The 144,179-nt window shown below is 29.1% G+C and overlaps 3 protein-coding genes across 8 annotated transcripts; 1 reads left to right on the top strand and 2 right to left on the bottom strand.

Moving 5' to 3' along the window:
* Window positions 1-37,857: 37,857 nt before the first annotated feature.
* On the bottom strand, window positions 37,858-56,459 carry mRpS18C (mitochondrial ribosomal protein S18C). Its single transcript, XM_016058309.5, has 5 exons — window positions 56,305-56,459; window positions 54,456-54,595; window positions 44,081-44,164; window positions 38,111-38,237; window positions 37,858-38,029 (listed from the first exon to the last, which is right to left on the bottom strand). Exons 1-5 carry the CDS (start codon window positions 56,357-56,359, stop codon window positions 37,938-37,940), a joined length of 498 nt encoding a protein of 165 aa, XP_015913795.2. The 5' UTR covers window positions 56,360-56,459; the 3' UTR covers window positions 37,858-37,937.
* A 68-nt stretch (window positions 56,460-56,527) lies between these two features.
* On the top strand, window positions 56,528-59,250 carry LOC107444216 (uncharacterized). The gene is made up of 2 exons (XM_087153990.1): window positions 56,528-58,471; window positions 58,973-59,250. Exon 1 carries the CDS (start codon window positions 56,664-56,666, stop codon window positions 57,558-57,560), a length of 897 nt encoding a protein of 298 aa, XP_087010116.1. The 5' UTR covers window positions 56,528-56,663; the 3' UTR covers window positions 57,561-58,471; window positions 58,973-59,250.
* Window positions 59,251-63,765: 4,515 nt separating this feature from the next.
* On the bottom strand, window positions 63,766-134,937 carry RASSF8 (ras association domain-containing protein 8). 6 transcript variants are annotated; one of them, XM_016058302.5, is made up of 7 exons: window positions 134,696-134,937; window positions 83,792-83,834; window positions 75,527-76,845; window positions 73,876-74,053; window positions 72,183-72,414; window positions 69,039-69,198; window positions 63,766-65,049 (listed from the first exon to the last, which is right to left on the bottom strand). In XM_016058302.5, the coding sequence occupies exons 3-7, from the start codon at window positions 76,722-76,724 to the stop codon at window positions 64,943-64,945; spliced, it is 1,875 nt and encodes a 624-aa protein (XP_015913788.2). In that variant the 5' UTR covers window positions 76,725-76,845; window positions 83,792-83,834; window positions 134,696-134,937; the 3' UTR covers window positions 63,766-64,942. The 6 variants fall into 6 exon arrangements, with proteins under 6 accessions (XP_015913788.2, XP_015913791.2, XP_042906466.2 ...); XM_016058305.5 differs by having other exon boundaries at window positions 69,039-69,195; window positions 134,696-134,936; XM_043050532.3 differs by lacking the exon at window positions 83,792-83,834 and having other exon boundaries at window positions 134,696-134,898.
* Between the last annotated feature and the right edge of the window lie 9,242 nt (window positions 134,938-144,179).

Below are 144,179 nucleotides of genomic sequence, written 5' to 3'. Positions count from 1 at the left end.
TGGACCAACATAATCTTGATGGTAACCAACAATAATTCCATCATGCACCATTATATTTTTGATGGTAACCAACATTAGTAACCATCACCCCAATGTAGGAATTCGGACTGTTGTTTGAAGGACCAATATTAAAAAAATTGTTTTGATCGTATATTCCTTTTGAACCAACAATAATTATCATTAGACCATCATGAAAATGCATTGCTGTACCATTATGAACCTTCACGAATTTCCATCATAGTATCTTAGAAATAAAATGTTCGAACGATCAGGAACAACCATCATCTTAATGTAGGAATTCGGACTGATTTATGATTTTCCAACATTATTGTTTTCGTGATATATTCCTGAGATCCAACAAGAATTCCCATTAAAACATCAAATGCATAGTCGGAACCATCATGGATTGTTGGACCATGAGAATCAAACTTCTCTTGATGATTAATCATCGTAGTATTAAAGTAGTATTTTCCATCATGGAATGATAGAAGTTTGTTGGTATATCAAAAACCATAATGGAAAAAATTGGATGATGGTGGACATCAAATGATATTGGACCATCATGAATTGCACTCAAACCAGCATAAACCATAAAAATGTTTTGATGGGACCATCAGGAATTTTGACTTAGGAATACACATAACAATATAATATTTAATAAAATCATAAAATATAATTTAAATAAAATAAATCAATTCACAATTTGTATAAAATGAATCAAAAACTAACAAATTCTATGGTTTTGCATTAAAACGTAAGAATTAAATATTGGGGTAACTTATTAAAATCGAGTAGATATAGTCTCAGTTAATTTTCAAGATATTATATTCACTTTTTACAATTGGATACCTGCGAGTGACGTCATCGTAGGTAAATCGGGGCTTTTGTCGATTCAGAAGCCAATCAGGTTCGACACACACGCACGACATCGCTTACAGGTATCCAATTAAAACTGAGTTAAATCACATGGTTAGGCATAATCACTTCACTTCTTCTCGAGTTGTAAGTACCCTATTCTTGCAAGGCTTAAGTCTCCTTTAACATTTATCCTTTATCAAGAAAAAATTCAAACGGCAGTTAAAAACAGTTTTTTCATACATTCCCCAATATTTTGGCATCCTCGAACCCCAAACCTAAATAATTGGATACCGCAAGTTACGTCATCGTAGGTAAATCATGGCATCTGTCGACTCAGAAGCACACACGTGACGTCGCTTACTGGTATCCAATTAAAACTGAGTTAAATCACATGGTTAGGCATAATCACTTCACTTCTTCTCGAGGTGCTAGTACCCTATTCTTGCAAGGCTTAAGTCTCCTTTAACATTTATCCTTTATCAAGAAAAAATTCAAACGGCAGTTAGAAATTCAAACAGCAGTTAGTTCTCATGTGTTGCAAGTATTTCTTATAAAAACTTTAAAGAAAGCAGATGAGACGTTGGTAGTTTATTTCATGTTATTTAATTGCTATTCGAAAAAGCGACTTTTCATGTTCGTTTTTTTTTTTTTTAATTAGGAATGGAGGCTAAAATTACTTCGTGTAGTATCTGAGCAAATTTTGGGACTCTGGCAAAAATAGTTCTGGAGTTATATATTGAACATAGCGTTTCGACTCAGTGAACAAACAAATATACAAAGTAACCACGAGGCGTAGATAAAATGAAAAACTTTTTGAGAACACAAAATCTCAATTAAAAAAAAACTATCTGCACGCATTGATTAACTCTTGTAACTAGTTTCAATCCATTCGTTGCATTTTAGCGAAATTCGTTAGAAAATCACGTTTTTGTTTTTAAATATTTAGTTTTCTGATTTGATCATATTCATGATTTTTTTTAATCATATGATTTTTGATTTGAGAAATAAACATTGTTTTTAAGGTTGATTAATAATATTTTAAGCAATTCAAATCCCTCGTATGTTAGATTAAATCTAAAAAATAAAGCCTTTACAAAGGAAACAAATTTCAATAACTATTTATAAAAAAAATATTAGATTATTAAGTTTATACTTACTTTTGTTAATAAAAATTCACAAAAGTTACCAAATAACAACAATTATTTAATCTTAATGAATCGAATATTGTAAGAAGATTAGAAGATTATTTTACGCTTGTAAACATTAAAGAGACATAAGTAATGTCTTATGAATAAAAATTTTATAATATAAGATAAATTCTCTAATAGGATTTATTTTCCGATCTTTTCAAGAATAGATTGTGGATTTTTTAAAAATAATTCATCTTAAACTAAGCGTATTGTGCTTTCAAGACTATTTATAAAAATTAATTTTATGAAAAATTATTTCCATTTATTAATTTAGAACTTTATTTCCCAATCTGTAATTCGCTTACCTTCTGAGGAGCTCGAAGCGTTATCTTTATGTGAATACTACACAGAGAAAAAAGTATGGTCATAACTACTAGAAAACGATAAAATGTACCATGTTTATGGCTCTATGGAAACACCAAAAAGTTTGATAATTTTTACCGAAGCACATTCGCAATGATTTTTGAAAAATTAGCAATAAAATATAGTTTCATAATATATGATAAAATTTGGTAAATGATCATACTTTAGAGCTTGGCATAAAAACCATTTAATCGGTTGAATTTCTTTTCAGTTTTGTAAACTTTACTATATGTGGTAATAAAAGAATTTAGAAAAACCAGAATTTCAGGTTAACTATTACCACATGAACTGAAAAATTGCTAGATGAATGGTTTAAATACCATATAATTTGATTTTATTAATCAGAATTATGGTTTTTTAACAGAAATGTCATTACTATACGACACGGTAATTTTACCAAAATTTGTTTCTCCGTGTATAATATTATGCGGATCCTATAAAATTTTGTATTACGTAAATCCTATACATGTAATATTAAGAGAAAATATTATTGTAATGGCGGAATTTTATATGGTTAAAATGAAATCATAGTGTAATAATATACATACAGAGTGTTCTGTAAAGACTGCTCTTGATGCAAATCTTTACTATATTAATTTTTATTATGTACTTATTGGGATCGCAAATTAATATTTAACCTACGAAAAAACAAAAATGCTATAGAAATTCGACCATTTAGAGTAGAGGACGGTTGATATTATAAACATTTTTTTTTCCAATGCCCACCTGGAAAATGATCTAAGTCATACAGTCACCTGAAAGGCAGATTTGTTGGCCACTCTTTCAAGGGCACCATATTAGGTGGGCCAACGTTGCTCCCACAGTAAGGACAGATAGTACAGAGAAGGAAAGAACATCCATGCCTTTCCCGGGATTCAAACCCAGAACCTTTCTGATGCAAGGGCAGTTCCCTAACCCCTACACAGGCCAGTCGGCATATTATAAACATCAAAACGGGATATTGAAACTTGAAGGAGCTTCCAATAGTTGTCATTCAAACCTTCTGTGCTTCCTCTCACAATCAAATCTGTCTTTTTGGTAATTCTTGCGCTTTGAGTTGATTAAGTGCCTTGAGTTTAGTTTTCGAAAACGCTTTTGTTTTTATCCTCGATTAAATATTAATTTGCAACAACCAATGTATGTATTTTTTTCGTTTTCATTCTTGATGAGGGTTCTAAAAATACATATTAAGGGTGTTCTTTATGGAACACTCTGTATTTTTATAGTACTATTAATAATTTCAAATTAGTTAAAAGGATTTTTTGATTGACAGGTAATTTTATAGAAAAATTTACTTTCTTTTGTTTTCCAGTATTTCTATAGTTTTCTAAAACCGGCAAACTTAGTCTGACATATTTTGTAAAATAAACGAATAAAACTTTCATTCCTGTTTTTTTATTGTATAACCGTCGTTGAAAAATCGACACGATTTTGGGTATACCACTACTAATGTTCAACTCCGTATCCTTGTAATTTTAAACCCAATCCGGAAGATAAGGGAACTCTTGGATCAAGTATTGGGAGAAATTTGCCTTCGTGAAGGACTTTTTGGAGGAACTAACTGCGTTACGTGGAGAGGAAAACCCCGAAAACCTCCTGCTTTTAGCTTGACAGAAAGGGGACTTTAACCCATTATCCGTCTACCACTGATAATATTTTACTTCAGCACTGTATTCGGCGCAAGCCTGGTACGGAATTTGTATCAACTTAAAATATCGTCTACTCTAATTAATTATAATATTTGAGGTCCCCTCTTGAAACATTGCGATTGAGTCCAATTTTGCGCACTGTACATACTCTTATTCTAAATGGAAAATTATTAACGTACTTAATTAAATTAAAAATGAATAAAACAAATGGAACCAACTCAAAATGTTTTTAATCAAAATTCGTAATGTTTTTTTTTTCAAATAAAAATATGATTTAGGTAATTACCTTTAATTTGTAGAATGCTTTTTTACTTCAATAATTTATAAAATGAAGTTTTTAGAATACATTAAGCCAGTTATAAAAAACGGAAATAAAAATTGCATTATGTTAGCAAGTATAAATACATTGAATTAAACTTGGAAAATTCCATATTTTGAACAATAATTCGATTATCGTTTGCTTGCAAAATTGTTTATTCGAGAGCTCTTAAATCACATTAAAAATTCTTTGATGCTAAATAATATTGAATAAATTTATGAACGAAACTACAATCTAATTCTTACTTGAAAATTATAATTTAATTCTGTAATTCAAATAAACCTCCTAGTTTGAAGTATCATTAATATGTATGATGTTTCTAAAGCAGTAATACAGCTTCCAGTAATTCTCGATAGAGATAAATTACGAAAACTTTTGTAAAATCATTTGTTATGAATATTCTTAATTAAAATATATGAAAAGAGAGGAAAAAAGAATTAAGCTTTAAAATGATGAACGGTTATTACCCTTATTCAATTGAAGAATGAGCACTAATGCGAACAGAAAAGTTTACAAAAAATAAATGACGTTAGTTAATTTTAAAAGAAATGGAGCTAATGGTTTTAAAATTTACATAATGTTTAATAATGCTGAAGAAAAAAATTCTTTTGAATTAACTATATATAAATATCATATTTTTTATTTTAATCGCAATTAAATATGGAAATATAAATTTTTTTAGTATTTTTGATTTGTTCAAAAATAATTATTGTAATTTAAATCAGTAGGCAATTTACATACATGCATTTTTTAGAATATTTGTGATACAGATTTCAAAATTTCCTGTTTTTCTTGAGATTATTTGTTTGCATAATAATGCTGATTCTTAAGTTTAAAATCTAGGAAAACTTACCTTACGGTTTTTATTTAAAAAAATATGTGCTGAAATAAACATATAAATTTTGCACAATTTTTAAATTACTGCCATAGAGAACAATATGTAACACCAAAACATGCATTTTTACTTCTTATTTTAATCAACTATAACTGTTTAAATAAAAGGAAATAAAAACCAATTCTAAAAACTTGTATTATACATGTAATTGTTTGATAAAAAAACGTAAAAATCAATCATATATAGGGTAAACCAACCAGTGAAGGAACACTACCCAGTGAAGGAACATTTCATATATATTGATTAAAAATAAGAATTTGAAAGTTTTTCCTTAAATTGATTGCTAACAATAGCTTACTGCCAAACAATAGTAAGTCATCTAGCAATTTTTTGGATTACCTGGTCAAATAGACGTCTCTGGAAAAAATTTTGAATTTGTTATTATCTCTGCAGCACGTTGTTTCCTTGGAAAAATTATAAGGTGAGTGTTTGTATTTATATGTTTAAAGTGGAATTAATTGCATGTAATAGTTTAAATTTTTCTCACTGTGAAAAAGAGAATTCAAAATATAGTTCTTGAAGTTACGTTTTATTTTTTTTAAGCATCATAGCACAATAAAGTACTGAGATAAGGGGGTGTTTATTCACTGGATCACCAAACGATGAAAAACCAGTGAAGGAACAAGTGTTCCTTTACTGGTTTTTTTTTTTTTCTAAGTTAATGAAAATAAAAGATAAACTTTAATTTTCTTGTACCTTTAGTGATTTTCCACATCAAAAGTATGTTAAAAATACGAAAAACAACTTCTAACCAGTGAGAGAACAGGCATGTTCCTTTACTGGGCATAGATTTCCCAGTGAATGAACAGTATGTGTTAATATGTTGACACTTTAATTTTTAATTCATGATTACAAAAAAAAGTAAACATTTTCCAAGTATTTATATGTTATAATTTCAAGAATAAGCTTGTTCTTAAATATTTGTATGGCTTATAAATTCATAAAGAGCATTAAAAAATAATCAAAATTAAGTGTTCCTTTATTGGGTGTTCATTCACTGGTAAGAGCTGTTCCTTCACTTGGTCTTCTTACTACTTGTTATTTGAACCTCCAAAACTTTAAAACAATATTATGTAAGTGCTCTACAATTTTTTTACATAATTTGCAGTTAGTAACAAATATGTTGACACTGTCATTTAACTAAAATTACGAATTTTGAAATCAATATGATTTTTTAAAAGGCAAGCGAAGCTTAAGTGTTCCTTCACTGGTTAGTTTACCCTACTAGGGGGCAAAGCCCCCTGTTCGCTACCGCTCACCAACCCAGATGATTGCTTCGCAATAATTGTTTTTTCTTGGCAGAAAACAGTTTTTTCTAGAGTTAAAATTATTCACTTAACATATATGTACTAAAAGGAATTCTGTTTGCTTACGCTTGCGCCTCTACTTCCCACGCCCAAATATTACTATCAATTAGTATTATAAACATTTAGATCTCTTAGTGAACAGAAGTGATTTTTCGAAGTAATAATTTTTTAAAATAGCATTTATATTCTTGCAACATTATATTGTTCAAACAAATTTGATGAGTTCACTACCATGATTTAAAATTTTCGCTAATAATAGCAGGAGTAGACTATATTTGAGGGTGCCCCTTGATTCTCGGCAAGTTTTGATCGCTGTTGATCGCCAAGCTGGGCGATGTTGAAACCCAATCGCGATTCTGAGTGGTTTAGATTTTAGCGCTATTTTTAAATGTTCAACGGTATATGTAATTTCCGAGATCAGTTAGTTCTAAGTTGGATACCCACTGGTGAGGTTACTTTTGCTTCTGGTCCTAAAAATGACTACAGTAAATAAGATAAATCTTAAGTTTCTGTACGATTTGAATAACAATGGAGAAAAAGCAGTGATTGACTAGTGTATGAATGAAGGTTTAATTAAGATATTCAAACAAACAATAAAAACAGGAAGCCAGGTTTAATTAGTTATAGATATAAATGTCCTGATTGTGGGCGTTGTTTTTTTTTCCTTTTCTTTCTGTGTTTATTCCATTAATTTTTGGTTCAATTCAAAATGCATCCTAGGTTCATTAATTTTTCTTATAGTGGATTCATTGCAATTTCATAAAGTTTAGGCCGATGTTTCGTTGAAATTTTTAAATGTCTTATTGAAATATCACTATGTTTTGGCCTCAATTCCTGTTACCACGGTGTTCCATGCAAACAGGAATGGCGGTTTATGTTTGGCGCCATTCCTGCTTGCGTGGAACACCGTGGTAACAGGAATGATATAGCAATACTGGAAAATAACTTTAAATTAGTGATACAAAAATATTTAAAGAAAAACAATACCTTTACGACTTTTGCTGATTTTATGCTGATGACAACCAAAACAATTAGAAATGAATGAGGAAAAACTGGATCATACCTTGCGATTTTTCCTACCTGGATCCTACCTTGTGTTTTGTGATTTGCACGGACAACAATGGAAAACTCTGACATCATTATTAGACATACTCAAAATAAAATAAAAATCCTTTTGACATACATGCGTTCTCAATTTTAATTGGCTGTTTTGTGCGTTACTAACCGCGAGTATTCTATGATTGGCTATGTGTTATCATTTCACTCTCTTCTTATATTATGTAAAGATATATATATATATATATATATATATATATATATATATATATATATATATATATTTGTCAACTCTCTTCAGTCATCATACCCATGATTATTGCACAATCCTTTTTTCTTCCTTGGCGATAAAAAACTAATTTTTTTCATCAAAATTAAAAAGTATTCTATCAAAAAAAAAAAAAAAAAAAAAAAAATTTTATTGTATTAACACAAATGTATATAATTTTCTCTTGCGATAAAATTTAAAATTAGCCTTTTGCTTGGTTCACCTTAAAACTTAATCTTTACCCTTTTTTTTAATTTTTAAAAAAAAAAACAATTTAAAACACGTTAAATGCTTTGCCCCGAAGACATTATTTAGTATTAGTGCGAAAAGTTAATTCCCCATAATGTTTTGCAAGTTTTAATTCACAATTTTAATGGCCTATGTTGACTGAACATAGTTTTATGTAAAGCACATTATAAAAGTAAATATAACCTATTTTCTGTTTAATAATGCGACGCAGTTAATTTAAAAAATGGTTTTAGATATATTTGAGGTAAAATACCGTTTTAAATATGTTTATCTTAAAATGATGTCTAAAGTCAACATTAATCATGAATAGTTTAGCGAAATATTATTATTTGTGCATACATATTTTTATTTTGTTTTATTGTACTCGGGTCCTACTAGTTTTACCTAATGTAGTTGGTCTAGTTTTACCTAATGTCAAGGAACTGTTAGAAACCAACAGGAAAAAAAAAAATTTAACAAACGCAATTAATACTTCTCAATAATAACGAAAATTTGATTTTTGAATGATTTGATCTTTGCTCAGTTACCCTTGAATGAAGAATATTTCAAAAGAGAAATAAAATTATGAAGAATATGCTTTTAAATAAAATATTTATTGTATTGTTACATAAATATTATTTACTAATCTATGGTATACATCTAACTATTTACTTTTACGCTTCAAACTTAACTTTCAAACAGAAAGTTTAACTCATTAGTTATTATTATTATTTTAATATTATATCTGACACATATGGAGCGTGTATTATTTAATTCGTTCTCCATTTATTTCAAAAAACTTATTCCTTTCGGATTTATTTAACTTTTGCTCAGTGACACTCGGTAAATATCTGCTATTAAATTTTGAATGGGAATCTCCATGCATTGTATATGGTAATCAGCTTAAAAGAACAAAAGTTTGACATTCGAATAAATGTTTTCTCGAACCCAGTTTATCAAAATATGCGTGGTTTGAACAATTCGGTATGCTGTGGAATTCTTTGTTAACTTAGAATACCATGATATCAAATAAACTATTCTGTTGTACTCTCTCAACTTACCGCTTTGTTCACTTTTGAAATGTCAAGCTTTAATTAAATACTTGTTTCGTGAACTAGTATTGAAACTTAGCATTGATATAAACGAGGAGAAATTTGATTTTAGTGAAATATGTCGTAATCTGGATTAAATCTTGAAAGGAAACTAACGCTGCAAGTCATAACATACTGAGACTTAGCGTACTAGATATTGAGCAACGTTTGGTGCAATTTTATAACTTAAAATATATTTTATGATTTTCTTTCAGTTTGTACACTTATAAAGAATAACTGTAAATTCGACGGGAAAAAAACTATAAAAGGAAAATGCAGATTTTTTTTTTCTATTTTTAAACGTTATTCGCGCACCGTAAAAAATATTCCCGTTTTTTTTACAGACTTTCTCCGTATATTCACGGTTTAATGTTGTTTTGCTCGTAAAACGGTTTTTTTTCTCTGTTTTTCACCCAATCCTAAACGGAATAAAACTGGCAGTTCAAAATATAGTTTCTACCGTTTAGTTTTGCTTATCGTAAGATAACTTAACCCTTTTTTTAAAAAAAAAAAAACCATTTTATGATTATTTTTCAATACTAACTCTTACTTTTCAGCAATTATTTTATGGTTTTGAACATCGTATAAATAAAATTGCAATTTAACTTTATTGTCAAATCGATACTCTACCAGATTATTATCTGGTCTGTCTACTATCTGGATCTATCTATCTATTACTATCTAGATTATTATCTTTTTTCTTCAAGTTAAGTTGCCAGACATTTTTACAAGGGTAGGCCACTTAGTTTTAAACTTTATTACACTTAAATATGATTTCAATAAAGTAAGATTTGTAAGATAAAGCCAATTAAAACTTTTCTTCAAAACCAAACACTAGAGTTGCCCTACTATAGCTCAGGGGACAAAGCGCTGCCCTTCCACTGAGGTGATCCAGGTTCGTGTCATAGCGCTGACGGATCGTACGAATTCCGCTATGGGATCGCACCGATTATGAACCTAGCATATTTACTTTAGAGTAATTTCTTTGTTAAAAAAACAGAGTTTTTTTCGTTAAATGGAAGTCAAATGGAAGCCAAGCTCCCAGCGTGAACGTATATCCACATCGCCAACTCTTGAAACAACGTTGCACGGCCTTCTTTTTGCTTGCTTTCTTAAATCATGTGAATTGAGAAAAACAAAACTTATTGAATAAAAACTATTGTTCCTCGTCTCCCGTAGATTTGCACCATGTTTAAATATTACCTTTTGTTAGTATTAAAAAAAACTGGTGTTAAAATAATAAATACTGTTTCTTGCTGACGATTTTCTTCAACAGCGAAACTAAAGTAAAAAAAATTTATCTCGCATTTGATTTGTTAAAGGCATCTCAGCATAAGACGCATCATTTTTCAGTGGTCCAATCAAATCCAATGCTTTTGCAACGTCCTACAGTTGTTTCTTTTTCAAGAATGTGTGTTCTTATTTTCCGAAATGAGACGCTAAGTCTAGAATTCCAGTAAGACTACGAAACTATAATCTTTTTTAATAATTTTATGACATGTATCGTAAAAGATAGCACGAATTAAATTTCTGACTGACGTGTTTAACTTTTAAAAGCTTTTATCTTTTTTTTATTGCCTTTCACCCTTGAGTACAGTCTAGACTGCATCGCATGTAAATTACATGCATAATTTCCTTAAATTGTCATATAAAATAGAAATATCTGCTACTTTTTCTCTGAAATTCTTGTATTTCTAAATTTCTAATAGAGTTAACAAGCGTACACGACATTGTCCACTAGTGGAATAAGAATGGGTAATTTGATTTTGACTAGAAGAAAATTTATAAATAAAGTACAGGTAGGACTTTATACTGTGCGCAACTAAGTAATGAATAACTTGATTAAATCTAACTATTTTTAGGTCTAACAGTTTAGCTCCAACTGGCCTTCAAATCCTAACCTCACTTTCCTCTATGTTAAAAAATAAACTTTCTTTTAGTACTTTTTTGTATATTTCTTAAAGTTTATAGGAAATCTAACACGCGTATGATTATTTTATTTTACCACGTTTATATAAACTTGCCTTCGTGTATGTCTGTCCGGGTGGAGTTTTGTAATCGATTTTAAACTAACTTCCCGACTAGCTACAAACTTCAAATTTGGCACACAGTTCAGAATTGGATGACAATGCATGAAAATGAAGAGAAAAAAGACATACAAAGTAAAATAAAATTAAAATTTAAAAAAATAATTATTTTCGAGATTGTTTTTTGTTGTCGATTCCATTATTTCAAATTATTACGTGTCAGGTGAAAATATTTTTGTTGTCGAAGTATTCTTATTGGCTGAAAAATCACGTGGTAGGATCCAGTTTTTCCTCATTCATTTCCAGATTGTTTTGGTTGTCATCAGCATAAAACTAATGAAAGTCGTAAAGGTATTCGCGATCGCAACGAACTATAGGGGGCGTTGTTGTATGAGACGCATACCTGCGATTTCTACATGAACCGTCATTCAGTTACTCTAGAGACGTCGTTAATGTAGCATGTAGCATTGCAACGTTCCTTCTTTATTGTGACTAATTAAATTTAAAAAAGAAAAATGCTTGATATTCTTTCTTATGCAAACGAAAACAAAATGGTATCTCTTTTTATTAGAGAAGGAATATCCAAAACACATCGGAAAAATATTTGTACATTAACAGAAAAAAATATGCATATTCTTATAAGAGTTAAAACCTAATGCCCGAGAAATAGTTTTACTAAATTTAATGATATAACATGAAAGGCCCATTTAAACTTTACATTCTATAGTTTTAAGAATCATATTACTTCAAAAATTAAAATGAACAAAAAGTATACATAAGCCTCATAATTTTATGAAATTTAATTTTGTAAACAAAGTTTTTTGACAACAATTTTTATCAAAAAATTTCAACTTTCAATAAAAATCATTATTTAGAAACTAAGAAACGTAAAATAAAGAATGCTGACGAAAAAAAAACAAAAAAACAATTCTTTTTTGTCGCCATTTTTAGTGCTGCGAAAATTCGTCTTTGGGATTTGCCAAAAACAAAACAAGATGCAATTTTATTTTTTCAGGAGTCAAATATTTTACCGAAAAAACGAAAATGTACAAATTCCCACAACATAAAACTTTATCTTGGTAAACGTTCGTTTTGGAAATGTTATTTCATTTGGAATCTTATTTATCAGAGTTCATATGGCGATATGATTGTTTTGAATCTTTGCTAAACTCTATATCGGCTCATTTTCCACCGAAATCCGATTGACTATTTTGATTTTAAATAAAGTGTTTTATTTTATGAATTGTCGCAAAAATTTTAAGTGTAGATTAGCGGCACTTAAAAACCGCCAAATCTGTAGCGGCGGTGGCGTTAATAAGTAAGTACCGAATTTTTATTCCATACTTTTCTGAATCATATTACTTCAAACATTGGAATATACAAGAAGTATACATAAACACATAATGTTATACCATTTAATTTTTCAAAAAAAGTATTTTGAGAACAATTTTTATCAAAAAATTATAAACTAAAAAACGGAAAATAAAGAATTCTTAGGATAAAAAAACGATTTCAAGAATTCTTTACATTGAAATAAAAACTTTCATATTGTTTCTTTTTTTATTATTCTTATAGTTCTTAATCAGACGTAAAAAACCATTCTGTAGAGAACCATCATCAAATGAAAAAAAAATATTTACAGTCAAATTTTTTATTGTAAAAATCATTGCACTTACCTGATTTATAATTCCCGGAGAATTCCAAAATGATAAGTTCCTTGTTTGAAAACTTTATTCTCAAATAATAGATGCATAGTTTATCCCTTCATTACTTTTAGATAACATACTATACAGCAAAATTTTATAATAGATATGAAATTGAATATGTAGCTAAAAACAGAATAGCTGAATTCTAGTTGAACTTATTCTTTCAACACTAAAAAATACTTACCAAGAAAGCGATTAAAATTAATTAAGAATCAGCACAAATGGCACTATTTCAAGAAACTTGGATAATTTTTTATTGTTGTTTTCCGAATTATATGGATACAGAAATATATACTATTCTATAACGAAGAAGAATATGTTATAACTATTACAATTCTGTATGTTCTGAATTCATATTTATTCACTGGAATGACGAAAGCATGTTGACTTCACTTTAATTCGTAATGAATTGAAGACAGAAGAAATGCATTTTACCTTAATACACACATCTGTAACAGTATCCGAAATCGGAAGTCATCAGTTGCAAGTTTGTTGATAATAGAAATAAAAAATTATTGCGGAATTTTTCTTCAAATGTTTGGCGTGTTCTGTTCCTGAAAGATTTACTAATATTCTGGAGATTTTTTTCAAGTTCTTCGGCCTTTTCCTTAGGGAAATTTTGTTTCTTATTTGCTGCTAAAAAATGGCGTCTGATTCAGTCAATGATTTCGATGGAACTAAATGAAAACGTGATAAATTAATGTCCGATATTTACAGGCTCCCGCTAGACGGCGTACTCGAGCGTTGCGATCGCGAATTGTTTTTCTATAAAGATTTTTGTATCCCTAATTTAAAATAAAAGTTCTATTACTTTAGTAGTGGTCTTGTAGTAGTTTTGACTACTCTTGACTCAGAAAAATAATCTAAATAAAAATATATATTTTTAAAAACCACGTTTTTTGTTGTGAGGAATAATAATTAAAAAATGATAATTTTTTAAAAATATAAAATAAAAATTAAAAATTAAAAAAATCTCAGTTTAAAATAAAAAAATTCAAAATAAAAATTAAAAATTAAAAAAATCTCAGTTTAAAATAAAAAAATTCAAAATAAAAAGTAATATTTTTAAAAACCACGTTTTAGTAGTGGAGAATAATAATTAAGAAAAAAATTGAAAAACGAAAAACGTGGGGAGCATGAAATACATAACAGTACATATACACATACATAGACACATTTTTTTCTCATACACATGCACAGCCACATATACATCCACATACATATGCATATACGAAAGCATATTCCAGATCCACATTCAGATACAATTACAATTACTGATATACATACACATATTCTCAAGAGCACACATACACACACTAATATAACATTACTGTTATGTATTTCATGCGCCCCACGTTTTTCGTTTTTCAATTTTTTTCTTAATTATTATTCTCCACTACTAAAACGTGGTTTTTAAAAATATTACTTTTTATTTTGAATTTTTTTTTATTATAATTTATTTAAGGGACGATTCTAAGCGCTTCTTTTTTTTTCTGAACATAACTTACGAACTCATTTTTTAAAATAGGCTTCGTTTTAAAAACTCTTGTGGTACTTCAAACAACTAACAAAAAAGATTATTTTCGAATGAAACTTAGAAATGATAACTATTTAAAAACTGGAGGAAGTGATTGAATTGAATATTTTAAATTTAAATTCTCGCCTGAAAAAAATAGTTCCATAATTTTTGACATCTTTGTCAATTTTAGTCCTAATTAATCAACACTTAAAATTGATAATACACTGAAAAAAAGGATGGTCGAAACTACTAGAACATGGCAAAACTTATCGTGTATCTAGCTCTATGAGAGCAACAAAAAACCCAGTATTTTTTTCCGAAGCTCTTTATTAATGAGTTTTAAAAAAATTAACAAGATTTATTACCCTGCTGGTAGGTAGTGAGTGTGGTAAAATTTGGTAACTTTATCAAGATACCTCAGCGCATAAAATAAAGACCATTTATTCAGTTAAATTTAATTTTCAGTTTTGTATTTTTTACTAAATGTATGGTAATAAGAACTATTATTTTGAAAACCAGAATTTCCAGTAAAATTTTACTATTCGAATCGAAAAATTATCAAATGAATGGTTTAAACACTGTATATTTCGGTTTTATTACCAGAATTATGGATTTTACCAGAAATGTTATTATCATACAAGTAGAGCAATTTTACCAATTTTTTTTTCTCTGTATAGAACTCAGATAGAATTGAATTGAATAAAGTTTGAAAAAAAGCAATATTTATGAAACTTAAAATCGATAGTTTAAAGTCATAAAGAGTACAAGCCTGAATGAACGATAAAAAAAAAGTTTATATGTTTAACTCTATCAATTACATTAAAGAAAACAAACCAGTTTTAATGATTTATTATGACAAGAATTTTACAATATAATTAGAAGTCTATTAGGTTAAATTTCATATGATTGAACTCAAAGAATTCGCTTTTTACCAATAAAATAAATTTAATGCGTTTTATTTTGACTTATTTTTACATTTAATTAGTCTGAACAAATTCATTAAGCTTCGTAATGATTGCACGAAGAAATAGGTATATGTCATTAAAAGCTTATTAAGTCAAAGTTTAACAAAAGTCATTAAGACGAGTATGTCGTTCAAGTCAAACCTTAATTTTAGGTTGAAAAATAAACTCTCATTAATTTCACTGATAAAATAATTATTCTCATAAGATTAATTAAGGCAACCGAAATGAAAGGGAGCAAGTATTGATAAATACTAGAAATTTTGGGAAGGATTAAATACTTTACTATAGTTAAATATTCTACAAGTTAGAATCGTTAAATAAAATTGAAAAAAAAAAGATATTATATGCTAGTCTTATGAAAAACATCATATATCTTAATTAAATATTCGTTAATTGTTCCTTTTAAAAAATAAAGTTTATTATTCTAAAGAGTTTAAAACTGACTAGGGTAAACTAACCAGTGAAGGAACACTTAAGCTTCGCTTGCCTTTTAAAAAATCATATTAATTTCAAAATTCGTAATTTCAGTTAAATGACAGTGTCAACATATTTGTTACTAATTGCAAACTATGCAAAAAAAATTGTAGAGAACTTACATAATATTGTTTTAAAGTTTTGGAGGTTCAAATAACAAGTAGTAAGAAGACCCAGTGAAGGAACAGCTCTTACCAGTGAAGGAACACAAAATTGCCCAGTAAAGGAACACTTAATTTTGGTTATTTTTTAATGATCTTTATGAATTTTTTAGCCATACAAATATATAAAAACAAGACTATTTGTGAAATTATAACATACAAGTACTTGTAAAATGCTAACTTTTTTCTGTAATCATGAATTAGAAATTAAAGTGATGCTAAATGCAAAATAAATTTTAAAAAATCATTCTTTCTTATAATTTGACAGTTAAATCTAAATCATTGTGTCATCCGATGCTGTTTATTATCATTATTATTTTATCACCTTTTTGTTTACTCTTTTTCCTCTTATTTCTTGAAGCTTTTTTCTTTTTTAAGTATTTTTTCTTTCTTTTTCTTTTCCATGTTCTCTTGTTTTAACTTTTTTCAGATCTTTCAGCCTCTTGAAATTTTTGCCATTTCTCTGAAGTTAGTGCAAAAGTTAATTTATTCGTTTTTCTTCTTATTTGACCTTTCTTTTTATCATAAATATTTGGCCAATGTAAATGGTTCTTCCAAACTTCTTCTGATTTTTCAGCAACATTTCTAGAATGCCCTTCTCGAAAATAGACGGGGGAAAGGTGTCTTGAAGTTTGAGGCAAATCCATCTCTTGTTGACTTATATCTAGAGGATATTTAGAAGTACTTATTTTACATATTTACTATACTTTCAGCTAAGAGAGGATCAGCATGAGGACTCATTTCAAATTCGATATCTAAGATGCATTCATTATCAATACTAGCTTCAGTCCCTAAGTTTGACTTAACCAAGTGGTCTTCTTTTAATACGTACTTCTTCCATATTGAAAAAAGTACAGGCTCTTGGATATTTTCGATATTAGACTCTTCAGTCAATGCTGCGTAAAAAATTTGCAACATACCTTGAGGGATTTTCCTCTCAAGCTTCTGAAGAAATTGAGTATCGTTTCTGCTTAACTCTGTTTTTGGTTGAGGAGCTTGCTTCTAAATTCTAACATCGTAAAGTAGTTTTTATAAATTATATAATCACGTTGCTATCCTATAATGATGGCTTATTAGGAGTTCTTGGTGCAAAAGCCAGCGAAAAAATGTTCTATTCAAATTTTTATGATTATATTTAATTAGTTTTCGATTTGTATACATAGTTTATTAAGTTGCCTAACATTTGATGTAACTACACACCCCATTAATAACTATAAATTATAATTTTTTCATAAATTAAGCTATTAAATTAACATTTTGAACTGAAATTATTTCAGGAATTATTCATACAATTTTTAACAAAATTTCGGTTGTCCTCTATATAGCAGAATTACTTATCTTAGAGTCATGTAAAATCATATTTCACACATTACTGTTCATTCACTAGAAGTATTCCCAGTGAAGGAACATGCCTGTTTCTTCACTGGTTAGAAGTTGTTTTTTGTCTTTTAAACAGAATTTTGATGTATAATATGACTAAAAGTACAAGAAAATTAAAAAAATTCTTTTATTTTCATTAACTGGGAGAAAAACCCAGTAAAGGAACACTTGTTCCTTCACTGGTTTTTCATCGTTTGGTGATCCAGTGAATAAACACCCCCTTATCTCAGTACTTAATTATGCTATGGTGCTTTAAAAAAAATAAAACGTGACTTCAATAACTATATTTTGAATTCTCTTTTTCACAATGAGAAAAATAAGACTACTACATGCAATTAATTCCACTTCAAACATATAAATACAAACACTCACCTTATAATTTTTTCAACGAAACAAGGTGTTGCAGAGATAATAACAGATTCAAAAATTTTTCCAAAGAAGTCTATTTGACCAGGTAATCCAAAATATTGCTAGATGACTTCCTATTGTTTGGCAGTAAGCTATTGTTACCAATCAATGTAAAAAAAAACTTTCAAATTCTTATTTTTAATCAATATATATGAAATGTTCCTTCACTGGGTAGTGTTCCTTCACTGGTTGGTTTACCCTACTATAATTTTGTGGTAATGAATTTAAATTGCTATCTTCACTTTTATGAAACACATTTGACGTCATTAACTTCTTTTCGTTTTGTTTTCGTAAGAAACTTCCAATAAATGTTAAAAATAAAAAACATGTTCCAAGAGCTAGAAAACCTCCAGAAAAGTACGTCCAAGTTAACGGTTTCGGTTACTCCATAGTTTGCTACATATTTTAATTTATATAATATATTTTAATTTAGTTATTATCGCCACTAAATGCTCTCTATTTTAGAAAAAGAGAATATTTACGATTTTTAGTGGTGAATTTATATGAATTTGTTATCATTGATCGCATTCTTGCTTAATAAATCAAAGTAAATAAGTAATAAAAACACGAATAACAATCCAATCTTAATTTTTAATGGAATGGAACATAAAAACTCAACAATATATTACAAAGCAATATATTACAAAGCATAATTATTCATTCATTCTACAAATGTAATCGCACAGAAATAAATAGAAATAGGGCAAAGACACTATATTATAAACCGTAGTATCAATTATTCAAATCTAACCGTTTCCCTTAAATGTTTCGAGAAGGCGCAAGGGTTGAGAGAAACTTTTAGAGAAGCATCGCGATGACGTCAAGGTGGATTGTCTTTAAGTATATCGTTCATAGTCAGATCACATGTTTTTAAACCCCACTAACATTTCTGATTCAAAATTAGCATATGATTTGAGCCACCAGCACCATATTTTCTCTTATTGGCAAGTTTTCGAACTAGAATATTTTGCATTTAATTTTTTCCCCGTTATTGTTCCGAATTCGGGGCCCTTTCGATCGTTAGAACGCGCGGCAGGTGCCTCTGAGTAGGCTGAGTTTAATTATAAACAGCATTATTCATTCACATATTCACTTTAAGTTAAACTAATTAGCATTTCGTTCATTTTAATTAATTTGAGGAACACAGATTATAACTGATTTGTGGTAAGTATTGCTCACTTACGAGAAAAACATTGCTCACTACTTGTCTCAGATCAAATGAAAATCAGACTTTATGAATTATTACAAATTAAGTATCATGAATTATTTTACAAACCATCACTTTTCAGCATTTGCAGAACGTCTATATAGGTTGTCCATAAAGTTCGCATTTGTGAGGAGCCCGTATCAAAACCTATGTTTCCCGCAATGGACTGATCGTAAAGACACGTAAAGGCGCAGTAGACTGATGATAAAGATCACATTATATCTTTTATAAAGAACAAATTCAAACAGCAATTGGTAATATACAGTTTTTTTCATATATTTCTCAACAACTTGGCATGCTCGAACCCCAAACCTAAATAATTGGATACCGGCAAATGACGTCATCGTAGGTAAATCATCTATTTAGAAGTCAATCAGGTTTAACACACACGCGTGACGTCGCTTACAGGTATCGAATTAAATCTCATTTTAATAACTTGCCTAGGCATAATCACTTCACTTCTTCTCGAGTTGAGGTACCTAATGGAATATCTGCAAGTGACATAGTGCTGGTATCTCGATCTTGATTGGTTGTTGAAACGCGTCATTTGCTTTCTTTCCATTCTATTTCGAGTACGCCAAGCCCACCAAGTATCAATTCTCTTAAGTTACGTATTCTATATTCTTTCACAAAGATTTCAATTTTTTCACTATATATTTCGTACACAAAGACAGGAACGAAGCCATATAAAACATAAACAAACTAAGTATGCCCTGAAGTTGCCAGGTACGCAAAACAAAAATATATCACGGTTATAATGAAATACATGAACAAATAATAAATCTAAGTTAAGTAAAAGACGTAGACGAGAAAGTTATATATTTCTACAAATTTGAAGCACAGTGCGGGGCTGTATTTAATTAACTTCACGTTAGTTAACATTCTAACTAGTGTGGAGAAAGTTAACTCAACTTTAACACGCCATTTTGCTTGTAAGCGATCAGCTGGAGGGCTGGGATAGCCTTGTTGGTAGGGCACTGGGCCTATGTCCAAGAGGTCGTGGATTCGATCTTCGCAGGCCGAAGACTCCCCATGAAGTAAATGGTGACTGGTGCAAGTTAAATCTGTCGAGTCTCAAAGTCCTCCATGTTCCCATAATAAATCATACCTTTGGGGGTACTGATCCAGGAGTTTCCTTGTCTGCTGGATTGGTTCAAAATTACGAGGCTACGAAGTTGAACATTAGTAGTCGTAAACCCAAGAATGGATCGGTTGTTCAACGACGGTTATAATATAAAATGTAAAAACGATCAGCCGGCGCTTATGCCATAGGTCACATGAGTGGATATCCGTGATCTTCTTCTTGAATTTCAAGTACTCAAGTGTGACTCTTAGTTATGTAGATAGATAACTCAAAGATTTGGTCTATCAAAATCTCATTCATTAAGTAAAAAAAAACATAACCAAACCTATCCCAACTTAAGAATAACATAGCAAGCCATGTTTTTAAAACTTTTTATTTCCTTACTAGATTAAATTCCTGCCATTTAATTATACCACTACCCAATTTTCATGGCCTATTACTGAAGGGTTATTGATACAGACTTCTCATAAAAACTAACTTCTTAGATATCCTGAACTAAAATTATGGGGAAAGTGCAAGGTTTACTTAAATCAAGCAAAAAAACTATTAAATGGTTTTATTGATTTTGTGTTCAAATTTCCAAAGCAAAATACACAACACTTTCCAAGTTCGAATATTCTACTATTTTTTTTCCAGTGTCACCTCTCTCTTTCTCCTTATTAATTTATTTTTTCCTGTAATATTTCGCTTTTTTTTTCAAAAACTTCCTATATGATGTTTTGCTACCTACCCTCCCCTTTTGGCACAGAAAATTTAAATTCGTCATCGCAACATCGAATGCGCCATCGAGAAGATCGCTTCCATGTTTAGAGCCTCCTTCCTTCCCTCTCCCCCTCAGCTCAGATATATGGGAATGTATTACATTTTCTCACCACTCTCAGCAGTTTTATCCAGTAATTTTCACCAGTCTTTTCCACCAGTTTCTCACCAGATGTGGTCAGATGTAGCGCACGTCAAGTTGCGAAACTACTTACTTTTTTTCGTAGTTAGTAGTGCAGTGAGCTACTTTTTTGAAAAAGTAGTGTAGAGAGTAGTGTAAGTCCAAAAAAAAACAAAAAAAAACAGTAGTTTGTACCGATTTCTGCCAACTACTTTTAACGTTAGTTTAGTAAATATACAAGGTTCTAAAACAACTAATTTTTTCGAATTTGATGGGTACAAATTTTCGTGGGTGCGTCAATGGATGACCCTGCGTTAACAGGAATTACGTATTCAGGATCTCGTATAACCAATATTTAAACTAGCCATTACAAAAAAAAGATAATTAATCACTTTGGCCACGCTTTCACATAAATGAGGTCACTGACGACTTGGCAAAGCAGGGCTCGGTTGAGCCATTGTATTCATTTGCCTCATTGACTTTCGACGAGCTTTACTCCTTCAGGAGAAACAATGACTTAAAGTCTTGGAGGGTCCCTCCATCCCATGATTGGTATTGGCGGAGATGTCCAGGGGTTCCATTGGTCTTTCCTGTGATAGAGCCGACCAGACGGCGCTGTCGAGATTTGCCAGCGGCCACCTAAGGAGTGGCTTCTTTTGAAATGGCAACAGGGTTCTCCCGGTTTGCATCCCTGGAGCACATTCTGGCTTGTCTTCGCATTTCTTTCGCGGCGGACCAACACCTCCTAGATAAGAGCAGGCCTCAGCACGGGTTACCATAAATATCCGTTAGTAGTCCAAACGTAATGACATATTTCGTATTTTCAACCACTGCGCAGCTTAGTACCCTGAACGTAATGACATCTTTCTTATTTTTCATCTACTGCGCCGTTAACTTCGTCACATCGGACTACTAAATTGATCCGTGCTGAGGCCTTCCTTCTTCTATGAGGTGTTGGACTGACCCCTTGCTTTCCCTGGACTTTTTGAGAGTGTATGGACTCATGGATAATGTCTAGCTGCCGCTAGACAGTGAGGGGATTGGTCACACACACACACACTCGCGTATGTACACTCGTGAAACAGTGATATTATTTCAAAGGAAGGGAACGTACTTTGGATGTACTTAATTTCTTAGACGAAATAGATAAGCATTAAACAGTTAAAAAATTGCTAGTATTTGATAATTTCGCATTTCTTAAATTAAATATTCGCTGTCGAGAAAGTTAAAGGTTAAATGAATTATTTCGAGAAAAAAAAATTTCAGAATAACAAACTGGCTCATGCAAACGTGAATAAATATTTCTTAATTATTCCCTTATATCTCTTAATTATTCCCTTATATTTCTTAATTATTCCCTTATATTTAACGTAAGTTCGTCTCATTAAAGTAATGAAGTAGTTACTACAATTCCAAAGGAGTTTGTAGTCATTACATTTGTAACAAAGGTTGTAGTTGTAGTAAATTACAAAAATAATGTAATATTTCGACCACTGCTCACCAGCATCTTTACTTCCGCCAGCTTGGCGAGTAAAGTTTTTGAGGCAAAGGCAACCCTGTGATAAACACCCTTCGTCAGGTGAAGAACTCGCACTTACTGTTTGTCTAAAGTAAATGTACCATCACTTTAAAGTAAAAACTCCCCTAGACTATGGTAACGAGGTACAACTATTCCATGTAAGGGTGTGAAGTCACTGTTTAGGGCGGGTTTTATCTCGTTTCGGTGAGAGAAATGAAACTTTTTTCTTCGATCTATTGTATTAGGCGTAGTGTGAAGAGAAGCTATCCTGCCTGCAATGCGCGATTCTTGTTTCAATAGCAACAGACGGCCTCAGACTTTGTGGCGGTGAGGGGGGAGTTCTTACCATAGACAAACCTAGTATACCTTTCGCTAGCTAGCTTGGTCACATAACTACAGCATAATGTTTAAGTTTGTTAATAATATTTATTAGTTTGTCAAAGTTATACTAATATTTTGAATAAATTGTTCTAAGAGAATTTAGCCTTTTATATTCTCTTTACATTGTTTCCGACTACCATAATATTTTTCGCGTTTAGATTATCAAGAATATGGTTTAATATTTCCATTATGCTTAAATTAAACACTATGTTTCATGCAACTTTGAGTTCCATATAATTTCCAACCAAGCTTAAAATATTTTAATCGGTTTGAAAATCAAAGATAGAAACTAATGTGCTTCACACTCCTATGACTATCCACACGCTGATAGTGAAAGCATTCCTAGTATTGCCAGAGATAAAGAATTCTGCTATGCTGCCTCCTGTAACCCATTTCGATCACCAAGGGCTGGGCTTAGGGCATAATATATATTCCGAAGAACTGTATCGAGAAATGTCAATAAATTGTCAATGACGTCATCTTGAGTTTCAAACATTTTTAAACATTTTTAACATTTTAAAATATTGCGTGTATACTACGCGTATGACACATTTAACAATTTGTTTAGCATTTTTTTTCATGATTTTTATTATTAAACATAACTTAAACTTCATTTGAATATTTTTCAACTTAGCATTTTTTTAATTCATTTTTTTAAAGGAAGAAATATTTTTCTTTGGCTTTAATGGAACATAAAAGTTAGAATTTTTTTTTTTTTTTTTTTTTTTTGATAAATTAATACTTTCAGCAAAACCTAAATTAATATCCAAAAAAATAAAAAATAACAAATGGACTCTCTTTGAAATTACCTTTTAGAGAAACACAAACGTATCATTAAAAGCTTTATAACCTCTTTGCTATCATAATACTCAACTATGTGATGTCGAAAAAATATTTTAGTTCTGTCATAAAAAATAGATTTATTGGAATCAGGATATAAGAAAAAAAAGTTTTTTTCCCTCTTAAAACAATATTTTGGATAGATTTTTTTTCCGGAAAATTGCTTAGATTGCTGCCAAAGAGAGAAAAAAAAGAGATTCATAAAATACCATTTTCAAAATTGTTTCCATTAGACAAAGAAGGATTAGGACGCCATAGGGGCAGGAAAAAAAAACTAAAAGTCTGCAAAATTCACGCTTCAAGTGCTAAAAGGAACACATAAAAAATGAAGATATCTTTATAAGAACTAACTAAAAAGGAAATGGAAGATCTATTTGTTACAATTAAACTTTTTTTCTCTTTTTTTACTTATATCTGATAGGTTTAAGTGAAATCTATATCAGAAAAAAAAAGTGTTACATTGTTTTTATTTTGCTGTTTTTAAACAATTTAACCATATTTACGGATCAGTCGCTTCAATAATTTGTTCAAATATTTACATTGATTTTGATCCAATAAAATGGTTAGTTGTTTAAGTAGATTATAGACATAGACACAAAAAGGCTAAGAGAAATTTCTTTCACTAAAATGTTGATTTTATATGCAGCGCCACAGTCATTCCACCAGACCGAAATATTATTAGCTTAAACAATAAAAATTTTAATTTAACTTTATCCATTTCTAAGAAAAAATTTTAAAAAATAAAGCCGTTTACTTTGTTTAAATATCTTCCTCATTCTCTCTAACGTTCCTATAGATCGAAAGAGAATGACGTTTTCAAATTTGTCCCGATTAAGGTTGCCGGAAGGAAATGATTGCAGAATGAATTACCAAACTTGGTGAAGTTTCTATAAATCCCCGCCTTCTTATTCGTAGTCAAAATCAAGATTTTAAAAATTAAATTTTTAAATGGTGGCACCTAAATTGTTTCTACAATACTAATGTTTTAACTTAATATTTCAATAACATCCAATGGCCGGTCGATACAAATTCCGCACCCGGCTCGCACCGACCACAGTGCTGACGTAAAATATCCTTACAGGTACTCGAATCGTGGGTTAGAATCGCCCTGTCGTCAGGCTAAGGGAAGGAGGTTTTCCTCTCTATGTATCACCCTGTACCTCTCCATGTTTGTTCAATCAAGTAGTCTCCACGAAAGCAACCTAATGAAGGAGTTCTATTGTCTTCTGGATTGAATTCAAAATTACAAGGCTCGGTGGTCGTAAACTCAAAATTTGATTGCCTGTTCAACGACGCTTATAAAATATAAAATAAAATAACGTCCAATGAATTGCTACAAATAGTATGGATAGAGCCGCGATGGCTCAGGGGATAGAGCGTTCGCCTTCCAATGAGGCGAACCGGGTTCAAATCCCAGTCGATACGAATTCCGCATCCGGCTTGCACCGACCACAGTGCTGACGTCAAATATCCTCAGTGGTAGACGGTTCATGGGTTAGAGATCCCTTGCCGTCATGCTAACCGTGGGAGGTTCTCGTGATCTTCCTCTCCGTGTAACGCAAATGCGGGTCAGCACCATCAAAAAGTCCTCCACGAAGGCAAATTTCTGCCAATACTTGATCCAGGACTTCCCTTGTCTTCTAGATTGGGTTCAAAATTACAAGGCTACGGAGTTGAACACTAGTAGCCGTAAACCCATAAAATTGGGTCGGCTGTTCAACGACGGTTATAAAATAAAATAGTATGGATAATATGCGGTAGTAAAGCTTCCAGATATGGTTACGGTTTTTAAGCAAGGTTCATTTTTTTACTTGGTTTTTTTTAAATCTTTTTCGCGAAAGAAAATTTTTAAAATGTCGCAGTTTAAATCCCTTGTACTTAAGGCTACACGGTACCCTTTTTTAAAAAAAATTTTTAAGGCCTGTAATATTAAAAGTAATAATAGATTTTCATTTGTATTATATTATTAAACTGATTTTCAAAAAGAAAAGGGAAATCGACAAACCACAATTTAAAAAATTTAAATTTTTTTTAAAAATTCAAGATTTTTTTAAATTTTTATAACTTTTTTAATTTTCAAAATTTTTTAGTTATTTTAAATAATATAAATATCTTAGATTATTAGGAACAAAAGTTAGTATGGATTTGATGCTCTGATACTTAGTTGAATCTTAATTATTTTTATCGTTACTAAAAACGTGGAAAACCCGAAAATTCTAAAAACTCCAACTTCAAATTTTTATTTAAAAAAATGTATACATCTCACACTGAAATCCATACTAAATTTTGGTCTGTATATACATAAAAGTTTCTACAAAAAATTTCAAGGCTTTATCTTTAAAGGGAAAAAAGCCTTAGGGAATCGAAAACAGTGGCATCAACAAAATAGAAAGTCTGAGAAAATGACATTTAAAGTAAAGAGAACCATAAAACCAAAACTAAAAATGCTTGTACAGTCCTACTTCCTTAATATATTATAAACAAACTTATTGCTGGTCCAAAAACACTAATTTACTTGAATATTAATAGTATTATATTTTTTCACATTTAAAATTTATATGTAACCTGTATCGGCTAAAATACACGTAACATTGGTTTAGACAAACAAAGCAATAGGATTAAAGAAATAGCTAGCATAATTATATAAATATTCAGTCAATCAAGTATAACAAATATTCTGTTACGAATGTATTTATAAATTAAAAAATATTAGTCTTAAAAAAGACTTTTTATAAATAAAAATTTAGTAAAAACACAACTTTAGAACGCATCCATCAAACACCGAACATAAATAAACAACAATGCTTCTAGAAGTGAAAGTGAAATTTGATAACTTTTGGAGAAAGTGAAAATTAATAATCATCGAAATAAAATAAGTCTTTTTTTGAAAAAAAAAGTTTTAAAATTAGATTTAAAAGAAAACGAAACTAACCACGCCCCCTCGCTTGTCAAATTGTGAGTCTGACACAACTCGAAAAAATCCTAATATCTCTAAAACTAATTAGATCTCAGATGCAAAATTTTTCAACTTGCTTCCCAACCACATTAGCCACCCAAAAATGCAAAAATATTTTTTTGCATATTTTTGCGAATTTTAGGGTACTGTGTAGCCTTAAAGCAAAATTATTGCTTTCAGCTCTATTAGCCATCTTGCGGTGAAGAAATATCTGGGTTTTAGAGCGAGAAAATAACTTAAATAAATTTAAAAGTTATTGAACTTTTTAAAAATCGCTAATTTGTTAGCATTTTCCACCTAGATGAAAATTTCCAAAATCGAGGCCTTATTTTCATTTTTAGCAAATTGTTATAAGCCAACATTGGAGTAAGTTTTTAAATAGTAAAAAATTAGACTACAAACGCTTTTCATTTTTCAAAATTGGGCTTTTCTCCTTATTGATGATTTGTCACATTTTCAGAATAAACATAGAAGGCTCTGGCTAAAGATAGGCTAAACTTGTCATGGGCAAATGTAGTAAATTCACAGCAGTTATAAAAATAACCCATTTTTCGTATAAAAGCCTCATTTCATGCGACGACAAAGCCTTCGAGAAACATCTTTTTTAAAGGTGAACAACTTCCTGTTGAAAAAATGATTTTATTTCAACTTACTTCTTTCGAATTTAATTTTATTTAAATAATGTAAAGTAATTTTATTACGTTAATTTAAACAAAAACGTATTTCTGATAATATCTAGAAATTTTCTAAAGTACTTTTTCGACTTCTTTGTTTAGAAGTTTTAAGTTAAGACTTCAAAGCTCTTTTTACAGACAAGTACTTCGATGAAAAAGGAAAAGTTCGAAAACATAGGACTAAATTTATGGCTCTGAGTTTTCGCAAACATTATGTGCGCAAAATAAAACATGGAACGCCTTAAAAACTTTTGATCTAATGATCGGATTTTTTCTTACTAATCTTAATGATCGAGAGTTTCACCTTAAATATGCTAACTAATTTAGGGCAGACGACATTAAAAGTTAGGAAATCAGACACAAAAGTCTTCAATTTTTTAATTTTATAATCTTTCGTCATATCTCTAGAACTAAGTAAGGATATCAAAAACTTTTTATATAACTCGATTATTGAAATTTCATGCAAAAAATAACTTTTTATAATCATTTATTATCTCACTTATTTTTTTAACTGGCGATCGAAATGGGCTACAAGTGACAAACAGGCTACAGAACTCTCTACCTATGGCAACACTTCGCATGCTTTCACCATTAGCGTGTGGAGAGTCGTAGGAGAAGGAAGTACATTAGTTTCTGTTTTGATTTTCAAATAGATTAAAAACTTTTAAGTCGGAAAACTATATGGAACTGAAAACTACATTAAACATAGTTCTAAAAGAAAGCGTCGTGTAAATTTAAAAAAAATATTTGCGACAGTTACATATGAAAAATGTTAAGAAAGGGGAAAATATTGTAGTACATTTTTATACAACTGAGAAGAAGAAAAGGTCAAGACATGGAACCGGTCTAGTCCGCAGATGGCGTATATTCGAGTCAAAGAATATGCATAGGGCAAGAAGGCTAGCTTCCGTAGACATAATGTAAACCAGTCCTCCAAGGTTGGGTGCGTTCCCTGTACATAAAGGGAAAAAACAATATTTAAGATGAGGCAAAAGTTCTTGAAACGGGTTTCCATCCTCCTCCCCTCCCAACCATTACTGGAGTTGGGGAAAAGAAGAAAAGTTTTCTCTTTTTATTTATAATTGGTTTGTTCTACTTTTTTTCACTATTGATAAACAGTGCTGTACTATTCATAAAGATATTCCTTTGAGAATGCATTTATATCATCCGTGTTGATTAAATCTGCTAACACTTTTCGACAAATTAAGAAAGAATAAAATGGCGGTGTCAATTATCTACTGTGTGTATCTACATTTATCTCTACATGCAACTCCACATGTATGATAGACGCAGAGTACCCAACCATACATATGGAGTTACCTAACAACCGGTTCACAAATTCTGCATTTTTACCTTATTGATAAACAGTGCTGTACTTCTAATAAAGATATTCCTTTGAGAATACATCCCCCGTGTTGATTACACCTGCTAATATACACTCATGGACAAAAAAATTAGCGCACCAAGAAATAATTGCACCCACCCATCGACGCCTCCGTTTGGATTTTTGCCGCGCACGAGGATTGCAGCGGAATGGTACCAGGTCGTCTTTAGCGACGAATCCAGATTCAATCTCAGCAGTGATGACAATCGTGTTCATGTGTGGAGACCCCGTGATGAACGCCTCAATCCTGCCTTTGCTGTACAGTGACACACACAGCTGGTGTGATGGTATGAGGTGCCATTGCCTACAATACACGGTCACCCCTAGTATTGTTCCGTGGCACCATGACAGCCCAGCGGTATGTCCATGAAATCCTACAACCACATGTGTTTCCACTCATGCAACGGCTCTCAGGAGCCATTTTTCAACGAGACAACGCTCGGCCTCATACGGCAAGGGTGTCACAAGACTGTCTCCGTACTGTTACCACCCTTCCTTGACCTACCCGATCCCCAGATTTGTCTCCAATCGAGAATATCTGGGATCATTTGGGACGGCGAGTTGGGCATTCCACGAGTTTGAACTAACTGGAGGCAAGGTTACAGCAAATATGGAACGAAATGTCTCAAGACATCATACAGAACTTGTATGCCTCAATGCCCGATCGTATCGCATCGTGCATTCGCTCTAGAGGGGGTCCAACGGTGTATTAACTCCTCCGTTCTTTTGCCTTTTTCTCTGAAATAAATTATCCTTTTTCTTTGATTTTCTAATTATTTACTTATATCAGAGTAGTCATTACGAATGTAAAATTTCGTTTCATTTTGACGACTCCTTCTTGGTGCGCTAATTTTTTTGTCCATGAATGTATTTCGACAAATTAAGAAAGAATAAAATGGCGGTGTGAGTTATCTACTATGTGTATCTACATGTATGGTAGAGTACCCAACCATACAAGTAGAGTTACCTAGCAACCGGTTCACAGGTGGTTTACCTCCTGACTTCTTTTGAGCTGGATCTTAATACATATGATGCTCCGTTTATTCTAAGTATGTCGTTGCTCACCGTGTAAGTTGTTTTTCTTGTATAGCATACCGAACCGAACAGTTCCCCGAGTTATTTACGTAATCTAAGACCTGGACTTCTCTTTTCTATATTCTTTGTTCGATCGCGAATAATCTTTATCTTTCAGGTAATTTGGAGATTCTCGGAGAAAAACTTTTCAATGTTAATATTTAACTAATAGAATTTTTAATATTTTCTGAAAAGCATACATACCAACCAGTCTCTATGAACTTCTGTTCCTTCTTCAAAAACATATTAAGTCCGGCATTGTTCTGATTAAACACAATGTTCTTTTGTTTTCCATTTCCCAACCTCATTATTGTTTGATTACTATTTTAAATTCGTCTAATCGAAAGCAATGGCTTTCTGAATTTCGTCTTTTAGAATCAGGGTTGGCAAGTTCTTGCTATGGTAGAAAGAATCAATGAAAAAAACAGCGATTTGTTCTTTCCGGCAAAAATAGTTTTCTGCTTAAGGGGGGAAAAAACAAAATATTAACAACTTACGGAAGCAGTTTTTACTTTTTTTTTCAGGGAAAGTTAACAAAAATCTTTAAAAAATTTTTGATAAAGAATTTTTAATTTTTATTTTTTCTAGTCTAAAACAAATGAAATGTTTAATTTGCTTTAAGAAATAAATAATTCGAAAATTTTCCTTTTTATATTTTTTAATAAGATGTATTATTAAAAGCATAAATAATTGTTAATTTATAATGCAAACGTGATTGTCTTGATTATTAATAGCAGTTTTTAAAAACCGTTCCATATTTGTAGAAATTATACAGATTATATCAATGCTAAACTATAAAATAAGATAAATTGAGATAAATGAAAAGCAAAACAAATATTTCCTTACTGTATAACACTATCTTCTTAAAGATCATTGTAGTCTAGCAGTTTATAGTTTTTTTTCTTTTTTTTTTTCGGTTATGGAACTCTAATGATTGAGCTCCTTATAGCGGAACACCGACTTTATAATAAAAAAAACGTTTTTAGCAGATGAATATATAAACCGAAAAAAAAGACAATTAGTTATTTTAAAAATATACAAAGGTAAGAATGAAACAAATGAATTTGAGCTTTGTCTAAATTCTTCAAATAAATTTTTAAAAAAAACTTAATTATGTTTTTCCTTTCCAACACAGTAAAACAAAAATGAAATAATAGTTTTTCTTTCTTTATTTTTTTTCAAGTGTATTTTAGTGTTTACTTCAATTTTTGACATGTTCTCAAATATTTTTTTATAAACTTTTTATTTTGGTAGTAATATTTGAAAGAATATAAAAATTTTATGGATTCTGAAGAATTTGACTGGTAGAATAACAACTTTTCAAGTCATTCTTATTCATGTTTCCTCAAAGATATAAATGACAATCGCAATTTTTTCTGCTTTAAAAGATCCTCTAGCTTAATTTCTATTTACAACTCCTTTTACAAACTTAAATTACGAATATTTAAAGTATATGTTAAAAAATTAATGAATATTTCAGACACTCTAGAAAATTAAACAGGGACTCTAAATATTTTCTGCTTAACATTTTTCACTCCTCTATTAATTTTTCTGGAGTGAAGTTAGAAATGGAAGAGCTAATTTCAAACGTGTTTGTAAATTATTTACCATTTATAACATTACCTTAATTATATTAAAACTAACAGCTAAATTATGCAACAAAAAAAAACTCAAAAATTTTTGCTTGAATATTTAACCATTGTCACACATTATTTCAACTATATTATTTATTTACAGATTACTGAGACTAAAGTTTTTAAAAGAAATTTATTCATAAAATAAATGGAAAAGTTATAAATACGCTTTTTGCCACCATTCGAAATTTATAAGAACTGACGCCGTCAAAAGTGGACACAAACAGAAGGTCCTTCAGAAGTCAATCTGGAAAGTTCATCTAAATAATTTTTTAGATATTATTCCAATTATGTTGCAAAACCCGTTTCACAAAAAGCTGTAGTAATTGCCACGGTAGAAACTAATTTCCTAAATTCAGAACACAAGAAAGGTTTTATTGTCACCTGCCTACTCACTAACTGTTTTTTGAATAATCTTCTGTCATACAACATGAAACAAATCTGTAACAAAAATTTTACTAGGAATATTTTCACTATCAGTAAAATTTCAAAAAGTAAAACTTAATTTGGAAGAATGAAAACCACATCTAGATGCATTTTGGCAACAGGTTTTTTTTTTTTTTTTTTTTTTTTTTTTTTTTTTTTTTTTTAAATAATTTGCTCTCTGTCTAATATGCGCTTTAATATAGTTCATGTATCTATAAGGCATAACTGTTTTAAATTTTATTTAATTTTTAAAACATAAATGACTGAAATTTATTTAATTCTAGTATGTTAATGTATCAATTCCAGCATACAATTCATGTTAATAATTCTTGTATTATTCTTAACATTTTATGTGTTTATTTATAAAATTATAAATAATCCAAAAACAATTAAAATAGACCTTGTCTTAATTAACTAAACATTTTAAAATCATTTATGATTAATTTCAATTAAAATCATTTTTGATTTTTTTTAATTACTTTTCTTTAATTTAAATTTGATAAAACCTCTAAAAACAGCATTTTACACTTTTGAAGAACTTAAATGAGAGAGAACGCAATATAAATATGTTTTCTTCATTTACTTAGAAAAATCTTCAACTTTAAAGTTAGAAAAAAAATGCAATTAAGTGTAAAAAAAAAGTTCAAGTTATATCAATGAATAAAAAATTAAACCACTGTTCATTTTGTGTAGAGAAAAAACATTTAGGTGTTTAAAAGTTAATAGGCCATTGCTTAAAACAAGGAGGTTCTAAATAAAGTTTAATTTTAATAAATTATATTATTTTAACAATAGCTTTAATTAATAATTAAAACAAAATGAACTTGAATTAATAGTACATACCTGATAGCATAATTAAAAAATTAACAATTAATACAACATCTTATTAAACAAAGAAAAACACTATATGTACTATCAAGAGTTCTAATATATCTTTCCATTTGCATATTGTATCTTCCATTTGTATATTCTGTATATTGTATAGATTGTAATATATCTATCCATTTGTCTCCAATGAGTCAAATTGGAAACTTTTATAAGATCAAAATACCAATAGTAAATATCAATAGAATAATTAGAAAGTTTTAAGTAAGACAGCTTAAAAAAAAAACAGTTATAGTATCGGGTTTCCTATATTAAGTAAAATGCAGTGATAAAAATTGGTATTTATTAGTACAACAATAAATCATAATTTACTAAGTAGAAATAGATAAAAATTAACCAACATTGCCTTCTAGCGTTTCTTTTTTTAAACAGTTACATGATAGCGAGGTGAATCTCAATCAAAAATATTAGGGAAAACTTGAAAGTGTTCTTTTCTCACAATGAATTTTCAAAGTTTGCCATCAACCTTGAAAGTGGGCATGGTATAATGATGCTAAATGTTGCAAGTTCTACAAGTAGTTTAAGCTTGATCAGTTAAATATTCAATTTGAAAAGCAATTTTTGACAAGAAATGGGAAGCTAGGAAAGCAAAGGGTGACAAATATTCATTCGAACCAATCAGTTGAAAAAGTTACAAATGTATTTAAAAGAAATGGATGAGGTTTTATTCAAATTAAATGTAAATGCCATTGATTAAAGATAGGCAAGTGAAAGTGAATTAAATTAATAAATTACGCTTAAAAAATTTTCCAATCTGAAAGCAGTCTATCAATTTTTAAAAACAACTTAGTTTTAATTTATATTTCCTTAATTTATTTTTTTTTATTTCATTCAACAGTGTACTTATAAAAATTATTATAAAAATAAAAGTATAACAAATGTCTTAAAACCGAATGAATTCAAACATATTTCTGGTATATTCTTCCTATGATACTAGAATGTTTACATAGTATCAATAGTTCTATGGTTTACATTATATACAATTGCTTACAAGGTCAGAATATTAATAGTCAAATCTATACATAATAATAAACGTGGCTGTGTGTGTCTGTTTGTGTGTCTGTAATCACAATATATCGCCCCAAAAGCCTCGCCCAGGCATGAAACTCGGCACATAATTGTGTTTTGACATAATGAAGAAGTTTTTTTTTTTCTTTTTCAAAAATTTGGATTAGTTCTTTAGTTATCAGTCATTCTGTAAGAAAATCTATGCTTTTTCGTCTTCAAAGAGCCATATTCAAAAAACTATTGAAAAATGCTTATACTTTTCTCCACTCTTATAAATGTATGCTAATGCGAACCTTAGAATTGAAATATTAATTTTTGACAACTTAAACCAATAATATAAGAAGGAATTAATAATTGAATTGTAAGGTTCGCATTAGTTTACATTTATCAAAGTGGAGAAAAGTTTAACTTTTGTATTAAAAATGTGGCAACATATTCGATACGTAAATAGAATGTATATTTGTCGTTGTTCATAATTGTTATAATAAGTTTTTTTTCTTAAGCGAAGACGATAATTTTTGTAGCGATATAGAAATAGAAATTGATACCATAAAAAATTATATAGAAATAGAAATTGATACCATAAAAAATTATATAGAAATAGAAATTGATACCATAAAAAATCTATTCGTTTTCGTGTTCTTTTCATGTATTTAGCATCTTAGTTTTTTTTTCTTAAGCGTTGTAGCTATATAGTTTCAAACATCCTCAAGAGCTATAACACATCTGCAGCAAAACTGGATATGAAGACAAAATTGCAGGACAGGAACACTTTAATTGTCCACTAATCTTCAGATTTCCTGCTATGTTTTAAAAAACTTTATTTGTGAAAACCTTTAGCGTGGCGGACAGCTGGCCGCCTTAGGCGGCTAGTGGAAAATAAACACAACACATAAAAACTGTGAAATTGGGTTAAAGAAGAGGTTTAGGCATAAAAATAAAATTTGTAACTTATTAATGATCTTACTGATTGCTTTTATTTTTTTTAATAATGATATTTACAAACAGATATCGAAATTGGAACTGAAGTGCTAGCTTTATATTGTGAGGTTTCATTAGTGAAATAAGGCTATAAGATATTACAAATCTTAAGATATTTTTCACTTTTGTTAATTTAATCAGGTCACAAATCCGAAATTAAATTCTTATTAATAAATTAATGGAACAAATTTGTAACTATCTTTTGAAAGTTATGGACCATATTCTAAGTAATACCTTTATTGGCATCATACATCATTAAATTTATTCCTTACTCCATATTGTTCTTAATAATAAAAGAAATTAAAGAATCAATAATCAAATAGGAAATAAACACAAACAATGTGAATAAGGGTGACTTGATGTATCATTTCTAGGTCTAGGTATAAAATTGCAAACTAAAATAATTACTGTTCTTTTCTTTCCTTTTTTTCTTCTTCCACTAATGCTGTTTGTTATGATTTTGAACTATTTTCCATTCATAAATTATTAAAATTGGCAAATTTGTTATTTATTTGCATATAAAAGTGTTATATCTCTTTTGTAAGGAAAATGTTATTTTAAAACTTTTGAAGGAGAGCAACCAAATTTTTCAGAAAATAAACAAAAGAAATACGAAAGAATAAGTGCGTCAAAAGAACTAAATTCACTGTAACCAAACATAATCACCAAATACAATAGCTTTCATTAAAAATTTATCAAATACCCATTTAGAAAATAACAATGCAAAATTATTTATGACATTAGCACAAGGGTAATTGTGAGTCCAACTAAAAAATCCTGAAAATTTCTTGAGTAAAATCATTAATGACACATTTTAAAAAAATTAATGTCTTTATAAATTTAAATCATTAATATTTTCAAACCATGAAATTCAAAATAAATTATATAGAGCATAATTTAAATCAATAATTATATAAGTTTACTTTTATTGTTAATCACATTTATTAATTGACCAGAAAAAATATTTACAAATGAAAGAGATGCAAAGCAAGTATAAATTTAAGTTCTAATATTTTTAAATAATATATACAAGAATTTTTATTTATAAATGTTATCGATGATTTCTTTAAACTTCTGGACCTTGTATTTCTGGACACTTGCGGATTGCGGTTAGCTGAAAATCCGGAAATCCGAATTTTTTTCCAGAGCACAATCATCTCTGCATTAGAACAAAAAATAACCAAAATTATTAGCGCTTTAACTTACTAAGCAATAAAAAAACTCATTTTGAGGAATATTGTACACATTTGGTTTGTTATATTGTTCTATTCCCAAAAAAATTCTAAAATCCTGCCATTAGTACTACATTGAAGAGTTTTAATCCTTTGCATAGTTCAGTTAAACATCGTTGTGCATTGTTCAGTTTTCTACAAGTTCTTTCAATTTTGTTGTGCCAGTTCCGATCACCCTTGAAGCAATTCTCATATTAAGCACTTACTTTTTTTCCTTACTTTCTATTTAGCCCTGTGTTTTGCACTTTGAGCGTGACAAAAATTAAAATTATTTTCTTCTTTTTAGACTGCATGAAAAATAGTTTTTAAAATGAATATAATTTATGGTATTAATTTCTCCTTTTAGTTTTGTGACTGTTTTCTTTAGGTTGGAAAGTAGCCAAAATTGTGGTAAGTGGTATTGCCAAGCAACTTTTGAGAGAAAAAAAATGAGGAGATAAACTTTACTTGTTACAATTTGGAAACAAATGTAACTTGCACTATCATGATACATAGAGTCTTTGAGCACTCTATCAAGTCGGAAAATGGCTGGAATTTTCATTGACGCTAAGTTGTATTTAGAGATTAATTCCAGTTATAGCAGTAAGGAAAACAATGAAATTTTATTGTTGTACAGCACAGAGCACCAATTAAAATTTTAAAGAGCTGTTGCTAATTGAAGGTGGACATTGACAATTTTTTATAACCATTGTTGAACAGCCAACCCAATTTTGGGTTTATGACTACTAATTTTTAACTCCGTAGCTTTGCAATTTTGAACCCAATCCAGAAGACAAGGGAACTCCTTGATCAAATATTGGGAAAAATTTGCCTTTGTGGAGGACTTTTTGAACTCACATTTGAGGAAAACCACGAAAACCTCCCATTGTTAATGTGACAGAAAGGGGACTCTAACCCATGATTCATCTACTATTGAGGATATTGCGCTGTGGTCAGTGCGAGCCGAGTGCTGAATTCCTATCAAACAGCCATCGCTGAGACTCGAATCCGGTTTACCTCATTGGATGGCGAATACTCTATTTCCTGAGTCACCATAGCTCAGACTTGACGATCAAGTTTAGTATAATGATAAAATAAGAATAAATTCCGCTTTCAAAATCTAAAAATGATTGAAACTAACAAAAAATGTCTCTAACTAGTCAGAAAGCAGTTGAAATTTCGATTGCAAGCTTAAATCATCACCGACACATAAGCAAGTTAAAAATAAATAAATAATAGAAAATAAAATAATTGGGGTAGAGAGAAAATTAACCAATTTATGTATTTGAGAAAAAAAGGAAACAAATAACTTTCCATCAATTAATATTCATGCGACGTAGTATCATTAATTTCATTCCAAATCTTTTCTTCATCGTCAAATGACAAGCAGCCAATAAAAGAGTTACTGAAAAGAAATTGTAGTCTGCCAACACTCTCAATTTTTAAAAATGTACAATATGTTTTAAAAAAGAACAGAGCTTCCTTGGCTGTCGGTTAAGATAGAGAAAACAGAAAGAGTTAATGACGTAAAAACAATAAATCAATTATGAAGATAGTTTAAAAAAGAAAAAGTCAGAAATAATAGGAAACAGTAGGAAAAAAGAGAACAAAGAAAATAACAGGAATAATCAGAAAAAAATAGGAGTTTGCCATCTCTAACTAATGTATTGCAACGCTAACAAATTTCAATTCAGTTTCTTAAAAAGATATATATGATACCTTATTTAAATAGTGGTATATCTTTATTATATATAATGCTCAATTTGAATTATAGTTGTTTCTTTAATGACAAATTACTAATGTCATTTTTAGTGTTACAAAGAACAAAACAAAAAACAATAAAAGATACTTTAAACAAAGGCATTTATTCTTTAATTTAAAACTACTATATATATACAATATCAAAACACATTTCAATGAGCCACACTGCTAATGAGGATTATGTCTTGAAGGCTTAAATGGATCAAAAAGTTTTGGATCCCTGAGATATTGTGGTGCCTTTATCAAAATTGGCATGTATCCTAAATACAAAATTTAGAAATTAAGACAATTTCAAAATAAAAAAAATTACTAATCAATAAAAATTTTTAAACTTTACTCACCTAATGTCTGAGATAACTTGATAGCACTTACTAAGCGCTTTTGCTGTGCAGTACAAAGACCTGTTATATGTTTATCATATATAAACCCAGTATAAGAAGACATAAATTGACTCAGTAGTCTTGGATTCTGAAATTTAAATAGAAACTTATTTAAATTTTTCATTAATGAAGTAAAATATTTCAGAACAAAATATAAATAGGTGATACTGTTAAAATATATAATAAAAATTAAATTACTGACTAATAAAAATTAAATACAGTCGGTCTTCCATTTAACGAACTTCCATTTTGCGAATTTTTTCGAGGAACCAAGAGCAATTTGAAAATTCCTCGCAAAATAACTTCAAAATAGAGAAGTGAATTTTCTATTTAACGAAGATCCATTTCCCTATTTTCCAAAATATTTCAGAACATTTCAAACTTGTTAACGCATTTTATGGGGGAAATGACCTTGAATTAATTTTCGAAGCCACTGCTTTACGTAATGTTTTACTGCTTTCTCTAAAAAAAATTTGAGAGAAAACAGTAAAATCCCTTTCCCTTTTTGCTTGCATTTCAAATGAAAAACTCAGTTCAAATTAACGGATTTTATCAGTAGCAATCAAACTTAAGAACGCATGCGGTAATGCATGTTTAAAATTACTTTTATAATAAATGCAGCTATAATTTTATACATAAATTTAGCTGTTTTTGCTGTTGAAAATGTATGTAGCATAATAATGTAACACTAGATAATGTTTTACTCTATTCTTGCTTTCCATGCAAATTTCTTTCATGGTTATAATTTATAAAATAAATAGTAGATACCAGTTTGCAAGATAAAGGTGCATCAATTGCAATCTTAATTATGTCTAGTGTTTATGAATTTAAAACCTGTTTTGTGTCGTTCAAGTATTTTAAAAGGTGATTTTCTATTTAATGAATTTTCCATGTAACGAACTTATCATCAGGATTTAGCGACTTCGTTAAATAGAGGTCCGACTGTATAACAGGGTTCACACATAATATCTGGAGAAAAAAATTTCTTGAGATTTCCCTGATTATTTTGAGAATTTCTAAAAAATTCATCATGAAAAAAATGTGAAAATAATACTGATACCAAAAAGAACAATAAAATCTTAAAAGCATGATAAAAGTCATCTGCATCAATATCAATACAACATCATTTCTATGTCACATCTGGTGGCAAAGTACAGGCTTCGTAGAGTGCCAAAACAAAATCAGGACAGCATTTTTCAAAGATATCGGGAAATTTTTTGGAACAGTATGCATACACTTGACTATTTTTTAAAATAGACAAACTGAAAAATGTATAATGTGCTTATCTTAAGATAGTAAAAACAAATTTTATCACAAAAGAATTTTTATTTTAAACAATGTTAATTGATTTAGTTGAAGTTAAATAGATTAAAATTAATTCAAAAATTAAAGCACAACAATGGCCTAAACTTAAGGTCTACAACAGTGATTATCAAACTTATTTCTTTTACCGCCCCCTTTGAAAATCAATTATATTTCAGCGCCCCCATTTTTTATACACCCCTAAAACTTAAAAACCACAATTTCATTACTTTAATTAATTTAGTTATATGTATTAGTTGGTTCTGATGTTTAAACTTACATTCTAAACTGGAAATTTTTACCTGTGAGAGCAAATAAAACCCAACTTTATAATATTAACAATATATTTTAATCAAATTAAAAGAAACAATATAAATATATAACCAGTTTTTACACTAACAGGGGTCTGTTTAGAAGAAATTTGGGTCCGTTAACGGACCCTTCACAAAATATCTTTTCATAAAAACGGACCCTTCACAAAATATTTTATCTTAAAAACGGACCCTTCACAAAATATTTTAACTTAAAAACGGACCCTTCACAAAATGATTTTTCTTTTAATCGGATCCTTCACAAATTTGTTTATCTTCATTATTATTTTGTTAATCGAATAAACCCTTCCCAGGGCAAAAAAACAAGAAAGATGGATGTAAACGAATTAAGTTTTGTCTTCGGCAGACGATTCTTCCATTATTCGTCCGAAATTAATATTCTGCATTCAGCAGTATAGGCTAAATACCAAATATTTGTATGTTGCATCTCTAATTTAAAAGCAGCAATTGTTGTTTATTTTTTAAAATTTAAGTTTTTTAATTATAATTTTACAGTGTTGCGCATAATCTTGTATGTCTTTACAATTTAAAAACTCCTTGAAAAAGTTTTTTTTTTTGCAATAACGGACCCTATTTGCACAAATTCATAAAAGCGGACCCTGGTTGAAAGAATGTGAGTAATTTTTTCACAATTTCACGAAAAACAGACCTTTCACAAAATGTCTGGACAGACCCCTGACTAATCTAATGAGATGGATGAATTTGATGATATTTAATAAGTTGTCGATATCAGGTTCGATTTTACTCAAAAACAGTCGTAAATCGCAGCGTTTGGTAACTTGCAAATGATTTCTCTTTTTAGTCAGCAGCGTTGTCACAGCGCTAAATCCACGTTCACACAAATATGACGATGGGAATGCTATCAAAAATCGTTCAACGATAGACCACAATCCAGGTCACAACTGCGGAATTGACTTTTGTAGCCAAAATTGTTGGTAGCCATTTTTGTATTTGATTTTTATTTCCTCATTCGTTGTCAGTTCTATAAGTTCTTCTTCCAACTGGGGTGATATTACTATGTTGACATTTGAAAAAGGATCTAACACCCAGTCTGGTATTTCCAATTTCAAAATGTCCTGGAATCTTTCAATGAAATCACTGTGAAGATTTTCCAAATGTTGGCAGTGGACGAGCAAGTCGTTGTTGTTGCAGGATACTGATAAATTAGGAAAATTATGGAACTCACGTCTGCCGATATTCTTTTTGTGTAAGAGCAGCTTGACTACAAAAGCAGCGACGACATTTTTTGTTTTTATTGTCAAGTCATCGCCTTGAAGTTGGAGATTCATATCATTAAGCAATGTATAAGGGTTTGTCAGGTATGCGATATCATTCTTTGATGTGATGAGGTTTTCACGCAATTCTGCGTCCTTGTTTTCCAAGAACTCTATGACAGAGTCAAACAGATTGTAAAAACGAGTCGGACAATTTCTTTTTGATAGCCAATGCACTTCTCTGTGAAAGATCAATCTGTTGAAATCTTCATCATTATCAACACAAAGCTAATTAAATAATCTGTCATTTAAAGAGTTGTTTCGGATTTTATTGACTGCTCTGATGACATGTTGCAATGATTGAAATAGTCGTTCACTTAAATTTCTAGCAACTAAATGCTGTCAATGTCTAACGCAATGTACAGCAAGCACATCAGGAATTTTCTTTTTTAAGTACGATATGAAGCCTTTTTGACACCCCGTCATAGCTGAAGCACCATCTGTAGCAGCTGATATAATATTCTTCAACGGAATTCCTTTTTATTACAAAACTTTTCCAGTGTTTTAAATACAGTTTCTCCTTTCGCGTCTGTCTCTAAATTTCTAGCAAATCAAAGTTCTTGACATATTTTTTCATCTTTAATAAATCTCACGTAAGACAACAACCATGCTTCATTAGTTAGTAAAGTGGACTCATCCAACTGAATTGAAAACTTACTAGTCTTCATATGATTGCACAATGACTTTTCAATGTTTTCAGCCATTTCATCAATTCGTCTTTGGACAGAACTATTGCTCAAAGGCATTTTTCGAATTATATCTGCCGTCGGTTTATGGAGCACAGTAGTTATAACTTCTTTTATTGCCGGCAAAATTAACGTTTCTCCGATGGTGTGTGGTTTACCTGTTTGAGCAATTAACAGAGAGATATTGAATGAAGCTCAAAGTCCGTCATCGTCATACTTAGCAGCCAACGAAAAAGTTTCGATACACTTGGCTGAGTATTATGCTTCTTTTCCAGATCTTGAAAATAGGCTACATTTTTGTCCTTCTTATCCGGATGCAATTTATTCAAATGATCCTGAAGTCTTAAAGGCTTCATCGCTTCGTTCTGGTGCAATGTAATTAAGGTAAAATTGCTTTAATTTTTTAACTATCATCGATCATGTTCCTTTATCTATCCGCAGAAACTTGTTACAACTTGATTGCATACGGTGCGCGGGCTATCCTACGAAATCTATGTTAAGTATTTTAAGTTTTTATAACATCATACAGGGTAGAAATATAAACTAATTATTCGTTATTGTGTAGTAGGTGGGTTTTAATTTTAGTAAAATTTAAAATACTATATAAAGTAAATGAAATTACAAATTATACATCGCCCCCCCCCTAACCCACATCATCGCCCCATTTTTTCTAGGCCATTTAACGCCCCCCTATAGGTTTCAAACGCCCCCAAGGGGGCGTTATCGCCCACTTTGAGAATGACTGGTCTACAACCTTTTACACCACAGCAATAAATTTTGAAAATCTTGAAAGATGTGTGCTAATATAGGTAAAGAAATTCTATAGCAGAAACGGACAACAATTAGTACTAAGACAATTTGCTGAGTTTTTCTGAATTTTGTACAAAATTTAAATTAATGTCATTCTTTGACTAGATGACATCTACTTTTGCATCAACATCCATAACTGGTTCAGACTCATGTTAGTATTTCTACATGGTTTTCCTTAATGTGCAAAGCAGACTTTGATAAAATGAAAAACTTTCTGCAAACACAAAATCTTAATTAAAAATCTTTTGGCACGCAATGATTACCTTTCGGAACTAGTTTCAACCCTTTCTTTGTCACCTCATTTTGGCAGAATTTGTTTGAAAAAACAGATTTTTTTTTAAATGTTTAATTTTTAAAGAATTTTATATTAATCCATATCACTAGAATGATTTTGGTAAAAAACCAAAAAAATAAAAAGCCGAAAATAGAAATCTAAAAATGTTACATGCAAAAATACATTTTAAATAATTGAAAATACATGATTTTAAGCAAGAAAAAGTGTGTGTCGGAAACATTTATCACAATGGAATTTTATCAATGTTTAAATAAAAAATAATCGATGCGAGATTTCATTTATTTATTTAAATTGTGTGAATATGAATCACAACGCCTGATTTTTAAATCAAGCGAAAGTGAATCTCAAGATCTAAATTTAAAATTGCGTTAATATGAATTTTGATGTCTGATTTTAAAATCGCGCTAATATGAATCTGGATGCTTTATTTTTAAATCGCGTTAACACGAATCTTGATGTTTCATTTTAAAATCTTGTTCATACGAATTCCGATGTATAATTCATAAGACACTTGAACACAAATCATAATAGTGGCTTTTAAATCGTGCGAACACGAAACGCGCTATTTGACATAAAATGGCAAAAGTACAAAAAACAATATGAGATCTTAAAACGCATAAATAGGAATCACGAGGTGTAATTTTAAATCATGTGAATGTAATTATAAATCGTGTTTGCATTTATGGGGAAAAAGCATAAAATTTAATCTTTTTTTTTTTGCTGGGAATTCGATAAAGACAAGCTTTCTTTGAAGAGGGGATTTTTATCTTTTTTAGAAATGGTAAAAAATTTTCTGCAATAGTAATAAATTTCCTGCAGTAGCGTTTGTGTATTTATATGGGTCTGGTGCAGAGACATAAGTACTCGTTTTACTTACATTCATTTGCTTCAAAACAGCATACATAAAAGCATATTTTTGTAAAGTAAGCTGTGTAAGTGGAGGTTAAACTTAATTGCTTACTATCCTTTTCATTAAAATAATTCATCAAAAAGATCTTAAAAAATCCTTACAAATATCGGCCACAGCATTTGTACTTTCAGTTATCGCCTGAAATAATAGCCTTTTTTTACATTATTTTTAATTTATTTAAAAACTATTGTTTGTTACAGAGTAAGATATTTTTGCAGGCAGGTTGAAGACCTCTTCTTTAAATAAAAGTATAATTTATTTAAATTTTTCCCAGCATAACTAATTCTTTTTTTTTATTTTTTTAGAAGAGAAATAAATATACCTTATAATCAAATGGAATTTTATACTTGCATGCAATGCAAACTTTCTTTGGAAGTTCATATGGATCCTTTATGTCAGAAATAAACTGAAATAAAATAAATTAAGAAATTAGCTATGAAAAGAGAAGGGGAAAAATTAAAATATAGTATTAACACTTAATCCAACTAAAATAATTGAATGACCACTACATAAAAAAAATTTTATTTCTTAATCTTTAATACTAACTAAAATGAAAAAGGTAGATAAGATTTTCATCAAGAATAATGTCTTTATGAACTCATTTATTTTAATTGCAAATGTCTTAGAAAAAATTTAAAAAATCAAAAAAGATGAAAACAAATTCCAATCAGGAAATAAAAGATAAAAAATATTTTTTATAATGAGAAAACTTTAAATTCAATTATTAAAAAGATCAATATAAAAAAAAAAATTTATATTGATCTGCAGAAGAGCAATGCAGGCATAAATCAGGAGCATGCAACTGAAAATGAAATTTTTTTTAAACTTTACTTAATCTTTATTATAAAATACTGATGTGGATCAAGCAATACTCAATAGCATTAACTTATGATATGGTTTGAAGAAAATAATTAGTTCTATCTCATGTAAATGTAAACCTTTAATATTACAAATTATGCCAAAATTAAATAAAAAGATTTAAAACATATTTAAAAATAAATTTGAAAAAAAAAAATTTAACTAAGAAAGTGTCATTTAAAAAAAAAAATTGCCGTATTTCTACACTTAGTGGGTCACTATTCAAATAATTATCAAAAACCAGTTTTTAAAGGGATTTAAAAGAAATGCTAAGAAAAAAGCCATTTTGAATGCTTATTAATTTAAAAGATATATTAAGAAAGATTAAAAGAAATGTTAAGACAAAAGTCATTTTAAATGCTTATTAATTTAAAAGATATGTTAAGAAAGATTAAAAGAAATGTTAAGAATAAAGTCATTTCAATTGCTTATTAATTTAAAAGAAATGTTAAGCAAGATTAAGATTAAAAGAAATGTTAAGAAAAAAGTCATTTTAAATGCTTATCAATTAAGGAAATTAAAAGTGATAGAAGAACTTGAAAAAGAGCAGATTTACTTATATTTATGACAAAAATTAAAAGTTAATACTATGCATATTTCATAGAAATTTTCCTGCTACACACATCTTTCCAATTGAATAATAATGAAAAATCAGTTTTTTGATACAGGAAAGCCTGTTTTGAGAAAACTAGAACTAACACTCAGAGAGTTAACTCTTGGGCATTAAAAGTTAACTAGAGTAAATTTGAACTCTCTCAAGAAATCCATGTAAAGTCTAACAAAGAAATATGGAAAGATGTGAACTCAGTATTATGTGAAAAGATCAAATGCAAGTATCATAGACACGATAATAGACTGGAGCTTTTAGTATCATTGAGAAAATAGTATGGGAATTGTGTGTTCCTAAAACTCATCATAGAGACCAATGTTTAACTACAGCATCTTGTGCTGAAATTCTTGTGACATCAAATGGTAAAGTAACCAAAGTAGTGTAATCAAATTTATCAAAGAAACAGTCACGAATTGGAAAACAAAAGGAAAATCCAACAGTGGATTGATAATGGTTGAAAATGATAAAAGTGATGATACATTCATACAATTTTTTTCAAGTTTACCATATTTCTTTTATTTTTATTATTTAAAAGTTTAAATAGATATACAATAACAATAAAATTTAAATTAAATGAAATATTAGTTTGAAAGTAAGATGGAATTTAATATGGTAAATTTTAGGACACTTAGTATTTATAACTTTTACTCGATAGTAGGTTAAACATTTAATGCTCAAAAAGAAAAAAATCAATATTTAGAGAAAAATTATTTTTCATCTTTTAACTGACAAGAATCTTCGGAAAATTTATACATAAAATTCTTTTTTAAAGGGTAATTCCACAAAATAGCAACAAAAAAAAAAGTCGTACTAAGAATTAAAACTATGTTTTTCACATGAATCGAACTTAAGGAAAATTACTCAAAGGTCTAAATTGAAACAAAACATAAATACAAATACCCTTAAATTTTAAGAAAAGAAAATAAACATTCTAAGAAGTTCAGTAATATATAGTGAAATGATTAAAGCAACTGTTAAATATTTTATAAGTAAATTTGTTCAATTAAACATATTGAAATCTTATAAATGAGATTTCTATAATATGTCAAACTTTTGTTGATCAACACTAGTAACACACATTACAATTATACCCAAAGCAACATAAAACTACTCACAATATACACTTAAATTTGTATAATTGTATATTCAGAATATATGGAGTTCTCCCTAGGAATAAAAAGAGGCACAATACTTCCTCACAGAAAAAGACACTTTGAGTTTTGAAAGGGTAACACTGTAAAAATTTATCAAAATGTGTAATATGCAATAACTGAATTTGATCCTCAACAATATTTAAGTTATTGTCTTATACTATCTTGTATATTTCAAAAAGTAATTTTCACTCATTATCTAAATGAGAAAAATTTGCAGTTTATAAATAATGATTAAAGGCCTGCTAAGAGACAATCTCTGTATATATATATATATATATATATATATATATATATATATATATATATATATATATATATATATATATATGAAAGGGTAGCAGTCATAGTGAGTGATGTTAGGCCACGCAGATAGCAGTTGGAAGGCAAAAAATATTTTATTAACTTCACATAGTATATTTAAGACATTTTCTAGCAAAGGCGGAGCTCCAAATCGCACTCAAAAACTGTGTGCTTAAGTTTTTATCCTAGGGAAAGTAGCAAAGGAATTTCCCTCTATTTTGTTATATTTGAGGGGAAAAGGGAAGTGATAAGGATTACTATTGGTTTATGAAAGAAAACTAGCTTTTCCCACACAGAGCATAGGGAGATATGTCCTGCTCTTAATTAAATGCATAGTTGAGCCAAAAATAGATTTAAGAACAGGATGTGGCTTTTAAAAGTGTGAGAAAGTATTTCGTTAAGAATAATTAATTAGGATGAAGTTTTATAGCAAAGAAACTAACGTAAAAAGATTAGTAGAAGCTTTTTATGTTACATCCCCCCTCGCCGAAAAATTTTAACTAACATCAAAAAATTTTTAAAATTATCCCTTTGCAAAACTTTCCTTATGATGACACAATTAAAATAATAATAATAATATTTGTAAAATCAACAAGATATAAAGTAACATGAATTATAAAAAAAAAACACACTTGCACACTATGTAAAAAAAATTTTCATACAGTGTTAGAGGAAGAAAAAAAAATTTGAAGTAGCGCTACTATCCAAATGAAGTGTTAGATCTCCATTTTCAAAATTTTTTTGTGATTAAGTTTTTTCAGTCCTTTTTTATAATCACAGTAAATAAAGTTATTCCTCATACTAACACAATTAAAATAAACTTTTCACTTAAGACAAGAAAATCTATAAAAATTTCCTAAAAGATGTAAATATTCATATTCAATAACAAGAAAGATACAAAAATATGAAAATGCAAGTGATATGAGATATAAAAATACAAATTGACACTTTTTATCAAAAAAAATTTTCAATATAAAATGTAAAAAAAATTTGACACAATGGTCTTTAATCTGAAGTTTAAGACTTCAGTGTTATTAGGGGAAATTGTTTTGTTGGATTAGGGGCTGTATTCCCCAAAAGGAGGAAAACAGTCCCTATTCTCAACAATAATGTGCTGGAAGATCCTAGATTCAACAAGGTGCATAAATATTTATTTTTTTGGTTTTCACCAGAGACAAAACTACCATCGCCCCATAACCTACTAGATTGGGTAACGCTGAACTTGAAGAAAAATTTTGAAAGGTCGGATCTTCCAGAAAAAAGGGGACCGCATGTTCCATTGAACTATGCGTATTGTCGTCATATTCGGTGTTCTTTAATTTTATTTCAACAATGAAAAATCATTAAATTCAATATAAAATATAATTAATTCTATTATTTAAACTATTACTGGTTTTTTATTCGTGACATAATTTCAGTTTGTCAGGTGGGTGGTACCTTCGCAATTTTGATATATGAACTATTTCTGTATTTTCTTTATTATGAATATTCTTTTTATTTATTTTGTAATTAACATCAGAAAATTTTTCAAGAATTATATATGGACCGGAAAAAGTTGGGGTAAGTTTCCTAGTATTGGGGTATTTAAAATCTTCATACATTACAGTATCATTAGGGGAAAATTCAATATGAGTAAATCTTGCATCATAATAAATTTTATTTTTCTCATGATATTGTTTAGTTCTTTCAACTGCAATTTTTCTTGCTTCTTCTACTGGTGGATAAATTTCTTCGGATAAAGGATGATTAAATGGGACTGTGCCAAACATTAAAAAAGCTGGTGGGAATTTAGTTACTGAATGTGGAGTTAAATTGTATTCTTCGGTTACTTCTTTTAATAATTTAGGCCAAGGAACTTATTTAGAAGAATCATTAATTTTGCATTTTAATCGTGTTACAATGGTTTGTCCTAAACGTTCAACTTTTCCATTAGTTTCGGGTCTATGGGCTGTAGTTAACAATTGTTTGATTTTGCTATGTTTAAGAAATTTTTTAAAGTGGGAAGAAGTAAATGCGGCATTTCTATCACTCAAAATACTTTTAGGGGTTTGAATTTGAAAAATTTGGTGCAAAAAATTTACATAGGTTTCCGTAGTTATTGATTTCGAAGCAAAAGACCACATATATCGAGTGTGATGATCAATTACTAAAGTTAAATATTTTTTGGTAGAATTATAATAATTAAAACCACCTACACTATCGATTGCAATTATTTCAAAAGGTTTGTCAACTGGGGGCATTTCCTGAAGTAACCCAAATCTTTTCTGTCTAGGTTTTTTATTAATTTGACAAGTATGACAATGTTTGTTAAAATTTGTAATGTCCAAAGTAATATTTTCCCAATAGTAAACAGGAGTAAGCAAATTAATAGTTTTTTGAATTCCCGGATGGCCAAATTTTTTATGAGTAATTTCAAGTAATTTATGCCTTAAAGAAAATGGAACAACAATTTTGGTAAAACCCTTTTTACGTATGCACAAAACATTATCTATTTTAATAAAATTTCCAGTTAAATTATCATTTTGTTGGGCTTCGCGAATTTCGTCTAATTGCAAAAGATGTGAAAAATGGCTTACATTATTTAAATCAACATTACTATTGTGTTCACTATTGTCAGGAATATCTCGGGATAACATGTCAGCTTCAAAGTTTAAGGTGCCTTTTGTGTATTTTATATCATAATCATACATACTCAATAGTAAAGACCAGCGGAACAATCTACCTTTCAGATTTTTAACATTTTTTAACCAAACTAAAGCCGCATGATCTGTATGTATGGTAAATTTATTTCCAAATAAATAGTGATAAAATTTGTTTAATGCATCAACAATAGCAAGACATTCCAGTTCTGTGATAGCATAATTTTTCTCATAGTCTCTAAGAGAACGAGAATGGAATGCTATTGGATGTAAGACACCTGAAACATCTGGCTGTTTCAAAATTGCTCCAACACCACTTTGACTTGCATCAACAAAAATATGACATGGTAATTTAGGATTAAATATTTTCAAAATTGGTTTACAAACTAAAGCATTCTTTAAAATTTCGAATGCCTCTTGACATTTGGGAGTCCAACACCAGGTTGTATTTTTCTTTAAGAGATTATTTAAAGGTACTCTAATTTTAGCATAATTATTTATAAATTTATTATACACATTTATTGAACCTAAAAATCGTTGAAGAGATTTAACATTAGTTGGAGGTTTCAAGTTTTTAATTGCTTCAATGTTGTTGTTATCAGGAGTTACTACACCATGACATATTTCATAACCCAAAAATTGAATTTTAGTTTGCAAAAAAGAACATTTAGAAGGTTTTAATTTTAAATTTTCAAATCTACATATTTCAAAAATTTCCTTTAGATGATTTAAATGTTCTTCAAAACTATTAGAATAAATTATGATATCATCAAAATAATTAGCTGCAAATGAAACTTTATGTTTAGTGAGTATTCTACGTATTGTTCTTTGAAAAATACTAGGGGCGTTCTTCCACCCAAATGGCAATCTTAACCATTCATATAACCCACTATTGGTGACAAAAGCAAGTTTTTCAGTGTCTTCAGGGTTGATTGGAATTTGCCAATAACCACTTACCATATCAAGTCTACTAAAATAAACATTGTTCCCTAATTTATCTATAAGAGTTTCTATAAGAGGTAATGGTTCTGCATCCGATTTAGTGATTTGATTTAATTTTCTAAAGTCTATACACAATCTACTTTTTTTATTTTCATCTTTTTTATAAACTAAAGTTACTGGAGCAGAATAGGGAGAAGAGCTTTCTTTAATAATATTATGCTTTAACAATTCCTCAATTTGTTTATCTATTTCCTCTTGTTGTTTTGGGGAAGTTTTGTATGCTCGTAAGGATACTGGTAAGTCTGATGTTAATCTTACCCTTTGAGGTTCAATTCTTATTGTCCCTACATCATATTTATCTTTAGCAAAAATATCTGAAAAATCTTCTAAAATTTCCTGAAGTTGGGAATTTTTTTCATCATCATGAATTTGCATAATTCCGTCAACATGATTTTGACAATGTTGCGCACCATTATCACATTTAGTCTCAAGAACATTTGAAAACTCAAGATTATTTTCAGTTTTGCTATTTAAATCTTTATTTTTAAGTCTATTTTTTATTTTATTCTTCTTTAAATTCTCTTTGTTTAAATTTTTATTTTTGTTTACTTTCATGTCCAAAATTTTATTTTCCATAATCATTTCATTTTGTTTATTTTTAATTGATTTAACATTCATTCTTTTGTTTTTACATTCCTTATTTTTATACTTAGCTTTATTTTCTTTATTGGTATTTTTGTTGCAATCATTAACCTGGATTTCAGGAGAAATATGTAAAGACAAGTTGCTTTTATAATCCGAAAAAATTATCAGCTTTCTCTGATTTTGCATTACAACTCGTTCAACACAATCTATCACTAATTTAAACCCATTACATTCCTTTAAACCCAGTATGGCATAAGGTAGATCAGTATTTAATATATAAAATTCCACTGACCTAGCTATATCTCCAATTTTTAAATTTAAAGTACAAGTGTGGTTAAGTTGCAAAATACCTTTTGTTTGTTTTACATTAACAAAGTCTTTTCTTTCTTTTAGGACATTAAGTTTTTCAAAAAGCTTAGCCGGAATTATATTTAATGTACTTCCTGTATCAATGTTTAACAGGATAGTTTTATTTGTCAAAATTGGGTTTTTGTCACTTATATTGTTTTTGTTTTTATATTGTACATATCCAGTTACTATTAATTGACAATTTTGTTGTTGGTCACTTTCTTGTTTAGGCTGAGTTTGTTTCTCAGCCGTAAAAATATTAGGTTTGTTTATACAATTTTGGCCCCAATGATAAGCATTGGTTATACCAAGCTTATCACAGTATTTACATGGCTTAGGAGGCAACTCCTGGGAAGCTTGGGCGAAATGACTTGTTTGTTGTTCATTTATATGAAACTTTTCATTTTGAATTCTAGGTCTAAATTGGGATTGTTGGTTATAACTTTGACTAGGCCGGGAAAAGTTTTGATTTTGTTGAGGATTATAATTTGGATTACCCGAGTTGTTAAAGAATGGCCGCCTTGGTACCCAGCCTTGATATTGTGGTCCATACCCATTAAATTTGGATTCTGGTAATTTTTGTTTAGTTTCAGTTTGGGGTAAGACCGTAGGTACATCATGAATTATTTTCGAAACAATTGTGAGCCATTCAATCGGGGTTTTGGGTTCTTTTAAAACCAAAAGTGTCCTAATTTGGGGAGGCAAATCTATAGATAGACCCTCAATAATATGTTCATTACTTAAACCTATCTTTCTACCTAACTCTACCTTTTCAGTAAAATATGAGTTAAGGTCTTTAGCTTGGCCAGAAAATTTTAAATTTTGAAAATCGTTTAAGCCAAAGAGAGGTGAAAAATAATGTTCTTGAAAAATTTCAACTATTTCCTGATATGAATTACAATTAAGGCAGTTATTAATATACAATTTCAAAGCTGAACCTTTAATGAATTTTTGAAAATTTCTAACTTTCCATTCGTCATTACATTTAGCATCTAGAGTTTGTTTTTCGAAGTGTTTGAGCCAGGATGTGAATTGAACACCAATGTCAGGCTCAAAGACTAGTATGTCTGGTTTATCCTCTACATTTTGATGCATATTAAATTTGTAATTTTTGCCACTCAGTAAGGACATTAAAATAACCAAAATAAATTTCAATAATTAAATATAACATTTAAAAGAAAAAAAAGTTAAATTTATGATTAGCACATATTTTGCTTTTTTAAACACCATAATAAAATAAAAATTTAAATTTTACTTCTACAATCAATATAATATACACTGTGATATATAATGCAATATAAAAAGTGATTCCTTAAATAATAATTAAAACTATAATCATACTGAATCATAAGTGGAAAAAAAAATATGTGATAGCACTAAATTTTAATATCATTATTTAATTTAAACAAATAATATTATAAACCATTGAATAATAGCATCAATAAATGGAACTATTATCAAAATATAAATATTAATAGATAAATATAATATTACCGGAATAAATATTTGGAACAATAAACATAAAATTATATGTTCCTATTTCAATATATGAGCGTAAATGATTCAAAAGTATTCACGTTTAAAAACTTAAACTTTTGAGAGTAAATACCAATCACATCTGTAATTAATCACCAATAAATCACTTCTAATATTTGATGAATCACGCGCACACGCGAGCGGAATCATAGCTACCACTTGAGATCACATTTTTGGTCATCTTCCGTTCAAGGAAACACAGAACACTCGAGAAAATCGCCAGAAAACGAAATCAATTCGATCATATGCTGAACCTTTATCAATCCTCAATGAGACCGACAAGCAGCAAACAAGTAGGGCAACACAGAAAGCACTTGCTGTAAATCCGCAAGAAGCTAATTGTTGATGGTAACACACGGTAGGCGAAAACGAAACCAAAACAGCGAAGGCATCAATTCTTTAACGGCGATTCCGGTACAACGGTGTAGAGGCAACGTCTGGACCCATTATGAAGGAAAGTCCCGAAATTCTCATTCTTTTAGTCAGGATATCTGTTTCACGAGCAACGCCGGCATCTCCTAAAACTTCATTCCATTATTTTCTTCTTTCCTTTTATATTTATATATTTTTTACTTATTTGAAAAGAGCATTTTTTTTTTTTTTAATGGAGCCAGTGAAAAAAAAAAGTGCCAAACCAACTGCAAAATTTATCCTGCTAGGCTTGAAAGGGTAGCAGTCATAGTGAGTGATGTTAGGCCACGCAGATAGCAGTTGGAAGGCAAAAAATATTTTATTAACTTCACATAGTATATTTAAGACATTTTCTAGCAAAGGCGGAGCTCCAAATCGCACTCAAAAACTGTGTGCTTAAGTTTTTATCCTAGGGAAAGTAGCAAAGGAATTTCCCTCTATTTTGTTATATTTGAGGGGAAAAGGGAAGTGATAAGGATTACTATTGGTTTATGAAAGAAAACTAGCTTTTCCCACACAGAGCATAGGGAGATATGTCCTGCTCTTAATTAAATGCATAGTTGAGCCAAAAATAGATTTAAGAACAGGATGTGGCTTTTAAAAGTGTGAGAAAGTATTTCGTTAAGAATAATTAATTAGGATGAAGTTTTATAGCAAAGAAACTAACGTAAAAAGATTAGTAGAAGCTTTTTATGTTACATATATATATATATATATATATATATATATATATATATATATATATTAAATAAAAGAAGAAAAAAGGTAAACTAAAAAAATTTATTTTTGATAAACTTAAAAGATTTCTATAATTTATACTGAAAATTATTAATAAATAAGCATTTATAAGTGCATTAAAAAAGTAATTAATTTTAAAAAAATAATTTTAAAATTTAAAATTACTTAAAAAATTTACTAAAAGAGAGAAGCTTATAAAAATTTAATCAGTTGAAAATAATCCTAAGAAAATAAAGATTTGTAACAGTAATCAGAAATAAACCTAGAAACACAAATAACTTTTGTCTAATTATTACTTAAACAATTTTTTTTCCTAAAAATTGAATATGAATAAAAAAGCAGTGGTTTTAAGGGATGGCGGCTTTTTTTACAAAATAGGGCAATGAATAACAAAAACATTCTTATTAATAAGCATAATGAAATCAAAATAAATTAAATATGGAAATATTTAAGTAAATTTGTATTAAACCATTTTTTTATGAGAAACAGACACTATAAAAAAAAAAAGTATCTCACCATATCTGGATCATGGTGTTCAGTCACAGCATTTGAATCAGTATGTTTAGTAACTATATCTTGAACATTTTGATCAGTAATGCCAGAGCTTGTTGATCTTATATTTGAAACAAGAAATGGGGGAATTTTAGTTGATAAATCTAAAACGCAAAATGTAAAATATGGATGAATAATTAAATGGTAACAAAAATTTAAAAATTAACAAGTGATAAAATGTGGAGGCTTGTGGGTCAAATAGGAAAACTTATATACAAAGACACATTTAATTCAGATAAGAAATTAATATATATAGTAAAAACTATAAGTCAAAACTAGGATATTTTTGTCAACAGTCAGTTGTAGCATTTCAACCAATGGCCATTTTTTTAAACATGCAAGTAATTTTTCAAAGATAGAAAATTTTAAACAATTAAAAAAAATTGATGTTAATATTTTAAGGCCTTTCTTTTGAAACATTTCTCAAAATATGGTATTGCTTTATGCATAATACTGCTGTTGCATTTAAAAAATAACTAATAAGGAAAAATATTTTTCACCTAGGAAATCTGGACAATTAACCTCGTATAATAAGAGACTACACAAGATGAAAATTATTTTGCAGTAGGATTGTAGAGTATTGCATTATGCAAAGAAGACTTATATAGGAAGAGAAATATAGGTATTATTATTTTTATAGGTACTGCAGTTCTCGTTATGTAAAGAAAGTGTTACAGAACATCTCATTTGATCAAACTATTTTCATTCATGAAAACATATTCTGTATGAGTTTTTCTAAAGAAGAGCTCAGACTTTAAGTCCAAGCCAGCCAAAGTCCTCATGGGGAGATTTCTACAACAGTGTGTGGCAGAATAATCGCCAAGTCTTGGCGACTTCCAGGCAGAGGACCAAAAGAAACTATAAAAAAAAAATTTCACAGAAAATGACCAACTCGAAAGGTATAACTCATAGTCACCCCTAGGCAAACATCTACATGTTTTGTTTTGTTTTTAATTTGCAGGTTTAAAATCTATTTGGCACCTTGGTGAAAATAGTAGGTGTGAGAGATCACGATACAGGAATATCCCCGTCCTCATTGTTAAATTTTTATTACATCAAAGAATATCCCAGTTTATATATTATATAAGTGTATTTTTTCTAAAAATAATAAAAAAATATTATATATGCGATGGGGATGTTTCTGTATCGTGATCTGTCGCGCCAACTACAGTTGTCAAGGTGCCAAATAGATCTTAAATTTGCAATTTTTTTATAAAAAAAAACATGTAGATGTTTGCCTGGAGGTGGCTACGAGTTATGCCTTTCGAGTTGGTCCCTTTCAGTGATGTTTTTTTTTTTTTCCTCGCGGGCAACTGTCCGGAAGTTTTCAAGACTTGGCGATTATTCTACCACATATCACGAAACGGAAATCTCCCCTATGTGAGCTCTGGATGTTACATGAAAAAAATATATAATATAACTAATTTCAGATTATCCATCAAAATAAATAACTATAAGGAAATATATTATAAGCACACAATAATATGAAACCATAATACATAAAGTAACTACATCAAATAAATTGTTTATTCAGGATTCATCTCTTATTATTCAATTTGTGAAATAAAAATTTTCTTTCAGATATATAACGTTTTGTATTGGAGTTAAGACATAATATAATGAATATAATAGAAACAAATTAAAAGATTCATCGGTGAATAAGCATAAAAAATTAGATGAGAATTGGTAACTAAAGCAATGCATTAAATGTGAAAAAGGATGTATCTTTGCTACAAAGCTGTATCGAAAATAAAAATAAAACAAGTTTCATCTATTAGATTAAACTAGAATAAATTTTTAATAAGTCAATTACATTTTGATTTTTTCAAAATCAATTGGGGAAGCATTATTTTAGGAAGAAAATTCATTTCCAATTCCAATATTAATTTAATTTCATAAATTTGTTTACAAAACAAGATTAAATAATCACGGTTACAGTTTGAATTTAATCTTTTCTGCACAATATGCAACGAGTTTCCAAGCAAAGCTATTTATTTCTATGTAACTTGTCGCTTAATGAGCAGAAACAGGCAGTCGAAAGCGTCCTGATTAAAAATTAAAGTAAACAAACACGTATAAACAGCTGTAAGATCATTAGACTGATAGAGATCAGTGGATCATTATGAGAATTAGCAGGTGGAATTTGTGAAATAGTTCCAACATTTTACGATCATGTCATTTATAACTAGTTTTGTAACTATTTTCATATTATTGATTATTTCAACGAAGGGAGAGATCAACGAATCTCAAGATGAATCTACCCAGTTCGACGAACTCTTAAAACAAGATCACACACTTGTCGCTTTATTTACTCAAGCATGTTGTGCTTGTACTGACTGTGTAGAAGCCGAAGTTCTGCTCGGTGGCATGAGTCAAGAATTAGAAGACAACCTTGGTTTACTTGTCGTTAGATTAAAATCTGAAGAAATGAAAAAACGTTTTGGCATTAAGCGCTTGCCGACGTTACTATACACAAGAAACAACAAAACAGCTATTTATTCCGGTAAATTTGATCATGAAATATTATATGCATGGTTACAAGACAATATTGAGCCTGCTACAGTGGATTTAGATGATTCATCATTTGAACATCTAACGCAAGCCGCAACCGGTGCAACTACAGGTGATTGGCTAGTGATATTCCACGATGATTCTTGCTGTAAGAATCGAGAGCTTATGCATTTAGAAACAGCTGGTGTAAAACTTAAAAACAAGGTCAACGTAGCAAGTGTGAATGTTCTGAAAGCTCCTGAAACTAAAGAACGTTTCAAAATAAATACATGTCCACATATCATACTTTTTCGTCATCAAAAACTATACAGATTTAGTCTTCCTGATGTCAATTCTAAAACGTTAAAGAGGTTTGCTGAGGGTTTTTATAAAAATTCCAAATCAGAAATTGTACCACCTCCATTATCAATGTTTGATAAAATTTTGGACATAACATTTGAATATTCTAAGCAAAATCCATATTTTGTAATAGCATTTTTCGTTTTATTTATTTTGTCTACAACACTTTTCCTAATATGGACCATAATGACACCATCTTCACACAAAAAATCTGATTAAAATTATGATTAATATGTATTTTTGGTGAAAAGCTTTTATTATTTTAAAAATTTATGTAAAAATTAATCTTAATTAAATTTTTTACTCTACTGATGGTCAAAAAATACTTTTATGTGACATAAGATATATCTATTCAATTTAAGTTGAGAACAAATTTAAAATAAACTATTCAATAACTTTTTATATGCAAAATATGATTGCTTAATAGCAAAAATTGTAACATCCTTTAAATAGTCAATGTATGTGGCTTTTTAACTTCTTTCTAGAAAATAATGTAAACTACATAAATTGCATGAAAAACATCTTATAGTAATTCTTCAAATCAATCATAATATTTTTCTTTATAAAAAATTTTAATTAATGAATTTTAATATAATGAGAATATGTGTGTTATTTAAGGAAACTATTGTTAATTGTCAACAATTGTTAAAGTTATTGCTAATTTGTTATTTTAAGTTATTGTTAACTGTCATAAAAATTCCTTCCAAAGTTAAATATGTTTTCCTAGGTCTCTACTCAAACAAAAAATAGTACAATCCTAACATAGAACAGAATCAATCTTCAGTGTTTAAATCATTATTTAATTTCAAAATTGGAATTCCTGCACTCTGTAAAGTATTGCACAATTTTTGATAATCACTTATGATTGACAGACTGGTGCTACGTTAATATTTCTCACCATGACAACTCAAAAATTTATATCAGTTACTTTTAAGTAAGCAGTAAATTTCTTTTTAAATGTTTAATGTAAATTATGTAATTCTTTTTAAATGTTTGAAGTAAAATGTTTTCTGCTTTTTACAATAGGTAACTGGTTAAAAAGTTTTGGGATGTGCTGGTCACACTGCTTTTTTGAAAAATTTAAGTTTTCAGATTCAATAACTTTGTTTAACTTTTATCCATTAGCAGGGGTGATTGCGAGCCCAAGTCAAAATTCCGGAAAATTTCTTGAGTTCAAAAAAACAAACAAAATAAACAGTTTACATTGAAAAATTAGAAAAAAATTTAAAAAAGGTTTGTTTTTTTTTCCTTTTTCTCAATATTTCTTAGTTTACTTAAAATATATTTAAAATTTTACACTATGATGACCTGGAAATGATTTGTAAATGATTAAAATGTACAAATACGTCTTTCTTTTTTGAGTTTATGATTATAACAACTATTTACTGATAAAAAATTAATATTAATCATGAATATAAGCTTATTAAGTATCTCTCTGGCTCTCCCTTACAAACAAATAAAATAAACTGTGTTTTTAAGTTCCACCTTTGAAAATTTGATTTCCGGAAACTTTTGTGATCAATGATTTTTTTAAACTTCTGGACCTTCGATCTCCGGAAACTTCCAGATCACTGTTAGCAAAAAATCCGGAAATCCAGATTTTTTCCGGAGCACAATCAGCCCTGCATTAGATACAGTTTAATGAAATGAACAAGCCAAGGATGAAATTTTTACTTAGCATAAAATTTACAAGGAATTGATGTTTCAATGTTCCATATTAATGTTTTTACAATTCAGAACATTCCAGAATTTTTGTGCATGTTGTATGTGTTTTCATGGTGTCTGTATTTTTTTTTCACTGTACAGTACTTCTGCAGCTAATATACAAAAAAAAAAAATTTACAAAATATTGAACTATCCTTCTATGTGTTTCATTTCTAAGAAAATAAAAGCAATATTTTTGTTATTTTATTTGTTTATTATTTTTGAAATAAATAATTATGCTTTCTTCTCCTCCCACCACCTTCATCAATTACAAATTTAAAATAACTTTTCTATTTTTAAGACAAAAACATAATTTTAATAGGAATATCAATAGAGAATTTCCTGTTAAAATTGCAGTAAAACTGTATTATAAAACTGCTATAATTTTCTGGAGAAAAAATTTAAATAAAATTTCTAATTCAGAACTTATTCTAAATATTTGATTTTTTTTTATATATATATATATATATATATATACATATGTGTGCATATTTTCCTGTATCGTGTCAACTTTTCCTCATATCTAAGTTATATTTAATTCTAAGTTAATTGTAACCAAATAAATCATTTAGAAATTTACAACCAGTCTAACGTTAAAATTTTTTCTTTTTTTTTTCATTTCTATTGCATTTGGGTTTTTTTTTTTTTTTTAAATAAGAAGAGATGTGTAAAAAATTTTTCTCAGATTTGCAATGCAAAAAATAAATTTTTAGAGCACTAATATTTTTACTATATTTATTTCCATCATTGAAATAAAATTCATCTCCTTACTAAAACTCATCTCCAAATTGTACCATACGCTTCACATTTGAGTTGCAACTTTTTTCAGTAATAGTAGTTAAATGTCAAGTTTATAGATGGAAATGAGGCTAAATTTTGGAAGTTACAATGGTGACACCTAAAAAATTTGCTTCACAATTTACACTATGAAATCACTATTTTTAGAATAGAAATATTATATACTTTAAAATGGTATCATAAAATTTACATTTCATTTGCACCTTTTAAAAAGGTATGATTTTTAGCTGAAAATATTTATTTTAAATATTTATTGGGTAAATTGAAGTTAAGACTTTGAAACTTTAAGAATTAATTTCTGAACTTTGCACTGTATAACTGTTTTAGGAATCCTTCTAGTAACCAGAGGTATTTAGTTGCAATCAGAAAATAGCATCGTATCATCTTATGTTTTTACTAACAATGTAACAAATTCTAATGTTGCAAGAGACACTTAGAAATTAATTTAACAGAAGTTTACTGCAGAACCTATTTTGCTTAGACATCATTATGTTGTACATACTTAGAAGTTGAGCACGAACTTTATCTAAAAATGGCAATTAATCTCATATTTTTTGGTTATTTAATGTTACTGAATTTTAATGCTGCAAGAAAAAAATTTAAAAAAATTATTCTACAAATTTACTTTAGGAAACCTATATTGTTTGGAAATCAATAGTTTCTACAAAAGTTATTCTTTTAAAATAATCCCGTATAATCTGTCAACAAAAAAAGAAAAATACACATGCTTTCCCATTTTTTCCACCCAGACAGTTGGGGCCCCACTAAGTTTGTTAATTTTCTTTTTCGAAAAACCAATGTTTTGGGTAATTGTAGCGTGTCTATCACTACAATTATTCCAATTCAACAGTATATAAAACATGTTAACTCGATTCTACATTGCGTACCTTTTCATAGTTGAAAATTGACGTTTTACAACATTCGCCACACATGATTGATCTGAACACATCTAACTTGACAGACACACCCACTTCGATAGATAGTCTACATTGAACAGTTGACTTGTGACTGAGACATTGTTCTTCTCACTCACGCTGTTGCTACTGACTCAGTCTAAATCACACACAATGGCAACACAGAAGCAACCACGGCCAAGAACTTAATACAGCTCTCACAATAAGCATTCAAAGTCCGGTGAACTTAATGCAGCTGACCCGGCTTCTCACAAAACAGCAATGAATCAATTAATGGTATCCGTTCATCGAATTCTATTATTAGATAAAATTCTAGTGGGGCAGTATGTATTGTATCTACCACTACAACTATTCAATTCTAATTCACTAGTATATAAGATATGTTAACTTAATTCTATGTTTGGGTACCTTTTGATAGATGATGGTTGACAAGGTCGATTACACTCGTCCCACAGTAACTTCTTCAGGATAAAAAGAAATAAACAGTATAAAATAAATTTTTTTAAAAGTGATGAAACAAATTTTTTTCTAAAACTAAAGAACAATCTTAGATTTAAAAAATGCATATTGTTGCGACCATTCATTTTCACATCTTATGTTGTTTTACAGGTTCATTTTCTCTCTATTGTGTTCGTGGAATCCCAGCAAAGATAAATTCCAATGCCTTAGTTTTACTTAGTAAGGCAGTTTAGATGTGGGGCATTTGGAGACAAAAGACATTGAACAACCATTTCAGTAGCTAAAATAAAGATTATAAAAATGTTTGGTTAGTGTCTAGCAGATTCTGAAAACAAATTTTTCACTTCAATAGTTATTGTAGTGAAAGCAATTGTACAACACTGTAAACTGAGCAAAATTTATAAGTATGTGTCATTTTTAAAACTTTTAAACCTATTGATCAGGTTTTCACATGTTACTTAGAATCAATCTTAATAGTTTGAAAAACAAACTTTAAAAATGGCCATTAGTAATGGTCCAAATTAATCAAAAAAGCAGTAAATAATTTTCAATATTTTTTTTGATATTTCACCATTTTTCTGGAACTGTTTAATCAAATTAAAAAATTCTGCATGCAGTAATAAAATTTGTATATTTAAAAATTATTTTCTTGGAAAAAATTTCTTTAATTTATTATTATATTTTTTATTTTATTATTTATTCATTCATATTTTTATTATTTTATAATTATTATTTTTAAAAGATTAATGAAACAATTAGCAAGAAATAGAAATTTTAAATAAACTACATAATAAACTATTTTATTTTCGTTCAGGAACCATCTTAACAATTCCATTCAAATTTTGACATTTCTCACCTAAAATAGCATAGTTAGAGAAGAATTTATATACCATACAATAAAAAAATTGATCATTAACCATGTAAAAAATAATTTTTAGAAGTCATTCTTTTTGCACGAAATTATCTGTGAATAAATAAGTTTAACAATAGTGTGCAAAATTTTTTGATTAGTTACGATGATATGGGAAATATAAAGTAAATTTATGTGGTCCAATGAGTGTTTATTATATGTTTGCTAGATTGTTTTCTGAATTTAAAAAAAAAAAAATTTATCAGAAATAACCAAATAAGAATATAAAATTTTAGTACTTACAAAACAATAAGTAAAATATTATTTTATAAATCTCTTTATATAGCAATTTTTTTTAAACTATCATAAAAGTAATTGGAAAAAAATTGGGGTGGACAAAAAATCAATGCCTACCCTAACGATCAGTTTTTTTAAGGGTACCAATTTTTGACTCCATTAATCTAATATTAAAAGTCCTCTAGGAGAAATCAGACAATTATAAATGATAAATAAAAAGCCTCCTGTCTGAGTCTTGACAATTTTTCGCCATTAATTGAGAGAATCAACCACAGATGCAAGCCAAGTAGCAATTTTCTCATCCAATCTGTGACACCATCTTCATAAATCAAAGTTTCTCTGCAACCCAAACAAATTCAATATTTACAAATAAATGGAGACATTTTAACAATTATCCTTACTCAAACTTATAGAAAAATTGCAATTATCCAATAGCAGATAAAAATCAAATAAAAGAAATGCATGCTTAAATTGATATTTTTCTCCAATTTTTAAATATGTTTTCATCCCTTAAGAATGTATATTAAATGAAATTGTACCATTGTCCATAATAAAAACTTTTTCTACTGACGTAAATTCTTGCAACCTCATTATCACTCGCCTGATAAATTGTTTTGGGTGCCAGATTTCATAAGGGTGAGAGATGGTTCCTTATCGTTCATCTCTGACGATAGAAAAGATAAGTTTATACTTTTCTCTTTATCTTAATTTTATTTACTTAAATAAGTAAATAAAATAAAGAATGGACACAGCAGTTCTGCATTTAATTGTTAATTTATTATATAACTTATTATTGTAATCTGAGATAAAAAAGAATCTACAAATCATGTGATAATCTGCAATGCCCACTGCTGTGCTGGAAGATTTCTGCTATTAGGGGGGTGAAAAGTTAAATTACCAACAATTTTTCATTCCTGATCGCAACTGATGTGAGGTTAACTGTGACAGAACAGTTTCAGTTGCAATTCTTGTAAGGTACAACTTTAGACATGCCTAAGAAACAAATTATCACAATTGAAAAGTTTACCAAGTGATAGAGGGTAAAATATGGAAGTGGGCAGATGTTTTTCTTGTTATAATTCAATAAAATTGCAAAAACGAATGATTTGGGGAAAGATATAGCACAATGAAACGAATGCATCCAGCACTGTTCAGTAATATGCAAGATTCAATAAATAACAAAACAATTTCATATTCCTTGCTACAAGATTAAATGAGTTTCCATGCATTTTTAAGTAATTTCTCATGTGGAAAGAAGGATGATCACTACCCATAAACTTCACTCTCAAAACACATTTCTTATTATTCTACTGTCTTTTAACCTATTTCGAATTTGAATAATTCATAAATGTAAAAGTATTGTGTAATAAACATCCAATTTTGAAAATAAAAATAAAACAAGTAATTTATGATAAAATTTATTCAACACATAAGTATTTAAATATTTCAGAGTCATTCATGAGCATTTTTAGAATTAAAACAGCTTCATACACATGTTTAAGAAATAACATTACATTATATCTCTTATTCATCAATCACTGAATAAAAATGAGTATTTTGAGGGTTCAAGTTTTTTTTCTTCTTTTTATCCATTAAATCAATGTTCATCATAACACATGTGGAAACTTATTTTGGTCAGATAATACTAGGAAAATATTTAAGAATTAATCTGCCCATAAAACTATAACTGCAAATGCATAACAGTATGGTAAACATCATACTGGCAGTGTTAAATTCAAAAACATTTCTAAAATACAAGCACAAAACAATTAACATTAAAACAATCTGTAATTACACCACATGTTATTTAATTGTATAATTAAGTATTTAACACAGTACATATTCTAGTTTAAAAAAAAAAGCAAAAATAAAATGCATAATACATGCTATACGCATTTCAGCAATGGCACGTTACTACATAAAAATATTTCAAACATAGAAATTTATTTATATTTACATAAATTGAATAAAGCAACAAATTTGTAAATTATGAGAATCATACATAATGTTTTATGATTATAGACATAATTCCTCCATAATAGTCAGCAAAAATTAATTTGCACAAAAAATTTTTATAGTGAATGCATCACAAGTACTCTAGAAACTTATGCTTATTTTTTATTTAAAATGAGTATAATATTAGGTAAATTATATAAATTTTAAGCTGCCTGTTTTAAAAATATCTAGTAAATCAGTATAAATTTTTATAATAAAAAATTTTATAATAATTTGGTATATTGATAAACTAAAAAATTACTCATATTTCATACAATTTTTTAAAAAGAACTATTAAAAAGATAAATAGCTGCAAGTAACAGACTGTAAACATGTGATATCTACAAACAATCTTTTAACATTTTAGAAGCTAAAATTTAAATCAACTGGAAATGTATCACATTTTTCAACCAAGTAATTTAAAATAAATTAATAACAATTGCTAGACTGCTAAATTATAAGCTTCATAACTAAACTGCTTTCTAAAAAATTCTTCAACGTCCATACTTTTAAAAAACAACCTACAATTGAATAAAATTAAAAGCAAAGAATTTGTTTCTCTAATAAAACCATTAAAATTAACATCAAACCCAAACTCCGTGAGGGTTTTTATTAGTAGGTACTGCATTCTCTAGTTGTCTAGGAGAACCTATTATTTTTCGTGTACTTCCAGGTCGATTATAAAAGTTCCCTAAAAAGTAAAAATTGATATTAATATTCATTCAATAAAAACTTAGAAAATCTTGAGCACAAAAAACAATGTTAACATAAGACTTAAAGCAAAATTGAACTTTCTTTTTATGCACTACTTTGCTATGGAACAACATTGGGGAAACCAGTTTTTAAAAGAAAGCAACCAGTTTAAAATTTGAAAAATGTCCAATTTAATAAACGTTATTTAAAATTATCTAGATAAAAGTAGCAATAGTAAGCAAGGGATGAAGTCTGCTATTTCTTAAATAAACTAATGATCACAATTGTTATCAAAAAAAATTCGTGGATTGATATAATAATAAATCTACATTTCAACTAACTAAAAATAAATATACACCTCTAAGCAAACATATCATAATAATTAGTCAAACTAATCATCAATAGGAAGGGAAAAAAAATTTTAATCATATTTAAAAGAAAACTTTACCTAAAACAAGAATAATTATTGCATTAAGCATACAAAATTAACGCATGGGACTCTCAATGCAAATAAGACAAACTTAGAAGCTAAAACACCTTTAATTTCACAATTAATATAAAATTAAAAATATTATTGGATTTTAAACTAATTCAAGATTTTACTTTAAATATTTATTGATTATAATAAATTATTCGGATTCAATTTACAAAACATAATATACTTAAGATAACAAAATCAAATGATGGTACTAAATCAATTGATTATAATGAATCAAATGATAAATTTAGACTGACACATTCATGATTTTAATTAATTTCCAGTTCCTTGAAAATTGCAACATTTAAATTTTGCCCAGTTTAGAAACAGAATTAAGCGATTTGTCTATTAACTACATAATTTCTTGGTCTAAATGAAAATGTCTAAAAAATTAAAAACATCTTGTAGATATTAATGAAAATTGGAGAAAAAGAATTATTTCTTTCAAGGTTAAAAAATTTTTTATAATCAAATAAAAAATAAAAAAATTCTTCAAGTTAAAACCTAAATCTTAAAAATAAAAACTATTTTGGTCTCTGATTAATCAATTATAACAGAATACTTGATTTTATTACATTAGTCCCAACTAGATTTTTGCACTATAACTTACCCAACTATAATTTTCTAAAATACAACCATTAAATCATACAATTATTCTTTCACTAATCCACAATATTTCAGTTTAGAAATAAATAATAAAAAAAATAAAAATAAAAAAAACATGAACTGTGCTTTAAAAAATGACCAACAGAAAATTTCAAATTAAATCACACAATAACTGTTTATTATAAATTTAACTGTTTAAGTTTTATTTCAAAAATTTTTGGATATGATAAAGAATGATTATACGCTCCGTAAAACTCAAAGAGCACAAACATGAATTGAAAATTTATTAGTGATTACATCAGGGTTTAAGCTGAGTCTAAAAATTCATTAGCAAAAAAGCTAAAATCTGAAAAAAAGTTTTAGCAAAATGCTAAAATGCCATTAGGCTTATAAAATTACTTTATATCAAACAAGTACTGCAAGTTATCTGACTAAGAATAGCTTAATGTACAAGAATATCAAAAAGAATACCTATAACAAAAAAAAAAAAAAAAAACGCATTTATTATTTATCAAAACATTTTGGTTTATAATTAACAATCTTCCTTTCTTTCATGTTTGCCCATTTTACAAATGCTTCTTGAAAGTTAAATGCACTTTCAGGGCCCTCAATATTAATCATTAACAAATTGTTTACATGGTTGATTAACAACCTGTTTCGAATATTAGTTTTAATCAAATTAAGGCAGCTAAAGCCTCTTTCACAGTCAACAGTGTGCATTGGTATTGTTGCACAATACTCTATAACGCGTTTCACGATCACGTTTGATCACGTTTTTTTCGTGAACGCTAGCGTCATGGTTCTTCTTGCGAAAGATATTCAGATTTTTTTCTCCTTCTTGTTTGATCAAGTTTTTTTCATGGATGTTAGCGTCATGGTTTTTCGCGGAAGCTTTTTTTTAATGGAATTTAGTAAAATCCTTTAGCAAAAATGCGAAAATGCTTCGTTGAATTTTAGCATTTTTGAGGGGTCTTTTCGCATTTTGCGAAAAAAGCTACCGTAGCGGAAACCCTGGATTACATGCTAAGTAATATGAAAACTAATAAAAATATAATTCTATAGCATAGTTTAAAAGAAATGAATCAATTTTCTTATTTTCTTTAATATAATTATTTTTAATGCACAGCCATAAATATTTTTGTTAAATTTAAACTTTTGTTTAAACCTTTATTGCTTGGTTTTTGAGACTATTATTAAAATATAAACTTGAAAACAATAATATACAAAGATCTTGGAAAATCCTTTAATTTAAAATTACAAATTTTTTATACAGAACTCAAAATATAACAATTGAAGCAACTTTTTTTTAACTTAAGTTTCACAATCTTAAATAAACTGGCATAAAAATATTGGAAAAAAATTTAATTTAGTTAGATAAAAATAAATTTAGATCTTTTACAATATTATGTTTCGTAAGATATATTATGTACCAATATTATATTAAGAAAATGTAAAGACACTATTAATATTTCTTTTCCTTAAAAAAACACCTGAATATCACTTAAATATGATAATATTTGTTGTATATAAATTGCTTAGTAAACAATAGAGATGCATAAGAAAAATTTTGAATTTAACTCTGGTTCATCACATGTTTCCTTCAATAAATGCTAATTTTAAAAGAAAGCGCAATCAAATTACTGAATTATTTATACTTAGCAAGAAATTCCTTGAAATTAATTTAGTACAATTGGCAAAAACCAGAAAATAGTAAATGAAATATATTTTTGCATCAAACTTTAAATTTTACTTTAGATACACAAGTCTGAATAAATTAATTTCCTATTGAACGCTATAATTTATACACAAAAATATTACAATGTGCTTATCTTTAATTAATAATTTTACATACCTAAAATATATGAATGTACGTTAATTCAAAACTATTAAAAAAAAGTCATGAATTAACAAATATATACAGGGTATATGCTACATTTTAGATTTTCAAATCTATGAGTTTCCATGACTAATTCCAAGAATTTTTCATAACTTAAGAAGTTACTATTTTCTGCGACAAAAGCACAACAATAAATTTAAAAAAGCATTAATTAACATTAATTGAAATGATAAGTATAACCAGAACTGTTATACTCTGCATTTTGATATTTAAAGACTTTAAATTTAAAAAACAGAGTAAAGAAAGTGTTGAAGCAATAAAATAGCTGAAAAAATACAAAAGCAAATAATTTATTTTCTTTTTTTCTGCAGAATTATATCCTACGGATACTTTTCTTGTTCACCCAAAAGGAAAGAAATACTCCTGATTTTTCTGTTCTCATTTTGGAATTTTAAAAAAATTTGCCAATGACTGGCTTGCTTCAGCTAGAATTTTAAATTGATAAAATCAAAAAAAAATACAAATTCTGAAATCACAGAAGTTTAAAAGATAATTTGCTCTAGAAATGATGTTTTTTCTTTCAGTTTCTGAAAAAACATAATTTTTAAAAAAACGTGATAAAAATATTTTATATTTTAATAAAATATGAATGTGACTAGGAATTTTGTTAAAAAATTCAGATATTCGGAACACGATAAAATTGGAGGGGGGATTCCATTTTAAAAATTAGACTAATTCGGCGACCTAAACCCACAACTTTCCATGATTTTTCTTTAAAAAAAGTTAAAATCATATTTCATGACTAATTTTGTTCAATACCGAAATTCATGACTTTCCATAATTTTTCATGACTTTCCAAGTGCGCGGATACCCTGTATGTATGTATATATATACTAAATTTCCTAAATAAAGCTGCTTTCAAACAAATCAAAGATTTATTCTTTTATATAAAACTATAATACAAATATTTGTTTTTTAACCCCATTTGCTTATTTAGAAAACTGTTCATAAACTTTAACAGGTAGAGTAGATCTGATTATTCTATTTCAGAAAATATATTAAGTACCTTCAGCTATGAATTTTCCTTCTTCTGCAGGTATCAATGATAGTGACCTGAGGTTGGCATCTCGAATTTCTTCCATTAATTTTTCCATTTCTCTTTGTTTATCAGTTAATTTGGCCTCAAGCATTTGCAACTCTTCTTTAACTTGCTCTGTAGTATTCTTCTAAAGGAAAGAAATTATTAAAGAACATGAATTTGAAAAAATATTTAATAATTAAAATAATAAGAAAATTTTTTACTTTCCATGTAGGAAGCAATAATTTTAAAAAGTAGCACCTTAGTTGTACCAGTTTATTAATAAATGGCTTTACTTTTAATCAATTTAAAAATAAATAAAAAATCATATTGAAACGAAAAGCTGAAGACTTCAGAAAAAAATATTTTAGGTTATACTTTTCTAGTATCACTACTTTGTTTTATGAAGAGGTAAAAACTCTTCGTTGAAATTTTACTATATTTTAGAACACTTAACACGACTTTTTAAAAATTATTTTATTACATTGTTTCAATACATATTTTTTAGATGGTTTTGAAAATAGTACCAAGTAAACTGAAAAATAAAATGAAACCTAAAATTCTTTTAAAAGATAAAAAACAAAAAAAATAAAATAGAGTGAAATATCAAACTTAAAATGGATGTTATTTTTAAAACAGCCATACTTGACTTTGCTTTATTAAGATATGTACATTTTTTTATTAAAAATATTTGTTATAGATACTTTTTTTTAAAAAATAACATTTTTGTTTGATTAAATAATAGTTTTAAATTGCTTTTAAAATTGAGGTAAATTAAAACGTTTTAAACCTATTTTGTACATTTCTAAGTATAAAGTATTTAGGTCAAATATAACTCTTTTTGACCATTTTACCTGCGATTCTTATTGTACAATACACAGAATTTAAAAACGAAATTAAAGTAAAAAAATTAAATCCTTTAAATACCAATAAAAGTTAAAAACTGAATTACAACAAAATTTAAATGGAAGAAAGTTTTATCAAGGAAACACTGAATAAGTAAAAGTATACCATAAAAATTTTTAATTTTAAAGTATTTCGTAAAAATCACTTTTAGCTCAACTTGCGGTCCAGAGCTTTTAGAATTAACTTTCACATTTTAAACATAAAAAATAATTTATATTGATACATTTTACTGCATTAAATAACTTGTTTAAAAGTTAGAATACAAAAGCTTGGTGTTATGCAGCAAATGTACCCAGAACATCTAATGTAAGTAAATTTTCTTCAAATATAATATATTTTTCAATTAAAGACTGAAATTGAAAAATTGCTTTGTTTCCATTTATTTAAATATTTCTTACATTTCAAGTTTTTGATAACTTGAATTTTCGAAAGTTTGAGGTGGGCTTGGTCTTAATTATTCAAATCAAAACACTTTCTCATACTTTTAAAAAGCCATATCCTGTTCTTAAATCTATTTTTGGCACAAGTATGCAAAATTAAACGTAAAGACTTTTTCCCCTTTTCTCTTTGTGGGAATCGAGCGACCTTTTTCTTAAACCAATAGTTATTTCTAAGATTTCCCTTTTTCCCTAAAATATAACAAAATAGAAGGAAATTCATTTGCTACTTTCCCTAGGATAAAAACTTAAGCACACAGTTTTGGAGTGCGAATTTGAGCTCCGCCTTTGATAGAAAATGTCTTGAATATACTATGTGAAGCTAATAAAACATTTTTTGCCTTCCAACTGCTATCTGCGTGGCCTAACAACACTCACCATGACTGCTACCCTTTCACAGTCCTTAACTTCCTAATCTCTACTTTTCATACAAGATGTGTTTGAAAGGGTTTTTTTACTGAATAAATACTTCAAAATAACATAATTTAAAAACAAACCATGTGTACAAAATTCAAAAACTGCAGTTAGCTAATATTTATATAAATCATTCTGTTGCAGCCAAACGAGCAGCATGTTTGCGAAATAAGACGTCAAATTTAAATGGAGACAACATAGATAAATAAAGAGTGCTGTAAAAAATAGAACCGTAGAAGCATGTGCAATGTTGGCCCGGATATATGAAATTGATTTATGACAAGAGAAGCAAATGCATTTATTAAACTGGTTCAATATTTTTTTGGAATGAAAGAATTCATCCAAATCCAAAACTTCATGAATGCGACAACTGACAATCAACAATAATAATAAATGGGTCAAAATGATGCTTCTACGTGATCCCTAATGGATTCCTGAGAATATGAGAACTAATAATAACAGATTATTCATAGATTTGTGTAAATGCAAGAACATTTCCCATTTTGTAATACATTCACTAACAATGTGTGACGACAGTAGCTAAATCTCTCAACAAAAAATAAGCACCTTTTAAGTACTTTTTAAGCACACAAAATATTTTTAAGCACTATATACATTAACAGAATGCAAAATAATTTTCAAAGACTTTACATGAACATGATAAAATAACTAGTTTCTAACAAAGAACTCTTTTCTTAATTATATTAGCCATTATAAAATGATCAAGAGATTTTTCGATTCGATATCAGAGGGTGGAAACTGAAGGCTGAAATTTAGAATATCTTACAAAATGCAGCAGAGTTGCACACGAGAGTGCAATATTCTCACTGAACCCAGCTCAGTACACACACGCAGATTCGCAAGCATTTCATTAAACATGCAAAATGATCTGCGCTTTCCTACGCCGAAATAGATTGTGGTTGAATGAATTGTGAAAACGTTGAATAGAACAAGGTGAAAAGCACGCTTTTGCATAAAGCGTGGTAAGAATCAATATGGTAAAAAAAATAATTTATTTTTGAAAAGGGAAAATTAAACAATTTTTAAAAATACACAATGAAAAAGCACCTTTAAGTGCTTTTAAAAATCGAAAATAAGCACCTTTAAGCACTTTTTAAAAACGCTACGCACCATGGACAACTCTACTTCAATCGATCACAAAGACTTAAAAACTCAGTCCAGCTTTACTAACATTGAAAGTGTATTGTAAGCAACTAATCACCAAACTTTTCAAGCACACCTTGTACAACAAAATACATTAATGTAACAAAACGTATAATACAATGTATAAAAGCAATAATGTATTTTAAAAAATTTGCTGTAAATAAACCAGTATTAGTAATACATTTTATTACTTAAGTGCATGAAGTTATACCTGAGCATCAGATTCTTCAACTTTATCATTAAGCTGCTTTTGAACGCATTCTATTTGAGTTTGCAGGTGTCTTTCTTGTTCCTCGTGCTCTTTTTTGTCTTGTTCCTCTCTAATAGATTTAACACGTCTTTCTTCTGCAATTTCTTCTAACAGAAGCCGAATTCTCTGTCTACACTGCAGAAGTTCAGTCTCACAGTTGGCCAGCTGAGAGCGGGCTAAAGTGAGCTCAGACCTAAAATGAACACATTACTCAACTTTTATATATAATAAAGAGGATAATATTCCTCAAAATGTTAATGCAAAATTTAATGAAAAGCAATTCATGCAGCTGAAGAAAAGCGAGAAAAGCAAAAAGTATGCACACCATTGTTAAGTACATGTGTATCTGGGACAAAAAGGAATTCCACATTAAATTCATGGTTTTAATTCAGAGGTGTTGTGACAGTTAAAGATTTTTATAATACTCTTATAGACAAATGTTTCTTTTAAACTTATGGTATTTTTCTTAATGTATACCAAATTGGAATATTTTTTCTATACTGTTCATTAAGCAATATTTGAGCATCCTGAAACAATATTAATAAAACAGAAGAGTGTTTAACTCTGATTTATAACTGTAGAGCAGTGGTTCCCAAATGGTGTTTCTCGGAACCCCAGAGCTCCGCGGAAGATTTAAAAGGGTTCTGGGAGTTTAACCATTTTTGAAATCTGTTATTTTACCTATATCTAATCAAAAAGTCATAATTTTTTTTTTTTTTTAATATTTCGGTTACCTTTTAGTATATAACTTACTATATAACGATTATAAAAATTTTAGTTGAAAAAATTTATAAACTCCTGCAAAAATACTTACGATACAAAAGAATAAATAAATCTATTTTTATTTAAAATATTTGGAAATCTTGGTTCTCTTTCTTCTTAACGCAAACAGTAAATTTTTGACATTTGTTACAGATTGCTGATCATTTTCAGAAAGGTATTGTGAATACGAAAAATTCCTCATTGTGGTGTTAAGGCTTTAAGACTTTCCACAAATGCTTGCTCTAATGGGTTGCATTAAGTTTGGTCTTCATTGGAATCAGTTGGTATTTCTTCAGTGTTTGCAAATATTTCTTGAACCGATAACACCACAAGTTTCAATATTTTTACCAATTGATACTTAGACATCAAACCAAACTGTAACAAATCACCATTTTCTTCATTATTAGCATCAAAGGTGATAGTTTTTCTTCTCAAAACAAATTAACTTGACTATCTTTTCATGTGTCGGTACAATTTCTGAATAGAAACAAGAATTTGCTAGTTTAAAAAAGATCTAAACAGGTTTTATAAAATTATAAGAATACCATTTTCGACAGGACCATTAAAACAAGACTATGTATATGGGAAAAGGGAAGATTTGGGAACAATGGATCAAGGTTTGACTGTATACATACACACATACATATACATAGATGCATAAACACATATATACATACATATACATGTACACACATACATATATACGTACACACATACATACATATAATAACTCACTTGAAAATGTTCAACAAAGCATATTTTAAACAGTTAATTACTTGGCTCACAATTTGCACTTAATACATAAATTTAATTAACACATTGATGACAAAATATAACTTTGAAATTATCAATATGAATATTGAATTCCTTGAGAATAATCATTTATTTATACCTCAATGTGCGTTCTTCTTGACGCCCTAAATCAACTTCTTCACTGAAAGATCTACGATCCAACTGAATAAGTTCTCCCTCTTGTTCATGATGGGTTCTTTCCAAATGGCACACCTCCTCCTGTAAGAGGCTCAATTTCTCTTCCTGTTCTTGTAATTTACCTTCCCAGTAAATAACTTCTGAAAATAAAACAATTTTTAAAAAAATGAATATTTTGGAAAAATTTATTAAGTTGAGGCATTCTTATTTTTTTTTTTTTTTTTTTTTTTAAATTTAGCAAAGAATTTTTTCAAAATGATGCTTAAAATAGAATTAATATATGTTTGTAAATACACATTTATGAGTAGTTTTTTACCCATTTTTACAATAAAACACCCACATATATATTGTAAGACATATTATAAACACATATTATTATACAATACACAAAATTTATTTTCAAAACTTTTCTTTTTGTTTGTTTTCTACCTTGAACAATACAATGCAATTTAGTCATAGCTTTTCAATTCTAGTTTTAACACCAGTAATTTTATTTTCACAAAAGTGTTGTTTGCTTTTAAAATATTTGTAAGCCATTGACAGTGCTTTAAATCACATTTAAATCATTTGAAAAAAAAATTTATACATATTATTCACTTATCATTAAAGTCAAATCAAAAGATTAAGGTAATATTTAATGTTTTTAAATAGATAAGTATTAAACAAAATTAGGATCATTCTAAAATTGTAAAATAAGTTTCATAACTTAGCCAATTTGTATAAAATGTTTTTTTCTCCTTGACACTACATAGAATGTGAAAATAATGTCAAACTTTAAATGTCAACAATTAGTAATGTTATGTATGTAAAAAGATATTTTCTGGTTTTGTGTTACTAGTTAGTACTAGTTACTCTATGTACAGTTAATAAAATCTTTAACTGAATTAATATTGAAAGAACATTAAAAACAGTGAATCAATTTAGTAACTTCTGCTGCAACTGAGAATCATACAATTCATGCTTTTTCCTCTTTTCATGCATTAATTCATACATTATAGTTCAAATGCATTATATTCATTTAAACTTGAGTATAAATTATGTTTTCAAAGTTAATTTAATAAAGAATTTACAATTTAAAAACATTAAATACTTAACATCCATTTCCTATACTTTGAAAAATAATCACAACTAAATGCTACTAATTTTATCAAAAATCTAATTTCAAAAAAAAAAATACTATTATTTAAGAAAAACCATAAGATTTTTAACACTTTGACACAGACATTCACTGCAATACTACAATATAAACTGAAAACAGAAAATGCTTTTAAAAAATAAACTTCTGATCATAATCAAAAAGTAGGGACAAAGTTACAATGTAGTATAATGAATGTATTTGGCTTCCAAAAAATATTATCTTTTTTTATAATCTTCAAATTTTACAATTTCTGTACTATCCATAAATTTTCACTTAATTGCAAAAAGTGCATTATCAAAACAAATCTGCCCTTCAGATGCCTGTATGACATAGGTCATTCCCCAGGTGGACATTGGAATTATCAAAACAAGTAATTAAAAATATTTGAGTGTATGAGTGAACATATATAGAAAAAAAAAACAATTAATAACTATCACAAAAGTAGAAACACTTCCAAAATCATAATTATATTTACCTGCATCAAATTGCGTTATTTCAGATTGTTGATTATCAAGTTTTTCTCTCTGAAGTGACACAAGACGAAGTAAATCTTGATATTGAGGATCACGATTAGTATCATCTGATTGAGAAGAAGTTTTTCTAGGAGTATTTTTGTTTTCTAAGGATATTCGTTTTTCATTCTCCACTTTAGAAGGAGTGACTTTCTTAGACTTTAATGAGTCATCAATATGATTAGTTTGTATAATTTTGTCAGGCGATTTACTAGGAGATTTGGCTCTACTTGGCGACAAACTCAATCGTTCATTCGCAGCAGATGTGCGGTCAGGACTCTTTGCAATAAAGTCGAGACTTTGTTCAACTTTTAGAGGACTTCTGTAATTGTTCATTTGCCTAGGGATCTGCGATTGACTTGTAGGAGATCCCCTATCTATTGGCGTGAATTGGTCAGTTCTGTTGGCAAGATGTGGTCTCTTACTAGAAGGAGACTCATCATCTTGTGAAGTTGATGGAGCAGCAAAAGTTAAATGACTAGATGGAAAACGAACACTGGAACGGGAAACAGCCTCATCATAGGATGGAGGATATTTTGGCCTTTCGATTTTCGAATCAATTGAATTCGGACTCTCACTATCTCTAGGTTTTTGGGGTATCCCTCTCACGACTCCCTTGGGAAGGTCTTGCTTTGAACGACTTTCCCTGTTTTTGGCATTCCGATTAGTTGAGGTCTCACAGTTCGATTGAGCACATTCAGTGATGATGGGTGGTGTGGAATTTTCACTGCTGACACTACCACTACTCCCATGGCCACAACTGAAAGTCAGAGATTTTTTAATTTCTTTATTGTTTAAGGGAATTTTTTGTTTATTGTTACCATTACCACTGCTAGGTGAGAAGCTACGAAGGAAATCATGCTGCCTTTTATTGTTTTGAGTCTGATTATTACTAGAGGATAATTGCTTTCCTTCATTAGAAGATTTTCGCATCACAAAATGCACATCATTCGCATATTCACCCCATTTTGTTAGGACTTTCAAAGGTTGTTCATGGGGTGCAAGCAGACGTTCACTATTCCTCCACTTTTCCACCAAAGTAAAGCGACCTGTTTGGCCTGTGGCATGAGCCAAGGCATAAACAACATCTTGGCACGTAGAAGAATCTGTGACTCCGCAAACAACCCTCTGTATTCCATCAACCCATACTTTAAGCTCCATCCTGATGAATACAAAAATGACACTTTCTTGACATGATCTTTTCTATGAATACACTAATATGGACTGAGATAAAAACATGTGGTAATTTATGTTACCCTGATGTTGGAGATGAGAGGAAGCACTGTAAATAAAATAAAAACACCATTAGTATTTTATATATTTAAACCATCACATAAATAAAAAAATAAATGAATGGATAAAAAAAATATATTAGTTGCAGAGAAAAATTTTATGCACTAGTATTTTGTTTCAAAATTTTTCTTTTCGATGTACTACATACATGGATCAGGTCATAGATTTGTGTTGATAAATTAGGAAAATGCTTTTAAAAAAAACCTAGTAAATAGAAATATTAGAAAAGAAAGATAATGCAATAAAAGAATTTTAGCAAAATGCAAAATCAAACGAAGCAAAGATATCGCTTGAAGTAACTTTTACAATATATGTTATACATTTGCTTCATGCATGTTAGATATTTTTTGATATTTATTATTTTTAAGTTAAAATAATAAATTGTTAATGAAAAAAATTTTTAACATTACCTTGAAATATGTAAATTTTATAATTGTATACAAAAAAAATTTCGCTGAAAAAAAACTTTCAGAGTTAAGAGAAATACGCACAAAATGAAATTGACATTAAGGGGTCCAGGGGTGATTGTGAGTCCAACTCAAAAATCCTGAAAATTTGTTGAGCAAAATCACTAATGGCGCATTTTAAAAAATTAATGTCTTTATAAATTTAAATCTGATATTTTCAGAACATTAAATTCTAAATAAATTATATACAGCATAATTTAAATGAATAATTATGTATTAGTTTACTTTTATCTTCAATCACATTTAGTATTCTATCAGAAAAAATATTTACAATTGAAAGATGCAAAGTATAAATTCTAGTTCTAATGTTTTTAAATAAAATATACAAGAATTTTTATACATAAATGTGATCTATGATTTCTTGAAACTTCTGAACATAGGATTTCCGGAAACTTCAGGAGCGCAATCACCTCTGGGGTTCTAAACTTTCGATAGCTCATCTGACTGAACTATAGGAAATATATTTTCAAGAATGCGCCTACCCCCATATTTTAATGGACAGAAATCAAAATACATCGAGAGAAAAAAGTTTTGTTCGTTCAGAGAAAGTACGTTATTGTGCTTATTCCGCAACCTTTTTAATATCAATTTGATCAGCATATTTAAGGTCTATCCTTTGAATCATTAAAATTAAAACTCAGTTCATGAAAAACTTAACATTAGAACATAGGCTAGTTCCCTGTGGCAGAATTGTCGCAAAACGTTACTGAGTTCTTGCAGAAAGATTTTTCCCTTTGGGAATTCAAAAATTTTGGTTTTCTTTTCTACAGAAATTTTCGAAAGATTTTATCTTTTCTTCAGAATTATATTCAAAAGATACCATTCTCGCGCATCGTTTTGGCAGTTATTGCTATTGATTTTCACACAGTTATTAAAATTCGATATTTTTATTCTGATATTATTTATTACAACAGCTGCATCTTGAAATGAAAACAAGCATTTGTAACCCCCTCTTTAAAGAGTTCGATTCGCGTAATTTCGCCGTAGAACATTTTCTAGTAGTTACTGTTATAGATTTCACAATTTTTAATTTGTATTTAATTTTGATGTTGACTCACAAAAAAAGAAAAAGGAAATAATTTGTGCACTTTTCCCCTGTAAAATGCGAGAAATCGCTTATAATATTGAAATAAAAAAATATAACAAATTCAATTTAAAAAATTACATTATTTTTTCCGAAAAGGTTTTTTTTTTCTCTTGATGTTGACGCTTCTGTTGCTTTAAATTAATAACATATATATTTATTATTATTAAAAGTATCTTCCAGGAAAGATATTAGTAAGTTTGTCGTAGAAAGCTGGAAGAAAAAATTCTGCGACAGGGAGTTAGTTAAGATAATTTTTCCCCTCACTGTACGAATAGTAGCACTATTTATTCGATGGTTTGTTGCAAGTTAAAGTCTGTGCAATTTAACTATGATTTAAATTGTGACACCATTAAACAACTTCTTAGCAACGTGAAAAGTTTGCACAGTTTTTACCAACAGCTCACATTTTATTACTAATTTTCTGATGTTCCTAAATTTTATCTAATATTTACTTAGAATAATAAAACTTTTCTAGTTTTCAACTTTACATTTCTAATTTTTTTTTTTTTAATATTTTGTTCGTAGTAAAATGCATTAATTATTCAAAGAAGAAATGTTCAATTTTAAAAAACAAAATTCACGTTAACACAATCCTCAAATTCGAAATTACAATGTGTTGAAATAATTTTGTGTTAAATTCTTATGTTCAATGTGTTAAATTCTTATTGTGCATGTGTGCCATGTTCAAAACGGCTTTATTTTAGTGTTCTATTAATATCTTTATGTATACACAGATAATAGAAATACATCAATAGAAATTAATCTTTTTTTAAAAAAAAAAAGAGAAAAAGAACCATTTATAAAAAGGAATTAATATTACTATTACTACTTTATTTTATTAGACTACCGAAAAGTTTCTAACAATTCGTGTATAGGCAATGCTTCATTTCAACTCACTTTTATTTATTATCACAGTTTTTATTGGTTATTATTATTATAATTTTTTTTTTTAATTTTATCCAATAGAATTTTAGGGCAAATTTTTAGCTATATCTTAATTTTAAAATTTACCATATTTTTTTTTCCTTAAAACTATATAAAGGTTTCCATAAAAATCAAAGAAAGTATATTTGATCATTTCAATTTAAAGTATGTTGTTCAATCTCGCATGGCTGTTTAAATATACGATATTTTTCATAATTTTTTTTTTTTTTTTTTTTTTTTTTTTTTTTTACATTTTTCAACATTTAGTCACGTTAACGTTTTTGACGTCAAAAAGTTAACACCGGTAAAATCTAGATATTTCCGTTAAAGAAAAAACAGAATAAAGATTTTTAAACTCACTATTAAAATAAATAAGACACTATCCTAACAGTAGGACAAATAATGCTAAATCATGTAACTCATCTAGTTTCAGATTCAATTTTAAAATATTATAAGACTGTTTTTACAAATTACGTTTTTTTAAAAATTGTCAATAAGGAGACTTACTACTATATATAGAGCTTTAGCATACACAATGACTTTTTTCGAGAAACAGATACTTTACTTGGGCTTCAAGATTTAAGATTCACAAGAAAGATTTTAGATTTTCCAAGATTGAATTTACATCGAATTTCATAGAATGGGGCATGAAAAAGTCCTGAAATATGTACTATTTAAACAGGATCAGAGGACATAGAGGAAAAAGATAAGCCTCGAGAGAATATTGCCGACAAGTTCTCGAATTTCTACCGTGTCTGGAACCGTTCAGAGTCATACATCACATCAATACACCCTTTTCAGGTCATGTTTCTGAAAGCTATTTCCGTTAGAAATTTTACGCCCCACCTTGGGTCAAGAAGTCAAAGAGTTGTCTACATAGGTTGGGTGCAAATTTTCAATTTTACACACTTTTTTTCCCTTAGCCGAATTATAATATAATATAGTAACAGTGGAACAGCTTTTTTTTTTCGATACACTAGACCAGCAATTCAATTTATTTCATTTATTTATTTTATTTTATTTGTTTATTTATTTTTTGCAGAACCCTAAATGATCGGCCGTTTTTACAATTGTAAATACATTAATTAATGAAAGACAAATTATTTTGAAAACATGTACTGATCTAAATTTTATTAATTATTTTGAAAGTATTTAGTGATTAAATGAAAAATGAAATTTTTATGATTTTATCAACATTAGTCTTAAAATTGGGTTAAAATAGGACATTTAAAAAACCTAATTGTAGGTTTCGAGAATTATAGCTAGCTAAAAAAAAAAATCTTTACTTTGGGAACCCCTGCGAACCTTTCACAGAATTAGCTGGTTGAATATTTACAAAGAAAAATGATAAATATTAATAAAAATTCAAATTTTAAATTTTCATCTCTCGGAGGTTCCTTAAATCCATATTTTTGAAATTTTGTAGGTGGGCATGATTTATTTGATTAAAATCAAATGGTGTAAAAAAAAATAATAAATAAATAAAATAAGAGAAAGAGGAAAAATCAAAGATCAAATTCAAAAATATAGCTTATTAAAATATATATATATTTTATGAATACGTTTTCTTAGGGATTGAAACAATTTTTAAGAATAAAAAAAAAATAATTAGATTTTAGTATTTTTAAATTTTATGTAGACTTGAATGTAGAGTTTAATGGCACAATGTATGAAATCGAAATGCGCTGTGTGCCAAACATAAAACATTATGCACTGCACTATACGTAAGTTGAATGTTGTAAACAAAGTCAGGCATAGGGGAGGGGGAAGGAAAAATATAAGCAAATAGAGCCTACATTATAAATACAAGTACAAATCTTAAAAATTTCAGCATAAAAAACTATTCCGCCAATTTTGTTGAATAATATCTAAAAAGAAAAAAAAAAACTTCTCGTACTAACTGATTTTCGGCCAACGGTGCGTAAGCACATCATTTTTTTCATTTTTTTTAATTAACACTATAAGGTATATTTTTCACTTATTTTATTTTTCTGCTATTAGCAAGGGTTCTAAAGAAATATATAAAACATTAGTAATTCAATTGGAGTAAACACTTTTCGTTGAGAAATTTCCAAACAACGCTAGATTTTTAACTTGAAACTATTAGCGAATCCAAATTTTTGAAAACGTATAATTATTCCATTTGAGATTAATCATATGTTTATATGATGAATCAAAATGTTACACGCTTTGTAAATAAGATAAAAAATAAATAAGATAAAAAATAAATAAGACAAAAACTTAATCGATGAAAATAGAATTGATACAAGTATTGCCAATCTTGATAATCCTTATCAAAAAAGTATTGCCATATTTTTATCTATGAGGTTTATGTCACTCTTAATAGGCAAAGGCGATTTTTTTTTAAAGGTTGATTTTCGCGCATAGTTTAGTTAAATAAAAAGTTTATATTTTGATTTTGACATTCGCGACCATAATGTGCCAAACATACGACATTACACAATCTATATAAACTGATAAATCGGCGATGTAAACTAAATCAGACGTTAAAGGGGAAGAAAAATTACACCGGAGGAAACTCGTGTTGCTAAAGACAAGCCTTTGAGTATATTTAGCATATAAAAATATTCTATAGCTTTTGAACCAATATCAGTATAATTAAAGAAAAGAAAAAAAGGAAAACACATTTCCTTATTAAAGTTAGGAAAGAGACAACTTAAACATGCTTATACACGAAGCAAAACAGCTAAAACACTAAAACTTATTTGATAAAAATAAAATTGATAAAAATAACAAACCTTGATAATTCTTTTTATGAAAAAAGTATTACACTATATCTATGAGGTTTATGTCATACCTGATCGACACATTCAAAGACATGCTTCAAATTGCCATATTTATCTTCGCATTATATCTCGAAAAGACTAATCTCAAACTTCAATCGGTTCCTTTTTTCCACAAAAACTCTCATCATCACAGATTGCACATTCATATCACGTCGACTTTGATGCAAATGTCAGCGACTTCTGCAATACGCATGGCTGACTGACTAGTAGAAGAAAATTGACTTAAAAGCAGTTTTAGTGCCCTCCGAAAAAAGAAAATAAAGACAGACGAAGAAAATAAACAGAAATGAAAATGGAACGGCCGTAAAGATACATTTGAAAAGTGCATCCCAGACGATGTCTTTCTGGGAAAAACTAGCAGGGTTTCCCTTCTGGTTTTAGGTTTCTAACCGTAATTCAAGTTTAGGGGGATGATCTAAAGATGGCTAAGTTAGCAGTCAAGATTGTCAGTCCTATCTGGGTAAAATAATCAGACATTAAGATAACGCAGAAAACGATGGCAAACATTGGAATTGTTTATTTCTTTCAGTCCATCTATGTAAGAGAAATATAACACTGAGGAGTTAAAATAACGATAAAACATTCATTTGTTAAATTAAATGCATAAATGGGTTTATATCCTATTAAATTACGTACATTTTCTCGCGAAAATTGGAATTTTGTAATTGACCAGAGATGTAATGATGATTTAAAAAAAAAAATTATTTTAGATTCTTTTTTAAAAAAATAAGTTTTAAAAAAAGATTTTTATCAAGTTATTTAACAACTTTTTCTCGGAAATTATTCAATCAATTTATGTCAAAAGTTAGATTTTACCAGAAATAATTTGCATGTAATGTAAAAATTTTACACCTTAAAAATTAACAAAAAAAATCATTCGATCAGCATTAAACAAGGTAGAAAATATCGTTACAAATTTTAATTAATAGATTAGGATTAATTAAATTTTATAATTATTAACTGCATACAAAAAAAAAATGTCTTCCCGCTATTAATTTTAACATGTGGTAAAAACAAACAATACAAAACAAAAATATTAAATCGGCTGTGTTTATAATCATTTCTTAGATAATTTTAGAAATAATTTTTTAGGAAATACATACACAAAATTACTTTAAATATATACACAGCAAATTACTTTTAATTCTTTAAAATATCGTTATAGAATGATCATAAATACACCTTTAATTTTACAAGTTGTTTTTTAGTTTTATAAGTTGTATTTTATTCTGTTCCATTATTTACTTTAATTTCTACAATTAAAGTAATTTCTAGGTATTCGATACAAAGGCATACTTATTTCTCGAATCACTAAGGAAAAAAAATATATAAATGTGCACAGCTAAAAAAATCACTGAATGAACAATTATCAGAATCCGTAAATAAATGCAATGCTTTCTGGAAGAAAAAAATATATAACACCCGTTTGTAATAATTAAAAGACTAAAATAACAAAAATTCAGAAAAAAATTATGAGCTCATCATGTCTACTCAAATGTATAGAGTTTTTTTTTAAAGTAATAATTATTTTTAATTTAATTTTTTTTCTTTAAAAAAGAAAATAGAAAGAGTAAGGATGGTGGGAACCATATTATTATTCAGAATTAATAAATTAATTATTAAGAAAAATTAAGCATGAAAAAAACTTACTTTGCTCAACTTCTACAAAGCACTTTTGAATTTCTGGCATAATCTAAGAAAACAAAAAGATTTTTTAATCACTTAGAAAAACAATTTATTCAATTCAAAATCTTAACAAAATACTGAACTTCCTAATCATAAAAAAAAAAATTAAAATGTTTGATTGCTTAAATTATCATTTCATTTATTTTTAATTGTATCACATCAGAACAATGTAAAAAAAGCAAACTACATGAACAACATATAACATTAATCGAGACATAATCATTAACTTTAATCCATAGAGAATCCAAGAAGTTTTTGATCCTGCAGTTAGAGAATTTCAGAGAGGAATTTCATATTCTCAACGATACCATTCACTTGTTTACTTTTACAGACATTCTTTCATTAAATTATACATTATTAAATACATGTAGAATAACAAAAAAATATTTATTCAATCAATAACTTAATCATAATTTCACTCGTAATATTAGAAAGAAAAAAATCTGCTTTTGGAGACAAAATTAAAATTTTAATGCAAACACCATTTTTCCCAATTCACGCTAGAGACAAGACAGAGGCAGAGAACAACTAAAAATAGATTTAAAAGTTATATTGCAGGGTTCCCCCCTGGTCTTATATATTTTAAAAAGTGGTAACAAAAATTCAACAAATGTCGATAAGTTAATTTCTGTGTAACTACCTCTAAAAATTGTTTTCCTAAGTAAATTATTTCTAATTTGAATTTGCTTTTTAAAAAAAATATTTAATCCAAGCAACAAAAAAAAAAAGTGGCTATTAAATGAAAAGGACCTATCGATATCGGTCACCGACTCATTAGAGGAAAAAGTGGTTATTAAGTTATTAAAGTCTACCGGTAGCTGGCTACTGACTAAAATTGAAAATCACTAGGTCTACAAAATATATCATTCGCTAAAAAGAGATATTCCATACATATTTTTCATTCATCAAAGAATAATTCAAGAGTAATGTCTCTATCCGGAGCCGAAACCGGGATCTGGAACACTCCGGAACTGAATTTTACCATGAGTTCTAAACTTTCGCGTGCTTCAGGGCTCCAGCAATTTCATTGAGTCCTACAAACATTCAAGAGGTGTGCAGCTTTATAATGATATTGCCTGTTATCCTTGTTACTGTAGAAAGACTATACTCGGCATTAAAATACATTTGGAATGATTTAAGTTCGAATACAGGAGATTTTGCCAACTTGCACCGGACAGTGGAGTCTTTTAATGTAGGATCCTTAGTTTGATCACCGCAGGTGGCCAGCCGACCCAAGTAGCAGGCTTACGATTTTTCGTGACCACTGCGTAGTATCCCAGCATCCCCAACATTCCGGAGGTCCGAAGGACCCAGGCCCCTCGGACAAGGAAACCACACAGCCGTCAACCAGAAGACGCGTGTGAGGAACTGCCCACGGTAAATTCGATTGATAGGGTTTTTACTTACCACTTTGTTGTAGTTAAGCCGCGTTGAGGCTTTTTTGGTAAAAATAACCAAAACTCAGCAAATTTAAGTACGTAGTATGCATTTAGTATGCATATTACGCATGCATTAAGTATAGATTTTTTTTAAATATTTTGTCGAATCCGGAGCAGTTTGCATCTCTGTGTTTATTAGATTCAATTTTGTTTTCTTAAGAATGAACATATAACTCAACTGTGAATTAAATTTATGATAAAATTAATTATTTTCTGTGTGAATTGATGATTAAATATTTTTTAATGTTCATCTTTGTAAAAAAAAATTAAAATTAAATTCTAACTCAAAAGAGCACATGGAAATATAGTGCACAAATGTAAAATCGCTGGAGCTGATGCATTAGTGGAGCTTTTTATCAGGAAGCGGAGCTGGAGCAGGAGTATCGAAAACTTTTCGACTACTGGTCCATGGAATAGAACCTTTGAAGAACAGCCTAAAACAGCTTAATCAACTACTTTTACAATAGTCTGGCAAGAAACAAATTCAATTGTATGAAGATAAAAAAAAAAAAAAAAAATAGACGTTACACAATAAAAAGCTGATCGACAAGCAAATAGGAAATCATTATCTCCTTTAAGTGAAAAGTAAACAAAGACTTTATATCTAATATTTGTTTTGATACTGATAAAACTGAAAAAGAGGGAAAATAATTTTACAATGGTTTTCAGAAACAAGTGGGAAGAATTTCTGTTGGTGTAAAGAAAATCAGTCGTAAATGCTTCCTACAATCGCAGACAGGAAATTTTAAGACAAAATGCATTGTTCCATAAAACAAAATTTAAGTCAAGGAATGTTGGTCTAGTAAAATATTCTATACAGAAAATGTATTTTCCCAGCCGTCACAGACTTGATCAAGCGAGGAAACTAGAATGAGTTAACAAAATTAAATTGAAGGAAAAAAATTTTGAAAAGCCACGCTTTCTAAATGGACTAGAAATGAGAAAATAAATTAAACATTTTATTACACCCACAGAGGTACCAACTTTCCAGACTAATCGTAATCAGCAGTACAATAATACATATAACGTCAACAAAATACAAAAAAAAAGAGCAATTTCAAGGAGTTTTTACTATATTTAAATATATAGAGAATTAAGTACAGTAAAAACTCTTGGAGAAACTTGAGTAGTATAATAATCAAAAAGCATAGTAAAAAAAGCATAAAAAAGACCTACTATACTGAATTCTACACCAGGGGTCTGTCCAGAATTTTGTGAAAGGTCCGTTTTTCGTGAAATTGTGAAAAAATTACTCACATTCTTTCAACCAAAGGTCCGCTTTTACGAATTTCTGCAAATAGGGTCCGGTCATTGCAAAAACTTTTTCAAGGAGTTTTTAAATTGTAAATAGATGCAAGATTATGCTCGGCACTGTAATATTACAATAAAAAAAATTAAATTCTCAAAAATAACAGCAATTGCTGCTTCTAAATTAGAGATGCAACATACAAATTATTTGGTATTTAGCCTATACTGCTGAACGCAGAATATTCATTTCGGACGAATAAGGGAAGAATCGTCTGCCGAAGACAAAACTTAATTCGTTTACATCCATCTTTCCTGTTTTCTCTGGGAAGGGTTTATTCGATTAACAAAATAATAATGAAGGTAAACAAATTTGTGAAGGGTCCGATTAAAAGAAAAATCATTTTGTGAAGGGTCCGTTTTTAAGTTAAAATATTTTGTGAAGGGTCCGGTCCGTTTTTATGTAAAGATATTTTGTGAAGGGTCCGCTAACGGACCCAAATTTCTTCTAAACAGACCCCTGTACACCTAGTAATAATATTATACATCACTTTATTAAGCAAAGAATATTTACAGCTAACAACAAAATTTTATAACCGTTGATAGTTACAACTTATTAACTTATTACGAAAATTCTCAAACACCGTAATTTTTATTACTAAACCATAAAACAAGTAATCTTGACAAGTAAATTATAATAATTACGAATTAATTGCAATAATTGGCACCTCTGCAGTCATGAGCGTCGTACGTAAGAGGAAGGGGGCGGTGGGTATATAACCCCCTCAAAAAATAGTAATCTTTAGATGTTCTCTTTAATATTTCAAACAAATAAACAAAATTTTCGAGAATTATCAGCGACTTAAATTCATTAAAGTAATGAACAAGGAACAGATAAAAAAAAAATAATTAAACTCTTTGCAGGTACTTAGTATATTTAAGAATTTGTTTCTCTTATGTGTAAAATTTAGAAAACTATTGCGACTGAAATTTAATTTCGTCTCCCTCCAAAATTGGTCCTTTCAACGCCCATTTTTGAGGGGAACGAAATGAAATGTACGAATGTCTGCATCGATAACGAAAAACGCAAGTCGCATCGTTTTCTATAAAACGAAAGGAAAGTTTTAAGTGGTGATAGAAGTTAATAGCGAAAAGCAGGCGGTTCACGTTTTTCGTTGTGACTTAAAAAACGTGAATTTCAACACAATTTTATTTCTTCATTTCAGTTTAATACCTATTAAGAGTCATTCTCAGAAAATAGGATATTCTGTATTTATCCATAAAATAAATATTAATTATGAAAATAAACCAAGAATTTTTTAAGTTTTTATCAACAATTCTTTTCGAAGGCTATTCCACGCATTAGTTTATCAGAAAGAGCATAATTTTAAAGTAATTTCCTGCTTGCTAAAAGGGCTGTGTTCAACCAGTTTCGACATATTCTAGGTTTGCCTTGGATTTTATAAGGTGGATCTTACTTACGATCCCCTTACCTTACATAAGATCTTTTTGTTGCCGATTGTCTTGCGGTCATCGGCATTTTGGAGCTTATCTGAAATATGTCAGATTAAGAGGATAAGCAACAATAACATAATTTTAAAATCTCAATAAATTTCATTGTTGTAAATGCCATTTTCAGGGTTTATACCAAACAATCATTTGTTGTTACATTAAGTACATGATGATGGCTGTGTTTGGCGCAGTACAGCCGCATCGGACATTAGTACCTTTATAATCAACATATACCAAGCTAGCTGACATGAACTAAGAAAAACTAATAATTTTCACAACATATTAGGGGAGCTGCCAAGCTTGTATTTTACTAACATAAATACTACATAAACTTATAGAATATATTTTGTACATTCATTAGAATTTGTTAAGAGGTATAACTAATAACTAAGATAATAACTAATAACAATAGTTAAAAGTATGTCATAATTTAAACAAAATTACTAAAATAATTAAATATATTATAATTACTAAAATTACAAAAATACTAATTACTAGAAATTACTAAAATAATTAAATAATACTAAATTAATTAAATTCATATACGGTTCAAGGATATGCGCATTTCCCCACTTCATTATTTTAAAAAAAAAAAAGCTTAACTAGTGCAAAGCACGCATCAAAACATACTCCCTCAACACATAATTGTTGTTGTTTCTAATGTTATTTGCCACACTAGCAAGCTTGCTTGGTGAAACCGAGCAAAATTCAAGGCAGAGTGTGCGTTTCTTGTTTTTCAGTGGCACCATCTATGGCCAAGAATTCGACTTCAGCCTCACACACGTCACGCCCGTTTATAGGGCGGACCCATTCATACATCCATTCATTCATCCACAGATCGTAATTTTTGACCTGGATCAGAGAACGATAGATCTCCAATACAGTACCCTCAGAGGTATTGATTTGCTATGGGAGCCTGGAGGACTTTGCGACTCGACAGATTTAACGTGCATCAGTCACCATTTACTACACGGGGAGTCTTCGGCCGGCGGGATTCGAACCCACGAACTCTCGGACATGGGTCCAGCACCCTACCGGCCAGGCTATCCCGGCCTACACACATAATTGTAACAAAACTTAGTAAAAACTACTAGTTCAACTAGTAAATGTAGTCCAATTAGTAAAATGTACCATAAATAAACAACAGATCGATAAATAAAACTTTACATTTTTAGTCGTAACCGCAAAATTCAGTATACATTAAAATAACTTTGTACGATAAGAATTTGAATTATGATATTAATTACATTGAAAAATATTCGAGCAATTATAAAACTAAACCGTAAAACGATTCAGAATAATACTTACCGTTAAAGAGCGATACTGAAACTTCTTTCTCACAAAAAGTAATTAATGCTACAAGCGTTTTGGAGATAAGCATTACAATACAAGTGAAAAGAAAAAGTTTTTTAGATGAATGAAGTGTGTCAGTTCTAATTGTTCCGGGTTTAGGTCCGTTTATTTTTGTTTCGTCTAATTGCGTTTAAAGGAGGTTTGAGGGTGAAATGAAATGATTCGGGGGTACCAAGAGTCGTTACGGGAGTAAATTTTGTCTCATTAGTAGATTTTCACGCCAATAAAAACAAACATAAATCTCCTCTGAGTTTTATGAAAAGATAGGGAATGATTAATTTATTTTGTAGGGGAAATGAATGAAAGGATTGGACAAAAGAAAATAGATTTCCGGCCGATTCATCAACCAACAAGATCCTCGAAGCAGTGGATATCTAATATTAAAGGAAAGGTAACTACTGAAAAAAGGTCGAAAGGAACGAATTCAATACAGGAGGAATCCTTGGATCTTAATATATCATTATCAGGGGTCTGTCCAGACATTTTGTGAAAGGTCCTGTTTTTGTAAAATTGTGAAAAAACTATTCATAATTTGTGAATATAAAATAAGCGGAATTTGTGAAAATAGGGTCCTGTTATTGCAAAAATTGCTAAAACCTTTTTCAAGACGTTTTTAAATTGTAAATAGATACAACTAGCTCAACAATTGCTGCTACTAAATTAGAGATGCAACATACAAACATTTGGTATTTAGCCTATACTGCTCAACATAGAATATTCATTGCGGACGAATAATGAAAACAAAATCACTCACATTTTTAATCTTTTCAATTGACATATTTTAAATAACACAACTTAGTAATGTATCACTTTTAGTGTGTTACGCATTAAGTAAACTTAAACCATTCGTAAATTTATAATATTTTATTTAAAAAATTGCCAGATATTAATTTTATGAATAAATATAAATTGATAAATTATTTATTTACAAAAAAATATATGATTTGATATCAATAAGAATGCGCACACGATGTTTGTAAAAGTAGAAATATTTTTTTAGAATACTACATTTGTAATTTAACTTAAGGAAACTTAGTTTGTCTCAAACCATCTTTCTCCGGAAGACAAGGAAACTCCTGGAACAGTACCCCCAGAGGTATTGATTTGTTATGGGAACATGGAGGACTTTGCGACTCCACAGATTTAACGCGCATCAGTCACCATTTACTACTACACGGGGAAGTCTTCGGCTGGCCTGGGATGGAACCCACGAACTCTTGGACATGAGCCCAGTGCCCTACCAACCAGGCTATCCCAGCGCAAATTGCAACTTTAGGAATTATTGTAACACTAATTTTGAATGTTACTTTATTTGTCGAATGAATAAGTAATATTGGAAAATACATATGTTTAATAGTGCGCATACTCTATTCAGAAGTAAGAGAACCTCAACAATAATTAAGATATACACAAAATATGTAATACAAAAGCTCTAGTTGCATAATTTCGAAATCTTTTGTCCCTTATCTTTCAGACGTCAAGAATGATTTGGTGAAAAAAATTAAAAAAATAACGATAATTTTAAGGTTTTAAAAAAGACGTCACCCCTTATACAAACTAAACAAAGACACAGTAATCCAGACACCGAACCAGTTATGATGTATACCTTTGTGAAAATTTATGAATCCTTTACTTAACTAACGCCTCCAAAGCTCAAAAAAAAAAAAAAACATAATTTGAAGCTACCACCCAAACTAGACACACTACGAAGCTTAAAAAAAAAAGTTGTTTTACTACACACACACTTTGGAATTCAATACCCACCCTCACTCAATGCAGTGATACCCTTGACCTTTCACAAAAAGATTTTTTTCCCCTTCTCTTCTATTAAACATGAATAATTAATGTACAACACAACAAAACCTTCTCTTAAAGCAATAAAAAGAATCTTTTAGAACAACAATGATCATATAACGATGTATAAAACATCTTGTTGAAATCAATTGAGACTTGGGCTTTCTGTTACATTATAGTCTCATTCATGCTTAACTTCTTTATGTGATTAACCGTTCACTGTGATTACGTATTTGTTTTCTGTCCCCTTGAGCTAAGAATAAAACTAAATTTAAAAATAAACAGAGGGTGAGATAAAGGGATTCGGTGCGAGAGGGACTGAACAACCCGCGGCCTAGTAGTCTTCAGTAGATCTGATATTCTTGATATGTGGTGTGACCGTTTGACAAAAAGATTGGAAACTACTTTACTGCAATAAGGGTTCATTTTGGTCTTTTCTATTCTTTATAGACATTATGCATTGGAAGCTCTTTAAAGCCAGAAACGAAGATCTTCAAAGTCTCAACAATCTTCAAAGATTAAATTGCATAATTTTCATATAAAGAAACGTTTAGTTAAAACTCGAGACTTTGAAAATAGGATTTGACTCTTAGTTATCTGTGCGAAAAGTAGTTTAAATCAGCGAGAACATTGGTAAAAAGCAGGAGTTCAATTTATTTATTTTCATTCATTTTATTTTAATTTGATTTAAAAGTCTAACAATGTTTCTTAGAAAAAAGATCTAAAACTTAATAAAAATACAAAACATAGCCCATTCATTTGTATGAGCACAAAATGGAAATTTAACAACTTTAAGAAGAAAGATTTGTAAAACGGTTAAACGATTATGTCAATATATCCCCCAACATTAAAATAATTTTAGTTCATGATAGGAGCTTCCCCCGGAGCAATATTTCAATCTATTATTATTATTTTATAATGATATTAAATATACATCAATCCAAAAATCACTTAACTGCCATTTTGCAAAACGATTTTTTCTTCTTTTTTATCAATTTTTTTCGAAGAATTGTATAAAAACATCAAATTCGACAACAGAAAAAATACATTTCGAGAAAGAAAAGTATTTAACTCACAACCTGAACAAAGTTTAATTGTTTTCAAACATTCCATGTTACAAAAGCACGATTTTAACCTAACTTAACTTATTAGATCTTAATCTTCCAGCATTTGCACTTGCACTAAAACCGTCTGCAATTTCCTTGAAAAGCAGACGAGACGTAACCAATTGCGATTCTTCAGCTACCGTTATTTCAACGGCTCAAGAATTGCGTGCTTGCTTACACAGTAATTTACATTCTCATTTCTTTCCGAAGGTATCACAACAAACAGGTAAATTATATTTCAACAAAACGGTACAAGGGAGACGCTACGCATATTAAAGGGAGGGAAGAAAGCTGGTAAGAACGTAGTAGAAGGCTCGAATGAATATTAATTTGTATAATAAAACAATATCAAAAACGGCCTCGAGTCACGCGCAGGTTTTCAAACTATGAAACTTGACTATAAAACGAGTCATCCGTTATGGGGTAAATCTTTAATAGCTCATACGACAAGCGATGGAAGTTGACGCCAAAGTTTCCAATGAACAACCACAATAAAATTTTATAAACACAATATAACTTGGTCATATAAATCTGAGATACCAACTATATTTTCCTCGATGTGTCATCTACTAACCCGGAAAATATTCGCCTACCTCTTTATTAATATTTCCTTCAAAAAGTGATAAATGAATTGTTTATTTAAATACTGGAAATCACAAAATGTTTATATACATGACTCAAAAATCTATCGCAGGATGAAAGCAACTGAAATCTATATGATATGATGAACGATTGAAGCTGGAGCTAAAGTTTCCTTTGAACAACCACAGTAAAATTTTATAAACACAATATAAATTGGTCATATAAATCTGAGATTCCAACTATATTTTCCTTGACGCGTCATCTACTAACCCGGAAAATTTTCGCCTACCTCTTTATTAATATTTCCTTCAAAAAGTGATAAATGGATTGTTTATTTAAATATTGTTTATTAAATTCATTAATATAATATAAATGAATTTAATTTAATAATAAAAAAATATAAATAGGATTTTTTTAATTTATAAAATTATAAATTAAAAAAATCCTGCAAACAAGTGTCTCAAATTTAACTATGGCGAGCAGTAAACGTAAAATGTTCTCCATTGATGATAAAATGATGGGCATAATCAGAAAAAAATTGAAAATGGATGCAATCAAGCTGATATTTGCAGGGAATATAAACTATCCAAATACATATGCAACATATGGAAAAATAGGCAATTAATAATTTCTGCTCATGAAAAAAATTTAGATGGCTGAAAAAAGCAGATCACAAGGATATTGAAGAAGCATTACTGAAGTAGTTCACCAATCGATGTCGATGAATTTGCTAAGCGATTTTATGAGACTACTTTTATATGCTCGAATGGCAGGTTAGACAGGTTTAAAAAGCGGAATAATAGAAATTCAGGAAAAATTATCCGATAGTCAAGAAGTGTTTCCATATCTGATGTTGAGGATTGCTCATCAGCTAAAAATTACAAATTTTTTGTTGCACGCAAACGCAAGACGAAGAGTAATGGGAAAAAAAAAAAACACATTTTTTGCTATTACATAATATTTTTCAGTCATTTATTTGAATAATGTGCAATAAAAGGAAGGAGTTTGGGAGCCATTAGTTAAATTGCTTGAGTAACAGATATAGTGAACTCCAGGTTATAGTGAACCAAAATTTCGGTCCCTTGAAGGTTCACTATAGCGGGGTTTGACTGTATTTTTAAAAAACGCCTTGTACACGTGAATCAAAACGTGAAATCCACTTACGAAGCGGATTTATTTGTCAGGTCTCGCTGACAAAACGCCTTTTTATTCATAGACCTTTTTGAAAAAGAAAAAAAAAATATTTTGAGTTACTTATTTACTACACAAATAAAGCACAAAAAAAGTAACACTAACTGCTATTTTCACAGTTTACTAGACTTCAAAAGCATAACTATCCTGACTTTCACAAAAGATTTTATTTTGAGGTGAGATTTGAAGGTGAACAAATTATTTTGAAACGATGAATGACTAATTCAAAAACCGTGAGCCGACGGTTAATTGACGTTATAACAAAGAATACTAAAAAAACAAATGTCGCAAAATCAGTCATTAATGAGCTATCTTACAAAACAGACAACTAGAGATGACACACTAAACAAGAGATAATCCGTTTCAATAGCAATAAGATCATACTCATAATTCGAGCGTTTTATTGCGAGCAATTACAAAAGCTCGCAATAGAGAATAAAGCTGTTTTGCACCATAAAATGCAGGGATTGACGAGCAATACACGCTTCAGAAACTACTAACGAGGCATGCATAAGACTCCCTGTTGAAACCATTCACTAGATGTTACCTACATACTCGTTCAAGTGTTTCACATAGCAGAGCGAACGACAAAGTGTGGACATAAACAACTTTTAAGTCTGCGTTAGTGTCACAGTAAAACCAAGAAAGTTTTTTTCCCAGAATTTGCTGCATTCAATGATAGTGATGGATATAGTCATATACTACAATTTTTTTATTTATTTTATATTGTTCAAGAATGCTATTTTCAGACAACGGAACACATTCTAAAGAATATTTTATTTTATAGTCATTAAGCAGTCAACCATACTGGATTTGTAGATATTTAAATCCTTAGTCTTAATTCTGAATCCAACAAAGAGGACATGGAAATTTCTGGATCATGGGACATACATTCAGAAAGGACTTTTTTCAGAGGGACATGGGAAGGAAAACCACATGGTTAGCCTTTCTTGGAGAGTAATCCATCGTCATGACGAGTGGCCGGAAGTAGCGCACTACAAGTAATGTAACCGCTGTAGTCGTTACTTTTTCGTAAGCTACGAAAAAGTAACTAAAAAAAAGTAAGAAAAAGTAAGAACTACAAGCTGTAGTGCGCTACCTTTGACAAAAAATAGTGTAGTGAGTAATGAGATACAAAAAAACAGTTTTTAGCGATTCGTGGCTACTACTTTTTACGTTAGTTTAGTATATGAACAGGGTTCTAACACAATTAATTTTTCAAATTTGATGTGTACAAATCTTCGCGGGTATGTCAGAGGACGCAATTTTAAATGCCTCTGTAACTGTGAGTTAACAAGAATTGCGTGATTAGAATTACGTATAACTAATATTTAAGCTAGCCATTATGAATAATAGATCATTTATCTCTTTGGTTAGACTTTCACATGCGGATGTAGGCTTGTAAAATGATATTTCAAAGGAAGGAAACATATTTTCGATATACTTAATTTCTTAGAGAAAATAAAAGAGCACTAAGCATTTAACGAAATTCAAAAGTATTTGATAATTTCCTAACATCTCTTAAATTAAATATTCGCTGTCAAGAAGGGCATAAAAAGTTGAAGACAAAATGAACACACTCGAAGGAAATGTTTAAGAATAACAAACTGCCTCGTGTAAACATGAATAAATATCTCTAAATTATTCATGTTTAATAAGAGATAATTATTTTTTATAACCATTTTGAACATAATGAGTAAATTACTTTCATCAGCAGTGTAAGTTATACACGTGTAAATTAATTTCTACAACAAAAAGTTCAGTTCCTTAAAGTAGTGAAGAAGTCACTACAATTCCAAAGTAGTTTGTATTCATTACATTAAAAAAAAAGTAGCTGTAGGTAACTATATTTGTAACAAAGTAGTTGTAGTAAACTACAAAAATAATGTAGTTTTTTCGACAACTGGTCATGACAGTGGCATGTTGTGAGTTGTTAGTACAGGCATCGCTGGGATTCGAACTGGGTTGCCTCATTGCGAGTCGAGCTTTCCATCCACAGAGCTATCCCAACTCATACTAAAAAATCATACCGTTATAAGTACGAAAAACTCCTACCATTTTTTATATACTGTATGCGCATCACTTTCAAAATACTTTATACCAAAAAATATAATTTTTAGTATACTGTCAAAATACAATATTATTTTGTATTTTGACAGTAATGCATAAGAACAACGCATGTACAAAATAAGAAAAGAACTCTTTTACTATGGACTCAGATTAATAAATGGAATCAGATAGCAATTAGTCTAAATAACTAATTATTAGAGTTAATAATAATTGCAACAAAATAAATATATCTTCTACAAAATGGCAAAAAAAAAAAGAAAAATAAACACGAACACGAATAAACACGTATATTTTAGGGTATGCATTTATATTTTTCAAAATAAAAGGAAGTAAAAGAGCTTTACTTCAATAAATTAGTCAAGAGGGCAATGATACATTGACCCTCTACTGCGCTTTTTACATTTGAAATCTTAAAAAAAATATTTACGGATAAAAATGAATTGTTCCAGTCAATGAGAAATATAAAAGGATACCTAACTTACGTATTTGTTGTTTAAAATATTTTAAATAAAAACTGAGTGGCAATACTCCCATGTGAATCAGATTTGGAATTTATTATTATTAAAATTTATTTTGATGATTGAATAATGCTAAATTAATTTTGTTAGATCAAGAGACTTTTGTAAAAATAATCAAAGTTCAACGTAGATTTAATTTAAGTGCATATATCTGGTGCAAGCAAAAGAAGTAACCCAATATTCTCATGCCATCCAACCGTAAAATCGTTATTTTGGCGTATCTCGTAGTAAAGTGGCATAGTTGAATGATGAGAAAAGCAACCATTCGACTACAAATAAGAGCATTAACACTTTGGTCATGGATGGAAGATTCTTATTGAAAGCAATCACACAACTGATAGCTCATGAAATATGAAAAGTTTCTAATCATTTTCTCCACTTTATTTTTACGGAAGAAGTTACAGGGTCCTCTTCAGAAAGAGGATTGTACGTCATGCTAACTAGGCCTGGGCAATATACCGTAATACCGTCATTTACCGGTATTTCTTTGATACCGCGGTAATGATATTCGGAAGTATATTCTTCGGCAATACCGAGTTATTGAACTTCGGTATGCCTGCACCTCTCGGTACTCACCGCTAGCCAATATCTTCGGCCGACCGGCGGCGAGGAAGTGGCGGTATGGTATGGTATCTAGGAGGTATTGGTATGGCACGTGATTGATTTAGGGGTGAAGAACTCAAAGGCTTGCGCGTAATATTTACGGTACCTCCTCTCGGCAGCTAGAAATTTCTCCTACAATATATTGTGGTATCATTTGACTTTAAAGCGCATGCGTCATATCCGCGGTATTGGCGATATCGGATTTCAAACACCCGCGCGTTATATCAACCCTCCATGGTATACTTAGTTACTGATTTTGGTTTCATTTTGAGAATAGCGTGCTTCTGATTTTAAAAATATCCGAGATTGTCGGATCACCTTGTGATGTTTATAATTGTGTTGATATTTATAATTGTTGATGTTTATAATTGTGTTGATGTTTATAACTGTTTTGATGTTTATAATTGTGTTGATGTTTATATTAGTAATTGATGTTTATATTAATAAATTTTTTCTGTTTTAAAATAATGATGCTTTATAATTAGTTGATTCCATGGGATAATTATGCTGCGAGCTAATATAGGATAAGTACCCCATTTTTTTTAAATGATGCTCTTTAAACACATTAATTTTTAATTGCAAAATAGTCTTAGCATTTATAATATACATAACAATTTAATTACCGCGGTATATCATAATATCGTGATATGAAGCTCACAATATACCACAATATCGAAATTCTGACATTGCCCAGCCCTAATGCTAACCTATCAGGGGTCTGTCCAGACATTTTGTGAAAGGTCCGGTTTTTGTGAAATTGTGAAAAAATAACTCACATTCTTTCAACCAGGGTCCTGCTTTTATGAATTTGTGTAAATAGGGTCCAGTTAATGCAAAAAACTTTTTCAAGGAGTTTTTAAATTGTAAATAGACACAAGATTATGCTCAGCACTGTAAAATTATAATTAAAAAAATTAAATTTTCAAAAATGAACAACAATTGCTGCTTCTAAATTAGAGATGCAACATACAAATTTTTGGTATTTAGCCTATACTGCTGAATGCAGAATATTCATTTCGGAAGAATAATGGAAGAATCGTCTGCCGAAGACAAAACTTAATTTGTTTACATCCATCTTTCTTGTTTTCTGCCCTGGGAAGGGTTTATTCAATTAACAAAACAATAAAGAAGATAAACAAATTTGTGAAGGGTCCGATTAAAAGAAAAATCATTTTGTGAAGGGTCCGTTTTTAAGTTAAAATATTTTGTGAAGGGTCCGTTTTTATGAAAAGCTATTTTGTGAAGGGATCGTTAACGGACACAAATTTCTTCTAAACAGACCCCTGCCTATGAAAAATTATATAAATGCAATTCCCTCATTTTACAAGTACCTAATGAATAAATAGTAACAAATACTGTACAAGTAGTAGTAAAAACATTAAAAAATCTTTAAAAAATGAGGAGGCTCTGCTCTCCAACTCATGTGATTGTTTATCATTCAACATTACTTTTCTCTTAAAAGTCGATATTTTCCACAAAAACAATGAAAAAATTTTTAATAAATTATATAGTTATTATAATTTTATGAAACAACATTTTGTTAATTATTAACAAAATGTACTTCTCGGAAAAATAAAAAAAATATTAATAAATAACTAAATCAATAATAAAATCAAAAAATTACTTTGGTTTGAAAAAAAAATACTTATCAGTTTTAACTTAAGAATATTGAATGAGTGAGGCAATGAGAATTTGTAACTAATGAACCATATATAACGAATACCTTATATCACAACGGTTAAAAGAGAATTTATACCTCTTGAATTAAGTTTTTCATATTTTTAAAACTTTCACCGTAAATGTTATCAGACATGTGGCAACATCTATAATTTTTTTTTTCTAATTTCAATATCAACTCAAATTCGAAATTCGGGTATTAAATCTAAAGCAAAGTTAAAAAAGTTATAAAATGTTTTTTTCAAAATAAAGGTAAATTCGAGCATAAAATTATTTTCTACGTCAATATTTTTTTTACTTCTATAATACGGATACCAGTGACTAAAATATAATTAAATTAAACTAAATATATTGTTAAACTCATCAAGATTTGTTTTTATAAAGAAAACTTCTAAAGTTACTAACTTAAACATGATAAAAATAATAAATTCACACTTATACCTTAGTTTTAAGTTCAAAACATAGTTAATATTATAGAAAACCTACGTACGAAGTATCTGAACAAAAAATACTGATTTCTTTTTTTTTTCTTTTTTTTTGCAATATGGTAAAAATTGCTTTGTAATAAATCGTTAAGCAATATAAACAAATTCCACAATTATAAAAGCTACGCAGCCACAGAGGCTGAATGATATTTAAAAAAAAAAATTATTTTAACAATTTTTTATTTATTATTTTATTTTGAATCTTATACACTTTATTTCTGCTTTTGGAAAATAATTTTTTAAAAAAATTTAAACTCTATAGATTTTCGATGGCCACCCTGGATATATGCGGGCCGTCCATCTTTGATTTAGAAAGCGTTAAAGGAATGTTTATCAAAAACTTTCAAGAACACCCAAGACAAACTTGAATGTGCTCCAAAGATTTTTTTCCCTCACTTAGAAACACCACACTGCAGTGTGAAAACCTCATATGATTCAGACTTTTTTTCCAATTTCTTACTCAACTAAAAGGCGGCACAGAATAAAAAAAAACCATGTCAATCACTGAAGAGACATGTAATATCAAAACACGGTATCATTAAAGTAAGGGAACTTGCATTCATGAAGAAAAAAAAGTGGTACATGTCTTGTTATTGCTTGATGGCAAATGCCGCTGAAAGAATAAGGGGTAACAGGAGTCTGCGATGCCGGATAACAGGTGTAGGCGGGTTTGAAGAAAATGACGCATTTATAGTGACGCAAAACTTGCGGCTTTTTAACTCATTAAATTCACTAGTCATCGGCAAGAAGCCATTTAGATCGTGACAGCAAATGACGGTCACGTCACAATAAAGATGAATGGGAAATTAGACCAGTTTTCTCTCCTTAAATTAGTTTGACACAAAGCTTCCAGGCAAAGGAACAGAGTTTACATCAAATTTTGAGAAACATCTATTTGAGTCATTTTTGGATTGGAGAAATGTTAAGTTTTGCAAATATTTCAAATTTACATGAAGTTTCCAAATTTATCTGACGTTTTCAAATTTTACTGATAAAGAATTTTTCTCTTATTTAATTTATTTGCTGCAATGCATCAATAGTTTCGTTGTTAGAATTATATTTTATTGTATTTTCGAAGTTTGTAGTAAAACAATTTTAAATATTTTTGAAACAAAATATTTATACTTATTTAGTAGGGGAGAGTGGGCTCAATTGTAACATTTTTTACTTAACTATTTTTAACTAACAAAAAATCCAATATATTATTAGTATTAATTGACAGACGAGTAAAGTAGACTTTCCTCTACTAGAAAAAAAAAATACCTTATTTTAAATGTTATTATGTTAGTTATTAACAATTTTTGACAGTCGTGCACTTGTTACAATTGTCCCCACTTACGGGGTCAATTGTAACAGTTCATAAATTCAACTAAAACACAGTTAATTATACATATTATCATAGTTGTGATATATTTTTTTATTGATCAAAATAGTAGTGATATCTTAGGGGTAAAGATAATAATGAGCAGAGACCTAAAGGGTTAAACTTTTAACTTTAAGGGGTTAAAAATTTCAATTTATGCTGTGAAAGGTGACAAATAAAATAATGCACATGCAACATAATATAAATGATATAAGAAACTATTGGTGGTTCTTAAAAAGTTAAGTAATGGTTTGTAAACATAAGATTATTTATTTTCAGCTGTTACAATCGTCCCTTTGCTTATTGTTACAATCGTCCCCAAGACGCCATTTCAGCTTCATTTGTTAAAAACAATGCTAGTTAATTAACAAAACTAATCTTTTTTTTTAGAAATGTTAATTAAAGTGTCCACTTACATATTCGGTTAATAATTTTTATTTGTTTAAACAAAATTACTTTGGTACAATATAATATTCTAATACCAAAAAAAGTACTTACGTAGCGTGAAAATATCTTTTGTGATGTAGCTCTTTCAAAAGTACCTAAAAATGGTTGCCAGCAGGGGTGTACATGTAGATTTATTAAATACATCTTGTGCGCCACCTAGGAATCATATCTAGAACCCGACTCTCGAAATTTTGGCTCTGTTACAATCGTACCCTGATACAATTGACCCCACTCTCCCCTACTGCTTATACATTGCTCAGGGATGTCACTATGCATTCACTATTAGTTTTAGAATACTTATTTATCCAAGAAGGTCTAAGAAAACTTACTCTGGGAACTAAAAAATATGTACATACTTTTTTAAATAAACCATTTTAACAGTACAAAACTATTCGTCTGAACCATGCAATTAAACGACATAAAGAATAACAAAAGATAGTACAGTGACACCTCCAGGAAAAACCACCACTATTTACAACCACTTTTGGGAGGCACAGAATTTTTCCATAGGCTTTGTATCGAAGAAAACCTTTAAGAGATACCTTCAAAACCACTTCCAGTGACCGGTCAAACCTCTGCACCAAATGTGGAAAAGAACAAATAAGGAAACACGGAAAATTATCAAAACAAAAATTTTTAACAAAACAAATAAGTAGATCAAAATGTATTAAAAATATAGTGAGTGGCTCTTATTTAGAGTGCTCTTTTTGACGGTCTCTGAAAGAGATCGAAAACCTCATGTTGCATTCAGAATGCAGTAAAGACAATGCTATCAATGATTTATTTTTTAAATTGTAAGATAAATCAGAAAAAAAAATAAAATTAGCAAATTAGAAAAAAGTTAAATTAGAGAAGAAGGAAAAAAAAACGAGCATTTTAAGCAAACAAACTACATTTTTTAAAGCAAATTTTTCTGACATAAAATTATATGCAAACTTAAACAAAAAACATAATTATTAATTTATTTAATACTGTCTGGGTCATTCATAATTGATGAATTTGTCTTTACTCATAATTAGGGGTCATTTTTATTGGCGCCAAGTTTTATTCATCAATCCATATTTCCTGATGCCAACACAAGTGCCATTTGAGAAAAATCATGTAACTTTGATAACATTTTGAAGTCAATGGAAGTAACGCCTAAAAATGACCAACCTCCATTATCAGCCATTTTCCTGTAAAACACAGAGGGTAGCTGACGAGAGGTTTCACTGTAAATGAAATGTACACTCCCACCTCACCTATAATCCAATCCTAGTTAGAAATCTAAGACAGTGAATATGCACTAATTGTCTTAGAATATTTACTTCACTATGAAGGTCTAGGAAAACTATGGATAGTTAATAAGATACACATATAAATTTTTTTTCCCTTTAGCAAACTTCTTTACCACACTAATTTATTCGTCTGAGTAAACATTGTAATTATGTGCATTATGTAACATTGAAACATAAATTAATCGCGCAAGTCTAGTTAGCAATCTAAGAAAAAAGAAAGCAATATTTTCAAAAGAAAACAAAAAGATTTAAGGCGGGAAACAGCTATTGAAAGCTTTCTATGCTTCTGAAAAGACGAAATAAGTATTTGAACTAATGAAGCAAAAAATTACTTGAAAAAGAAACTAATAATTTTTGAGATTTTGGTTCATCTTTAGGTAGTTATTTTTGGGATAATGAATTTTATCAGCATTATTTATTAACATAATCACTATACCATAAGTCGATACCAGTATATTATGACATATACTAAGTGAAGGTCCGAATTTGTTCATAATTCTTGACGTGTTTAAAAAAAAAAGCCTTTAAAACCAAGTATTTTCTACCGAACAATTATCAAAAATCTAAATTTTTGTATAAGGTTAATTATTAGCTATTATAAATATGAAGTATGTATTTATAAATTAACACGCACATAAAATTACAAATTATCAATTATGTTCTTGAATTAACTCTTATTAACTCTCAGTTAAACTCTTTTGTTTTTACAACTGCTGTAAAAAATTCTAATTTTCATGTAGAAAATATAAAATAATTATAAATAAAAATGGCTAACATTAGAATTTGTCCAAACCGTCAATTTTTTTTTTAATAAAAATACAAAAACAATCATCGTATCATCACATTAATATATAAAATCATTTTTCCTTTTTTTTCCATTTTAACTCCTTTTACCAATTACAAAAAAAGTAGTTTGGAAGCCTTTTGTTACAAATTTGAAGAAAATATCTAATTTATGTTTTATTAAAAAACTTTTTAAAAAGAACAGAAATGAATAAGATATCACAGAAGTGACTAAGATTAAAAAAATAATTAAAATTCATTTCTTATTCAACTTTTACTTAAAATCTAGACATTAATCCATATCAAACATGCATTTTCTTTTACTGTCAAAACCAATAGATTAAATGATTTAAGAACATGAATATCAATCTACACTTGACTGATAAACTACGAACTTTAATGATTAATTCATACTTTAACTTATCAACAAGCATGATAAACAGTAAAAGTTCTCGTGATGTAAATCATTCATACCACTAAGTCAATAAACTTCGTTCATGTGAAACGTAAGTGATATCCATAAAAACGCATTTCTTTAAGAAACGATATAATAAACAATTTCTTCACTTGTTCACGAGTATTTAGTTCAATTACAGATGCAAAAAGATTATCATCGCAAATCAACTGAATTAAGTATATTACACGCGAACGTTGTGGATTAATGATACATTCAAAAATGATCGCAATCCATCAAATTGAAATTTTTAAAAAAAGAAAGTCTTTTCATGCAGCCAAAATGATTTTCAAAAATGATAAAACAGACTTAGATTTATATTTCGATATATATTTTTCCTTCAATGTATTTTTTATTTATGGATGAATAAAATTAAGCTTTGTAATGCTATCGTTTAGCTTGATTTCAATCAAATAGATTCAAGTTTCAGATTTCGTTAATTTCATTTATGTTAATGCATGAAAATTTATAAGGAAACTTTGGTAAATTGCAATTGTACGGAAACTAAGGTTTAAAATAGTCACCTTATTTTACTTATTAATGCAGTTATCACACTAAAGAAGAAATAATAATAGAAGGCAAACAGTGTTGCTCTTTTCGCCAACGCAATTTTTTTCGAGGCATGTCATTGAAATGCTTGCTTTCGTTTTAAACTGAGTTACACGATTTTTAAGTCTAAAAATATGATTTTCCTAAATGTTAGATTTGCCCTTTAGTTAATGCATTCATTGATAAAACATACGTAAGGTTTACGTATACTAAATATAAGGATACATACCATAAAAGTTTTCAATATTTCGAAACTACGCTAAGTAATTATTTTTTTATCATTTTCACAAAAACTGAACTATTATTTTAGAAAGTGTCTACTAACTATGAAAATATTGAATCACCACTCAAACTACAAATGATCGAGACAATTTCTATAAATAATTCGCTAAACAATTTAAACAAATTCCTGATTTTATAAGTTTAAAAGCCAAACAAAGGTTGAACGATATTTTTTGAGAAAAAAAAATAAATAAAAACGAGTTTTACAAGCAAGCAAATATTTTAACTGCTATTTTTAATTTATTATTTCGCTTAAAACTCTATGGACTATTTTTGCACATAGGAAAAAAAAACCGAATAGATTAAGACTTTTTCTAAACCCTTGTCTTCTAAAAACCACCCTGAATATATGTCGATTTTCGATTTTAGTAGCGTTAAAGAAGTGTTTATCGAAAACTTTCAAGAATACCCAAGACAGACTTAGAAGAGACAGAACAAGACAGACATAAGGAAGACAGAACAAACCAAACTTATTATATGGAAACATAGGAAAATTACAATTATACGGAAACTAGGATTAAAAATAGTTGCCCTATTTAAAAAAATTACCACAGGATATCCCTATGGGGTTTTGCCTTTAGTAAAATTTTGCCATAAGCGTATATGGGAAATAATAATTGACGTACATATGGTAAAAGTATAAGGTAAAATATACCAAATATTATATATACCAAATTTCTGCCATAAAATTAAGGTTTTTTAAATATTAATTATAGTTTAATTATTAATTATGCTTTATTAATTACTGCTTATTAACGCTGTTATCACACTAAATAAAAAATAATAATAAGCGGTAGACAGAGTTGCACTTCACAAAAGTCATTCTTAACGAGGAAAAAAGTTAATGTTGCAAAATTGTGGCATTAAATGTAGTTGAAAGGCCAAAAGCGGCATTTAAACAACATTCAAACTTTAAAGCAAAAATTGAAGGAATCTGAAAGATCACTGCGATGTCTTCGTTGAACTCATATTTACAGATTCACCTAAAAATAAACCTCACCTCTTCAAGCATCAAGACAGGGTTGTCAAGTTTTTAACAGGAGTCAGTTTTTGACAGTTTTAAACCATAGATAAAACGGTAACGTCAAAAAAATTTTCTGTATAGGTATAAACATTTTTAGCGCAGTTTTTAAGATCAAACATTAAATATCAATTTTCTCATATTTAATATATTAAAAGACAAAAAATCTATCAGTAAAAAAGTAAAATAAAAATTTTATGTCACTATTAAGAACATATATATTATATAGATTATATAGAAGACTATATATTAAGAATATATAACTATTTAAGTTTTGCTGCTTTAACTTAATTTCAAAATATCGATATATATATATATATATATATATATATATATATATATATATATATATATATATATATATATATATATATATATATATATATATATATATATATATATATATATATATATATATATATATATATATATATTTATACTTTGAGTACAGACAACTAAATGCGGTTGTCTTTAGATGTTTATCTATATTTCTAAAATTTATATATTATAAATAAATAAAATTTTATATTTATAAAATTGCCAACTGCAATTTATAATTAATACAGTTAATCAAAATTGCAGTAAAGATAAATTTTGAACTATTATTCATTAATGTAAGTACTATATTAAAATATTATAATATATTTATACTAGTGGGCTGCGCCGCCTGCTCGCTAACGCTCGCCAACCCCCGAAAATTGCTACGCAATCTTATATGGTTTGCTGGGCAAACCAATCTCGCTTCGCTCGCTGCTAACTTAGCTACAGTGCAAATGCTCAAAATTCTAAGAATTCAAAACAATCATTCAAATCCATATGACAACTTTTTTTTAAAAAAAAAATTACATCTTTTTAGTAAATACTAAGTCATTAAAATAAATTTGAATTCAAATAAATGACATGTAATTCGTTAAACCTATTAGAAATGTGCTACAGTATAAAATCTTAAGATAAAATTTCTAAAACTGATATCTCTTTAAAAAGGTTAAAATTTTGGCTATAATTAAGTCTATTAAAAATTTAAATAAGTGAATTGCAATGGAAAAACCTGCATGAACGAATAAATTCTAGTAAAACAAATAAATTCGTGATATAAATCAAAAATGCTGCCTAGCTTATGCTCTCCCTGGTTATTCCAGTTTCCGTTTTTAAAAGCGCTATATGTTGAGCCATCTCATCTAAATTTGGCATGTGACATTTTTAGTGGTAATCATTGGTCTATTTTCTAGTGTTGCCATTCGGGGAGTTGTAATGAGGCTTTTTTTTATCGCCGTGTAAGAGAAATATATATATAGATTTTTGTTTAAATATGTGATAAAAAAAACTCTACAGACACAATGCCTTAAATAATTACTCAATTTTTTTGACAGTTATATGATTTTAGACAGTTTTCGTCACCTGTAACAAAAACCTATATTTAACGCTACAAACAAAGGCACAGAAAGACTGATAAAAAAGAAACCGTCTATTTAAAAAGAAAAATTTACAAATACACTACTCTGGATAAAATTTCATTCTTTTTCACCAATTATTATTTAATGTCAACATCTAATAATAGCGAAAAACCGTTAAATCTTACAAAATTCGTGAATTTTGAAAGATTAAAATGTTTTCAATAATAAAAATTAAGTTATTTGTTAAACAAAAAAGATTTCATTATTTTTGAATGCTAAACTTTTCCTTAAGGCATTTTAAACGAAATTATTCTAGCGTTTCTTTTTATATTCTTGATAAAACTCTCAAATGAATAAAAAATAATAATAATGATAAAGTAACTTATGTCAGAGCAATGTTGTAACGGAATCTGAAGCCTAGTCCCACAAGTAAACATTATTTCAAGCTGCAGGACATAATTAGCTTGTTATTTATGACTTTAAGGGGAGTTGGTAGGGCATATGCCAACAGTGCTAAAACTGACCTTTTCGATGCACCTTTTCTCACTATCTATACAAGATATCGCTTCAGTTTCCTTTTTTTCCACAAAATATTTACAAATGCATTTTTACATTGTGATAATTGTTAATACATATATCTTAGAGGGAAATTTTGTTCTAGAAATTATAAACTGAAAACTTATAAGTTTTTAAAAAGTTTCATCGAAAATCTTTCATAACACAAAAAGTATTCCTCTTAACCAGGGGTCTGTTTAGAAGAAATTTGGGTCCGTTAACGGAACCTTCACAAAATATATTTTCATAAAAACGGACCCTTCACAAAATATTTTAACTTAAAAACGGACCCTTCACAAAATTATCTTGTTTATCTTCATTATTATTTTGATGGATGAAGAAAGATGGATGTAAACGAATTAAGTTTTGTCTTCGGCAGACGATTCTTCCATTATTCGCCCGAAATGTATATTCTGCGTTCAGCAGTTTAGGCTAAATACCAAATATTTGTATGTTGCATCTCTAATTTAGAAGCAGCAATTGTTGTTTATTTTTTAAAATTTAATTTTTTTAATTATAATTTTACAGTGTTAAGCACAATCTTGTATGTCTTTACAATTTAATAACTCCTTGAAAAAGTTTTTTTTTTTGCAATAACGGACCCTATTTGCACAAATTCATAAAAGTGGACCCTTGTTGAAAGAATGTGACTAATTTTTTCACAATTTCACGAAAAACGGACCTTTCACAAAATGTCTGGACAGACCCTGCTCTTAACGCTAAAACATTATCACAGTATACAACTGATATAGTCTCAAATATCCCCCCAAAAAATTTCAAAGCGATATCATAAGTAATTTCTTCTAAAAGGTACATTGAAAAATATCAGTTTTAGCATTACTGATAAATTTCCCCACAGATTTCCTCTAATAAAGAATGTAATATTTAAAATAATTCATAAAAATTAGTGAGACAGTTAAATTATCATGACTGAAGAACATATAGAACATTACAACAGTCTCGGTCAACAGTCTAAAAATATTTTTCACCTAGCCTTACAGTAAAAACATAATGGAGGGTGGGAAGAAACAATAAGAATTCTATCAACCAACACAATGCAACTTTCTTCGAACGTGGAGAACTAATGGTTGATTTAAAAGTTAACAGGAAATCCACATGCAACGGCAACAATTTATAAATTGCGTGTTGCAGCTGAACATCTGCTGTTAAAAGTAGTGTTTGCATACCAGACAGGAGTTGGGTGAAAACGTAAAGAGCATTGACTTTCAAAGAAAATAAAATCAGCCGTAAAAAAAGGGACATTTTCATCCTACTTTCTTCCGTAAACTGTATTTCCAAGAGAGAATAAATGTCCGTAAATCAAAAGGGCAGAGAACTTACCAAGTACACATAATGCCCGATAAACATGACTCTTCAAACCTATATCAAATACATAAAAAAGCAAGAGATATTTACGAGGCAATAAATGGAAAATTTATTCCAATTTCATCGACTTTAATGTATTAAAACATTTGTTAAGCTTGTTCTATAAGTAGGCTTTATATAATGCTTTATAATTTTGTTACTTTTTTTATAAAATAAAATCACTTGAGCATATTTTTTTATGATATAGTTGTTTCAAAAAAAAATAATACAAAATGCGTCGTAAACAATTCTGTAAAAGAACTAGAATGCGTTTAGTATTTATTAATTCATTATGCATATTGATTTCAGAATTGTTGTTTACCGTCAAAATATACTTCAAACTTACAGAAATCCAGCGACCGAACCGGTATTTTTTACTACTAAAGAAAAGTAAAGCCATTCCCGCAAAAGGGTCGTGGAGAGCTCTACAATTTCGTGACTGACGGCATGATTGTAGCAATGTGGTCAACATTGCGCACAGGACGCCTTTACTTCCCAGGCAAGCTGAAACCCATTGATCTGAAGCTGGGTGGGCTTCAAGCTGCCAATGGGGATCGAATCGCAGCTCTTCACAATGACAGCCTGGTGCCTTAACCACAGAGCCATCCGCGGCTCTTTTTTACAACTAACCCCGAGGAAATCAACCAAGATTAGCGGAAATTCCATAAAGTTGGAAATTCTGCCATTAAGAAAAACATACTCGTATATAATATTTTTCGATCAAATAAAGCGTTCTGGAGCATAATTTCTTCTTCCCGCGGTATATTTCCTGAAATATTTTGTAATTAATCTGAATGTTCCTGTGAATAATGAGATTATGCTTAAAAACCCATATAATTTTTTTTTATTTCTTTAAGGCACGTACATAAATCAGTAATAATGAAGGTCATAAAAAGAAAACCTACAGTATTTTTTTTTTATAATGCATGATATGTTAGTGTGTATACTTGAGAACAAATTTCCTTAAGTTGACTCATATAACCGAAGGAAAAAAAAGTGCTTTTTAGAATTCAGTGGTTTTGGAATCATGCTTTTTGAAACATGTCACTGTGAGGGTAAAAAAAAAGCTAAGAAAAATTTGAGTTTTCTCAAAGTAATGTTTCTCTCTTTCGCACACTTAATGAATTCAATTTCAATCAATTGGATTCATAATTTGAGTATATTTTTTGCAGTTCCCACCATTTCTTAGGGTATTTTGTTTCGTTTTGGTTATTGTTTATGATTAAATAGATATAAACCAGTATTTTTTAAAGAAAATACCTTAAAAGTCAGTAGATAGAGCGATAGTAGATAAAGTTAATTTGTGAGCATGTCCTTTCCAAAAAAGCAAAATCTTATTTTACCCATGATAAACAAAAAATGCGCGAACTCACGCTCTCTCATTTTTAAGAGTTTCAGCTAATACTTTTAGGAAAACTCCAAAACAATATTATGTAAAAATAACATAATCAATTTTAAGAAAAAAAAATTCTCTGCATTGAATGAATGCTTTTGTATTAAGGACAATAACAAATATTGATGGTATTTGAAAAAGTATAGCTTGTAATACAAACAATGAATCTAAAAACTACTCGATGCATTAATCTGTAAAAAAATATTTTTTGATTTGTTTCTTGGTAAAGAGATTTTGCGAATTTAATCTCTTTTCTTTAAAACAAAGAAAGGGGAGCTTGCACGATTAATTAAAATTCAATATCATCAAATCATTAAGAAATGAATCATTTTTTAATGATTTCATTGAATGGAATGTGATTCAGTGGCTCAAGCATTGGTGCGCCACACGAACTACCGTGAAACTAAATTGATTCGCATAGTAAACTAAGCTTGATTCACACACTAAAAAGGGAAAAAAAATAAAACTTTAAGAACCTGGATCATAAAACTTGTATTTATCTGGGGGAAAAACTACAGGAGGGAACGAACTTGAAAAGTACATTTTTTGTAAATTTTTATTTATTTAATAATTCATTTTTATTCGTTCATCGATTTATGTATTGATTTTGTAAAATCAATTATTGATATAGTACATGTATGTGCTCAGGTATTCAAAGGAGGGGTGACAAATATTTCTTCAATGAAAGGACATGAGAAAACCTTCTATTTAAGATTTTTCATTCAAAAAAAAAAAAATAGGTGGCAAGGGGCCAAGTTTGAGGGATAAAATTCCAACAAGCAGATGCTGAACTAAACATAGTTGAAATGAGGAGGGGAGAAATCATTATCAATAATCCACTCAGGGGTTTATCATACTGGCTGTATTATCGCCCACTGAAATAGACCACCCTTGGAAGGTTCAACCATACCAGGAAGCGTGGTTTTTCTCTAGTTAACCAAGACACTCAAAGAAAGAACAAGTTATCGAACTTCAAAATTTCAATTTTGATTTACTTCTGAAATCATAATAGAATATTTCATTTGTTTAAAGATTTAAGATACATGCGAATGAGGAGCCTCTGTAGGAGAAATTTATCGTATGTGTAATAGAATTGGGCAAAACGAATCATCTAAGTCAGGGCTGTCCAACTGCAAAGTGCCCACGGTCCAGAATTCCGGTCACAGATCATCTGGCGGGCCGCAGTTTGAAAAAGTTGAACAATACCCTCTTACCTCTTATACTATAATAATTAATAGTTGAATTATTAATTATAAAACAATGGAACAGAAGGATTATAAAACAATTTGCTTACATTTTAATGGGAAAACTGAGGCCGATCAGCCTGAATAAGAAGTTGGCGGCCCCCATATGTGTTGGCGGGCCGCCAGTTGGACAGCCCTGATCTAAGTGATTCGGATCAATGGAATCAGTTCACTGGGGTACTCTTTCGATGATTCGAATCACCAAACTCTAATGTGTAAGCAAAGACAACTGTGGTTTTTTTTAATTCCCATTCCCAGTTGTGGCATCTTTCTGCTTAATTTGAAAAGCACTTATAACAAACATGAATAATTAGATTATTTTTCCTTTTTAATGTTAGCTACCGTTTTAGTTTTCAAAGAAATCATATTTGTATAATTAGAGAAGGAACTAAAGATATTTAAATTATTTATGTATCATGATAGATAAAAAAAAAAATTTCTCCAAAAAACGATTTTGAGAAATCAAATAATTGAATTACCAGTCAATATTTTTTTAAGAATAAGAAGTTCGCAAAATGGGAGCTTCTGCTCCCATTTTGGAATGATAAGACATAGAAAATCAACCTAGAAAATATATAGAAAGAAAAAATACTTTTGTGTTATACAAAACAAAACGGATTGAATGTACTTAAAAAGCATTAGAGTCGCATGCGGCTTTACCGCGCCAAAATCAAAGTAACTTAAGGTAATAAAACTGAACATTGTTCGTAGGAGTCTGATACAAATTAAAGAAGAAAAGAAACAGACAATCAAATCACTAATACATATCAAGTAATTAACCTCCTCACAGAATTTACGGAATTCATCCGTGACCCAATTTTTATGACTCTAAATTTGTCTGCAGTTCAGAGAAGTCGGAGATAATGCTTAAAATTCAGCTTAATATAACATGCATGCAGCAAACTCTTATAAATATAAGGTCCTTATAATAATAAAAATAAAAAATAAATGTTTAAATTTAAGTTAAATTATAAACAATATTTAAAAAAATCATTAATGAATTCTATTAATTCAATTAAGTTTGTAATCAAATGAATTTTTATTTATTTATTTATTTTATTTTTTTGCGATGTTTATTAGAAACAAGTTCAGAGAGTTACTGTTGCCGGGGTCATACCTGAATATAAGACTATTTCTTTAGTGATCATAAAGACTATTTTAGAAGTAGTAAATATGTAATAGCACACAGTATAAAAGAAAACTATTGCATACATTAGGATAAAACTTAATTTTGATAGTTATTTAATTATTAATTTATTAATTAATTTTGATAACTTAATTTTAATTTCGATTTTTTTTAATGCATTAAAAGTAGTAAAATTTAGTACTTTTTTTTAAAAATAATACTAATTTTTAAAATGTAATAAGAAACACGTAAACTTTACCGAATTACAAAGAATAAATTACCACGATCTGAAAAAAAAAATAAGCGAGATGTTTGTTATTTGATGATTATATGATTTGTTATTTTATTATCTATTAACAAGGCTTCAAAAAAAGGGGATCATTCAGAACTAGATCAAGTTAAAAGCTTTTATTAAACAAAATTAACTTTATCATGGACGCTTTCACTGTTTACTAACTAGCAGAGTAGTTTAAATTCTATGAGAACGAATTCCAACAGGATACAATTCTTAATAATTCGACATCAATCAATAACCGGTTTGTAAAAGCAAAATCGTGCGCAGACCCAATGTTGAACTAACTGAAAATAAAAAGGAACAGTTTCCTCGAATGACTTGTCTCTCCTCAGAGCCTTCATTTAGCCCTCAATGGATGCCATTCATCTAACGTCGACGTCACGATTCCAAATGCATAGAATGGAAACTGAATCCTCGGATTCGAATATACCAAATTACAAACTGTGATGCCTTTGGATCCAAAAATAAATTAGAAAGACCATTAATACAAGCGGGCAACAAATATCTCATTGGAGTAGAAGTTTAATGTGAAGACTCATTAACAGCCGAGGTGTTGGCAAAAAAGTTAATTTAAAATATTTAAGGGTAGGGTGAAGATCTCTGAACTTCACAGGAACGATTTCAGTTCATCTTTTTTTTTTTTTGTTCCGGCATTTTTCTCACATAATTTTTCGAGTCTAGACATTTCTTTAAGGAAAAAAAAATCTAGACATTTACAAAAGAGATGCTTAACGAAACAGCATAATATTTGTGTTAATAATTCTAAAATTACAAAACCCTTTAACTGCAACGCTCGAGGAAAATCTTCTGCCAATCTTTTGATTTCAACGCATCAAAAAAAAAAAAAAAAGAACAAAAAAGAGAGAAAAAAAAAAGATTGATTTCCTTAAGATCTGAAAGGTACCACATGACTACACATCACCAGATAACCCTTGAATTTATTTTTTATTAAATGCGATATAGTGGAACTAAACGAAGACAGAACTGTGCAAGAACTAAAACGCCAAATTTAGTAAAAAACGGTTCTTCCTCACATTTTTATATGAATTTTTATACTTGTTAATTCTCAGGAACTTAATTTTCTTACAAATAATGAACATAAAAAATTAAATTCATATTTCGATGCATTTTCCACTATGTTCTTTATTGAAAACTGCTTAATCACTTCTCCTAAATCACTATATAAAGTTTGCAACCTCTATTTATAAGACACTATGTATAAAATTTGTGTTTAATTACTGTATGATCAAAATTCTGCGGTAATGAAATTCTGTGGCTAACTCTTCAAATGACCTAACTGCATAAGATTTTAGTGTTCAATGTTAGCCTTCGATTTAATATACCTTTCGCAGTTTCCGGTGAAAGCTTTTTACATATGCATTCCCATGTTCTAAAGAAAGAAAGTTATATTCCATCCTCGTTTATCAGATCAATTTTTGGAACCTCTATTTACAAGTAACAGTGTAAACATTTTTTACTTTTTGTAGAATAAAATTCTGCGAAAATAAAAATCGATTACTAATCTTGCAAATGTCCTAATTGCATAAGATCTAAGCAATGTTGGTACAGTGCGCAAAATAAAAAACGGACCACCCTGAATAACTTTCGATCTAATATGATTTGATCTTCACGTTTTAGGACACAACCTTAAGTTTTGAGGGGGTAACCAAAAATGTGAGCTAATTAATTATTACAGACGATATCTTAAGTTACGAAATCTGACGCAAAAACGTTCTTTCTGTGAATAAGCAAATATACCATTTTTTCGACGGATTCGGATTTCTGACTACAATAATATAGCTGCAAAAATATAGCAAGCAAAGTTCTCGAGATATCGCTTGGGGACCCAAGCGATATCTCGAGAACTTTTTGGGCGAATTGAAATTTTTTTCACTCTTACATAATTCGTTTATACAAAGATAATCACATGCAAAATATAATTTTTAGTAAATATTTATAATTTTTTATTATTTTATTTAATAACCTTCGAAAAAAAATTTGAATTGTAAGGTATACAATTCTTACATCATTTTAAAGATTACAATTTTAAATGGCAATATACAAAATTTGTAGGAAATCGGTTGAATAGTTTCAGAGAAATCTAATTTTGAAAAGTTGTGTTTTTTAGTACAGATTTCTCAGGAACTAATTGACCGATTTCGCTCAAATTTTGTATTTTGCCATTTAAAATTACATTCATATAAAACATGCAAAATACCTTTGTTTATATCTTACAATTTAAACATGTTTAAAAAACAAACAAATAAAATACAATATATAGCTGCAAAATTTATAGCTATAATAATATATAATAAAAAATACAATATATTGCTATAATTTGATGTTAACAAATAAAATACTTTACTAAATGTTTTGCACGGAATTATCTTTGAGTAAACTAGTTTTATAATTGTGTGCAAAATTTTTTCAATTCCCTTAAGGCAGTGTTTCCCAAAGTGTGGTACGCGTACCCCCAGGGGTACGGGAACAGTTTAGTGGGGGGAAAAAGGTATGTTTATTCAGAGGAAGTGCGTTTTTATGTCTTGATTATTAAAATATCGCCTGCACTAATTATTTAGCATATTTGAGGTTACCCCCTCACACCATTTAGATTGAGTCCAAGAATAATTTGAGCCGTTAAATTGTTCATCAAATCAAATGAAATTCGACAAAGTCGTGGAGAATAATTAAAAATAACTTGTTTTAAAAAGACAACATTTATAATTGTTTACTAGGTCCCATTCCATACCCTTAAGAACAACAATATATTGTAACGTTTCGTTCTATAAATAACTAAACTATAAATAACTAAACGTTTAATAACTATTATAATATTTTAATTTGGAAATATGTATTGTGCTATAAAACAAACATTAACACAAAAACAGAAAAATAAAGTATTGGCAAATATTTGTTTTTCAAAAAAATGACCTGAAAAAAAAATCTCAATAAAAAATATTCTGTTCTAGAAGAATTCTATTTAGAATGACCAAAAATAGCAAGTTTATTTATAAATAATAGCATTCGACTAGATTGAATAAAGGTTAAATTCAAAGAAAGATACAAACAAGCATTTGGATCTATCCTGTTGGGAAACGGGCGATATTTCAGACAATAATAACGAATGTCAAAGCGAGGCGGCATTTCAAATGGTTAACTGATGCGGAAAGATTCCGAAAGTAGGTAAAAACAGGAAATAAACGACGGGGAGTTTTGGCTGATGCAGTAAAATTTGACTGTCGCTACCTGAAACGAAATAATCAGATTTTTGGAATCGAAATTAGACGAATATTTCAAAATATAAATATAAATAAAAGCAGATAAATTAGTTTTACTGTCTAATATAGGTCTAAATTCCTGAGCTGTAGAAATAATTTAAAAAAAAACAACAATAAAATATTAAATGAAAACATGACAAACAATTACACGCTTAAGGATGTTTTTCGATGGTAATGTGAAATTATGCTTTTCTTGTGAATAATATGCTATTTTCATAATTTTTGTGAGTTTGCAAATGTTATTCATGATTGCTAGGTCAAGTTTAGCCTATCTACAGCGAACGCTGTCTACGCTTATTTCGAAAATGGCGCATAACGTCAATATGGAGAAAAATCACTGTGGTGGGAAAATAAAAAGTGCTTGTGATCTAATTTTTTTAACATTTAAAAAGTTACTCCAATGCTGCATAACCTGGGCTCATAAAAATTTGAAAAAACTGAGAATACGGCAGTGATTTTAATAAATTTCACCTAGGTGGAAAATGTCGCCAAATTGGAGATTTTTCAAATTAGTTTAATAACTTTTAAAATATTTAAGTTATTTGTTTATTCAAGTTCAAGTAATTATTCACGGCAAGATTATATATAGTTTGAAATCATCGCATGGCTTAAAGGCACTTAAACTATAACTTATATATTTTCCTTGGCAGAGCTTCGAAAAACAGCATATTAAATATGTCGAAAAAATTTTGCATAACCCTGCAATTTCGTCATTAGAAGTTTTTTTTTTTTTTTTTTGCTAATTAGTTGCTTTGAAGTTAAGATCAGGGATATGTCCAGACATTTTGTGAAAGGTCCGTTTTTCGTGAAATTGTGAAAAAATTACTCAGATTCTTTCAACCAGGGTCCGCTTTTGTGAATTTGTGCAAATAGGGTCCGTTATTGCAAAAAAAAAAAACTTTTTCAAGGAGTTTTTAAATTGTAAAGACATACAAGATTATGCTCAACACTGAAAAATTATAATTAAAAAAATTAAATTTTAAAAAATAAACAACAATTGCCGTTTCTAAATTAGAGGATGCAACATACAAATATTTAATATTTAGCCTATACTGCTGAACGCAGAATATTCATTTCGGAAGAATAGTCTGCCGAAGACAAAACTTAATTCGTTTACATCCATATTTCTTGTTTTCTGCCCTGGAAAGGGTTTATTCGATTAACAAAATAATAATGAAGATAAACAAATTTGTAAAGGTTCCGATTAAAAGAAAAATCATTTTGTGAAGGGTCCGTTTTTAAGTTAAAATATTTTGTGAAGGGTCCGTTTTTATGAAAAGATATTTTGTGAAGGGTCCGTTAACGGACCCAAATTTCTTCTAAACAGACCCCTGAAGATACTACCGTAGCACTAAAGAGGAAGCCATACCGCGGGAGAAACGTTTCACCGCAAATTTTATTTCATCTCCCATAACCAATTTAAAATTTAAAGTACATAAAAAGTCGGTTCAGGCAAATCTAGAGTAAGACATGAAATTTCAATGGCAGACAAAAAAAATTGGAAATATCAAAATGCAAACAAATTAACGGAAAAGATCTTCCCCATTGAGTAAAAAGTTATTTTCTCATAATCCCAAGTTATTTTCTCATAATTTATTTTTATTTTGATATTTTGAAAAGTTCTTTTCAATATTTGAAACTTCATGGTTTAGTCTAGATTTGTATTAACTTTTATATACTATAAATTTTAAATTACTTACAGAGGTGAAAGAGAATTTGCGATGAAAGTTTCTCCCGTGGTAATGCATCCTCTTAAACATCAAGAGATTGCAAAGATTAAATCTTATCACTCATCCACAAATTTTAATAAAAACTTTTGAGTTATTAAGCTACGCTAATTTGACATAATAAAATAAACCTGTTTCGTTGTCTATGACTTGAATGATAGCACAGTAACTCAGGATTAAATTTTATCTCGAGTTACTATGCATCAGATTTTTAATTTTAACACTATTAAAAAAAATATTTATTTTTTTACTACAATTAGCTTCTATTTTTTAAGCATTTAAAAATTTTCCAAAAACTACTAAATAATTGAAAACCGAAAATAAAGGTAAACGGTATTGAATAAAGATTAAAATTTGAAACATTAACTCATTTACGCTAAAATACAATTTTCATAATAAGCTAAACGGTTTCAATGAATTTGTCCAGTTAAAGGGACAGGAAACAAAAAGTTTATATTTTGAACGATTATATTATTTAGGGTAAGGGCGTAACACAAAGCCTCTGAAACGTCAACTCAGTGTAGAGAAGGCAAAAAAGAATAAAATCAAAACAGCTTTCTTTACAACATCTTTATCGTTTGATTTAAAGAGGATGGGATCAGATAAAATGAGAAACTTTCAGCGAACACAAAATCTCAATTAAAAAAAATCTCTGCATGCTTTGATTAACACTCGTGTAACTAGTTTCAATCCTTAGTCGCCACTTAATTTCGACGAAATTCGTGTTTTTTTTAATAAATGTTTGACTTTATATAGAACTCTATAATGATTCATACCACAGGGATGAGTTTGGTAAAAAAAAAAAAAAAAAAAAAAGAAGCTGAAAATAGAAATTCAAAAATGTTACATTGCAAAAACACTTTTTAAATAATTGAAAAAATACCTGCCATTTAAGTAAGAAATTTTTTTATGTAGGAAAAATTTATAGCCACAGAATGCTATCAGCGTTTGAATAAAAATGTCGATGTGAGATTTTATTTATTTATTTAAATTATATGAATATGAATCTTAATAGCAATTTTTGAATCACCGGAATACAAATCTAGACATTAAAACGACTCTCGCATATATACGAATCTCGATGTTTGATTTTAACATCGAGCGAATACGAATTCTGATGAATAATTAAGAACACAACTCATAATAGTACCTTTTAAATCGCGTGAATACAAAAGCTATATTTGATATAAAATTGTGAAAATACGAAACACGATGCGCGATCTTAAATAGGGTAAATATTAATCGCGATGTGTGATTTTAAATCATGCGAATGTAATTATAAATTGCTTTTGCATTGGTAGGAAAAAGCGTAAAGAATAATATTGTTTATTTAATATTATTTAGCTTAATATTAGTTAGCTTAAATAAAATTAATTATTGATTTTAAAACTAAGTTGATTAAAAAAAGATTTTGGAAAACAAGCTGACATGTAAAGAAAGAGTTGGCGATATTGTTACAACTCTCAAAAGATTTACTGTCAACAGGAAACTGCAACCCTACAACGGCCTTTTTTTCGTACTTCTCTCGTCCTTACCTGCCTGAGCAGGTGAATGACGAACGACTAACAAAAGGGTCTTTCCCGAAAAAGAAAAAAAAAACGTGCAGCGAAATTTAACGGACACCAACAAGAGTAACAAACTGTAAGTAACAGATGCTCCGTCCACTTTGCCATAAGCATCTTTGGACAGTATATAAAATTGAATGAACGATGAGATTTGTTTATAGATGGTTTTATATTAATTTATTAATCATAAAAAAATTACTTCACAAATAATATTTAAAGATATTAGGAATAATTATTTTCATTTATAAAGAAATGCAACAACAAAAAGCTTATTTTAATACCGTACATTAACATTTATTCACAATAAAATACAAAATATAGCCTTGCAATTACTTTGGATAACACTAAACTATTATTTGAATATTATTATTTTTAATTGAATACTATTATTTTTATTTGAATACTATTATTTTACTAAACTATTATTTTTAATTCATTACTCTCTTTAGGGCAGGGTTTCTTAACCTGTGGTTCATGAACCCCTAAGGGGTCCATGAGTTATATTTTGGGGGTCCGCTGACTACTCCTAATTTTTAAAACGTTTGGAAGCCTACCCAATGCTTGTAAATCGAACTATGGCAGCTTTAATTCCGTTTGCTACTGTGTATCTTTGCGAAGCGGGATTTTCCACACTTGTGACAATAAAAATATAACATCGAAATCGATTGAATATTGAACATGATATACACATTGCTTTGTCGAAAACCATCCCCCAATTAAATTTATTAATTAAGGAAAAGCAGCAGCAACCTTCACATTAAAAATTTTAATTTAAAAAATTTTGTATACTATTAAAATAATAAAATTAAATGTTTTCTAATAATTGATGTTTTTTGCAATTATTTTTTTTCACAGGGGGGTGGTCCGTGACTTCTTAAAAATTTTTAAAAGGGGTCCATTATATCAAAAAGGTTAAGAAACACTGCTTTAGGGGCACTGAAGAAATAAAAAAAATTCGTTTTTCGTAACAGAATATTATAAATATAGCATAATAATATAAATAATTCATTCCTTTCAGTTTTTCATACATTAAACTAACATAGTTTTAACTAAAATATTAGAGTTTTAAATTTGAGACATTGCTAGATTTTAGAAATTTTAATTTTAATTTAATATTAGTTTTCAAAAACCGTAGGTATATATTTCCGAACTAAATTTCATAAAATAATTAAATAAATAGAAGGAAATTAAATTTTGCACTCATAATTTTGGGATCGTGGAACTAACAATATTTTATGGGGTATTGTTTATATTGATTTCAACTGTTGTTGCTGGCCCACACGGTTAGCGGAGCTAAACCAAGTCCATGACTCCAGAGACTCTGAGTAAGTCTGTAACAAAAAGTGGATCTGAAAAGAGGTCCACTTTAGAGATATTTAGGCATTGAAGTATATGTTCAGGAGTAGCTTGTCGTTACACTTAGTGCAAACAGGGAAAACTCTTGAACCATTACTGAACAACATAGTTCTTAGGTGACCGCTTCGAAATCTTGATATAACCGTCTGATCCCGCCTACTGCACTGAAGGGTCAGGCTGCCACCTGCGCGGTTGCACTGATACCAATGATCTTGGCGAACAATTGAATGGACTTGGTATTCTTTGGCCAAGCCAATGATGAACAGGAGGGGCCACAGGACCACGAAGGCTGTTAAAACGGGAGTGGAGCTCCGAGAAAGTCAGAGATGCCGAAGAATGCAGGGGCAGATCAGTTCCGCTCTTAGCCAAGGAGTCTGCAATCTCATTATCCTCAACATCGACATGAGATGGGTTCCATTGCAAGTGTATATTATGGGAGAAAGAAAGGGTCTTCAGCTTGTTTAAAATTGAAACTCCATCACTGTCACCCACCCCATGCCAATCCGAAAGGTGCTGGATTGCACTCCTACTATCGCTCAAAATCCAGATGTCATTTGATCCAGGTAAAGTAAGCACAGCGCCCAATCCAGCATCTATAGCGATCAGCTCGCTGCGAAAGACAAAGCAGTGATTAGGATTTCTCAACTTGATATGGTAAGAGCTGTGATTGGATCTGACGAAGACACCACTGCCAGAACAAGAATCGGCATTCCTACTGCCATCTGTATAAATAAGAGTTGCCTCGCTCGGAATGCTGTTGATCAATTCAAGAGCAATTTGTCTCAGATACTCAGGAACGTCAGAAGATTTGCTGACATGTACAGGAAGAAATGAATGGAAATACACTCTTTGGAGTCCCTCGATTGGATCAACACAAGAGTTCTGATTTCAACTGGAATGCTGTACAGGCCAAGGAGCGAAATTTACAATCAACCGCTCGCCATTGGCAACCAAATATTTAAGGCTGGCGAGTAAGTAGCTGAGTTAGAATCTATAGAAACAAAAATTTAAGATTACAGAATTTGACACGAGGGCTACAAAACTGACAGGTTGTATTTTCTGGCCAAAATAAAAACTGTTTAAAAATATGAAATATTGTAAGTATGAAAACATTTTTGATAGTACAATTTTCTTATTTTAATGACCTTTGATTACACGAGAACATTGAAACCTTATGGCAAAGTTATTTTTTAACTTAATATTATTATTACTTCGCAGTAGATATGTTTACATTTTTCAATCTATGGTTTTAGGTTTTGGTTTCATTTTTATGAAAATAGTTTCGTGAAAATAGTGGCCAACAAAACGTTTAGTGTGGCTAGTATCTTTAGAATTGATATTTCAAACCTTATAAGCACACGGTAAAAAAAAAAAAATTAATTTTCTAAAAAAGGCAACATGTTTTAAGTTTTAAAATGAATTATATATTTTAAGTCATACCTATTTAATGTGTTAAAAAATTTTTTAAAAATTATACTATTTTTTTATTCTGATTTAGGTCTAAAAATAAAACATTCATAAAAAATGAAATTTTTACGGCCCCTTTACTTAGTATGGAGCAAAATAAGATACTACGTATTTTAATTCCAGATTTTTTAAACAAATAATAAATTAATGATAAAAAGTTCATAGCGAACCTAGACTTTAAAGAGTTACTTTATGTTCAAGGACATGCTTTTAAATTTACTTCCGTAGCAGTTTCAGATTAAATGTAACCAACATTGAGAGGACAGCCTAGAACAGTCAATCAAATTTACAAGGAGTCAATAGAAGTTCAAGGTTAAATGGAATTGAATCTAGCGGAAGCCTCACCAAAGTTTACGAGTTATGAAAGTATATCAACTTTTATTGTAAAAAAATTGAAAATAAAAAATACTATTTACCAGAAATGGGCAATTGCTTAGGCTCCAAAGGAACACTGTTAAAGAGGTTCGCTCAAATTAATTTAACCTTTATGTAGTATTTATGTATTATTTTTTAATCAGAATTTTTCTTAGATCGCAAAAAAACTCTTTAGCTGGCTATTTGTCCACTTTTGATAATAAACCAACAGCTTAAAAGTCCAAGTATTATAGCGCTATGAGATGTATGATGTATAAACTAGTACTTCACGTATTTTTTGCCATTAAAATGTTCTGTAATACACAAAAATGAATAAATTATTAACCTTTAACAAAATTTTCATGCTAAATTAAAGCACAAAAAAAAATTCCCCCAAAGATAAGTTCTGCAAAAAAAAATTGGGCAAATGTTACTTTAACATACAAAAAAAAAATAAAACGTCTTTGTCTAAAACAGGGGTTTCCAACTTACATGAGGGCGGGGGCCACAATTACAAACATCAGTCAAATGGCAGGCCGCAACTTTATCAAAATTTTATATATGACTCTTTTATAACCGAAGGAACATAAATATTACTGTCAGATTTTCATCAGTTTGTACAAAACAAAAGTATCTAATTGCAAATTAAAATAAGTAGATTTTTTTAAAATATATAATTGCATATTAAAGAATTAATGTGCAACAGATATCTAATTGTTAAGATATAAAACTTTAAAAAGTTTGGTATTAAAACTTACATAGTACCACACAAAATGTTCAATGAGAGAATTGAGATTTGTCTGCTGCAACCACCAGAGAATAGATATTTATATTTAAAATTTACAGATGTAAATAATTTCGTCCAAAATGAGTTGTTTCACAAAGTTTAATCGGAGAATTTCTTCAAGAAAATTTCTGACATTTCGCAAATTATATGCTAAAGTATATTCGCAAAATACAAAAAAAAAAAAAAAAAACTAAATAAAAAAGTGCAACATACATGATTATTTTTGTATTTGAATAAACATTTTCTTGGATGCAAAACCTGAGAAATAAATTTTTTTGCACCTTTGTTATTTTAAATTTCGCAGAAACTAAGAAATTAGGTTGTTTTTTTTTAACGAGAAAAGTATTTTAAACCAATATGGATTTTTTTACGAAAATTGTCCACAAAAAGAAATGACAACTAATACAATTTAGCTCGCGGGTCACAAAAAATGGCTTCGCGGGCCGCATGCGTCCCGCCAGTTGGTAACCACTGGTCTAAAAGGTAGACTAAGTCAAATAACTCAAATCTCAAAGAAATTTACGTTACAGACTTTCCGACATTCTTTCCCCTTATCCGCGAACAATGTAACTTTTAAGACAGTATTTTTTATATCATAGTACATCATTGTACCAAGGGCATATTTCCTACATTCAGGATGACTGAGTATCTCTTGTAAAATATTATAAATTATAAAAATCGGCTCCCGATTTAAACATTTCAAATGGATAAAATTGAATGAATAACTTTTTTGCTGCTTTCCGGACACGGAAAAAAAGCGACATCGTAAGCAATTAGTAAAAACCAAAATAATCCAAGTCTTCTTCCCATACATTCCATCTGCGCAAAATTTAACGGAATAAATTAAACCGTTTAAATTAAACGGCACACATACCTACAATTAACTCATGGCTATCGGGTATTTAAAATTACAATTACTACTTGTTAATTTAATCACTGGCACAGAATGAACACGTCTCTAAATATATCCGATCAATTAACAGCAACAAATAATAATCCATCTATGAATACAGCCTCGCAATCAAAAGCCTCTTAGATTAGCAGTAACGGTTTCTCCCTATAACACGATTTGCCACTACAATGGAGTCGAGCAATTATTTTTACAGAAATTAAGTCCAGGTGACCCCATGATACGGCTCGTCAAACAACAACAGCGAATGATTGCGTAGCAGTTTCCCGCCATAATGCAGCAGTTGACCACAACCATTGTCCGCAAGTTAAATACAGAAAAGAAGAAAAAAGCAATGCCAAGGACGGACGTGTCAAACAAGCGGATAATCTTGTAGAGTTGTTTCGGGTTACTTAAATAAATGGAACTGAAGTCACCATCGTTGAAAACTTGCTAATGAAGGACATAAGATCTGCTGTTGTTATGCATGACTGAATGAGCGTCATGGAGAAGGGATAGTTACGAAGGGGAAAAAAATTAATGAAATATAATGGAGAGTTGCGAAAGTTCGGGATGGTATTATGAGTCTGTAATTATTGTACGGATAGGCTTCCAAGTTTGGATTGGTGCAATTAAAAATAATTCCGACACCCCTTTACAAGAGGGTTTATTTCATGAAACCATTAGCAAATTTCCCCATAAGTAGCTTATACGATACTGAAAGAACAAGACTAATTAGAACAATGTTTGTGTCTGTAATTATTGTACGGATAGGTCTCGAAATTTGGATTGATGCAATTAAAAAAATTCCGACACCCCTTTATAGCAAATTTCCCCATAAGTAGCTTATACGATACTAAAAGGACAAGACAAATTAGAGCCATCTAAACAATGTTTAGGGAAATCTTAATATTTATAACTTGTAAAGCAACAATATCAAGGCAAACTTTGAGAAAAACATTTTTGTTAAAATATTCTCATTAGAAACTTAAAATGATAGTTATTGCTATTAAAATTAAGTGCTTAACAAAATTATTTTTATGGTTATACAATAATTGAGCTGTTTTGAAATCGCTGAAGTAAACAACGCTAAGCACATCCGCAGCAAAAGTAAACAACACTAAACACTCGATAAGCAAAGTATACGTTTATGCGGTGGGAAAATCCCAGTGCCGAATAACAACTAGAAAATGGGATATTTTGGACATTTTAGTGTTACGTAACGTAGCTTAAAATTGAATAGATATGCAATATTTTCAGTCATGGGCTCTAGACATGAGCATCTGTAGAAATAATTTTATTTTATTACAGTCGTTGAACAACTGATCCTATCTTTGTGGTTTATGACAATCGATGTTCAATTCGATAACCTTGTAATTTTGAACTCAATCCGGAAGACAAGGGAACTCCTGGATCAAGTATTGGGAAAAATTTGCCTTTGTGGAGGTCTTTTTGCTGAACTAACCCGCATTTGCGTTGCATGAGAAAGAAAACTACGAAAACCTCCCATGGTTAGTCTGACGTTAAAGAGACTAATCCCACGGTCTACCACTGAGGATATTTTAGATCAGTACCTGTGGTTGGTGCGAGCCGGGTGCGAATTCATATCAACAATGCCATCGTTGGGATTCGAGCCCGGTTCGCCTCATTGGGAGGCGAGTGCTCTATCCATTGAGCCACCACGGATCAATAAGAATAATTAAAACTATCAATAATAACAATTCTTCACAAATAACTATAAAAAATTTTTATGATATTCTTAAGAAAAATACTTAAGATTGGTAGACTAGTTATTCCGACATCGATTTTAAAGAAGTAATGTAGTTAAAATATATCGAAAAAAGGTTTGTTTATTCTGTTCTATTTTTTTAAGCCTGATTTCGTAACTTAAAATATCGTCACACATCCGAACCATTAAATTTAAATTCACAAAAATCCGATCATAAAATCATAAGTTATTCAGAATAATTTTCTACTTTTTCTTACACTGTACTTTTTCTTTTTTCACACTGTGCATCAAAGTTACAAAACATGATATAGCATTACATAATTAAAATAGTTTTCGTTTTACTGAATTTTTTACATTTCATTCTAAAAAAAAAAAAAAAAGAATCTTGATAAATCTTAAAAAGAATATATATGTTCACAAAATTTCCGACAGTTAATAATAAATATAAAAAAGTCTCAGATTTCACAAAAAGTATATCGTGTTAGCATTTCTATACTGGACAACTCAATCACCATATCAATATATTATATTATATTAATAATCAATATATTATATTATATTAATAATCAATATATTATATTATATTAATAATCAATATATTATATTAAGAAACAGGTGATTACCGATAAAAAAAAACAATCATATAGAAAGAAAACTAAAAGAAAATTAACTGAAATGAATTATTTTGGATGCTGCTGATTAAATTAGAAATACATAAAGAATGTCAGAAATACAACCCAATGCGCGATCAACAACATTTTTTCCATAACAATATAATAAGCGGAAAACAAAACTGAAACAAGCGGGAGGTTAAAGTTTTTACTAATACGAACAAAAAGAAAACCAGTTCCAAATCTCATGTGTGTGCTTTGCTGCTAATAAGGGACGATGAAGAAAAAAAAAAGAAAACCAAGAAAAACTTGCAATGTCAGACGATAGAGGAAAGGAATGTGCGTACCTCTTTTCTCTCGTACAACAGTGGGAAACAGCCAGAGGTTGGATACAGGGAGGGAGAGCCTTCAGGTACATGTTTGGCCCGCAAACATAACAGTGAACTCAAATACAACGTTGTCGTGCTTGCCCCACTCACACGTGGCTCGAATGGAATCAAAATTTGATTTAGGTATCTTTATTCGACAATATTACGACAAATTTCTCCTGCGGAGGTCAACGACCCACGGAATCTTAGTTGCAGATAATATTCAATAATTTGTTTTGTCTATCACTAAAAACTTAATTGATCAAGATAATGTGAAAATAAACACAGAATTTCATTAACTTTTATTTACAGTAAAAATTATATTCAGGCCAACATTTTTCAAAAATAAAAAAAATTGGTTGGATTTACAGCATCAATATGTTTTGTTGAGTGAATAATTAACAATAGGAATGAAAAAATATTTCTAAGCATTTCTCAAAATGCTATTTGATTAAATGATAATTAAATTATTAAGTACTATCGTCAAGTGTATGCCGTACAGCATGTTATTTTAAAACGATGCTACTAACTTTTTAATTATTATATTACTAGCTGAATACCCGTTCTTCACACGGGGAGATTAAAAAATTCATAAATCAGTATTGAGAAACACTACGAAATCATGCTCAAAACTGAAAATCATATACCATTACAATTAAAGAACTTGGTGGAAGAACCAGGTAAGTGAAATTTTTAGGAGAATTAATGAATCAGAGAAAATAAAAAAGTGGTTGTATCAATACGGATATGTTTAATGTTACAGAACTGTTTTTGCCTTCACTCAAATCTTAACATAAGTAATATCAGTTTTCAGTATGCACGTATGATTTTTATTTCAAATTAGGAAGGGGTAAATAAACAAAAAAGAAATATTTGTCCCTCTTTCTAATAAACTGGTAATAAAATAGTTCGGATTCAACTTTTTTTTTAGTTCTGAAAATATCACTTTCCTGGTTCTTCCACTTTCTTGCCCTTTTTGGTGGCTTTGCGTTATTGAAGTAAGCAAAACCCGTTGCTTGTAGTTAGAACCCATTAGAACAAAAATAAAATGTATTTAGTATCACTTCGCTTGATGCTATTGCACAATCAAGTAACTTTCTAATGTACATATCCCTTTCGAGGACCGTAAAACGCTTATTTCTAAAGTATCAGTATGAAAACTGCTAAGTATTGGTGCCGTCTTAATAATCAGCAAATATATCAATATAATATTTTATACCTACACTAGTATATTTGGAACATATTACATAACATAACCCTTCAATATATTACATAACCCTTCAGAGTTTGGTTAAAAATACATTTATCAGTTACAGCCAACTAAAGCTGAAATTTTTTTAAAAAAAAAAAAATAGAATTCTTATTAGAACTTGATAAGATTTTTGGAGCGTGGGCATTTCTCGATCTGACTTTTAATTTACTACTAAAATATTTATAAATCTTATAGTATTAATACACTATCTCTGCTACCACTGAAAAAAATAATTTCTGAAATTACGGAAAACCCGCTGTAGAATTCTTATCAAAACTGCACCAATTACCATAATACCAGTAGGGCATATTAACGTCAGTAACGAAAGAAGATTAATAAGAAGATTAATCTTCTGGAAATAAGATAAAGATTAGCTAATAAAAGATTACGAAAGGAAAATGATTTATAATTAAAGATAAACAGCTTTTATGATTTAATGAACATATTTGATAAGCAAGAACGAATTTTATGAACAAATTTCTGAGTAAAACAAATATTTTTCGTATACTTCGCTCATAAAAAAAAAAAAATTATTACTTAAAAGATTTATGAAGACGTTCGTTTTTTGATTATGTTTACGATTAAATAAGAAAAAAATACATATATTTTAATTGTTACGAAAGAAATTCACAATGCCGCAATGAACTTTATTTTGGAGAAAGATCAGAAAAGTTAAGTTTTTCCTAAAACAATATTCAAATTTTTCTGCCCGTTGTTAAAGATGCTATACTGCACCATCAAAAAAAAAAAAAAAAAAAAATACTGACATATGAGGATCGGGCAGTTTTTCTCAGATCTATGAATAGTCATAAGGCAAAGGATCTGAGAGTATTCTATTTGAATAGGTATATTCCTCATACATTGTATGCAACTGCTGTGTTCATGGCATACTAGACATTTGTCCAGTGAGCACTTTGTACTTCGCTTTGCAGTTGCATAATACTAAAGCTCACTAAAATCTACATCTCTTATCTGATTTTTGCATTCTCGAAAGTAAAGATGTTGCTCTATTTTTTTGTAACTATGTTCAAGAAATAGAAATTTCGATAAGGTTAAAACACTTTGATGTTTTAGCGATTGTTAAATTGAATTCAGAACAGCTGCATGGAATAATAATATAACCCATAAATGTCACTATTTTTACAAAAATATAATAAAATTATTTTCCTTATCTTTATTTGTAGTCAAAATTTCGTAGCTCATTAAAAATTTTAGAACTTATATAGTCTTCAATTTTACATTAAAAGGAAAGAAGAAAAGCGTTCATATTTCTTGCTATTTAGAAACTTTTCTGCCGCCAAATTTAAATATTTAATCAATTCAACATAAAGAGTAGAAACTTTTAAAAATTTAGCCACTGGTCTGAAGGACCTGTGTAACTTAAAGATACAACTAGTCTGTACAAATTATCACTGGTCCATATACCTGTCTTTATTGGTTAAGTTAAAGTGAATTTATATAAAAAAAAAATTATAATACAGAGTTTGTGTAATGCCACAGTTATCATGAAATATGCAATTTTGTGAAGAAAACCAAAAAGTTTGCATCAACATGCAAAGTATGCAATATTGAGACTGGAATATGCAATTTTGTGAGAAACTGGAATATGCAATTCTGTGACAAAAACATGAAACCGAATATCGAAAATCAAAAACAGCAAAACATCAATGATTGCTAGTCTGGGAGCCACTGCTAATTATTTTATGGTGGTCTGAGTCGCATTTTAATGGTCTTGGACCAACGGACCATCATTAATTACAAGCCTTACCACCAAATAATACTGCCAATATTTAAAATGCAATTTCTTTTCAAAATATTATAAACATTTCATCTGAAAATATCTACCTTATAAATATAATACATTCTAAACGATATATAAAAAGGAAATTTGAAATAATTAAAAAGAACAAAAGTTTAGAAATAAAAGAGTTTGGTCTCTCTCAAATATATTTGAATGTTTATATCTGAGTGCCATTTACTTTATTTTTTTCTTAATCCAAGTTCTGGATTTGATGCGGACGCAGCAACGTAAATATGTTACTTCCGTTACACAAAATGTTAAGCCTGCAACATCCATTTTTTTAAAAAACTGCATGCTTTGAAAAAAATTGTTCAAGTTATTTAATTTGTTACTAACAGCGATAAAAGGATCAGGAATTTTTTTTTTTTTTAAATATCGATTTATTTTAACAAAAAATTTATCTTTGCTAAATTTTTGTCACAAGTGGAACAAACAATCAGCCAATTAATATTCTAAAATCACCAACAACAAAAAAAATTCCAAAGAATTATTATTTCTGTATATTATGTTACCAAAAATAACCAAAATAGGTTAAATGCTGAAAATATCTTATTATAAATATTAAAATAGAATATTTAAATAAGACCTTAGTTCTGTGAAAAATGAAACCAGAGTTATGAGTTAAAAATAAAGGTATTAACTAAATACAATTTAAGCTTTAAAATTATATAAAATATGTTAAGTTTGCTAAAGTTTGAAATTCTGACATTTTGGGTCACTCTTCGTTTATCTATCTACTAGGGCAGTTGTGCACATAATTGGTAGCTCTAGGAAGCTTATTTTAATATTATATTTTATTTAATAGTTATAACATTTCAGCTTTCGTTTTTTTTAATACATTAATCTGTCACCCAAATTTAACTAATTTCATAGTCATTGATCCAGATTATTAACAGTAACTCAGGATTATACAGCATGCAAAGAATTATCAGAAAATTAAATAATAATAAAAAATGGAATTTTTAATGTTTTTTATAAACCAAAATATGAGGAAGGTGCTCGTTGCCCTTGCACAACAACCCTAAATTTAAACTCTAAATATTTTTTCTATATCATTAAAATCATAAAATTTATTCTTTATAACTTAGAATAAATTGTATGACTTTTAATTATGAAGAAGAAAAAAGTTTAGAATTTAGATTTAAGGTGGGTGTGAAAGTAATAATCCTTTGTATACATAATAAAATGTCTACTACGTTAATAATTCCCATTCTATTAAAACAAGGTTATCATTCTATTAAAAACAAGGTTAATTAATCTCACTTCATTTGATTAACACTAAGCTAGCTGAAAATGTTGTATGAAACTAAGAAAATTAAAGTGTATGGAGATAAAATATTAGCATAAACATTTTTTGGGCGTTCTATGCTGAAGCCCAATATGTATAGCAGCTGAAGCTTCAGCAGAAACTCTGGTCACAAATTGGTTAAACAGGGGTCTGTACAGACACTTTGTGAAAGGTCCTGTTTTTGTAAAATTGTAAAAAAAAACTATTCATAATTTGTGAATATAAAATACACGTTAAGTTACATTTTTTCAACCAGGGTTCTGCTTTTGTGAATTTGTGCAAATGGGGTCCTGTTATTTGGTATTTAGCCTATACTGCTCAACACAGAATATTCATTTCGGACAAATAATGGAAACAAAATCACTCACATTTTTAATAATTTCAATTGACATATAACAACACAACTTAGTAATGTATCACTTATAATGTGTTACGCATTAAATAAACTTAAACAATTCTTAAATTTATAATATTTTATTTAAAAAATTGCCAGAAATTAATTTTCATTTACATAATATTCAATTAATTAATTTTATGAATAAATATAAATTGATCAATTATTTATTTACAAAAAAAACAAAAATTTATAATTTAATATCAATAAAAATGCGCACACGATGTTTGTAAAAGTAGAAATATTTCTTTAGAATACTACATTTGGGATTCAAACATAGGGGAACTTCGAAAACTTAGTTTGTTTCGAACCCTCTTTTTTTTGTTCTCCCGGGGAATGGTTTATTTGATTAACAAAACAATAATGAAGATAAACAAATTTGTGAAGGGTCCGTTTAAAAGATAAATTTTGTAAAGGGTCTGTTAACGAACCAAAATTTCCTCTAAACAGACCCCTGTTAAATCATTAATACTCGGCCACTGTGACCGCGGAAGTATCTTATGAATGAAAGGGCTCTCTCTATATATATTTATAAATATACATATATATGTACATATTTTTCCCTTTGAAGTATTTTTTTTATTCTGTTACCCTTTTCTTTTTTAAATATATCATTATTCTGTTTACTGTGACATATGAAACCAAGAAGAACTCCCATTGCCAAACATATGGCGATGTGAGCTCTTTCAATAGACAGACTAGTTATACACAAACATTTCCTTGCTATTATGTCTTATTAATGATTTACCAAAAATTTTAGATTAAATATCTTTGTTGATAGTTATAAATTTAAGTTACATATTTATAAAAATATACATATTGCTCAAAAAGCATTCTTCTAAAATTGATACACCACGTTTTTCAGATCAAATCCTTTTCTTAACAAAATGGCCAATAAAAAAAATGAGACCAAATTGTAATTATTTTTAAAAAAAATTTAATTTTTCTTACTCCAGTCTCACAATAATAAAAATCTAAGATATTTTTCGATTGTTTTATATGTCTAAAAATGGTAAAAAAAGAAGGAAAAAAAAGAAAGAAAGGCTGAGTTATGTGCACAGAGGTTGCAGACATCTTGTCTGTTGCACTGTTAGAGATTTTGAGAATAAAAAGAAAATATGAATAATGTAAAGTGGAACATGAATTCTCAGATGGAATGCCAACATATTTTTTTCGCAAAGAAACTTTTAAGTAAAAATACTTCATGATTTATCTTAAACCCAATTTATGAATCAAAAATAAGAAGAATCTTGATAAGAATGAAACATCGGACTATTGACATTGAATCAAAAAATCTTTCATGTGGGCGAAATTATTTATTTAATGTTCAGTCATTATTGATATATTTTAAAGTTTATTAGAATCTTGTTAACCAGGTCCGTATCAATAAATTACATGAATTATTATATACATCCACAATGATAAATTATATCTGTAATTTACTATGTGTAGCATATAAAATGTAGTGAATGTAAAATGAATTAAAGGATAGCTACTGTTTTTAGATTGTTTGCTTACATAGTTAAAATTGTAAATGTTAATAAAAAAGTATACTTTAAATTTAGTAAACAACTTTTATATATAATAAATGCACACTACTTCACGTCATTTAATACTTTATATTAAGTGATTTATGCGTATTTTTAAAAAAACTTTTAGCCCTAAAAACTAAAATACATAAATTAATTATTGTTCAAAAGTATATTACAAACCCTGCTCTAGCAAGACGAAATTTTTCTCTGTGCAGTCAGCTAACACTAGTACTAAACAGTCATTCAACATAAAATATGTATGGTTTGCCCGGCATATTGTTAAATGGTTTATTATACATTTAATCTTAGAGAAAATATAGTGAATGACAAAATTTAAAAAGATTTATAAATTACTGTTGTATATAAGTGTAGCATACTATTTACAGTATAATAAATTCTCTATCTGAAAATTAAAGTAAAACTTTTTAATGACTGTTAAAAATAGACATAACTTCATGGCAGCCAAAAAAATTTCAAGAGTGACATTTTGCCTAAATCTAAATGAAGTTGAACAGTATGAAAATCTATGGCGGCTTAATGGTAGCAAAATTTTCTAATGATCTAGATCTATTTGATGTAAAAAATATAAGGCAGCAGAAGTTTATTTAGTGTAAATCGAAGTTAGTTCTATAATTAATGCATAGAATAGATAAATTAAAGAAATTTACATAGAATAGAGAGGAGTTGTTCAAAATGTTTACAAGTAAGATACCTTATGCTGTCTAGACCTGTTTGAACTTAATCAAAAAAACTTATAAGCAAGCGAGAGAAGTTAAGAAATAAAATAATTTAGGTTGTAAAATCAACTTTGTTATAACATTATTACTTTTTTACAAGGGTTGAACTTACAAAAGCTCTATATTTTATAAACATTCATAAAATTGTTTAATTTATAACTGTTTCTATAGTTTTTTATTATAAAGCCTCATAAAATATTTAAAATAAAAATACCTATAGAATAAGAGTTCAAAATATCCAAAGCAATTTTCGAAAAACAAAGTCAATATGACATTGTTTCCTGTAAACACAGAAAGTGACAAAAGATTATATCTTAAGAGTTTATAAATAAAAGAAAGTGTGAAAATATAAATTTCGTGCGGGCAGATTAAATTAATATCACCACAATGTGACAATATAATAATTTTATTACGATAAATAATACTTTTCAAAGCTAATGTTCGTCTAGAAGGCAGACAATTTTATACATTATTAAATTGTGTACCAAATTACAATTTAAGTTTATTTTTACATCATTGGAAAAAATTATAAAATAGGTTTTAAAGAAAAAATTTTAGAAATTTTTTTCTACTATGTATTAAGTGAAAATAAATGAAATTGAAAACTTACAATATTTTAACTAGTTTAAAAGGTAATCCAAATTGCTTTGAAGCTTCAAAGTATAAAAACTTATATCACAATTCACACAACTTCATGTAACCAAATCAACTGATTTTTAAAATCCCATGGATGTCACCCTCCTTTGGAACAAACTACATTCAGACAGACGATTTTTCCAAAACCTATCCTAAATCAACAAATAAGAAAGTAACCTAGAATGCGGTTGCGGAGATAGAAACAGGTGAGGGAGAAGGGAAGAAGGTTAAATTATTGATACGATTAAAAACAATAAAGATTAATCGTTTATATCGATTAAGTCATTTTTTGAATAGAAATATTTAACCTGACGTCACCAAAATTTGAATTCTGAAATTGAGTGTATTTACACATTGCAGCCAGCTTTCAATAAATTAAACCAGTTTGTCAGTCATTTTAAAATGTGCCTTATAGTCGAAACTGAACAGACTTAAAAGTGGAAGTTTTGGCAGTAGTCCCCCTTCTCTAAATCAGAAAAGCAATCACTACTTTTATTGTTTGTTTGAAAGTTATCGAGTGATGTTAATCAGCCAAAACGCGTGTGTCAAGTTTTTAAATTATTAAAACTTAGTCTGTGGTCGATTTTCATTGTAAAAATCTTTTCCAAAATAAAAGCAGGCTTTTTTTTTAAAAGAAATTCATAATTTATTTCTTATTATTTAAAATAAAATTCAATCCATGTAAATTAGGTTTTCAAGAGCAGACCAGTCCTCAAATAGGAACAAAGACTCTCTTGCAGCGCAATGACTGTGATAGCAGAAATAATGTCAAAGCTACGGATGAGCTATTCAGAATCAATTAAATGGCGTTAAAAAATTGAAAACTGCTATAAAAGTTAAAGGTTTAAATTAAATAAATATCTCGTTGGTTTTATCATTCAATCTAATAAATAAAAAATGCTTCTGAAAATTTTGTGGTAGAAGTTTTTTTAAGGAAAGTCTAAAATTTCTTTATTTTACTAAATGAATATAAAAATACAAATGTATTCATTTAAAGCGTATTGGCGATCGAAATGGGCTGCAAGTGGCGTAGAGCAGAATTCTCCACCTATGACAATACTTCACACGCTTTCCAGAGTCATAGAGGAAGGAAGTACGTTAGTTTCTCTCTTGATATTCGTATAGATTAAAATCTTTTAAGTTGCAAAACTATATGGAACTGAAAACTACATTAAGTATAGTTATAAAGAAAAGTATCACAGAAATTTTAAAAAATATTTTTATTAAATAAGAAGGAAAAATATTAAGAAAGAAAAAAATATCGTAGTACATTCCTATACAACTGAAAAGAAGAGGCGAGGGAAGGGAGAAGGGTCTAATGCATGAAACCGGTCTCTCCCCAGATGGCGTATTTGACCGTTGCGATTGTCAATCTTCCCTTACGGGATATTCCATTATAATTTCAATAGCTAAAAAATTGCTGAATCTTACATTACTTTTTCTTTAAAAATTCAACGTTCTTACAACTAGGATTTGAAAATGCAGCAAGTCTGTTCTACTACATTTAAGCCTGTGCGGTTACAGCACATCCGATTGCAAGGGTAGAAATATGAGAACCTGAGGTGAAAGATAATTTCCGGCGAAAAACTCAACAAAAATTTCTCCTTTTCTCACGACGACAATTGGCGATCAAAACGGGCTACAAGTGGCACAGAGCAGAACTCTCTAACTTGGTAACCATTAGCGTGAGGAGAGTCCTAGGAGAAGGAAGTACGTTAGTTTCTGTCTTGATTTTCAAGTAGATTAAAAACATTCAAGTTAGGAAACTATATGAAAATGAAAACTACATTGAAGATAGTTCCAATGCTTGACTTCCCAGCAGATCATCGAAGTCAAGCATCACTGGCTGCAGTCAGTGTGCCGGTGGGTGACCACTTGGATCAGTCTGCGTAGGGACCGAGAGTGGGCGGTATTGATTCTCGTTAAAATGTTCTACCGTAAAGTGCTCGACTTCACGTGAGGGTCGTTGGGCTACCGAAGCGGGGATGCCACCCCCTCTGCGGAGGATCTAAATTGTGATGGAATGTCTTCGGATCATCCTCAGGGATGTTTCCCAGACCGTCGCCAATAGCCCATTGTGCAGTTCTACTTAAGCGTATTTAAGCAGCTCTAGTGCGACGTAAATGAGCAAATCAAATCAAATCTAAGAGAAAACATTGCAGGAATTTTTAAAAAGAAGTTTGCCCATTAAATACGAAACATATAAAGAAAGAGGAGGCGTGTAACCTGTCTTCTCCCAAGATGGCGTATTTAAGCGTTGGAATTGCGGCAACTGCGTTTAGTGAGAATGCTACTTTAGAGGTTTCACTGACTCTGGGTTTGAGCAAAGCAGAATATATTTCCTGCGTTTTCAAATTTCGTGTTGTAGAAACATTGAAGTTTTTAAAGAAAAAGTTCAACTTTTAGATATGAATATTGGATATGTTTTATCAGATAAATTTTAATAGATAGAAAGTTCCATTAACTTTTTGAAGTTATACATTATTTATTATATGACTCTATAGCAAACGGGAGCTAAAAACTTTTGTAGTTTGAATTTAAAATAGAAAATTTTACTAAACAGTTCAATTAAGTGCCAGAATTTTCTTTTCAAGTAAACTTGAGAAGTAATTCTCGAATTAAAACTTTACCTTTTTTAATTTAAAGCTAAATATTCGGGCGAAATTTAATATTTTATTTAAGTTTCAGATAATAAATTGAAAATCTATACATAATAATAAAAGCGGCTGTGTGTGTGTGTGTCTGTAATCACAATATATCGCCCCAGAAGCCTCGCCCAGGCACGAAACTCGGCACATAATTGTGTTTTGACATAATGAAGAAGTATTTTTTTTCTTTTTCAAAAATTTGGATTAGTTATTTAGTTATCAGTCATTTTGTAAGTCTATGATTTTCGTCTGCTTTTTCGTCTTCAAAGAGCCATATTCAAAAAACTATTAAAAAATGCATATACTTTTCCCCACTCTTATAAATGCATGCTAATGCGAACCTTACAATTGAAATATTAATTTTCGACAACTTAAACCAATAATATACGAAGGAATTAATAATTTAATTGTAAAGTTCGCATTAGTTTACATTTATTAAAGTGGAGAAAAGTTTAACTTTTGTATTAAAAATGTGGCAACATATTCGATACGTAAATAGAACGCTTCGCTTTGATATATTTGTCGCTGTACCTAATTGGTAGTGTATAGCGTGAGGATGCCTGTGAATCCTCAGGAAACAGGATGATCCCTCAAGGCATGTTTTCAAGCATGCGCAGTATACTAATCATAATGAGTAACGCCTCCTCCCTGTCCTTCTTACAGACGTCTACAGAACAGAAAATGGCGCGCTCATTTCCAGAATCAAAGCTCATTTCAAATCAAAGCTTATCAAGAAGAAATAATAAAAGATTATTAAAAGGGTATGTAATTATATTTTATTCGAAGTATTGATTTTCTGCCTTTTCATTAGAAATATGTATTTCCTTAATTGTTGAATGATCATCTTTTTTTAATTAATTAATGAACGTTGAATAAATAAAAAGCTTTGCAAGAATCTATGTTCAGTTTCTTTCCTATTTTCTTTATTTGATGTTAAATGTACAATGTAATGACTGGTGATTAAGACGTTAAAATGCAAAAATTGCGAACAGAAATCCGAATAAATTATTTATAGTTTGTAAGTGCAAATATATTTATACAATCCTTAGTATTTAACGATCATTCAATGTAAAGAAAAGGCAGCATTTCATGTATTGAATAAAATATATTCACTGCTCATAATAAGATCTCTTTTGTTCACTCGTTTTTCATTGACTCAAGAGTCTTCACATGATTATTTAATAAAAAATACAAAAGAAATATTTCATAATCATAACAAAATGTGACCCAAGCATACTCGTGATACAATTGGTGTGACTAATATAAAGCATGTTTCCTTAATTAGACTAAGCAATAATGTAAAATTTGAGGCACTTATTTATTGAGTGTAGGTAAATTTTCCGTCATATTTGAGGGGAGTATGAGTTCATGACAAAGTAATGAATTTAAAAAGTTTGGGCCAATATTTTTAACTTCAATGCGAAATAGAAGAGACTTGATTAAAATCATCGACAAAATAAGGAAATTTTTGCATTAAATTGACTAACATAATTCGAATTAATTAGCACATAATTTTTGTATTCTTTTCCCAAACTCAATGTATTTAATTACAAATTTACACAAATCATTTTAAAAATTTCTTATATTTCAATAACGCCTCTGTAGATGGCACCACCACTATCTTTCTATCTAAACTTTTTTTTAACTGATGCTTCCCTTCTCTTCACCAACCTTTTGAGAAAGGATACGCATGAACGAAAAACTTACAAAATAGGCTGTTTACTCGACAGCTGGTAGCAATAAATTATGAAAGATAAGATGATTGAGAGGATCCTAAATATTTCAGATTAGAGTTAAAAAAATTAAACTTATAAGCATTCAAAAATGAAAAGTATTTAGGTGCACCTAAAAAAAGCAATCACAGGACGTAGCATAAATAATTTATGTAGTTTCATTATAAATATGTTTTGTGATAAAAATTGTTTAAGATTTTTGCCCTATTGTTCAAGTAAACAGCTGAGTTCCTATTGTCCATATTTTCTTGCTTCTCAATTACATTCATTATTTTAAAGTTTTGATGTGAAAAAATTCAAAATTGATATACTTTTCTAACAGGTATTTTTGTAATGGAAATGTTTACATCCTGGCTTAAAGACAGAATTAATATTATTTGATTATGTTTTAGACTTAGGTGCGCCCCCCCCCCCCCCCACAGCAGAAATTATAAATGCACTCAATCTTAGACTAAACACAATTTTTTGAAAAATATATTATATGAGACAAGAACACTGTGAAGAGATAATCGGGAATTTATAGTCATTCATTTTATTTTTAATTTATAATCATTCATTTTATTCTAATTTATAAAAATTTATAGATCTTAATTTAAATTATTTTTATATGAATTAGCAAAGAATTAATAATCGCGATGAAAAGGCGAAATTTAGAAAAGTACATTGTTACTGAGTAACAACATTGAATTCATCTATAGTAGAGTGAACTACCATTCTGAATGAAGGGCTACGTTCCAAGTATTTAGATAGATTAGATATAATTTTAATGTAAACATAAGTGTTTTACACACAGCTCTTTTCATCAGTCACTAAGTGGTAAATTTCTATTAAATTAAATTCTTTTAAATAATTATAATTCTTTTTTATTATCTTAATTCATTCAACTAATTCTTTCTTTTTTATCAGTTAGCTTTGTAATATATTTGCATAAAATTAAATTCTCTTAAGCATTAACAACTGAAGAAAACCAAAATAATACTCTCATAAATAAAAATATTTCCTTTTTATCAAAAATAAATGAATAAATAGATAGATTTATCGAAAAATATAAAGATGGGGAAAAAGTGACGGTTTTATATCACATCAAGTAACATAAAAGTATAATTTAAAATCAATTAACTGTAATGTTCTTGAATGAAAGTAAAAAATAAAGAGATAAATATTTTTTGAGAACATAACTGCAAAGTAAATATTTTAAGTAAAGAAATCGTATGGGGTAATTTAAATTTTAAAATAAAATTTTTTAAAAAAACGCACGCATAATTGCTCAAAATAAGATTTAATATTAATTTAGGATTAAGTTCTATATATTCTTAACCTTAGGACATTGCTAATTAGTGAATTATAAGAGATTTCATGAATATTAAATCATAAAAGTTTTTTCTTCTTATTTTTTTAAACTACCAAAAATTAGAAATTAAGCTCAAAAAATTAAAAACGCATTAAATCCTACAGTCGAATTTTGCGTTTTGTAATAATGGTATTGTATTGAAAAAATCAAAAAAGGAAAATAATGGCTATTTTAAAAGAAAAAAAAAAGATTGTAAAATAACATGCTGGATGGACGATGAAATCGGCAGTAGTAAAACACATCAAAATTAATGATTAAAATGCCTCGAAAGTTGCAAGTCGTTTTATTGCCGGATTAAAAATAACAGGATTTTTGAAACCCTGTGGAGAAGTCTAGCAATAACAGTTGAAAGAACAATAAAAAATCTCTTAGATTTTTGATGAATTTGGCACAAATCAAGTGCATATTCGCGATTTAGTGTCGTGTTAATATATATTAAAAGTATGGTATTTTCAAAACCATGAGAAAATGCGTATTGCCGAAAACAAGCAATGGAAAAATAGCCTGTTTTTACGATAAGACTGGCATAAATAACGTACTTCAAAAGAGATTATTACTTGCCCGAGGTAGCTCTTGAAAATTTTACTTCCGATAGAACGCGATCGAAAATAACTTGGATTAACTTTGAAATGGACTGAAATAAAGAGCTTTAAAAGCATTACTAAAATTCGAAATTCACGCATTAATTCTGCCGAGGTAAAATTATCGGGATTTTAAAAACTATGAAAATTTGTAGTAAAAAACAACGAAAAGAGGTATAAAAAAACTACAATGATTTAGATTTGGCGCGTTCAAAGACTCATTTGCAATTTAAAATTCCTAATCTTTTTTTCTTCCTTTTTTTGTGAAAAAAATGTATAGTTTTTATTTTATTCATGTTTTTATTTTATTTATATGTTTAAGAAAGACAGCAGGCCGTAGAAGGCTCATCAATATAGATGAAATTTATTAATTCTGGAATCGTGCGTCCTTTAAACATCGTGTATTCTCCCCCCCCCCCGCACCGCGGTGGTAGATGAGGTGTTATTAGTTAAAATAATTAGTATTTAAGAACATTTGTTATTTTATTTCATTTACTGAAGTGTGTATTTGCATAAAACAAAAACGGTGGTTTATTTTTTTAAAGATTTGACAGCTGCAAAGAAAATGCCATTTAGAATGCTTTAGAACATACAAGAGCATTTCATGTACTTTTATTTCTTCTTCTTTTTTAAATTCTCTTTGGCGCCTGGGGTCCCAGGCAATCAGGGGGGGGGGATTAGCTCTTGAAAATTTGAGTTCCAATTAATTGTATTAAAACAAAAATCTACGAAGAAACACATTGCCTTGTAAATCTTTTAAAATAAATATATTATACTGAATAAATAGTATATATTTTTTTCTTTTTTCAAATTGTGATACTCAAAAAGTGACCGGAAACCAAATTCTCTACATTTCAATGAGGTGTTTAGGCACTCAACTTTCATTTCCTTTTCAATTTGCTCCCCTCTTTTCCTTTGATTGTTCGCACTTCCAAAAACATCATGAAGTCCCAGGGGCGCCCTTGGGCAAGTAAAAGGAACACGGACCATAAATTTTACTAGTCTAAAAGGCTATTTATAGAAAAGCGTGTCTAATTAAAAGAGTTTTATTCGATTGGTTTCTGTTAGTTGATTTAAGACTGTTGGCATCGTTTTTAGCTATAATCTACATCCATGTTAGTTTATGGGAGAAGTAATTTTCACTTTTTCTCAAAAATTTATTACCGTCTGACATCTTAATATACGTATCATATTAAAAGAACTCATTAAAACTTAATCACCTAATGTTTCAAATTATTTTAAATTGTTATTATAAATTTTTAGAGCAATATCCATGATGTGTTTATGAAGTTATTTTTTTAGCTATTCATGAACTTGAAAAAAAAAACATAAATACATAATTGATTTCTGTTGCCTACAATAAGAAAAAAAAAAAAAAAAACTTCTGTGACTGAAAATTACCACATGAGCACTTAGGGTGCCTTGGGTGAAGTAACTTTGGGATATCTAATTTATAGTTTTAAAATAAACTAAAATACATTCAATTCTAGAGCATAGCAAATTTTTTTGATATCAAATATAGACAAAAATTTTAAAAACATCCCCAGAGATTTCTGATAGAAATTATTTGTGAAAAACATTTTTAGAAGGGGAATAAAAAAAATCTGAAATCAATTCTTTAGCTATACTATATAGAAATTTCTAGCTAGAACTTATAATAGTCTAGCTATATTAAGTTCTAGTTATAACAGTTATAACTCAGATTCGCTGATTATTATAAAAAATGGGGACTTTAATGAGATATTTAATTCTTTTGCAGTGTTATTTTATGTATTTTTATGAAATATTTTCTTTAACATTTCTTGCAACGTAAATCATTTTAACGATAAATTTTACAATATAATAATTACTTATTTTAGTTTGGGCATTTTAATTTATCATTTTAGTTATGTTCTAATATATTAAATGACATTAAAAATATTAAATCATGCATGAGATAATTTTAAACTATTTTGTAATAATATATTGATCAATATTTTACTTTATTCTAAATTTAATATTTGTTTTAGTTTAATTTTTATGAAATTTATTTTGCTTATAAAGTTTACTTTAGCTATAGAACGAATAGTTCAAAATTCTCAATCATGTATAAAAAAAACTACTCTTGACGTTTACTTATTCACACTTTTTGCTTCGCTATATAGGGGCTATCTGAAGACATTAGATACATTTTTCGATCTAGTTTTTCATGCTTAATTGCATGAGATAAAATTCAAGTGTGTGGCATAATTGGTTTTAAAGCTGTAAGAAGTTTCTTTTAAATAAATATACTTTATAAAAAAAAACGCATTTTAAATATTAGTCCATTAGAATAAGCAAGAAAAAATGCATTGGGAACAATATTTATAATTAAATACGATTAGGAATAAGCAATGTAAAATGCATGAATAAAAACTTAAAACCCTCTATTCGATTCCTGTTACATATCTCATTCCATTCAACACACATAGGAGGGGACATCCTTTTTTTTTCTTAGAAAACTGTTAGTTTATTTTAAGTATTTATGCATATACGTATGCATACGCATTCATATTTGTATATCTATACACATGTATACATATTTATGGATACGTAATATGTTTACGAACGTAATATGTATACGTATGTATATTTATATATAAATGTGTTTATAAAACTTAAAGTAGACAAACAGTTTTCTAGAAACAAAAAGTGTGTAAAAAATTTTTTAAAAAAAAGGTCGATAGATAATGCCCTTTTACAATTAATATTTTCGGAGATATCAATAGTTCCTTCTCAATGTAAATATTTTTTTAACTTTTAAATAACTATTTTTTAAAATCAAAGATCAGGAACAGATAAATTCTAAAAAAGAAAAAGCGAAACGAATGACGCCAACCGTTACCAAAAATTCTAATTAAATAGCATTACATAAGCTGAAACGTAATTTGCCTTTTTCAGGCAGACACTGCAATTGTCTATCCATCGACGTTGATCATTTATGTTTTGACGTATAATGCGGTTTTCGGAATTTTATGTTATGCAATATTTAATTTAATTATGAGCATACGATAATTTTAAGAAATTTCATATTTAAAATTTTTTATAGTATTTAATTTTTTAATATTTTAGAATTTATGCAAGCAGAAATTCAAATTTGAACCATTCGAATTCGTGGCTTCAAAAA

Source organism: Parasteatoda tepidariorum, chromosome 10 (assembly GCF_982258835.1).
Source record: "Parasteatoda tepidariorum strain Cologne lab strain chromosome 10, Ptep-v5.0, whole genome shotgun sequence".
NCBI classification, from domain to species: Eukaryota; Metazoa; Arthropoda; class Arachnida; order Araneae; family Theridiidae; genus Parasteatoda; species Parasteatoda tepidariorum.
Note: the sequence above shows the minus strand (reverse complement) of the source record. Positions and strands in the feature narration are given on the sequence as shown.

What these genes read in the sequence shown, in the direction of transcription:
- mRpS18C (XM_016058309.5), bottom strand. Translation starts at nt 56,359, where the DNA reads ATGAATTTTCTTCCTAAAATAATGCTTCCCCAATTGATTTTGAAAAAA. An exon ending in GATTTTGAAAAAATCAAAAT is followed by an intron (nt 54,596 to 56,304) that starts GTAATTGACTTA and finishes TTTGCGTTTTAG; the next exon opens with ATTTATCAACTAAAATTCCC. An exon ending in CAAGTTATCTCAGACATTAG is followed by an intron (nt 38,030 to 38,110) that starts GTGAGTAAAGTT and finishes TTTTGTATTTAG; the next exon opens with GATACATGCCAATTTTGATA.
- LOC107444216 (XM_087153990.1), top strand. Translation starts at nt 56,664, where the DNA reads ATGTCATTTATAACTAGTTTTGTAACTATTTTCATATTATTGATTATT.
- RASSF8 (XM_016058302.5), bottom strand. Translation starts at nt 76,724, where the DNA reads ATGGAGCTTAAAGTATGGGTTGATGGAATACAGAGGGTTGTTTGCGGA. An exon ending in AATAACGCAATTTGATGCAG is followed by an intron (nt 74,054 to 75,526) that starts GTAAATATAATT and finishes TTTTATTTTCAG; the next exon opens with AAGTTATTTACTGGGAAGGT. An exon ending in TTGAAGAATCTGATGCTCAG is followed by an intron (nt 69,199 to 72,182) that starts GTATAACTTCAT and finishes TCTTTCCTTTAG; the next exon opens with AAGAATACTACAGAGCAAGT.